Here is a 120,756-nt window from a genome sequence, read left to right on the forward strand (position 1 = left end):
CTTCAGGTGCCTGCCACCACACCTGGCTAATTTTTGTATTTTTAGTAGAGACAGGGTTTCATCATGTTGGCCAGGCTGGTCTCTAACTCCTGACCTCAAGTGATCTGCCTGCCTTGGCCTCCCAAAGTGCTGGGATTACAGGCATGAGCCACCACCGCGTCTGACCTCATTATTATTTTTTGAGACAGGGTCTCACTCTGTCACCCAGACTGGCACAGCTCACTGCACCCTTGAACTCCTGGGCTAAAGCTATCATCCTACTTCAGACTCCTGAGTAGCTAGGACTACAGGCATGTGCCACCATGCCTGGATAATTTTTAATATTGTTTTTAGAGATGGGGTCTTGCTGTGTTGCTGAGGCTGGTCTCAAACTCCTGGCTTCAAGAGATCCTCCTGCCTCTGCCTCCCAAAGTATTGGGATTACAGGTGTGAACCACTGCACCAGGCCCACACTGTTCTTATACTTGCATATTTCTCTGTAATCTACAAACAATTGTTTTGTAATTTTGTAGGTAAATTTTATTTTGTAGAATACATATATTTTTTCAGAGTTTTATATGGAATGAATCTGTTAAAGCACATGCAGTAGTTGAATGGAAAGCTTGATGAAGAAATAGGAGTCAAGGGAGTGACCAGACTTCTGGTATGCTGGCAGAATAATACTGGGAGAAGACATAGGATCTTAAAGCACTGATGAAGTCTGTTTCATTTCTTCCGCTCATTGTCTCTGCCCTCATGAAGTTCACCAAACCTGAGGTTTTTGTGACTCTGTACTTGTCATTGGGGTGATGATAGCTTCTTACAGGGCTGAGTTGCAACGCTACCTTCACCAGCAGGTAATGCTGTCTAGCAAACTGTACCATCTAGCTTGGCTTTTTAAGATCCTAGTTTTGAGGCTGGGCGCGGTGGCTCACGCCTGTAATCCCAGCACTTTGGGAGGCCGAGGCGGGTGGATCATGAGGTCAGGAGTTCGAGACCAGCCTGGCCAACATAACGAAACCCTGTCTTTACTAAAAAATACAAAAAATTAGTAGGGCGTGGTGGTGGGCAGCTGTAATCCCAGCTACTCGGGAGGCTGAGGCAGGAGAATTGCTTGAACCCAGGAGGCGGAGGTTCCAGTGAGCCGAGATCACGCCATTGCACACCAGCCCGGGCAATAGTGCGAGACTCCTTCTCAAAAAGAAAATAAAAAATAAATTCTAGTTTTGAATCTGAAATAAGTTCATGCCTTACTTTTGGCTTTAGATTCTTTAAAGTAGAGAGTCTGTTTTTGCACAGTTGGGTTGAAAAGATTTTTGGGAAGATGATAGCTCTGAATCCCCAAAGTTCTTCATCTGATGTTCTTAATTCATCCTTTGAGTTCCTGCACAGATATCACCTCCTCAGTGAGATATTTTTTGACTATCCACTGGCACGAGGCCCAAAATTGGATCAGTCTGAGCCAGGAGTAACGTACTTAACTTTTCTGAGCCTCAGTGAGGCATCATCCCCTCTGAGTCTCAGTGTTTCTGCCACCTGAATGTAAGCTCCACTGAAGCAATCGTTTTGTTCTCTTTTGTTCGCTGTGTTTCCAGAACCTAAAATAGTGCTTGGTGCTTCGTAGGTCTTAAAGATGTATTTGTTAAAATAATTAATGAATCTATAATATGAAAATAAAAATTCTAATGATGCATAGGATTGCTGGGAGTTAAATAAGATCATGTAAAACACTTAAGAGTATGCCTGGCACATAATGGTTATCAATAAACAGAGGCCTTTCTGATGATCATGTGACTGAGGCATGATTGTATAGGTACCAGTCTATCTTGGTCGTAAACTGCAAGCTCCTCTCACTTCATCATTCTTCCTACTTCAGGGTTTGGTAGGTGTCTGGGGCCCAGCCTGTGGTGAATGAGTGCACAGTTGAATGAGTCAGTTGCTTCTGTTTGTTCCTCCAGGTATTTCATCGCTGATTTGCCCCACTTGCAGGACAGCTTTGTGGACAAACTCCTTGACCTTATGCCCCGATTCATGACATCCAAACCTGCAGAAGTGGTCAAAATTCTACAGACCATGCTGCGACAGAGTGCCTTTCTGCATCTCCCACTTCCAGAGCAGGTCAGGGTCTATTTGGCCCCTGTAGGCCAAATCTGTCCAGACGGTCAAAAATCTTTACCTTGGTGATCTTCTTTGACCAGTGGAGCAGCTGGGCTAGGCTCTTCCTCTGAGTGGCTCCCACATGCCCACTCATTAGATAAGGAGACAGAAAAAAGATGTGTTTTCTTGTCCAGGAATGACCTGGCTTTAGAATCATAGGATTTTCCTCTGGCTTACAGATCCACAAAGGCTCAGCCACCATCATTGAGCCAGCAGGCGAGTCAGACAACCCTTTGCGGTTTACCTCTGGGTTGGTGGTTGCCCTGGATGTTGATGCAACCCTGGAGCATGTGCAGGATCCTCAGAACACTGTTAAGGTCCAGGTCTGTCGGGTTTGGGTCCTCGTGGAGCTTCTAGACTGATCTTGTGTTGAAGTATTTAATGTTAGTACCCCTGTAGTCTCTACTTGAGGGACAGAAACTGGGACAGGAGAAGAAATGAGCCTCTGTGGGAAAGAACCTAGGCTTGAATCTCAACTACTGCTGAGTGTGGTTTGGAGCAAGTTACTTTAAACTCTGAGTCTCAGATTCTACAACTGACAAATAGGAGGAGTTGACATAAAGAGATAATGTATTTAAAGCCCCCAGGACCCAGTAAGGGTTCAGTAAATGATAAGACCTTTTCTAATCTTGTAATGTGACGTTAAGATTTGGTCTTTTGTTACAGAAAACTATAATAAACAAGTTCCTTTCAGGCTGTGAGTCAGTCAGCTGGCAGATAAAATTTCTGGATGGGAAAAAGCGATTACTAGGAAATATTCTTTCCCAAGTTACATAGATGTAATAGAGACACATGAGAAATGTAGTAGAGACACTAATCAATTCAGACAGTGCAGTTAAGCCCCACAAAGAGTACTACTCCTTCATTCATCCATCTGTCCACTCATTCATCCTTCCTTCCATCCATCTGTGCAATCGTGTTTACTCTATTGCATGCACTAAGTGCTGTGGTTGCCAAGGTAAATATGTCACAGTTCTTCCTCTCGGGGTGTGCACAGTTTCATTGAGAGACATACAAATGGGCAGGCAATTATAAAACAGGGTTTGGTGAGTAGACATGCACAGGATGGGTCATCTCCTAGACTGTCTCCTAAAAAACCCTTTCAAAGCACCTCTACCACATGCAGGGCTAAACCTTTTAGAGTATTCAATTTGGAGTGTGGTGGAGGCTCAGGAAAGGAAAGAAGAAGGGCACAAGGGATATGAGTCAAAGCAGGGATGCAAGCACTGGCAGGAAGTACAATAAGGGGACAGAAAAATAGGCTGGAACAGGCAGAGAAGGCTTCCTGGAGGAGGTAAGGATGAATCAGGCCTTGAAGATTACGCTTTTCGGCTATGGTGACAATAAAGGAATGGGCCTTCTGGCTTCCAAGCAGAAATTATTATAAATTATGAGACCTGCAGAGAACTAGTTCTGAGCTAGCTGTGAAGTTGTATTGCATATTGGAGTGTTTTTGTTTTGTTTTGTTTTTTTCCACATTAGTGGTTGTCCGCCTTCACTGCACTTTAGGATTACTCAGAAAGCATTAAGAACAGATGAATAGGTGTCAGCCTACATTAATTAAATCAAAATCCTGAGAATAGGGCCTATGGACACTAGTGTTTAAGAGTTCATAGGTGATTCTAATACGTAGTCAGTGATACCGGCAGAACTACTGTTTTACATTGTCCCTGAAAAAAAACTTCACTGATCACCTGAGTGTAAAGGAGATTGTAGGCAGGTTACTTAAGGGTCATCTCCTAGACTGTCTCCTAAACCCCCTTCAAAGCACATCTACCACACGCAAGGCTAAACCTTTTAGGTACCTTATAGGTAGAGGGACGGGAAACTCACTGCCCCATCGTGGGACAGGTCCAGTGCTTTGAAAGTGCCATCCAGTCCAGTCACCACACCCTGAGTCATTCCTCTGTTCCAGGCACTACTTCAGGTGCTCGATAGAGATATAGCAGTAAACATGCCTCAGAGATGACACTGAGATTACATTCCCCAATAAAATACTGTAGATCTGTTCTTTAAAGCAAAGCCTGCAGAACTCCATTCATTAACTATTTATTTTATTTTATTTTATTATTATTTAAGTTTTAGGGTACATGTGTACAATGTGTAGGTTTGTTACATATGTATACATGTGCCATGTTGGTGTGCTGCACCCATTAACTCGTCACTTAGCATTGGGTATATCTCCAAATGCTATCCCTCCCCCCTCCCCCCACCCCACAACAGTCCCCGGGGTGTGATGTTCCCCTTCCTGTGTCCATGTGTTCTCATTGTTCAATTCCCACCTATGAGTGAGAACATGCGGTGTTTGGTTTTTTGTCCTTGTGATAGTTTGCTGAGAATGATGGTTTCCAGTTTCATCATGTTTTATGGCTGCATAGTATTCCATGGTGTATAAGTGCCACATTTTCTTAATCCAGTCTATCGTTGTTGGGCATTTGGGTTGGTTCCAAGTCTTTGCTATTGTGAATGGTGCCGCAATAAACATATGTGTGCATGTGTCTTTATAGCAGCATGATTTATAGTCCTTTGGGTATACACCCAGTAATGGGATGGCTGGGTCAAATGGTATTTCTAGTTCTAGATCCCTGAGGAATCGCCACACTGACTTCCACAATGGTTGAACTAGTTTAGAGTCCCACCAACAGTGTAAAAGTGTTCCTATTTCTCCACATCCTCTCCAGCACCTGTTGTTTCCTGACTTTTTAATGATCGCCATTCTAACTGGTGTGAGATAGTATCTCATTGTGGTTTTGATTTGCATTTCTCTGATGGCCAGTGATGATGAGTATTTTTTCATGTGTTTTTTGGCTGCATAAATGTCTTCTTTTGAGAAGTGTCTGTTCATATCCTTTGCCCACTTTTTGATGGGGTTGTTTGTTTTTTTCTTGTAAATTTATTTGAGTTCATTGTAGATTCTGGATATTTGCCCTGTGTCGGATGAGTAGGTTGCGAAAATTTTCTCCCATTTTGTAGGTTGCCTGTTCAGTCTGATGGTAGTTTCTTTTGCTGTGCAGAAGCTCTTTAGTTTAGTTAGATCCCGTTTGTCAATTTTGGCTTTTGTTGCCATTGCTTTTGGTGTTTTAGACATGAAGTCCTTGCCCATGCCTATGTCCTGAATGGTATTGCCTAGGTTTTCTTCTAGGGTTTTTATGGTTTTAGTTCTAACATGTAAGTCTTTAATCCATCTTGAATTAATTTTTGTCTAAGGTGTAAGGAAGGGATCCAGTTTCAGCTTTCTACATATGACTAGCCAGTTTTCCCAGCACCATTTATTAAATAGGGAATCCTTTCCCCACTGCTTGTTTTTGTCAGGTTTGTCAAGGATCAGATGGTTGTAGATATGTGACGTTATTTCTGAGGACTCTGTTCTGTTCCATTGATCTATATCTCTGTTTTGGTACCAGTACCATGCTGTTTTGGTTATTGTAGCCTTGTAGTATAGTTTGAAGTCAGGTAGCATGATGCCTCTGGCTTTGTTCTTTTGGCTTAGGATTGACTTGGCGATGCGGGCTCTTTTTTGTTCCATATGAACTTTAAAGTAGTTTTTTCCAGTTCTATGAAGAAAGTCATTGGTAGCTTGATGGGGATGGCATTGAATCTATAAATTACCTTGGGAAGTATGGCCATTTTCACGATATTGATTCTTCCAACCCATGAGCATGGAATGTTGTTCCATTTGTTTGTATTCTCTTTTATTTCATTGAGCAGTGGTTTGTAGTTCTCCTTAACATCTGTTAAGGAGATTAATTAACATCTGTTAATGAGAACTTTCCTCGATTAAATATTCTGTCATTGGAGATTGGTACATTTCTTTGTCAAGGGCAACAGTTTTTAAGCCATTCACATACACACGTTCCTGGGAGAAGTGACAGTGTGAGAGATTTTTTTTTAACCCCTGAAAATGAACATATCGGAGAATACATTCATGATCTCTCCACAGGTTCTAATAAAGGGGGGGAGACCTGGGTTCTGCACCTGGCCTTGTTGTCGTGGTTACGGTTGCTTTCAGGCGATGGCACCTGTTCTCCAGGTGTGTCTGGACTTGTACTTGCTTTAGCCATATATGGCCACCAGGGGGAGGAGTCACCCCACAGTTGCCTGGAGCACCCACGCTCTCCAAATTCACAGCTTGAAATGTCACCTGTAGCCGTCTGCGGTCATCCACGGTTTTCTTTCTTACCTTTTCTTTCTTTCCTTCCTTCCTTCCTCCCTCCCTCCCTCTCTCCTTTTTCCTTCGTTCCTTCCTTCCTTTTTCTTTTTTCTTTCTTTCTCTTTTCTTTCTTTCTTTCTTCCCCCCCTCTCTCTCCCTTCCTTCTTTCTTTCTGTCTTTCTTTCTATCCTTCCTTCCTTCTCCCCTCCCCTCCCCTCCTCTCCCCTTCCCGACAGAGTTTTGCTCTTGTTGCCCAGGCTGGAGTGCAATGATGTGATCTCAGCTCGCTGCAACCTCTTCCTGCTGGGTTCAAGCAATTCTCCTGCCTCAGCCTCCCAAGCAGCTGGGATTACAGGTGCCCACCATCAAGCCTGGCTAATTTTGTATTTTTAGTAGAGACGGGGCTTCCCCATGTTGGCCAGGCTGGTCTTGAACCCCTGACCTCCGGTGACCCATCCTCCTCGGCCTCCCAAAGTGCTGGGATTACAGGCGTGAGCTACCACAGCTGGCCATCCATGGCTATTTTCACCATGCCTCGCTTTCCCCTGTTGGTTCAGTCACCCTCAAAGGACAGAGCCTCTGTGCTAGAGGCCTCCCCCCAGATCTGTGCATTGCCTAATATGACTGGACCCTCCTCCCCACCCCCCATCCTGCCCCACCTCCTCTGATGACATCATCGGCTCTGGAGCCACCACTCAGCCTCTTGCAGGAGGGTCCCCTCCCTCCAACCCCACTGGCCCCTCAGGACCCCACATCCCCCGGCACCATCTGGTGCAGGGACTCTTTTATCCTATACCCCACGTACTGTAGAATCTAAGGTAGGGTCTATATCCTTCATGGTTCCTGTGGTCGTGTCCAAGACCTTTCTCTTTCAAAGGCAGCGGAGTCACCTGCTGTCCCTCTCAGTGACCGCTGTCTGCTGGTCTTCCGCTTGCACCTCGTCATCCATTGAGGACTTGTGTTCCTGGCTGACTGCGTTCTCCATCCTTCTTGCCATCTTGTAGAGCAGCAACCCCTCTACATTCCCCTAGCAGGTTTGCAACAGTGATTTCATACAAGACGTTGGTGTCGTCACCCACGTGGACAGGCCAGGCTACTCCCCGTCTCTCTGGGCACTTAGACTGCTGCAGCTCCAGTGAGCTTTTCCAACATGCCTCTCAGCCACCACTCCCTGCCTGCAGTCACACCTGGGACCCTCCATCACCCAGAAAGGAGACTTCAGACAGCTCTCCGCTGACCTCTCTTCTCTTGCTCCAGAACTCTCCACTTGGCCTCCCCACCTCATTGTCACTCTCTCTGTGGTCATTGCCTTCCTTAATCATGGTTCATAATTAAAATCAACTCCTGCAGGGCGAGGTGGTTCACGCCTGTAATCCCTGCACTTTGGGAGGCCGAAGTGGGTGGATCACTTGAGGTCAGGAGTTCGAGACCAGCCTGGCCAAAATGGCAAAACCCCTGTCTGTACTGAAAATACAAAAATTAGCTGGGTGTGGTGGCAGGCGCCTGTAATCCTAGCTACTAGGGAGGCTGAGGCAGGAAAAATCGCTTGAATCCAGGAGGTGGAGGTTGCAGTGAGCCGAGATCACACCACTACACTCCAGCCTAGGCGACACAGGGAGACTCCATCTCAAAAAAAGAAGAAAAAAAACCTCCTTTTTCTCTCTCTCTCCTGACATTGTTCCCCTGGGCAAGGGTGACATGAACAGGCTGGATCTCTTGCGTCTGCATCTGGACAGCCAAGCATCACTGGGAAAGCACACACTCAGCTGCACTTTCACTTTATTTATTCATCTATTTATTCATTTACTTATTTATTTATTGATTTATTTTAGTGACAGGGTCTCACTCTGTCACCCAGGCTGGAGTGCAGTGGTGTGATCAGAGCTCACTGCAGCCTCCACCTCCTGAAGCGATCCTCCCATCTCAGGCTCCGTGGGAGCTGGGATCACAGGCGTGCACCACACCATGCCCATCTAATTTTCTAATTTTCTATAGAGATAAGGTCTCGCCATGTTGCCTAGGCTGCTCTTGAACTCCTGGCCTCAAGCAATCCTCCTCACCTCAACACCCCAAAGTGCTGGGATTACAGGTGTGAGCCACCATGTTTGGCTGTACTTTGACTTTTTTTTTTTTTTTTTTTTTTTTTTTTTTTGAGACGGAGTTTTGCTCTTGTCGCCCACGCTGGAGTGCAGTGGCGCAATCTCAGCTCACTGCAACCTCTGTCTCCCGGGTTCAAGCAATTCTCCCACCTTAGCCTCCTGAGTAGCTGGGATTACAGGTGCCCACAACCCTGCCCAGCTAATTTTTATATTTTAAGTAGAGATGGAGTTTCACCATGTTGGCCAGGCTGGTCATGAACTCCTGGCCTCAGGTGATCCACCCATTTCAGCCTCTCAAAGTGCTGGGATTACAGGCGTGAGCCACCGCGCCTGGCCTGGCTGGACTTTCACTTTAAATTCAGACTTCAAGTGGGCTTCCTGGCAACCCCTCTACATTCCCCAGGAGGTTTGCAACAGCGATTTCATACTTCCTCTCTCTCTCTCCTCAAACCTCCTGTGCTTCCTTCCCTCCCTCCCTTCTGCTCAGCTGACACTCACTTCTCCAACGTTACTAGAGGCCCTCAGAGTGAATGTTCTTATCTTCCCACCATCCACCGACTGTGTCTCTCTCTTCCTTCCACTGTCACTGTGTAATAATTGCCCTTCTGCGGCTGGGCATGGTGGCTCTTGCCTGTAATCCCAGCACTTTGGGAGGCTGAGGTGGGAGGACTGCTTGAGGCCAGGAGCTTGAGACCAGCCTGGGCAACATAGTGAGACTCCATCTCTACAAAAAAGTTTAAAAATTAGCCATGGGCTGGGTACGGTAGCTCACGCCTGTAATCTCAGCACTTTGGGAGGCTGAGGTGGGCGGATCACCTGAGGTCAGGAGTTCAAGACCAGCCTGGCCAACATGGTGAAACCCTGTCTCTATAAAAATACAAAAATTAGCTGGGCCTGGTGGCATGCACCTGTAATTCCAGCTACTTGGGAGCCTGAGGCAGGAGGGTCACTTGAACCCAGGAGGCGGAGGTTGCAGTGAGCCAAGAACGCACCATTGCACTCCAGCCTGGGTGACAAAGCGAGACTGTGTCTCAAAAATAAAAATAAAAGTTAGCAAGGCATGGTGGTGTGCACCTGTGGTCCCAGCTACTCAGGAGGCTGAGCTGGGAGGATCACTTGAGCTCACGAGTTCAAGGCTGCAGTGAGCCATGATTGGGTCACTGCACACCAGCCTGGGCGATGGAGTGAGACCTTATCTCTTTAAAAAAAAAAAAAATGTCCTTTTGATTTATGAAGCCTTGGCCCGGCCTGAGCTGTGGTTCCTATTCCTTCTGGCTTTCCCAAGCTTTTCTTGTCCACTGGAAGCTTTCACTAGAGGGTAGAGGACTGGCTCTGTGATTGGGGACCTGATTGATGCTCTGTTTTCTGTAAAGAGGAATTTTTCTAATTGCCACTTAGCAGGGAGCCTGGCTAGGGATGGAATCTGGGGGCCTTACTATTGGTTCACCCTCCTGGGGACCCCTCATCTTTGGTCCATGCATATTCTCCTTGGGGTGGCATCCTGGAATTAATGATCTCTTACACATCACAGCGCCTCGAAGCTCCCCCAGACACATCCTCATCCAGCCTCTCACTCTGATGCCATCATTGTCTAGGGACACCTCCGCATAGGTCCATACCATGTCTCAAGCTGCTCATCTCAACAACATTTGTGCTCCAGGAGGTGGAGGTGCCCTAGGGGGCTCCTCACCAAGGGAGTGGGCAGGTGATCCCAGCACTTTGGGAGGCCGAGGCAGGTGGGTCATTTGAGGTCAGGAGTTCATGATCAGCCTGACCAACATGGTGAAACCCTATTTCTGCTAAAAATACAAAAAAATTAGCCAGGCCTGGTGGTGCATGCCTGTAGTCCCAGCTACTCAGGAGGCTGAAGAGAATCGCCTGAACCTGTAAAGCGGAGCTTGCAGTGAGCCGAGATCACACCACTGCCCTCCAGCCTGGGTGACAGAGTGAGATTTAATAAAAGTGTATGCATTGAACCCATTGGGAGGTTTATCTGTTAGGGGAATGGGAATAACTGGGAATCACACAATCAGAGAGACAGGTGTCAGGACTTGCATGGGGCTGTGATGCCGTGGCCTGTGGGTCTGGGTGGGGGAATGTGATGCACTCTGCCCTCCCCCTAGGCCTCATCCCTCCTGTCTAACTCAGTTGTCCTTACCTGTGGCTCTCAGGCTCCCCTGCAAAGGCACATTGTGGCTGCAGCTTCCAACTTCCTCAGAAGCAAACATCCTTTGGTAAAAGCCAAGAGGTCAGGCCGGGCTTGGTGGTTCACTCCTGTAATCCCAGCACTTTGGGAGGCTGAGGATCACGAGGTCAGGAGTTCAAGACCAGTCTGGCCAACATAATATAACAGTATAACGTATAATAGTCGAATGCATAAAAAAAATTACAATGACAGCAAAAAAACAAAACAAGACCAAAAAAAGACAAATCAGACTTACCTTTCTCCGTGCTAGATTTCTAGGAGGCCACACTCTTCTCTTCCTGTTCCTTCCCTAAATAAAAATGGAGCACAAAATTATGACTACAGATTTCTTCAAGAAAGACCTGTAGATTCTGCAAGAGCAAGATCCTAGAAAGAGAGAATGAGGAAATGAACATTGAAGTCCAGACACAAAACAGAAAGAGGGAGACTGGCTTCACTCTCTCCTGGTGGGACTGTCACAAAAATGAGTCAGAGGCAAAATTTCCTAAGACTGCTTCCTCTAGGTAATGCTTTATTTTTACCCCCTTCAAGCACTGCAGAGTCAGCATATTCTTTTCTGTGGCTTCAATTCTGCAAGATTCAGGTCTGATAGGAAATCATGTAAACCTGATTAGCAGAGTACAAAGAAAAGAGAGAGGCAGAGGGAGAGGGAAAGAGAATCTCTTGGGAGAACTAAATGCATAGACACAGAAGCAGACTCAGGCGGGCGCAGTGCCTCATGCCTGTAATCCCAGCACTGGGAGGCCAAGGCTGGTGGATCACTTGAGATCAGGAGTCTGAGACAAGCCTGGCCAACATGGTGAAACCCTCTCGCTACTAAAAATACAAAGATATTAGCCAAGTGGTAGTAGCATGTGCCTGTAAGCCCAGCTATTTGGGAGGCTGAGGCAGGAGAATTGCTGAACCCAGGGGGCAGAGGTTGCAGTAAGCCCAGATCACGCCACTGCACTCCAGCCTGGGCAATAGAGAGACACTCCGTTTCAAAAGAAAAAAAAATTCACCGGATGTGGTGGCACATGCCTGTGGTCCCAGCTACTCAGGAGGCTGAGGCAGGAGAATTACTTGAACGCCAGAGGTGGAGTTTGCAGTGAGCCGAGATCGTGTCTCTGCTCTCCAGCCTGGGTGATAGAGCGAGACTCCATCTCAAAAATAAATAAATATATAAATACAGGGGACAGAGACAACAGCATTCCAAGATGAATCAGAGAAAGGATCTGCTGCCCAATTACAAGGAAGCAAAGACAACAGTTTGTGTGTGTGTGTGTGTGTGTGTGTGTGTGCGTGTGTGCGCGCACGCGCGTGTGTCTGAGACAGGGTCTTGCTCTGTCACCCAGGCTGGAGTGCAGCAGTGCAATCATAGCCCACTGCAGCCTAGAACTCCTGGGCTTAAGCAATCCTCCTACCTCAGCCTCCTGAGTAGCGGGGACTACAGATGCACACCACCATGCCCCGCTAAGTTTTTATTTTTTGTAGAAACAGGGTCTCGCTATGTTGCCCAGGCTGACCTTGAACTCATGGCCTCAAGGAATCCTCCCACACTGGCCTCCCAAAGTGCTGAGATGACAGCCGTGAGCCACCACACTGGGACTGCAGTTTCTTATAAAGTTAAACATATACTTATCATAGGACCCACCAAGTCTGGGCGCGGTGGCTCATGCCTGTAATCCCAGCACTTTGGGAGGCTGAGGCAGGTGAATCACCTGAGGTCAGGAGTTCAAAACCAGCCTAGCCAACATGGTGAAACCCCCGTCTCTACTAAAAATACAAAATTTCCAGGCATGGTGGCACATGTCTGTAATCCCAGCTACTAGGGAGGCTGAGGCAGGAGAATTGCTTAAACCCAGAAGGCAGAGGTTGCGGTGAGCTGAGATTGCGCCATTGCACTCCAGCCTGAGCAGCGAGTGAAACTCCATCTCAAAAAATAAAAAGACACCCAGCAATCCCAGTCTTGGAGTTTTATCCAAGAGAAATGAAAACATATTCATAGCAGCTTTATTTGTGACTGCCCAACACAAGAAAAAACCCAAATATTCACCAACAGATAAATAGCTAAACAAATTGTGGTATATCCCTACGATGGAACACTACTTAGTAATAAAAAGAAATGAATTACTGATACATGCTACAACATGGATAAATATTTTTAAAAATATACCAATAGGGCTGGGCGCGGTGGCTCATGCCTGTAATCCCAGTACTTTGGGAGGCTGAGGCAGGTGGATCACGAGATCAGGAGATTGAGACCATCCTGGCTAACACAGTGAAACCCCGTCTCTACTAAAAATACAAAAAATTAGCTGGGCACGGTGGCACATGCCTGTAGTCCCAGCCACTCAGGAGGCTGAGGCAGGAGAATCGCTTGAACCCAGGGGGCAGAGGTTGCAGTGGGCCAAGATTGCGCCACTGCACTCCAGCCTGGGGGACAGAGCAAGACTCAGTCTCAAAAAAAAAAAAAAAAAAAAATTATACCGATGGAAGGCCAGGCACGGTGGCTCACACCTGTAATCCCAGCACTTTGGGAGGCCAAGGCAGGCAGATTACCTGAGGTCAGCAGTGACCAGCCCAACCAACATGGTGAAACCCTGTCTCTACTAAAAATACAAAATTATCTGGGCATGGTGGCGCATGCTTGTAATCCCAGCTACTCAGGAAGCTGAGGCAGGAGAATCACTTGAACCCGGAAGGCGGATGTTGCAGTGAGCTGAGATTGCGCCACTGCACTGCAGCCTGGGCAACAGGAGCGAAACTCCATCTCAAAAAAAAAAATTATACCGATGGAAAGAAGCCAGACACAAGAGCACATACTGTTTCAGTTATATGAAACACTAGAAAATACAAATGCCGTAACAACAAAGATCAGATCAGTAGGGCTGGGGGTTGGGACACGGGGCTGACTGGAAAGAGGCCCTAGGAACCTTCTGGGTGATGGAAATGTTATTGTGATGATTACAAGTATGAATAAATTTGTCAAAATTCATCAAAATGCGCACTTAAAGAGTGTATTTTATTATATTTAATTATATAGCAATAAAACACTGGCTTTAAAAAAGTCTCTGATAAGAGGCTGGTCTAGGCAAACTTGAGGATCCCTTTCACCCTAATTCTAGCCCAAATATTTTCTTTTTTTTTTTTTTTTTTTCCTGAGATGGAGTCTCACTCTTGTCGCCCAGGCTGGAGTGTAGTGGTGCAATCTTAGCTCACCGCAATTTCCACCTCCCAGGTTCAAGCAATTCACCTGCCTCAGCCTCCTGAGAGCTGGCATTATAGGCACACACCACCATGCCCAGCTAATTTTTTGTATTTTTAGTAGACAGGGTTTCACCATGCTGGCCAGGCTGGTCTTGAACTCCTGACCTCAGGTGATCTGCTCGCCTCAGCCTCCCAAAGTGCTGGGATTACAGGTGTGAACCACCATGCCCAGCTAGTCCAAGTATTTTCTTAAAAATAAAATAAAACAAGGCCGGGCATGGGGGCTCACCCCTGTAATCCCAGTACTTTGGAAGGCCGAGGTGAGAGGATTGATTGAGCCCAGGTGTTTGAGACCAGCCTGGGCAACATAGTGAGACGTCATCTGTACAAAAAATAAAATAAATGAGCCAGGCATGGTGGTGCATACTTGTAGTCCCAGCTACTTGGGAGGCTGAGAGGAGGATCACTTGAGCTCAGGAGTTTGCCACTGCAATAAGCTATGATTGCACCACTGCACTCCAGCCTGGGTGACCAAGTGAGACCCTGTCTCTTAAAACAAAAAAGAAAAGAAGGAAGGAAAGGAAGGTAGGTATCAGGCATATATTAAATCATCTGAAAATTTTAAAAAGTCCTGATTACTTTGTTTCACCGACATGAAAGTGACAGGACTATGGTCATGATATTGAAAACCTACCTGGCACTATAATACAGGAATATTGGATTTTATTATTTTCCTCCCTGATTCTCATTCCAATATCAGTCATCAAATATTTAAAAAGTAATAATATGCAAACATACGTAAAGAAAATATAGTGGCCAGGTACAGTGGCTCATGCCTGTAATCCCAGCACTTTGGGAGGCTGAGGCGGTGGATCGCTTGAGGCCAGGAGTTTGAGACAAACCTGGCTAACATGGTGAAACCCTGTCTCTACTACAAATATAAAAATTAGCTGGGCATGATGGCATGCGTCCAGCTACTCGGGAGGCTGAGGCAGGAGAATCCCTTGAACCCCATAGAGGGAGGTTGCAGTGAGCCAAGATCGCGCCACTGCACTTCAGCCTGGGTGACAGAATGAGACTGTCTCAGAAAAGAAAGAAAAGAAAAGAGAAAAAAAGAAAAAGATAGTAAATACATTTAATGAATGAAAGCATGATTAACTTAATTCCCAACTTGAAATTGTATCGTTATTAACAATGTACCTGGTAAGTGCTTATTTTAAAATTCTAATTCTAATGGGAAAGGAGACGACAAAGTCGGACACTTCAACTCTGAGTTTGGGATGGCCCCAATTTTGCACTGAGAGTGCTCCTGCGCAGGACTGCATCATTCATTCATGCTGTTTGGAAACAGGCAGCTGCTGAGAGATTATACAGTGAAGCTACCCCAAAAAATAAATCAATGAAAAGAAAGCCTGGAGATTCTAGGAAATGATCTGCCTATGCGACTAAGCAGAATAAATGTAGACTCAGACAGGAAGCCTGGAAGAGGAAAAGGAAAGTCGGCGAAATCAGAAAGTTGGGCACAGGGAAGGCACAAGGCAGGGACTTACCCTGCGTCGTGGGCCTCCGGGGCTCCTGCGGCTGCAACTTTCTGGCTGCAGGGGGCCAGGGCCGGCTCCGACGCTCAGGCGAGCAGTTCCCAGGGAGGTGAGCTGTGCAGACCGGCAGGGCCTCCACTGAACACTCTCCTGAGATCTGCTGATAAGCGGGGTGGCTTCTGATCAGTTCTGAAAGTGCCTCCGTAAACTGGAGACACCAGATCTCTGCTCTGCAAAGCCGGGCTGGGAGGACGCCTTGGCCCCGCCCCAGGGTAGGGGCTCCGCGAGCCCGCCCCCTCCTCCTCCGGGGGCTCAGCGCCTGCAGACGGAGAGGTGCACCGTGCGGAGTACGCTTTCTCGCAAAGCCGCGCCCTGTGGCACCTTTGCTTTGCAGAGGAGGAACAAAAGAGCTCCTGGACCTTCAGAAGCTGCTCTGCGCTGCCGCCACCGCCACTTGGGATAAGAGTAGGTGAGGGAAGCAAGGGACCGCGGCACTGATTCTGCAATTAATGAAATCCCCGTGGGGGTCCTCTTTTGAAATCCAGGTTTGACCTATTTGGCCTATTTTTAATTTTTATTATGTTTTTAAACAGAGATGGGGGTGGGGGGTTCTCACTGTGTTTCCCAGGCTGTGCTCGAACTCATGGGCTGAAGCAATCCTCCCTCCTCAGCCTCCCAAAGTGTTGGGATTACAGGTGTGAGCTACTGCGCCCAGCCTATTTCTTTCTTTTTCAAAAATTTCTGGCCGGGCTCAGTGGCTCAAGCCTGTAATCCCAGCACTTTGGGAGACCGACACAGGTGGATACCTGAGGTCAGGAGTTTCAGACCAGCCTGGACAACATGGCAAAACTCCGTCTCTAGCAAAAATGCAAAAATTAGCGGGGCATGGTGGCGTATGCCTGTAGTCCCAGCTACTTGGGAGGCCAAGGCAGGAGAATTGCTTGAACCTGGGAAGAGGAGGTTGCAGTGAGCCAAGATCATGCCACTGCACTACAGCCTGGGCAACAGAGTAAGACTCCCTCTCAAAAAAAAAAAAAAATTTATTCCATGTGTCACTTGCCCAGCTCCTTGTATGTCAACTACAACAAATAAGAGGTGTTTCCCCCAAACATTTACCACTGGCGTTAGCTGGGTGGAGCTGGGCATCAAGGTCCACTCTAAAACACAACCTGAAACCTCAGAGGCTGACAGTCTGCACTCCAGGCTCACTCTAAGTTGCTCACCCACACAGAGGATGCAATCCCTGGGGCAGGACACATGGTCACAGCGTCCCTGCCCTTAGCTACAGGACCCTCCCCACCAAAACAATTCTTTTTTTTTTTTTTTTTTTTGAGACCGAGTCTCCCTCTGTCACCCAGGCTGAAGTGCAGTGGTGCTCACTGCAACCTCCGCCTCCTGGGTTCAAGTGATTCTCCTGCCTCAGCCTCCCTAGTAGCTGGGATTACAAGTGCATGCCACCACGCTCAGCTAATTTTTGTATTTTTAGTAGAGACAGCGTTTCACCATGTTGGCCAGGCTGGTCTCGAACTCCTGACCTCAAGTGATCTGGCCACCTTGGCCTCCCAAACTGCTGGGATTACAGGCATGAGCCACTGTGCCTAGCCACCAAAACACAATTCTATCCGGTAACAAGAGGCCTGATGCTCTTGGATTGGATGTGCCCTACATTCAATACTTCCAGATTTTGAGGCCAGGCTCGGTGCTCCCGCCTGTAATCCCAGCACTTTGGGAGACCAAGGCAGGAGGATCGCTTGAGCCTAGGAATTTGAGACCAGCCTGGGCAACAAAGTAAGGCCCTGTCTTTATTATAAAACTAAATAAATAATATTTCCAGATTTTATTAGTAAGAAAATGGTTGCAAGTTTTTGGGGACATCCAGTTTAATATCTGCCAGTGAGGCAGAAAATTTAAAAATAAATATGCATTCATTCACTCCAAGAAAAGTAGCAGGCAAGGCAAAGGTTAAAAGGAAAAGAAACAAGTTTTCCTCTGCTTAGCAGCTCACTTAAAGGACAGTTATAAAATAACGCTGTCTGAAAAGCCAAGACCAAAGGAACAGGCTCCAGACACCTCTCCCCCTTCCAGAGCAAGGTTGAAAGAAAAAAAAAGGAGAAAGACAAATTACTTTACTGTTACTCTCCTTTCTCTAGCTTCTTTTTTTTGTTTTTTGTTTTTGTTTTTGTTTTTGTTTGAGACAGAGTCTCACTCTGTTGCCCAGGCTGGAGTGCAATGAATGGCATGATCTTGGCTCACTGCAACCTCCGCCTCCCGGGTCCAAGCGATTCTCCTGCCTCAGCCTCCCAAGTAGCTGGGATTACAGGCATGTGCCACCATGCCTGGCTATTTTTTTTGTACTCTTTTAGTAGAAACGGGGTGTCATCATTGGCTGGACTGGTCTGGAACTCCTGACCTCAAGCGATCCACTGCCTCGGCCTCCCAAAGTGCTGGGATTACAGGTGTGAGCCACTGTGCCCAGCCACTCCTTTCCCTAGCCTCTTAAGCGTGACTGTGTTTTACAAATGTCTGTATTTAGCCAGTTCTTGTTTTTCTTTCGATGCAGCTACAAGGCCACCAGCTATGCAAGGCCACAAGTTATGCACTATATGATTAACTGCCTTTGTTTTGCTTTTGTAAGCCTGCTTATAAACCCCCCACCTCTGTCTTTGTTCTAGGCTCAGCTTTTTAGATGTGAATCCACTGAGCCAGTGCTTACCTTAAAATGAATATCTTCCTGTGTTCCCATATCAGTATCTCTGTTCCTCAGTTTACCGTAACACCAAGTCTGTGGGAAGTGGTTCTGATAAAGGATTCAGAGGATGAATTCTGATATTTTGAAATAATGAGATTAAAAAATTATACAATTCATGGTGGGGTTCCTAATAGGGGTCTGAAATAACAATCTAGTCAAGAACCTGTATATATTTTGCTTTTGTTCTCTGTCACCCAGGCTGGAGTGCAGTGGAGCAATCTTGCAACCTCTGCCTCCCAGGTTCAAGCAATTCTTCTGCCTCAGCCACCCAAGTAGCTGTGATTACAGACGTACACCCACGCCTGGCTAATTTTTGTATTTTTAGTAGAGATGGGGTTTCACCATGTTGGCCAGGCTGGTCTCAAACTCCTGACTTCAAGTGATCTGCCCACCTCAGCCTCCCAAAGCTCTGGGATTACAGGCATGAGCCACTGTGCCCAGCCTGAAGTAGTTTTTTTAAAAGCATAATAAAGGAAACAAAATGTTAAACACCAAATGTTTGTATCTAAGTGTAAGTTGTAACTGAGAAGTTGTTTTGAGGGGAAAAGAAACTCAAGTATGTAAATGTGGATGGCTAGAAGAGTTATCTATTATTTGTATTTCATAAATGTTTAATATTAAATAGATTTCAGATAAAATATTTATATTTACTAAAATCTTGCTGGGTGTGGTGGTCCATACCTATAGTCCTAGCTACTTGGGAAGCTGAGGCAGAAGGATCATTTGAGCCCAGGAGTTCCAGGTTACAGTGAGCCGTGATCATGCCACTGTACTCCAGCCTGGGTAAAAAAGCGAGCCCTTGCCTCCAAAAAATTAATTAGTTAATTAATTAAAATAAAATCTGTTACCTCTTCATGGTCCTGGAATCCACCTCACACTCACACCTGTATTAATACTTGTGGGCATGAGATGGCAGTATTGTAGATGTTGTTTTGCTAAAGCATATCACATTAAAAATATATATATATAGTTGCCTAGAAGACACTAATGAGTGGTCACATATAGTGTAACAACCAGGAGGTAATCTTGCCAGACAAGACAAAACCATGAAACAGATTAAAATATGCTTCATTAGGCTGGGCGGAGTGGCTCACGCCTGTAATCCCAGAACTTTGGGAGTCCGAGGTGGGAGGATCACCTGAGGTCAGGAGTTCGAGGCCAGCCTGGCCAACATGGCAAAACCCTGTCTCTACTAAAAATACAAAAAGTAGCCGAGCCTGGTGGCGGGCGCCTGTAATCCCAGCTACTCAGGAGGCTGAGGCAGGAGAATCACTTGAACCCAGGAAGCAGAGGTTGCAGTGAACCGAGATTGCGCCACTGCACTCCAGCCTGGGTGACAGAGCCAGATTCTCTCTAAAAAAAAAAACAAAAAAAGTTTAATTGCTGTTCTTACTAGAATAATAGCACATGTGAACCAAATACAATACAGCAAAATGAAGCCATAATAAAAATATTAGCAATTTATTTTGCAAAGTTTTAATCACAATTGGTTAGTCAAAAGTAATGCAGGTCATACTACTGTTCCTGAAAGGTTTTCTATCCTTTTTTTTTTTTTTTTTTTTTTTTTTTTTGGAGACAGGGTCTCACCGTCACCCAGGCTGGAGTGCAATGGCTCACTGAAGCTTCGAACTGCTGGGCTCAAGCAATCTTCCTGCCTCAGCCGTCTAAGTAGCTGGGACCACAGGTGTGTGCCACCATGCCAGGCTGGTTTTTTATGTTTAGTAGAGCCTGGGTCTCATTATGTTGCCAAGACTGGTCTCCAACTCCTGGGCTCAAGCCCAAGTGTGATCCGCCTTACCCGGCTCTGAAAGGTTTTCTACAGATCACATTTTTTAAGCTAACAAATTTTCTTTTAATTTTTCTTTCTCTTTTTTTTTTTTTTTTTTAGACGGAGTCTCACTCTGTTGCCCAGGCTGGAGTGCAGTGGCATGATCTCGGCTGACTGCAACCTCTGCCTCCTGGGTTCAAGCGATTCTCCTGCCTCAATCTCCCAAGTAACTGGGATTACAGGCAGGCACCACCATGCCCAGCTAATTTTTGTGTTTTTAGTAGAGACGGGGGTTTCACCAGGTAGGACAGGCTGGTCTCAAACCCCTGGCCTCAGGTGATCCGCTCACCTCAGTCTCCCAAAGTGCTGGGATGACAGGAGTGAGCCACCGTGCCCAGCCACAAATTTTCTCATGGCTAATTGTGTTAGAATCATGTACTCCTTTTTAAAAAGTTATTCACTGATAATGACCTTCTAAAGTATAGTAAATTGGAACGAACCCTCCGGAAAACAATATGGTGTTAGTAACACTAAACACACGCAATTTATACAACCCAGCAATTCCACCTGAGGGAGACACTCAGGAGAAACTTTCATGAGTAGGCTGGGTGTGGTGGATCATGCTTCTAATCCCACCACTTTGGGAGGCCTAGGTGGGAGGATCGCTTGAGCCCAGGATTTCAAGACCACCCTGGGCAACATATTGAGACCTAATCGCTACAAAAAATAAACAACATTAGTGGGACGTGGTGGCACACACCTCAAGTCCCAGCTACTTGGCTGAGTTGGGAGGATGGCTTGAGCCTGGAGGTTGAGGCTGCACTAAGATCACGCCACTGCACTCCAGCCTGGGTGGCAGAGTGAGACTCTGTCTAAAAAAAAAAAAAAAAAAAGAGGCCAGGCACGCAGTGGCTCATGCATGTAATCCCAGCACTTTGGGAGGCTGAGGCAGGCAGATCACCTGAGGCCGGGAGTTCAAGACCAGCCTGACCAACATGGAGAAACCCCGTCTCTACTAAAAATACAAAATTAGCCAGGCGTATTGATGCATGCCTGTAATCCCAGCTACTGGGGAAGCTGAGGCAGGAGAATCGCTTGAACCCGGGAGGCAGAGGTTGCGGTGACCTGGGATCACGCCATTGCACTCCAGCCTGGGCAACAAGAGTGAAACTCTGTCTCAAAAAAAAAAAAAAAAAGGAAAGTTGTATGATTGGAGGAGCCACATATATAAGAATTTTTACAGCAATACTGTGAACATTCTCAGTTACTGTGATTACTGTGATACTCCAATAGCCATTGGAAACTTTAAAAAGAGAATATCATTTAATGTCATAAATGATAACTTACAACATAAACTGCAGGAGAGTAGTTACTTCTGAAAGTAAGAAAGGAAATGAGATTGAGAAAAGGTATGTAGAATTAATCAATGGCATTATAATAATAATGTTCCTTTAAGTAGGATAGTAGGTGTACAGATGCTTTTTGTATCTGTGTGTATAAAATATTTGCTAACAAATTTAATATTTCATATCAATATGTTAAATAGCAATACATTGCTGCCTGGGCACGGTGGTTCACACCTGTAATCCCAGCACTTTGGGAGGCCGGGGCAGGCAGATCACGATGTCAGGAGATCGAGACCATCCTGGCCAACATGGTGAAACCCCATCTCTACTAAAATACAAAAAAGTAGCTGGGCATGGTGGTCCGCACCTGTAGTCCCAGCTACTTGGGAGGCTGAGGCAGGGGAATCGCTTGAACCCAGGAGGTGGAGGTTGCAGTGAGCCGAGATCGCGCTACTGCACTCCAGCCTGGTGACGGAGAAAGATTCCATCTCAAAATAAATAAACAAATAATACCAATACATTAAAATAGCATGAATGTCTTAAAAGAACACAGCGAACACAGTTTGAAATGTGTTTTAATATAAACATTAGCATTCAAAATAAGTCACACCATGGAAATATGCCCATGATATGTCACATGAATAAAGGAAGTTGCAGAACATATATATATAATGTGAGCCCCCATTTTTGAACAAATAAATCTCTACGTGTGTCTATATCCAGGTATGGTATATGGTTATACATCTATGTCTATATAGCTATATAAAAGATGAAACATTCATTTATTTATTTATTTTTATGTTTTTGAGACAGTGCGTGGCTCTGTCGCCGTCCAGGCTGGAGTGCAGTGGTGCAATCTCAACTCACTGCAATCTCCACCTTCCGGGTTCAAGCGCTGGGATTATAGACATGAGCCACCACATCTGGCCTACAGCTATCTTTATAATGGAAAAAGTGGGGGAAATTTATATTACAAAGCGATATGATTATAGTATAAGAACTGCAGCAATATTTGACCGAATCTTCCCCTTCCTCCTCCTAGAAATTATGCAAAGTGATAGGGAGACATAGTGGGGGGGAATGAGGCAGAAATCCCATATTCAGCAAAACTAGAAGACAAAAAGTCACTGGAGACTCCAAGACCTGCACAAGGGCTACCAAAGTTACACGCGAAGAGGCAGATGCAGATCCTAGGAAACTAGCTAAAACAGACTCTCTGAAGATGAGCCGTTCATGCCACAGTCCAAAAATGTGTTGTTTGAAACAAGCACAGCAGAGCAGGGATAAAAAGAACTGAGGGCAAGGCTCAAACAAGCAGAAAGGGAGTTGAAACCCTTGTAATCCAAGGGGTGAAGGGCATCTCTCCTGGCCTGAGCATCTTATGGGCAGAGTTAAGGTCCTAACACCCAGCTCACTCTCCTAGGGAGGGCATGGGAAAAGAATCAGCCTTCCAAGTAAATTCAATGTAGGGTGTGTCACTAACATTCTATTTTGGCCAGCACGGTAGCTCATGCCTATAATCCAACCACTTTGGGAGGCTAAGGCAAAAGGATTGCTTGAGCCTAGGAATTTGAGACGAGCCTGGTCATCATAACAAGAATCTTTTTTTTTTTTTGAGATAGAGTCTTACTCTGTGGCCCAGACTGGAGCGCAGTGGCACGATCTCGGCTTACTGCAACCTCAGCCTCCCAGGTTCAAGCAATTTTCCTGCCTCAGCCTCCTGAGTAGCTGGGATTACAGGTGCACACCACCAAGCCCAGCTAATTTTTGTATTTGTAGTAGAGACGGGGTTTCATCATGCTGGTCAGGCTGGTCTTGGAACTCCTGACCTCATCATCTGCCCATCTTGGCCTCCCAAAGTGCTGGTATTACAGGCGTGAGCCACTGTGCCTGGCCCTAAGACTCTATCACTTGAGAGAGAGAGAGAGAGAGCTACTCGCGCCTGTAATCCCAGCACTTTGGGAGGCCAAGGCAGGTGGATTGCTTGAGTCCAGGAATTTGAGACCAGCCTGGGTGGCATAGCAAAACCCCATCTCTGCAAAAAAAATACCAAAAAAGGCTAGACATGCTGGCTCACGACTGTAATCCCAGCTACTCGGGAGGCTGAGGCACAAGAATCCCTTGAACCCTGGAGGTGGAGGTTGCAGTGAGCTGAGATCGTGCCACTGCACTTCAGCCTGGGCAACAGAGAGACTGTCTCAAAAAAAAAAAAAAAAAGGTAGATGAAGAGCTCACCAGAAACACAGGGGCTGGGTGCCCTTTGTGCAGTGATTGGTGGTGATGCTAGGGAGTACTGGACTGGGAGGCGAAGCCCTACAGGGCCAGTTTAGAACAGTGCAAAGAAAAAATAACAAAAATAAAACAAAACAAAAAATAGTACACAGCAAAGGAGGCAGAACTACACAAAAACTACCAAGAGCCACATTGAATGACACAGTCTGACTGTGGCAGCTGAAAACCTTCATTTGCATTGAGAAGCTTGTAAAACTACCCTGGTCCCTCTTGTCTTTCCTTCAGAGAAGACCCTTGCAAATGATCGGTCCAGGAAAATACAACTCATTCTATAATGAATTAAAGAAAGAAAAAAGGAAGGGACACCTTTGCTATGGGCTGAATGAACTGTGTTCCCCCAAAGTCCATATCTTGAAGTCTTAACCCCCAATACCTCAGAATGTGACTATATTTGGAGACAAGGTTTTTGTTTGTTTGTTTGTTTGTTTGTTTGAGACCAAGTCTCACTCTGTTGCCAGGATGGAGTGCAGTGGTGTGATCTCAGCTCATTGCAACCTCCACCTCCTGGGTTCAAGCGATTCTCCTGCCTCAGCCTCCTGAGTAGCTGGGACTACAGGTGCCCGCCACCATGTCCAGCTAATTTTTGTATTTTTAGTAGAGACGGGTTTTCACCATGTTGGCCAGGATGGTCTTGATCTCTTGACCTCATGATCTGCCCACCTCAGTGTCCCAAAGTGCTGGATTACAGATGTAAGCCACCTCACCTGGCACAGAGACAAGGTCTTTAAAGAGGTGATTATGTTAAAATGAGGTCTCTAAAGTGAGCCCTAATCTAATCTGACCTGTGTCCTTGTAAGAAGAGAAAATTTGGACATGGAGAGACATCAGAAACATGTGAGTGCACTGGGCACAGTGGCTCACACCTGTAATCCCAGCACTTTGGGAGGCCAAGGTGGGCGGATCACTTGAGGCCAGAAGTTGGAGACCAGCTGGGGCAACATGGCAAAACCCTGTCTCTAATAAAAATAGAAAAATTAGCCGGGTGTGGTGTCGCACACCTGTAATCCCAGCTACTAGGGAGGCTGAGGCAGGAGAATTGCTTGAACTCAGGAGGCTGAGGTTGCAGTGAGCCAAGATTCAAAAAGATCTGTTTGGAAAAAAAAAAAATGAATTCTTTCTATGGAAGACAAACAAAAATACAAATACAGGAATTCATGGAAAAGATGACAAAACAAGACAAGGAGAAGAGACAAAACTGACAAAATCCAGGAAAGAAGCAGAAGGAAGCCGGGCACAGTGACTCAAACCTGTAATTTCAGCACTCTGGAAGGCCAAAGCAGAAGGATTGCTTGAGGCCAGGAGTTCAAGACCAGCATAGGCAACAAAGTGAAGCACTGTCTCCATGAAACATCAAAAAATTATCCAGGTGTGATGGCGAGTGCTTGTGGTCCCAGCTACACGGGAGGCTGAGGCAGGACAGCTTGAGCCCAGGAGGTTGAGGCTGCAGTGAAACATGTTCGTGCCACTGACCTTCAGCTTGGGCAATGGACTGGGACCCTGTCTCAAAAAAAGAAAAAAAAAATCAAAAGGAAGTAGAAGGGAAAAACATAACTATCATGCTGGGCATGGTGGCACATGCCTATAATGCCAACTACTCAGGAGGCTGAGGCAAGAGGATCACTTGAGCTCAGGAGTTCAAATCCAGCCTAGGAAACATATTGAGATGCCATCTCCAACAAATAGGTAAAATAACCATCACAGAAGTGAATATGAAACTAAAAAGGGCAAAAATAAAAGTGGACACTATGAAAAATATATTAACCCATATGGAGGATAAAAATGAGAAAAGCAAACAGTATAAACAAAAGGAATTAAATGAAATTAGAGAAAAAATGACAGCTGGCCAGGTGCGGTGGCTCATACTTGTTATCCCAGTACTTTGGGAGGCCAAGGTAGGCAGATCACCTGAGGTCAGGAGTTCAAGACCAGCCTGGCCAACATGATGAAACCCTGTCTCTACTAAAAATACAAAAATTAGCCAGGCGAGTTGGTACAAGCCTGTAATCTCAGCTACTTGAGAGGCTGAGGCATGAGAATCGCTTGAACTCAGGAGGCAGAGGTTGCAGTGAGCTGAGATGGCACCACTGCATTCCAGCCTGGGCAACAGAGCAAGACTCTGTCTCAAAAAAAAAAAAAAAAGATAGCTATACAAAACAGACCAAAGAGAGCCAACATATGCACAACTGAAATTTCCAAAGAAGATAACCAAACATCAGAACAAATAAGTATTTAACTGGGTGTAGTGACTTGAACCTGTAGTCCCAGCTACTGGGTAGGCTGAGGTAGGAGAATCACATGAGGCCAGGAGTTCAAGGCTAGCTTCAGCAACAGAGTAAGACCCCCATCTCTAAAAATAAATAAATAAATATTTAAAGATATATAGGCTGGGCATGGTGCCTCATGCCTGTAATCCTAGCACTTTGGGAAGCCAAAGTAAGAGGATCACTTGAGGTCAGGAGTTTGAGACCAGCCTGGGCAACATGAGACTCCTCCCTCCCCACCCCAACCCTGTGTCTACAAAAAAAAAAATTCGCTGGGCTTGGTGGCGCACACATGTTGGGAGGCTAAGGTGGGAGGACGGCTTGGGCCCCAGGGGTGGAAGCTGCAGTGAGCTGTAGTCATGCCACTGCACTTCAGTCTGTGCAACAGAGCAAGACCTTGTCTCAAAAAAACAAATGAATAAAGTATGAGCCAGTGATTTTTTGTTTTAAAACAAGCCAAGCCATTATTCACACAGAAAGGCTACAAACGATAGTTTTGAACATATAGGAATTCTGGGTATATTTTGCCCATGGGAATATTTTTGGTTTTTTTTTTTTTTTTTTTTTTGAGATTGAGTTTCACTCCTGTTGCCCAGGCTGGAGTGCAGTGGCGCCATCTCAGCTCACCACAAACTTCTGCCTCTCAGGTTCAAGCGATTCTCCTGCCTCAGCCTCCTGAGTAGCTGGGATTACAGGCATGTGCCACCACACCCAGCTAATTTTGTACTTTTAGTAGAGATGGGGTTTCTCCATGTTGGTCAGGCTGGTCTCCAACTCCCAACCTCAGGTGATTCGCCTGCCTCAGCCTCCCAAAGTGCTGGGATTAACAGGCGTGAGCCACCGCGCCCAGCCTCCCATGGGAATATTTTTCTTGAGGAAACTGTTAATGAATAAACTTTACCCACCAATGTATGGCAAAGGGAACTTCAGCAAAGGGACAAGCAGGAGCATTGAGTGTATATAACTGCAAAACTAAGACTAAACAAACCCAGGTTTGGGGGAGAAAAAACAGAATGTAAATGTTATCTACTCGACAATATAGAAATGATGCAATAGAAAATTTAGGAGGACAAAGATTATGGAAGAAGTGAAGTAGGGTGAGTTTTTGCTGGCTGTTTCATCTATAACAACTGAGAGTTAGAAGATATTACTTAAATCACATTTAATTAACAGTGAAAGAATATTAAGAAAAACAACATTGTTGGCTAAAATCAGATAATAGGTCAGTCACGGTGGCTCACAACTGTAATCCCAGCACTTTGAGAGGCTGAGGCAGGAGGATCACTTGAGGCTAGCTACTTGGGAGGCTGAGGTGAGAGGATCACTTGAGCCCAGGATTTCAAGGCTGCAGTGAGCTAATGATTGTGCACTGCACTTTATTTAGCCTAGGTGACACAGTGAGACTCCATGTCAAAAAATAAAAATAAAAGGCCAGGTGCGGTGGCTCATGCTTATAATCCCAGCACTTTGGGAGGCTGAGGTAGGCAGATCACCTGAGGTTGGGAGTTCGAGACCAGCCTGACCAACATGGAGAAACCCCATCTCCACCAACAATAAAAAATTAGGCATGGTGGCGCATGCCTGTAACCCCAGCTACTCAGGAGGCTGAGGCAGGAGAATCGCTTGAATCTGAAAGTTGAGGTTGTGGTGAGCTGAGATAGCTTCATTACACTCCAGCCTGGGCAACAAGAGTGAAACTCTGTCTCAAAAAAAAAAAAAAAAAGAATTATTGAATCCATAATGATACAAATTCATTCATTCACTCATTCATAGAGGAGAAGGGAAAGTTCTCCTTTACAGTAGAATGCCAACCAATAAATGTATAATGAATGATGAAAACAGAAAATTGGCCAGGTGCAGTGCCTCACTCCTGTAATCCTAGCACTTTGGTAGGCTAAAGTGGGAGAATCGCTTCAGGCCAGGAGTTCAAGACCAGCCTGAGCAACACAGCAAGACCTTGTCTCAAAAAAAAAAAAATCAGCCAGGCACGATGGTGGATCACTTGAGCCCAGGAGGTCAAGGTTGCAGTAAGCAGTGGTTGCGCCACTGCACTCCAGCCTGGGCAACCAGAGTGAGACCCTATCTCAAAAACATATATAAAATAAAATAAAAAATTAATGGAAAATTACCACTTGCAAACTGTCAGGTCTGAGATTTGATTTTACCCTACTTACAAACTAATAAATTAGCCTCTTGCTTGTTTTATGGATGTGGCCAAAGAAACAAGACTGCTGGCCAGGCGCAGTGGCTCACACCTGTAATCCCAGGATTTTGGGAGTCTGAGGCGGGCAGATCACGAGGTCAGGACATTGAGACCATCCTGGCCAACATGGTGAAACCCCACCTCTACTAAAAATACAAAAATTAGCTGGGTGTGTGGTGCACGCCTGTGGTCCCAGCTATTCAGGAGGCAGAGGCAGGAGAATCGCTTGAACCCAGGAGACGGAGGCTGCAGTGAGCCGAGATCGCGTCACTGCACTCCAGCCTGGGCGACAGAGCAAGACTCCATCTCAAAAAAAAAAAAAGGAAGAGAGAGAGAGAGAAGGAAGGAAGGAAGGAAGGAGAGAGAGAGAGAAAGAAAGGAAAGAAAGAAAGAGAGAGAGAGAGAAAGAAAGAAAGAAAGAAAGAAAGAAAGAAAGAAAGAAAGAAAGAAAGAAAGAGAAAGAAAGAAAGAAAGAAAGAAACAAGACTCCTGGGTCAGAGACAAAGGACTTTATTGCTTACAGCATGGCAAGCAGCGTAGGCAGCAGGATATTTGCATCAGTTCCCCTTTCCCTCCAACTTCCATGGGGTAACACAACGTGGCCCAGATGGATGCCTCAAAGATGGTGGGTTTGGATCACAGCTGAGGAACACTCAGCTCAGGGAATCTATTGTTTTTGTTGTTGTTGTTTTATTATATATTTTTTATTTTTATTTTTTATTATTTTTTTGAGACAGAGTTTTGCTCTTGTTGCCCAGCCTGGAGTGCAATGGCGCAATCTCGGCTCACCGCAACTCTGCCTCCCACGTTCAAGCGATTCTCCTTCCTCAGCCTCCCGAGTAGCTGGGATTACAGGCATGCGCCATCATGCCCAGCTAATTTTGTATTTTTTTAGTAGAGATGGGGTTTCTCCATGTTGGTCGGGCTGGTCTTGAACTCTCAACCTCAGGTGATCTGCCCACCTCGGTGTTTTATTGTTTTATTTTTGTAGAGATGGGGTCTCACCATGTTGCCTAGGCTGGTCTTGAAATCCTTGCCTCAAAGGATCCTCGACTTGGCCTTCCAAAGTGCTGGATGGCTGGGCACGGTGGCTCACACTTGCAATCCCAGCACTTTGAGAGGTCAAGGAGGGCAAATCACCTGAGGTCAAGAGTTCGAGACCAGCCTGGCCAACATGGCAAAGCCCTGTCTCTACAAAAATACAAAAATTAGCCAGGCCTGGTGGCGTGTGCCTGGAGGCTGATGCAGAAGAATCACTTGAACCTAGAAGGCAGAGGTTACAGTGAGCCGAGATCGCACCACTGCACTCCAGCCCAGGTAACAGAGTGAGAATCCATCTCAAAAAAAAAAAAAAAGAAAAAAAAATCAAGGCTCATGCCTGTAATCTCAGCACTTTGAGAGGCTGAGGCGGGCGGATCACCTGAGGTCGGGAGATCGAGACCAGCCTGACCAACATGGAGAAACCCCGTCTCTACTAAAAAATACAAAATTAGCCGGGTGTGGTGCTGCATGCCTGTAATCCCAACTACTCAGGAGGCTGAGGCAGGAGAATCACTTGAACCCAGGAGGCAGAGGTTGCAGTGTGCCAAGATCGCACCATTGCAATCCAGCCTGGGCAATAAGAGCGAAACTCCATCTCAAAAAAAAAAAAAAAAATCAAAGTGCTGGGATTATAGACATGAGCCACTACGCCTGGCTGAAATCTATTGTTTTTATACCAAGCAGTGGGCAAGCCTGCTCTTTGTCCAAGAGGAAACATTAACTTGTCTCTGAAGATTACCAGCTGTGTAAACAACCCTGAGAAAAGGCCCAAATAAAGAGCATTCTTGGGCCTTGCATTCTTGGCACACCCAGCAAGACATGTAAGCACACAACAGATCCATGGAGGACTCTCAACACAAAGATCGCAATAAAAATTGTTTCAGGCAAAAATTATTGATGGGCTGGGTACAGTGGCTCAAGCCTGTAACCCCAGCAATTTGGGAGGCTGAGGCAGGAGGACTGCTTGAGCCCAGGAGTTTGAAACTCACCCAGGCAACAAAGCATGACATCTCTACACACACACACACACACACGTTTTAAATTAGCCAGGCATAGTGATGCAAGCCTGTAGTCTCAGCTACTCAGGAGGCTGAGATAGGAGGCTGAGCCCAGGAGGTTGAGGCTGCAGTAAGCTGTGTGATTGCACTACTGCACTCCAGCCTGGGCAACAGAGTGAGACGCTGCCTCAAAAAAAAAAAAAAAATCATCGATGGATGCTTAAATTAGTAGGCACTGTTATGATGAAAAACAGAAGTCACATATTTTCCCACAAGATGCTTATTAAATACAAAGAAAAAATAACAACTTTATAGTAGAGCAATCTAGCAAACATTAACCAAGTGAACAAAGTTAACATCACCAGGAATGGGAAAAACTGCTGACATCATGTGACTCTTCCTACGATGCCTTGAAATGACACATAATTTCTCTGGCGTTCTTGCCAAATATGAATAACCTGCATTTTTTTTTTTTTTTTTTTTTTGAGACAGAATCTCGGTCTGTTGCCCAGGCTGGAGTGCAGTGGCGCGATCTTTGCTCACTGCAACCTCCACCTCTCGGGTTCAAGTGATTCTTCTGCCTCAGCCTCCTGAGTAGCTGGGATTACAGGCACGTGCCATCAGGCCCAGCTAATTTTTTCTATTTTTAGTAGAGATGGGGTTTCACCATGTTTGCCAGGATGGTCTCGATCTCTTGATCATGTGATCCGCCTGCCTTGGCCTTCCCAAAGTCCTGGGATTACAGGCGTGAGCCACCGTGACCGGCCGTAACCTGCATTTAAACATAAGGAAACATGAGGCCAGGCGCAGCGGCTCATGCCTGTAATCCCAGCACTTTGGGAGGCCAAGGCAGGCAGATCACCTGAGGTCAGTAGTTCCAGACCAGTCTGGCCAACATAGTGAAACCCCATCTCTACTAAAAATACAAAAATTAGCCAGGAATGGTGGCAGGTGCCTGTAATCCCAGGTACTCTGGAGGCTGAGGCAGGAGAATCACGTGAACCTGGGAGGTGGAGGCTGCAGTGAGCGGAGATCACACAACTGCACTCCAGCCTGGGCAAAAGGGCGAGACTCTGTCTCAAAAAAATTTTTTAAAAAATAAGGAGGCCAGGCATGGTGGCTCAAGCCTGTAATCCCAGCACTTTGGGAGGCCAAGGCGGGCAGATCACGAGGTCAGGAGATCCAGACCATCCTGGCTAACACGGTGAAACCCTGTCTCTACTAAAAAAAATACAAAAAAATTAGCTGGGCGTGGTGGCAGGCGCCTGTAGTCCCAGCTACTCAGGAAGCTGAGGCAGGAGAATGGCATGAACCCGGGAGGTGGAGCTTGCAGTGAGCCGAGATCATGCCACTGCACTCCAGGTTGCGCGACAGAGCAAGACTCTGTCTCAACAAAAATAAATAAATAAATAAAAAATAAGGAAATATCAAATAACCCTAAAGTAAGGGACATTCTGTAAAATAACTGGCCAGTACTAAAAGCAATGCCAAGATCATTAAAGACTGAAAAACTGCAGAACTGTTTCAGACTGAAGGACATGACAACTAAATGCGAAGCGTAATTCTGGATATATAGACTCCTGGGCAAGAGATAGATCATGATATAATTAGCAAAATTTGAAAGCGATCTATAGATTGGATCATGCGTCAATGTTAATTTCTTATTCTGGGGTTAAATATGATGTTTACATTTGGGGGATCTGTGTGTAGAGTATGGGAATTCTTCTGTTTTTTACAAATTCTTTTTATTTTTAATTTTGAGACAGGGTCTCACTCTGTCGCCCAGGCTAGGAGTGCAGTGCTGCAATTTTGGCTCACTGCAACCTCTGCCTAGCGGGTTCAAGCAATTCTGCCTCAGCCACCTAAGTAGATGGGATTACAGGTGTGCGCCACCACACCAGGCCTTTTTTTTTTTTTTTTTTTTTTTTTTTTTTGCTTTAAGTTCGGAGATACATGTGCAGAATATGCAGTTTTGTTACATAGGTATACACATGCCATGGTGATTTGCTGCACCCATCAACCCATCCTCTAGGTTTTAAACCCCGCTTGCATTAGGTATTTGTCCTAATGCTCTCCCTCCCCTTAATCCCCACCCCCTGACAGGCCCCAGTGTGTGATGTTCCCCTCCCAGTATAGACCCATGGGGAATGTTTCAAAAGTGAGAACTTCTTATACATGTTATTTAAAATGTGTTTCCCCCTATCAAGAACTCCTATTTATGTATTTAATATACTTCCATCATGTCACCTGGGCAACAAGTCTTGCTCTTGTCGCCCAGGCTGGAGTGCAATGGCGTGATCTTGGCTCACTGCAACCTCCAACTCCCGGGCTCAAGCGATTCTCCTGCCTCAGCCTCCTGAGTAGCTGGGATTACAGGTGGCCGCCACCATGCCTGGCTAATTTTTGTATTTTCAGTAGAGACAGGTTTCACCACGTTGGCCAGGCTGGTCTGGAACTCCTGACCTCAGGTGACCCACCCACCTCAGCCTCCCAAAGTGCTGGGATTATAGGTGTGAACCACCATGCCCAGCTTTTTTTTTTGAGAAAGAGTCTCGCTCTGTCACCCAGGCTGGAGTGCAGAAACATGATCTTGGCTCACTGCAACCTCTGTCTCCAGAATTCAAACGATTCTCCTGCCTCAGCCTCCCAAGTAGCTGGGATTACAGGCGTGCGCCACCACACCCGGCTAACTTTTTATATTTTTGGTAGAAACGAGGTTTCACCATGTTGGCCAGGCTGGTCTTGAACTCCTGACCTCAAATCAAATCATCTGCCTGCCTCAGCCTCGCAAAGTGCTGGGATTACAGATGTGAGCCACTGGGCCCGGCCTTTTTTTTTTTTTTTTTTTTTTTTGAGACACAGTCTAGCTCTGTCACCCAGGCTAGAGTGCAGTGGCATGATCTTGGCTCACTACAACCTCTCCTTCCCAAGTTCATGCAATTCTCATGCCTCAGCCTCCGAGTAGCTTGGATCACAGATGCACACCACCATGCCAGGCTAATTTTTGTATTTTTACAGAGACAGTGTTTCACCTTGTTGGTCTTGCTAATGTTTGTATTTTTACGGAGACAGGGTTTCACCATGTTGGCCAGGATGATCTTGACCTCCTGACCTCAAGTGATCCGCCGGTCTCGGCCTCCCAAAGTGCTGGGATTACAAGTGTGGGCCACCACGCCTGGTCTCCTCATAACATTTTTAACAGCAGTTATAATAAATCTGCATGCACACCATGTAATGCCTATGGAACTAATAACTAGTCTTCTATTGTGCAGTGCTTCTAGTCACATATATAGATGTTTTTGTGATTCTCAAATACACAAATCCTCCTAAAAGCATCATATACCGATATTCACTGCAGCCTGAATAGCAGATTGGGAACAACTTAAACATCAGTCAGTAGGTGACTGGTTAGTTGTATCATTCTTTTTGAGACAGGCTGCAGTGCAGTGGCAATATCATAGCTGACATAGCTGACTGCAACCTCCGCCTCCTAGATTCTGGCGATCCTCCCACCTCAGCCTCTCGAGTAGCTGGGACCATGGGCATGCACCACCACGCCCGGCTAATTTTTGTACTTTCTGTATAGATGGGGTCTCACTACATTGCCCAGGCTGGTCTTGAACTCCTAGGCACAAGTGATCCACCTGCCTCGGCCTCCCAAAGTGTCGGGATTACAGTCGTGAGCCACCGTGCCCCGGCTCCTAGTTGTGTAATTCTTACGAAGAACATCACGCAGCTGTTAATGAGGACTTCCCATTAGTCTTGATATGGCACACTCTCCAAGACATTTAAAGTATAACACACCCTACAGTGTGTATTAGGAATTGCCATTTGTGTGGGGAAATGATTATATTCACATATAAGTTTATAAATTCAGAAAGCACTCCGAAAATTCATCGAGTATCCAGGGGTAACTGTGCTTGTCTCTAGTGTTGAACTAGTGGCGGGAGGAAGATTTAATTTCCAACACATGCCCTTTGGTGCCTTTTGAATTCAGAACAATTTCCGTTATCTATTAAAAATAAAATACTGGCCGGGCACGGTGGCTCACGCCTGTAATCCCAGCACTTTTGGAGGCCGAGACGGGAGGATCACTTGAGCTCAGCAGTATCACTTGAGCTCAGGAATTTGAGACCACCCTGGGCAACATGGTGAGGCCGTGTGTCTATAAAAAGAAAAAATAAAGTAAAATATCACGTGTTACTGAATCCCCTGGAATTCGGCGGGCACTGGATACTGTAAACAATTGTGGAGCTCTTTGGAAATTTACCTTAAAAGGAAGTCCTCTCAAAGGCTGGACACCATCACTCTACAAGGGTGAGTTTTCAAATCTACCATGGAAGCCCAGGGCCTCAGCAGCATCCTGAGTCCTAATGACGGACAGGTTATGACTCAACTCCCATCGCACCAGTCCTGCAGCCTTCTAAAGGCATCCAGCACTTTCTACCTTGCATTCTATCTTCATCTTCGCTAGTCCTTACAGCACCGCATGATTCCGGCGGAGGGTGCTTATCAGACTAGCTTGTGTGTCCCCACGGCACCTACAGCACCGTCAAGCACAGGGTCCAGAAAGCTCCAATGAAAGGCATGAAAGCAGCAAGGGAAGGAGACTGAGGAGCAAACCGCGCGAGTAGGAGCGGGAGGAGGCCTACCCTACGCCCTGTCCGGCGCGGGGCACAAGCCCTGCCTGCATCCTGAGATCCCGGGTCCGCAAACTTGGGCCCCACTGAGCAGCAACGCCAGAACCCAGAAGCACTTACTGCCAGGAACAGGCTACTCCAGTGCGCTATAGCGTCGCGGCCGCGGGGTGAGGGGTGGGACCGCCGGCACCGTGCAGCCGCGGACCAATGAGCGGGCGCTGGACAGCTCGTGGCCCAATAGCGGCGGCGCGGGCACGCTAGGGGCGGGCCGGGCGCGCCGACTTTTCCGGAAGATCCGGATAGTGCATCCCGGCCACGGCGCGCCGGCTCTGGGGTCTCCGCGTGCCGCATCGCTTTCTTTTCTTCCTCTGGAGCAGCTATGGCGGCGGCGAAGACTCTGAACCCCAAGGCCAAGGTGGCCGGAGCGCAGGCGGCGCTGGCGTTCAACATTAGCGGTGCGCGGGGTCTGCAGGACGTGCTGAGGACCAACCTGGGGCCCAAAGGGACCATAAAGATGTAAGGTGAGGCTGGCGGGAGGGCTGGGTGGGCACCGCGCGCCGCTGCGCACCTGGCGGGCCCAAGACCGCAGACGGGAGCCCGCTGCCTCGGGGCTCCGCAGCCACCCTTCCTCGCGTCCTCCCGGGCCGGTCCTGTTCCCTGCTAAGTCCCACCGTTGCGGCCATTTCTTGCTGCGTCGATGCCGTCTCCATGGAGAAAAAAGCGGCTCTAGTGTGCGGCGTTCCCCGCCTTCTTGGGCTTCCAGACACCCTGAGGGCTCTGCACAATCTCTGCGGGGACGGGGTGGGCACTACACTTGTCCTCCAGCCTGCGGGAGATAACTAGCTCCATATTCTCGGCTCCCTAACATCGGGGAAAAGCCCGTTTTCTAATGGGACTTTTTAATTTAGTTTTCGTTGATAACTAGCTCCATATTCCTGGCTCCCTGAGATCTGGGAAAAGTCCTTTTTTGTTGTTTTGCTTTTTTTTTTTTTTTTTTTTTTTTTGAGACAGAGTCTCGCTCTGTCACCCAGGCTGGAGTGCAGTGGCGCGATCTCGGCTCACTGCAAGCTCCACCTCCCGGGTTCATGTCTTTCTCCTGCCTCAGTCTCACGAGTAGCTGGGACTACAGGCGCCCGTCACCACGCCCAGCTTGCATTATTTATTTATTTATTTATTTATTTATTTATTTATTTATTTATTTATTTTGTATTTTTAGTAGAGATGGGGTTTCACCGTGTTAGCCAGGATGGTCTCGATATCCTGACCTCGAGATCCACCCGCCTCGGCCTCCCAAAGTGCTGGGATTACAGGCGTGAGCCACCGCACCCGGCTGGAAAAGCCCATTTTCTAATGGGACTTTTTAATTTAGTTTTCGTTTTAATTTCGTTTTTGTCACAATTTGATTGATTTCTGTCCCTTAAACAGTCTTGTTTCTGGCGCTGGAGACATCAAGCTTACTAAAGACACAGGAGTTGACGATCAGCCCTGGCCAACATGGTGAAACTCGGTCTCTACTAAAAATACAAAAATTAGCCGGGCACGGTCCTGCACAGTGCGCTGCTTCACGAAATGGTGAGAGGTGCTCTGCTAGGTCAGAAATGTCTTGATTTTCCGTAGAACTTTTGCTTTGTAGAAAGATTTGCAATGTCCATTCTCAAGGTAGGAGAACATTCAGAAGTGACATGTAACAGTGACAGTAATAGTACTGACTGTGCCTGGAGTCTGACAGCCCTGTCTTTGAATCCCTGCTTTTTTGCCATTCACAGTCTGGGCTAAAGGACTGTAATTGTACATTAATTATAATAAAATTTGAAAAATTAAGGGTGGTTGACACAATCACATGGGCAAAATGCATGAGGATGGTTTTTCTCTTTATGGGTTTTTTTTTTTTTTTTTTTAAGACAGAATCTCACTCTGTCGCCCAGCCTGGAGTCCAGTGGTTCACTGCAACCTCCGCCTCCTGGGTTCAAGTGATTCTCCTGTCTCAGCCTCCCAAGTAGCTGGGATTACAGGCTTGCTCCACCATGCCCAGCTAATTTTTGTATTTTTTGTAGAGATGGTATTTCACCATGTTGGCCAGGCCGGTCTTGAACTCATGACTTCAGGTGATCCGCCTGAGTCAGCCTCCCAAAGTGCTGGGATTACCAGGCGTGAGCCACAGCATCTGGCCGGTTTTTCTCTTTTTAAAACAGCAATTTCTCTGTTATGTCTCATCTCCATCTCCAACTGGAGGGGAGAGAAATCTCTTTGCTTTAACATTTTTAAAGTCTTAGGGATGGAGAATATGAGATTATTGAAGGGAGTATGCGTTTTACTCATCCCTAAATTCCCAAAACTTAACAGTTCAAATCCAAGAAAGAGAAATGATTTCCTGCTGATTTGAGTTCAGAATAATCAGGGTTTTGCTAGTAGTATACCATGCTATCAACATCCAGATGAAATATCTTTAATAAAGACTTGCTAATCTAGGAGGTGTTTTTGTTTTTACTGGGTTCAGTGGTGGCCCGTGTTAGCAGAAAAGTGGAGCCACGGTTAAACTTGACGTCAGAATTGTTTTGGGGCCGGGTGCAGTGGCTCATTCTTGTAATCTCAGCACTTTGGAAGGCCGAGGTAGGTGGATCACTTGAGGCCAGGAGTTCACGATCAGCCCTGGCCAACATGGTGAAACTCCGTCTCTACTGAAAATACAAAAATTAGCCAGGCATGGTTCTGTACGCCTGTAGTCCCAGCTACTCCAGAGGCTGAGGCAGGAGAATCGATTGCTTGAACCTGGGAGGCTGAGGTTTCAGTGAGCCAAGATTGTGCCACTGCACTCTCCAGCCTAGGTGACAGAGTGAGACTGTCACCAAAAAAAAAAAAAAAAAAAAATTTATTTGGGTTTTAGTGTGTCAGAAATATAGCATAAGTAGAGAGAAGCACATAGAACATTTACAATTTAGGAAATAATTATAAAGTGGACACACACAACCACTATTGTAGTTAAGAAATAAATTGTTGCTACCACCTCAGAAGTCCCCTCCCACTGGAACTTCTCTCCAATCTCCAGAAGTCTGTTTTTCAGTTTTCTTTGAAAAAATTACAAACCTACGAAAATAATGATTATATTGTGTGTGCCCTTTTTTAGATTCACCAATTGTTTACATGTTGTTCCATTTCTTTTCTATTTTTCCTCTGAATCATTTGAAGGTAAGCTACAGACATGTCATTTTACCTCTAAAATACAATTTTTTTCCGCTTTTTTTTTTTTTTTTTTTAAGAGACAGGATTTTGCCATGTAGCCCAGGCTGGTTTCGAATTCCTGAGTTCAAGGGATCCATCTGCTGTGGCCTCCCAAAGTGCTGGGATTACAGGCATGAGCTAACGCACCTGACCTTTCCTTTTAAATTATTTGGCCATTGCAGAGTAACAGTGGAGGCTGCTGAGCTTTCATTTTAGGAGATACCTGGCTTATTCTCATAGAGCCCTACACTTGCCTAAAGAGGCAAGGATGTAAAATTATCCGTTACTGTTAACTGTTAGCTGTCATCTTGAGTAAACTTTTACTGAGCCTCAAGCTTCCTCATCTGTAAAGTAGAGATAACCTGAGAAATAAATTACACATGAAAATGTTTCCATCATTATAATTGCATGCGCATGATAGCTAATTGTGACTTTTTAATCTTAGTAATTTGTAGCCAAACACTTGGGTAGCTTTTTCAAGTAGATAGTACTTAAAGAGGCCCTTCATGCATTTTATTTGTGGTATTTTTAGACTGTTTCATATTGTTTTAAGTGATTCATTCTTTTTCTACTTTCAGCAAATTCAACACCCAACAGCTTCCTTAATAGCAAAGGTAGCAACAGCCCAGGATGATATAACTGGTGATGGTACGACTTCCAATGTCCTAATCATTGGAGAGCTGCTGAAACAGGCAGATCTCTACATTTCTGAAGTATGCACAACTTTTTTTTGTTTTGTTTTTTTGAGATGGGATTTCACTCTTGTTGCCCAGGCTGGAGTGCAATGGCATCTCGGCTCACTGCAATGTCCGTCTCCTGGGTTCAAGCAATTCCCAGCCTCAGCCTCCTGAGTAGCTAGGATTACAGGCATGTGCCACCACGCCCGGCTAATTTTGTATTTTTCGCAGAGATGGGGTTTCTCCACATTGGTCAGGCTGGTCTCCAACTCCTGACCTCAGGTGATCCACCCATCTTGGCCTCCCAAAGTGCTGGGATTAAAGGCGTGAGCCACCGCGCCTGGCACACAACTCTTGTTTCTGTAATATATTATTGTATATAGGACGTGCCAGATACTTATTTATACAAATTGATGTGTTAATACTAGCGGAGGCCATACAGTAGAATTAGGGGGCTTAAATCTGGGTCTTTGCCTTGGTCTAAAACAAATTTGTTGTGAGCTTGGACAGGTTATGGAACCTTTTTTGGCCTGAAAATAATTTTGTAATCAAGTTGAATTGCCTATGTGATTTGTATCTGTCTTTAGATTAATAATTGAGATTTTAAAATGGGATGTTTAGGACTAGGCATATTTATTTGTTAGGAAAAAGACAACCAAAAGCTTACATTTAGATAAATTCCACTTTGTTAGCCCTGACTAGTTCCAAGGTTTAAAACAAACCTCAGTGACTACGAATCTATTGTCAGAATTTTCGGGTAAAAGAGAGCAGATAGTCTTTATTTATTTTTATTAGTAAATGATGTGAATTCGTTTGAGATTACCTATAGAAAAGATAGAATAATGCTACCATCTGTGAGTTGTTGGGACACAGTGTCGGTTTTGACATGATTCGGAGTGGTTTGCACAGTGAACACCCAAGGGTGCTTTATAGTTCCCTTGGCTTTGACCCTGTGCTAGAGCATTGCCTGCTCTTCTCCTCTGCATTGAAAGGAATATTTATCCTTTTAAATGTATTCAGAAAGCCAGCACATTATATTACCTCGTGTTCAAAGATATGATGATCAGAATATCCCTCCAAGAATTATCTGAACTTTATCATGAACTATAGTTGCACCTAATTGAAGATGCAAGTGTTATTGTGTGTTTATTGTAGGGCCTTCATCCCAGAATAATCACTGAAGGATTTGAAGCTGTGAAGGAAAAGGCCCTTCATTTTTTGGAAGAAGTCAAAGTTAGCAGAGAGATGGACAAGGAAACACTTAAAGATGTGGCCAGGGCATCTCTTTGTACTAAAGTTCATGCTAAACTTGCAGATGTCTTAACAGAGGTATGTATTAAATTTTGTCTGTGTCTGGTATGGTACACCTATATAGAAAATCTCTGATAGTAGAAACGTGAATATAATTATGAATTTCAATCACAAGGTGCTATGTAGCTTCATTTTTGTGGCAGTGATACCTAATCTGTGTCTCTAAAAAGTAAAATGAGGAAATTCAAATAATAGTATACCTAACCGGGTTTTAAAAGTAAAATTGGAGCTTTCATTAAAAGGTTTATAAAGTGGAGATTTTGTTATTAGAAAGCTTCCAGTTATCAGTATTTTTAATGAAACACCAGGAGGAATGTTAATGTTAAGGAATGTTAATGTTTGGGAATTACAGATTGAGATTTCAGAAATGTAACAGCTGTTCATATATAATGTATTCTATCTGCTTATAGAAAAATACAAATCAGTGTAGAGATTGTAAAATGAAGAAACTGTCTACTTTAGCCTTCTGAAAAGCAACATGTTTCTGCTGCTGCAAATTGAATTTACTTAATGGTTATCCTTCTCCTATTGCAGGCTGTAGTGGGTTCCATTTTGGCCATTAAAAGAAAAGATGAACCTATTGATCTCTTCATGATTTTGTGATCATTGACAAGAAACATAAATCTGAAACTGATACAAGGTAGGTGGTAGAAGACTATGAAATACTAATGGTCGGGCCTGGTGGCTCAGGCATGTAATCCCAGCACTTTGGGAAGCCGAGGTGGGTAGATCACCTGAGGTCAGGAGTTCAAGACCAGCCTGGCCAACATGGGGAAACCCCGTCTCTACTAAAATTACAAAAATTAGCCAGGCATGGTGGCGGGCGCATGTAATCCCAGCTACTTGGGAGGCTGAGGCAGAAGAATTGCTTGAAACTGGGAGGCGGAGGTTGCAGTGAGCCAAGACCACACCATTGCACTCCAGCCTGGGTGATAAGAGCAAAACTCCATCTCAAAAAAAAAAAAAAAAAAACTAATAAAGTGTGTTTTGAAATTTAGGGGTGCTTTGTACAATATATATTGTTGGCAAAATTTTTAATATATTTGGATATAAAATGTTGTATATTTACCTGAAGGTATCAGTTGGATAAATTGCTCGGTGAAGATATAAGTTGGATAAATTGCTAGGTGAAGATTGTTTTTACTTTTAGTAATATTTTCTCCTGAAATAAGGTGAACGTTATGTTGTATTTATGGGTAGAATTATTCCGAAAGGTGAACAACATCAGTCATTTGGCGTTTATTGAATTGCTAGGTACAAAGCATAATGAGAAGCAGTAGAGGAATTAAAAAAAATTTTTTTTCTAAAGACTTAGTTAGAAAACATGTATATGTTCGTTTCTCCTTTCTTTTTGTGGAGAATGGAGTCTCCTTATGTTGCATAGCCTGGTTTTGAATTCCTGGGATTAAGGCGTCCTCTCACCTCTGCCTCCCCAAGTGCTGGCATTACAGGCACTTGGCAGAAAACATGTTTTTAAAAGATATCATCACAGTTTGACAGCCCACCAGGGAGACTATCTCTGCAGACTTTTCTGTACAGCATAGGATCTTCAAGTAATTCAAGAAACAACGCTGACTGCATGAAAATTATCAGTGCCTTCTCAGTTCGGTGTTTAACGTACACCCATCTGGAAATCAATAACCATAATTTTGTGTGTGTTTGAACAGCTTAATCAGAGGGCTTGTTTTGGACCATGGAGCATAGCATCTTGATAGGAAGAAAAGGGTGGAGGATGCATATATCCTCATTTGTAACGTGTCATTAGAATTTGAAAAAACTTAAGTTTATAGCCCCTTAACTTAAATGGAGGAGCTTCGTGTTTTAGGTGAGTTACTTTTTTGTGAAACTTCGTTTCCCACTGTAAGGACAATAATCCTCAAATTGGTTTGGGAGAGTTATAGGAAACAGCCTCTGAAGATGTGCAAGGGGCAGGATTGGAGCTCAGTGAGCTGTTTGTTAAATCTTAGGACTAATCCAGTTTCAGAAGCTATTTTCTCAAAAAATAAATGTTTCCCTGCTTTCTGTAACTTTTTTTTTTTTCTTAATAGAGAAGTGAATTCTGGCTTTTTTTACAAGAGTGCAGAAAGAGAAAAACTCATAAAAGCTGAAAGAAAATTCATTGAAGATAGAGTTAAAACAAATAATAGAACTGAAAAGGAAAGTCTGTGGTGATTCAGATAAAGGATTTGTTATTAATCAAAAGGTGAGAATGAAAATCCAGTGTATAAACTAAATAGTATGTATCATCCTTTTTACTTTTAAGGTGAAAGATGTTGAAACTAATTTTTATTTTTGTTATAGGGAATTGACCCCTTTTCCTTAGATGCTCTTTCAAAGAAGGCACAGTCGCTCTTCACAGAGCTAAAAGGAGGAATATGGAGAGGTATGAGTAGCAGATTTATCTGAGTAATTTGACTTTTACTTATTTTGCAAATGAATTGGGATTGTTTTTCCTTATACTTTATTTTTGGGTTTTCAACTGTACAATTAATTGGCATTAACTATATTCGCATTATTTTGCACCCGTCAGCACTGTCCATCTCTAGGATTTTTTTTATCATCACAAACTGAAACTGTATACCCATTAAATAGTTACTCCCCATTTCTCATTCCCTTTATGCCCTTGTAAACATTATTTTACTTTTTGTCTCTGAATTCAGTATACTTTCTCCCAAAGAGCTCACCACAATAAAAGTTTTTTAAAAAATATTATTTTATTATTTTTTTGAGACAGTCTTGCTCTGTTGTACAGTGGCATGATCGTGGTTCATTGCAACTTCTACTTCCTGGGTTCTTAGGATTCTCGTGCCTCAGCCTCCCGAGTAGCTAGGATTACGGGTGTCTGCCACCATGCCCGTTGAATTGTTTTGTTTTCATTTTGCTTTTTTGGTAGAAATGGGGTTTTGCCATGTTGGCTAGGCTGGTCTCAAACTCCTGGCCTCAAGTGATCCACCCACCTCAGCCTCCCAAAGTGTTGGGATTACAGGCGTGAGCCACCATGCCTGGCCAATAAAGAGCTCTTGTCCATCTTTAGATTTCATTTGCTGACTTGGGGAGAGTGGTTTAAATAGAGGGTTAAAAGACTGGTTTTCAGCTGGTTGATGGCAAATGAAAAGGCGTAGGTTAAAGTACATTTTAAACTGTAATCTTGTGTGTAATTCTGAAAAATTCCTTCTTAGAAATTACTGGTCTTCTCTTTGAACTTCACTGGTAACATTGCTTATTCATTTCCCTTAAAATGCTATTTCAGGCTGACTCTTGCTTGTGGTGGGGTGGCCCTGAATTCTTTTGAGGACCTAAGTCCTGACTGCTTGGGACATGCAGGACTTGTATATGAGTATACATTGGTAAGTGTATTTTCTTCCTGAGGGTAATAGAACTTTTTAGCTCATGAATTATTTTTGTTTTGTTTGAGATGGGTTCTCACTCCTGCCCGGGCTGGAGTGCAGTGGTGTGATCACAGCTCACTGCAGCCTCATCTTCCTGGGCTCAAGTGATCCTCCTGCTTCAGGGTCCTGAGCAAATGGGACCACAGACATGTGCTACCATGCCTGGCTAAATTTTTTTTGTAATTTTTGTAGAAACAGGGTCGTATTGTGTTGCCCAGGCTGGTCTTAAACTCTCGGGCTCAGGCTGTCCTTCACCCTCAGCCTCCCAAAGTGCTGAGATTACAGGCATGAGCCACTGTGCCTGGTTCATGAAGTCTTTAGCAGAAAAATTAATTGAAATTCAGGATCAGATTTGTGTTTATATACATTTTGAAGGTTTATGTGTAGTAATGGGAAGCCATTTATATGTGATTTTTCAAAAAGATAATTTGGTTTGATGTGATCAAGTTTGTTCCTTATTAATATGCTGCTTGTCATTCTCTGTAAGTCCCTCTTCTCTCTTTGCACACACCGTGTTTTTGAAAATCATGTTTCTTCTACACAAAGGGAGAAGTTCACCTTTATTGAGAAGTGTAACAACCCTCGTTCTGTCACATTATTGATCAAAGGACCAAATAAGCCCACACTTAGACCAAAGATGCAGTAAGGGATGGCTTGAGGGCTGTCAAAAATGCTATTGATGATGGTAAGCTCCTCACCATATTTCAATTCTATTAAATTGTTTTGCTGGTCTGAAAAGCATGGCTGAATACTGTGTTCTTTTATCAGTAGTTTACACAGCCAGACACCATGCAAAAGCAGTCTTCCCTTTAGAATGACTGATGGTATGCTAAGGTTTTTCATAGCATATCATTATTAAAGGTGAATACAAATAAATGAACTAATACTGATCTGTTGAAAGAGCTGCCAGTGGCCAGTGAAGCCATTCTGGCTGGACCATTCTCCTATTTGATATGTTAGTTGCTTGTATTGTGGCTTTCACATGCAGTACTTAAATTGATGTGGTCATAGTGAATTTGTAAGAAATTAATGGCTTTCATATGTATATTTTGTTATTCATAATTAGTTCTACAGTTTTCTTAGCATTTTTCTTTTTCTCCCATCCAACAGGCTGTGTGGTTCCGGGTGCTGGTGCCGTGGAAGTGGCAATGGCAGAAGCCCTGAATAAATATAAGCTCAGTATAAAGGGCAAGGCACAGCTTGGAGTCCAAGCATTTGCTGATGTGTTGCTCGTTATTCCCAAAGTGTGTATGCCTTAAACAGTCAATCTTCCAAAAGATTCAGCTGATCAAAACTTTTTGATAATGTAGGCTTTATTAATAATACGGATTTTGGATAAACGGGTTTGATCAGTTTTCTTCCTGACTGTAAAACATGCAAACGTATTGGTTTCTCTGGGAGGCCTGAATAGCTGACGTTTCAGATGGCAAGAGAGAACCTGTAGCTTAATATTTGCAGTATTAGGGGTTATACTTGAGTACAAACTTGCTTTTTGTTTTGGTTTTAGCTAAACTGATATCATTGTTTTTTATTACATACTAATTTTGAAGTATAGTTTATGACTGGTGTATTGCTGCTGGGATTGGGGTAGATGAGAGAGTTGATCAGTAACTTGTGTCTGGTTATTCTCTGAAGGGAACATAAATGTTCTGTCTTCATGCAATGAGATTCTTTTTTTGTTTTGTTTTGTTTTTAAGAATTTTGAGAGTTTTGCTCTTGTTGTCCAGGCTGGAGTGCAATGGTGTGATCTCGGCCCACTGCAACCTCAGCCTCCCCAGTAGCTGGGATTACAGGCACCTGCCACCACACCCGGCTAGATTTCTTTTGTATTTGTAGTAGAGGTGGGGTTTCACCATGTTGGCCAGACTGGTCTCATACTCTTGGCCTCAGGCGATCCACCTGGCTTGGCCTCCCAAAGTGCTGGGATTACAGGCATGAGCCACTGCATCCGGCCGAGACTTTCTTTTGCTCCTTTTTTTTTTTTTTTTTTTTGAGATGCAGTCTCTTGTCGCCCAGGCTGGAGTGCAGTGGCGTGATCTCGGCTCACAGCAACCTCCACCTCCCAGGTTCAAGCGATTCTCCTGCCTCAGCCTCCTGAGTAGCTGGGACTACATGCACGTGTCACAATGCCCAGCTAATTTTTTGTATCTGTAGTAGAGACAGGGTTTCACCATGTTGGCCAGGATAGTCTCGATTTCTTGACCTTATGATCCGCCTCGGCCTTTCAGAGTGCTGGGATTACAGGTGTGAGCCACTATGCCCGGCCCCCCTTTTTTTTTTTTTAAATATCAATTCTTCCTGTTTTCTCAGGAATTAAATTTGTTTACTTTAGGTTCTTGCTCAGAATTCTGGTTTTGACCTTCAGAAAACATTAGTTAAAATTTAAGCAGAACATTCAGAATCAGGTCAGCTCGTGGGTGTGGACCTGAACACAGGTAAGAGAATGCAACTGTTTGTAGAGGAAAAACTAGATGTAGTACATGTGAGTTGAAGCCAGGAAAGATTCAAAATGGGGACCAAAAAAAAAATCTTTTGCTTTGCAATTTGACACCAGTACTATTAGGGAAGTCTGGGTTCTAAAATGGGATAAAATAGGATATTAATCAAAAATGGAATGACTAGGTATAATAATTAAGGGAGTAGAGTAGACTGAGTAACTTTGGTATAGTTTTGTTGGAGATGTTGAGTGGTGGTAGATGGTTCAGATTAATGTTGAAGGATTTTCATATTGCATTTACCTTAAACTCAGTTCTTTGTTTCTTTTTTTTTCTTTTTTTTTTTTTGAGACGGAGTCTTGCTCTGTTGCCCAGGCTGGAGTGCAGTGGCAAGATCTTGGCTCACTGCAACTGCTGCCTCCCAGGTTCACGCCATTCTCCTGCCTCAGCCTCCCGAGTAGCTGGGACTACAGGCACCCGCCACCACGCCTGGCTAATTTTTTGTATTTTTAGTTGAGATGGGGTTTCACCGTGTTAGCCAGGATGGTCTCGATCTCCTGACCTCGTGATCCGCCCGCCTCAGCCTCCCAAAATGCTGGGATTACAGGCGTGAAGCACCGCACCCGGCCACCTTACTCAGTTTTTAATCAAGTACTATGATAAGAAAATAGATTGGGTGATTATATTCATGGGTGAAAAACAGCTAAAGATAGCAAATAATGCCAGAAAAGGGGATCTAGAAATCTAATGAAATGGTGACAGCCCTGATCTTAGGCCCCTGTAACAAAACAACACAAATTAAGTACAAAGTAGGAGACAGATAACAGGTACATCCATGCAGTATGTGCAAGACCTATTGCTGTCAACATTATTATTTAATAAAAAAGATTTCTGGAATGAGGGAAATGATCAGTCCATTTTAGCCAGATTAGAGTTGCAGTGCTGTACTTTAGTATGGGTAAACAGAAATGTATCCAGAAGGAGAGAGGGGTGTTCAGGTCTTCTAAGTAGAAGTCAGACACTCCTCAAATATTGTGGACAGGGGTCATGGTTTAGAGTAGAAAATTGGGCTAACAGAGAAGCTTTGAATTCCCATAGTTAATACTGGAGGAAATGAGTCATCGGTGATAAGCAAAGCCACACACAATATTGTTGGTTCTTATTGACTGAACTTACTTTGGTTGCCTTTTAGGTGAGCCCGTGGTAGCAGCAGAAGCAGGCATTATGGGATAACGATTGTGTAAAGAAACAGCTTCTACATTCCTGGTAAGTTTGGGAAAATGAAAATTAAACTGTTAGAGAATCATCATACTCTTCATTTGGTGTTTTCTGTTTAGTTGCTCATTTTCCCCCATGAATAATGTAATCAGCTGAAAGTATGGAAACTGAACTAGCCCTCTGATGTGTAGAGGGGAAGGGGGAAATTTAATTGGATGTTAACGTGTGCAGCTTAGTTGGAAGTGGGAAGTTGAGTCGAATTAGGGCTCCTAATCATCTGAGCTATCTAATTTTTATCCCCCTTTCAGCACTGATTGCCACCAACATTCTCTTGGTTGATGAGATCATGCGAGCTGGAATGTCTTCTCTGAAAGGTTGAATTGAAGCTTCCTCTGTATCTGAGTCTTGAAGACTCTGCAAAGTGATCCTGAAGAATACAGCTGTGGAATTTTTGTCCAAGCTTCAAATGAGTTTCAAGGGAATTTTCCCATGTGAAAAAAGGAGAGAACACTGGCATCTGTTGAAATTTGGAAGTTCTGAAATTATAATTACAGTATTTTTTAAAAATTGCACTGAAGTATACACACATAAAGCAGGTCTTTCACCCAGTGAACAGGATGTTTTGCTTTAGCAGCAGTGACATAAAATTCCATGTTAAATAAGCATATATTACCTACCTTATTAAATATTCCTTGAAAAAGCAGATTTTAATGGTTTAATTTTATGTGGACATATGTTAAATTATTCAGCAGTACCCTATTGTTAAGCATCTGGTTTTAAAATTTTTATGCTAATATAAATAACGCTTAGTAATTTAAAATTTTGGAAGCATCCCGTTAGTGTAAATTTCTGAGTAAATTTATTGATCAGTTGGACTTTTCACGCTTTTGAAATAGCTTTGCTAAAATGCTCCCCCTACAAAGTTGTAGGAAATGGGAAGAGGAGTAAACTAGAGGCAAGGGAGTTGAGAGAGCTGGAAGGCATGGTGGCTAAGGGCTACGGTTATCAGGTGAAATTTGAGATTTGTAGGCTGACTATATTTTCAAGCTTCTGAACTTTTGCTTATGCAAAATATTCATCCCAAAGCCTCTAGCGTCATAGTTTCCTCACCCAAATTACTATGTTTCCACAAGATTTATATAGTTGGTCTATCTCTGCGGTCCTTGAAAGTAAAGTTGGTGTTACTAGGCTGTGGGTTTTGGGGGCTCAGCAGTGACCTGGAGTGTGCAAATATTAAGTTGAAACCTCCTTTGTGGTCTTGCAATGGTTTGACGCACAGAAGCAATCTTAAAGGGAATGAAAGCTGTCCAAAGGTTCAAAAAGTAGTGAAGGGGCCTCTAGGGACCCTCAACCTGCTTTTCCTTACTTCCCTGGGCAGCCCTGCAGGTGGTATGGCCAGTCCTACACCTCGCGTCCATCAGTTTCCCCCGCTGAACCGGTGGGTGAGGGGCGGTGGTGGAGCAGCATGCGCATGTGTGGAGGAGGCGACTGCCACCGTGGTGCGTGAGGGCGGATGAGCAGCGGGGCCGTGGGTGTGCGCGGCGTGGCGCGCCAGTCCTGATGCCAGCATGGGTTGTTCATCACCGCTGCTGTCCCTGCTGTCGCTCCTGGTTGGTGCGTGGCTCCGGCTAGGTCATTGAACCGCCGGCCACGCCGGGGGCGCTAGGAAAGGGGATGGGGCCCTCCGCCCTGGCGGGAGAGAGCCTGAGGCCCCTCTGCCTGCTTCCGGGATACGCCTGCAGCCGCCGGCTGGGGAGGTCGCTCTCGGTGCGCAGGGTGCCTCACCGCCTTGTGCTTTCAACTGCTTGCTCTGGAATCTTTCAAACTAATAAAAGGGAAAGAGAGGCCGGGCGCGGTGGCTCATGCCTATAATCCCAGCACTTTGGGAGGCCGAGACGGGTGGATCACTTGAGGTTAGGAGTTGGAGACCAGCCTGGCCAACATGGTGAAACCCCGTCTCCACAAAAATACAAAAAATCAGCCGGGCGTGGTGGCGTAGGCCTGTAATCCCAGCTACTCAGGAGGCTGAGGCAGGAGAATCCCTTGAAGCCAGGGGGCGGAGGCTGCAGTGAGCCGAGATTGTGCCACTGCACTCCAGCCTGGGAGATAGAGCGAGACTTCATCTCAAAAAAAAAAAAAAAGGGAAAGAGGAGAATGTAACGAGGAACGACCCCTGCCCTCACGTACTCGTGGGCCAGCTTAAAGAGCTGCCAGTTTGTGGCCAGTCCTGCTCCTGTGGAATCGCACTCTCCCCGTCTCCTGGAGCCATTTTGAAGTGGGTTCAGACATATCCCATTTTATTCTAAACCTTCAGCTGGAATAGTCAAAAGAAGTCACGAAAAAATAATTACCCTTTCTCAACTAAAAAACTGGCAGTGCTGCTTAATAATATATCCAATCTGTTCAAATTCATCTATTATCCCATAAAGGGTTTTTAACGTTTGCTGGCTGAATTAGGGACAAAATAAAGCTCATACATTGCAATTGTATGTTATTTCTTAATTCTGATTCAATCTGATTATTTCCCTACTTACTCCTTTTATTTATTTGTTTTTTTGGTGGGGCGGGGGGGCAAGGTCTCACCGTGTTGCCCAGGCTGGAGTGCAGTGGTGCCATCATAGCTCACTGTGGCCTCAAGCAATCCCTGCCTCAGCTTCCCAAAGTGCGGATTACAGGCCTGAGACACCATGCCAGGATGATCCGTTTTTTCCCCTTGGTGATATATTTGTTGAAGAAACTGAAAATAGGCTGGGCGCGGTGGCTCAAGCCTGTCATCCCAGCACTTTGAGAGGCCAAGGCGGGCGGATCACAAGGTCAGGAGTTCAAGACCAGCCTGGCCAATATGGTGAAACCCCATCTCTACTAAAAATACAAAAAATTAGCTGGGCGTGCTGGCACGCACCTGTAGTCTTAGCTACTCAGGAGACTGAGGCAGGAGAATCGCTTAAACCCGGGAGACAGAGGTTGCAGTGAACCGGGATCACGCCACTGCACTCCAGCCTGGGCAACACGGCAAGGCTCTGCCTCAAAAAAAAACAAAAACAAAAAGAAAGAAAAAGAAAATGGATGAAATCAGTGTGAATGTGTCAGAATAACAGAGCCAAAGACAGGATCTTGAGGAACATCAAAAGACCAGGACTCTGCCTTGAAAGAAGTTACAGTGCTTAGACATCCTTTCTTGGAAAGACACTGAAGTGGTGCATCAAGCTGAAGAAGTGTGGCCTATTGGAAACAGTACCATAAAGAGACCCGAATCTAGTCCTGTCACCTACTAACCAGCTCTTTAAGTCATATTTCTTTTTTGGGTCTTGGTTTCCTCCTGTGGAATAAGGAGTTTGAAGCACAGACCCTTTTTTATTTATTTTGAGACAGAGTCTCACTCTGTCCCCCAAGCTGGAGGGCAGTGGCACGATCTTGGCTCACTACAACCTCCGCCTCCCAGGTTCAAGTGATTCTCCTGCCTCAGCCTCCCAAGTAGCTGGGATTACTGGTGTGCACCATCATGCCTGGCTTTTTTTTATTTTTTATTTTTTGAGATGGAGTCTCGCTCTGTTGCCCAGGCTGGAATGCAGTGGCGCAATCTTAGCTCACTGCAAGCTCCACCTCCTGGGTTCATGCCATTCTCCTGCCTCAGCCTCCCGAGTAGCTGGGACTACGGGTGCCCGCCACCACACCCGGCTAATTTTTTTGTAGTTTTTAGTAGAGACGGGGTTTCACCTTGTTAGCCAGGATGGTCTTGATCTCCTGACCTCGTGATCCGCCCACCTCAGCCTCCCAAAGTGCTGGGATTACAGGTGTGAGCCACCGCACCCAGCCTAATTTTTGTATTTTTAATAGAGACAGGGTTTCACCATGTTGGCCAGGCTGGTCTCTAACTCTTGACCTCAGGTGATCTGCCCACCTCTGCCTCCCAAAGTGCTGGGATTCCAGACGTGAGCCACCATGCCTGGCTGGTCCTTTTTAATTCTATGATTTTTCTGAGGCATTCAAACAAGTCTAAAGGTGCTCATTTAACTATTTGGCGATAATCATTGAGCATTTATGGCAGGGGCCAGGGATATACTGTCAAAAATATATATGTATTATATACTTCCCTTCTGGAGCATATAATGGTGAGAATCACCAAGAACTGATAAGAGTTCAGTAAATGGAGAGGAAGAGGCAGAGAAACGGCATGAGCAGAAGGATGGGTAGAAAGTGCTAGATGTATTTTAGGGTAGAGTGTCTAAATTCGCCTAGCTGGGGCAAGGGTCTGTGTAGAGGAAGAAAGAGGTAAGTGCAAATCTATCATGTGCGCAACATTTCATCCATGCTATTTTATTACTATCTTTTTATTTTTTATTTTTTGAGACAGGGTCTCACTCTGTCACCCAGGCTGGAGTGCAGTGACATGATCATAGCTCACTGCAACCTTGAACTCCTGGGCTCAAGCAATCCTCCTGCCTTAGCTTCTGCACCCTGTCTCTGAGCCATTGCACCTGGTTCCGTGTTACTTTAATTGATACAGCTACTACTTAAGAGATAGTGAGATAGTATCCCCATTTTTCATACTTATTTGTTTTTCTTTTATGAACAAGCTACAGTTGTCCATAGGTATCCTCATTTTTCAGATGAAGAAACTGAATCTCAGCCGGGCGTGTTGGCTCACACCTGTAATTCCAGCACTTTGGGAGGCTGAGGTGGAAGGATCACTTGATCTCAGGAGTTTGAGACCAGCCTGGGCAACATAACAAAACCCCATCTCTACAAAAAATACAAAAATTAGCCAGGCGTGGTGGTGCACACTTGTGGTCCCAGCTACTCAGGAGGCTGAGGTGGGAGGATTGCTTGAGCCCACGGGGGCAGAGGCTGTAGTGAGCCAAGACTGCATGACTGCACTCCAGCCTGGGTGACAGAGTGAGATCCTGTCACAAAAAAAAAAAGAAAAAAGAAAAGAAATTGAATCTCAGATTAAGAAATTTGCCTAAGGTTTCCCATCAAACTAAGTGGCAGAACAAGAATGTGAAGGCAAACAAAACGCAAAAGGAATTTAAAGCCAGATTTTTAAGCCTCCACATTTTTTGTTTTGTTTTGTCATACCATCATGAGTATTGCATACGATCCAAATATTACCACTTGTTTTATATATATGCATGTATTACCGATACCTCTCTTTTTTATCTGCAGGAAATGGACAGGCTACTAGCATGGTCCCACTGCCAGGTGGGAGATTCCTGATGGGAACAAATTCTCCAGATGGCAGAGATGGTGAAGGCCCTGTGTGGGAGGCGACAGTGAAACCCTATGCTATCGACACATTTCCTGTCACCAACAAAGATTTCAGGTACATCAGATGTTCTTCCAGGAGGAATGAAGGCCCTCTCTAATCTCATTCTTTTTTCCTTTCTTTTTTGTAGACTGAGTCTCACTCTGTCACCCAGGCGCTGGAGTGCAGTGGCGCAATTTCGCTCACTGCAACCTCCGCCTCCCAGGTTCAAGCGACTCTCTTGCCTCAGCCTCCCAAGTAACTGGGATTAGAGGTGCCCACCACCACACCCACCTAATTTTTGTATTTTTAGTAGAGACGGGGTTTCACCATATTGGCCAGGCTAGTCTCAAACTCCTGACCTTGTGATCCACTTGCCTCGGCCTCCCAAAGTGTTGGGGTTACAGGTGTGATCTGCTTGCCTCGGCCTCCCAAAGTGTTGGGGTTACAGGTGTGAGCCACTGCGCCTGGCCTAATTCTTAATATTTAAAGGGAAACTAACTTTTTCACTGTCACGTGTCATCTTTGCAGTGTACTATGGGATAAGTGTTATCTACGTTATTCAGATGAAGAATCTGAAATCCAAACAAGTTTGACTGACTCTGTCAGTCAGTGGATGAGCTTGGCCTGGAACTGAAATCCCTGGGCTCTTGAGCCAGTCTGTGCATTTTCCATTACACTGGGCATAGCACTGAGAAATATAAGCAAATGCCAGTCACTCAACAGAACCCTCTTCTACATGCGGAAAGGGATTGGGAGAAGGGACATCATAGTAGAGAGTCCCTTAAATTCCCCTTATAGGCCAGGTGTAGTGGCTCACACCTGCAACGTGAGCTTCCTTTAGGAACCCGAGGCAGGATTGCTTGAGCTCAGGAGTCTAAGACCAGCCTGGCAACATAGGGAGACCCTATCTCTGCTAAAATAAATAAGTATATAAATATACATATTATATATATAAATGTATATATAACAATCCATCTTACCCTGACAATCTGCCTGCTGAAACTTACTAAACCATACCAAACTATATGAATTTATTTTTATTATTATTATTATTTTTTGAGACAGGGTCTGGCTCGTCACCCAGGCTGAAGTTCAGTGGTATGATCTCAGCTCAATACAGCCTCTGCCTCCCGGGCTCAAACCATCCTCCCATCTCAGCCTCCTGAGTAGCTCGGACTACAGGTGTGCACTATAATGCCCAGGTTATTTTGTGCTTTTGATAGAGACAGGGTTTTGCCCTGTTGCCCAGGCTAGTCTCGAACTCCTGGGCTCAAGCAATCCTTCTGCCTTGGCCTCCCAAAGTGCTGGGATTATAGGTGTGACCCACTATGCCTGGCCTTGAAAATCCATTTTATTTCATTTTTTAAAATTTATTTATTTTTTTGAGACGGAGTCTCACTGTCACCCCGGCTGAAGTGCAGTGGCACGGTCTTGGCTCATTGCAAACTATGCCTCCCGGGTTCACGCCATTCTCCTGCCTCAGCCTTCCCAGTAGCTGGGACTACAGGCGCGCCATCACGCCCGGGTAATTTTTTTTTTTTTTTTTTTTTTTTTTTTTTGTATTTTCAGTAGAGACGGGGTTTCAGCGTGTTAGCCAGGATGGTCTCGATCTCCTGACCTCGTGAACCGCCCGCCTCGGCCTCCCAAAGTGCTGGGATTACAGGCGTGAGCCACCATGCCCAGCCGAAAATCCATTTTATTTATTTACTTATTTAGGTGTGACCCACCATGCCTCGCCTTGAAAATCTTATTTATTTATTTAGAGACGTTGTTTTGCTCTTGTTGCCCAGGCTGGAGTGCAATGGCGCGATCTCGGCTCACTGCAACCTCCACCTCCCGGGTTCAAGCAATTCTCTGCCTCAGCCTCCCGAGTAGCTGGGATTACAGGCGCCCGCCACCACGCCCAGCTAATTTTTGTATTTTTAGTACAGACGGGGTTTCACCATGCTGGCCAGGCTGGTCTTCAACTCCTGACCTGGTGATCCACCCACTCGGCCTCCTAAAGTGCTGGGATTACAGGTGTGAGCCACCGCACCCGGCCAGTCCCTTATATAAATTTTTAAAAAGATGTTTTCTTCGTTTCCTAGCCCCTTCTACCCACCTACAAAGTTCCAAAGGCTTTAATGCTATTGCAACGGCAGTCAGAGGTCAAGCTGGTGGGGGTGCGGTGCAGCTCCCTAACGCGGGGCAGCCTCAAAGGGGGCCGACCCTGCCCAGCACGAATGGCACCGGGCGGTGGGGGACGCTCCCGAGGTCCCCGGAACATGGCTGGGGGAAGTGTTGGGGGGTGCACATACCCAGGCTCAGCTGAGGCGAGTGCGCGGCCACGGCTGCAGCTGGCGCTGGCTGGTACTTGCGCCGGCCATTGAGGAGCTTCTGGGCGACCCTGCGCTCGTGCCTACCAGGCGCCAGCCAGTAGGTGCGCAGCGCCTGCTCGAGCAGCGTCAGGCCTTTGCTGCGCGGACCCCGCAGGCCGGGAAGTCACGCAGGTGGTAGTAGTCCAGGTGGTCGTAAACTCCTCCTCATAGCTTATGGGTGGCGCCGGCTGGGCTGAAGACTGCGGACAGGACATCCCGCCCGGCCGCCTGTGGTCACCCTCCCGCGCAGGCGCGCTCCTGGAAGACCCAGCACCTGGAGTTCCGATTGGCTCTGCGTGAGGGGCGGGCCTTTGCGACATCTTGGGGGGCGCCTTCGGTGACGTCACAGGGGCGGGCCTTCTGCCACGTCACAAGGGCTCTACAGTGCCTGGAGCTGGGCAGTCTTCTCAGAGTGGAGCCTGGTAACCGCGACCTCCCCGCCAGTTCCTGTGTGTTGCTGGCTGGAAAGGGGTAGTTGACAAACTCCCACCCAGCACAGTATTTATGTCGGTCAAAAATGGAAAACTATGTGTCCGGGCACGGCCCAGGAAGGAGGATTCCTTCAGGCCAAGAGCAGCCTAGCAATATGGCGCAACCCCACCTCTGTAGTCCAACCTCAGCCTCCCAGCTACTTGAACCCCAAGATTCAAGGCTCCAATGAGCTGTGATCTCACCACAGCACTCCTGCCTGCGAGACTGAGGTAAACCCTGTATAAAAAAAGAAAAAAGAAAACTATCCAAGTGTACAACCGGGAGGGACTGCTTAAAGAACACATGAGGCTCCCTGGGCCGTGCTATCCCGGCACTTTGGGAGGCCGAGGCAGGAGGATGGCTTGGGTTCAGGAGTTCGAGATGCGCCTGGGCAACATGACGCAACCCCGTCTCTACGAAAGATACAAAGATTAGCCAGGCGCAGTGCACGCTTGGCCTAATTTTTGTATCTTTCGTAGAGATGGGGGGGGTCTTGCTATGTTGCCCGGGCCGGTCTCGAACTCCTGGGTTCAAGCGATCTTCTCACCTTGGCCTTTAGAGTTGTTGGGATTACAGGCGTGAGCCACCGCACCCTCCTGGGCTAGGCTATTTAATAACATAAGAAAGTGCGGTGGCTCACGCCTGTAATCCCAACACTTTGGGAGGCCGAGGCGGGTGGATCACCTGAGGTCAGGAGTTTGAGACCATCCTTGCCAATTTGGTGAAACCCAGTCTCTACAAAAAAATACAAAAATTAGGCTGGGCGCGGTGGCTCACACCTGTAATCTCAGCACTTTGGGAAGCTGAGGCGGGCCGATCACCTGAGGTTGGGAGTTCAAGACCAGCCTGACCAACATGGAGAAACCCCATCTCTACTAAAAATACAAAATTAGCCGGGCGTGGTGGTGCATGCCTGTAGTCCCAGCTACTCAGGAGGCTAAGACAGGAGAGTCTCTTGAACCCAGGAGGCGGAGGTTGCAGTGAGCCGAGAAGCATCACTGCACCCCAGTCTGGGCGACAGAGCAAGACTCCAGAGCTTGAGACCAGCCTGGGCCATGTAGTGAAACCCTGTTTATGAAAAACAAACAAGAAAAGCCAGGTGTACCTGTGTCCACCTGTGGCCCCGCTACTTAAGAGGCTGAGGCAGGAGGATAACTTGAGGCCAGGAGCTGAAGGCTGCAGTGAGCTATGGTCATCCCACTGCTCTCCATCCTGAGCAATAGAATGAAACCTTGTCTCTAGATAGCTAGCTAGCTAGGTAATTGATACGTAGTTTTCTATCGGAAATCTTTTTCCTAGACTTGAACATGTTTTTCTAAAGTAGCATTCAACACATCAGCATTTTACAGTGTTATTAGTTGTTAATATGATTATGTTTTTCTGAAATACAGTATTCTTTACAAAAGCAGTTTTGTCTTTCAAAGCACATACATAGGTCCTCCAGTGAATTTGTCTGATGTTGGCGACCTTCGCTTTCTGGTGACTGAGTCAACAGTATCTGTTTCATAAATAATGTAGCCCTATTTTTTTTGAGACAGGGTCTTGCTCTGTTACCTGGGCTGGAGTGCAGTGGCATGATCTCTGCTCACCATAACTACCGCCTCCTCGGTTCAAGCGATTCTCCTGCCTCAGCTTCCTGAATAACTGGCATTACAGGCGCCACCATATCTGGCTAATATCTTTTTGTTTTTGTTTTTGAGACGGAGTTCGCTCTTGTTGCCCAGGCTAGAGTGCAATGTCGCCATCTCGGCTTACTGCAACCTCCACCTCCCGGGTTCAAGCGATTCTCCTGCCTCAGCCTCCCGAGTAGCTGGGATTACAGGCATGCGCCACCACGCCTGGCTAACTTTGTATTTTTAGTAGAGACAGGGTTTCTCCATGTTGGTCAGGCTGGTCTTGAACTCCCTACCTCAGGTGATCCGGCCACCTCAGCTTCCCAAAGTGACAGGTGTGAGCCACTGCGCCCAGCCTAATTTTTGTATTTTTAATAGAGATGGGGTTTCACCATGTTGGCCAGGATGGTCTTGAATTCCTGACCTCAAGTGATCTGCCTGCCTTGGCCTCCTAAAGTGTTGGAATTACAGGCATAAGCCAACATGCCCGGCCAACCCTATTTCTTTAAGCATATACATTTTGCACTTGTTAAAAGTATTTGAACATAAAATTATCCAGCTTCCCTTGTTTATGTATGTTTGAATTTTGTATAAGCTTAAATATTTTTTCCAATCTAAACTTTATTATATTCCCTTTCTTCTATATTTGTATAACTTTAGGTGGCTGTCTTTGTTGAAAGTTTTTTCTGAAAAGCCTTAAAACAATATAGTTATTGGCAGCAATTTCAGAGTTATTTGAGGGCAAGGGGAGATTTATAATGATGATTCAAATGAAGCAAACTAAAAAGTAATGAAGCAAGACAGAGGATAAAGCAGTATTCACTTGAGCACATCCCAAAAGAATAAAATTTCAAATGTAACTAGAAAAATGTATGCTGAAGATCGTAGTACAGGAATAATTATTAATATTCAAAATAGCTTTAAAGCCGCTCACCTTTTGAATGTTGGGAATTTACCAGGAGGTGGCTGTAACCTAGAATTGTTCCTTCAGTAATGACCATTTTCTTTTTCAACATGATGATGATTCTCCACCTTCTAAGAGACCAAAGACCAACAAACTACCACAGCCACCAGTTCCGGAACCTGCCAATGATGGGCAACGGAAAGTGAGGGAGTTCAACTCTGGTAAGTTCTCAGTGAAATCCGCAACCTTTTCCCTCATCTTCTGGACTCTCAATGTGGCTGATGAAAGTTACAACATGCTCATCTGCAGGGGGATATGCTTTAGCATGTATTACTATGTTATAATCTCACCTTTGTAAAGCCAGGAGCTTTTTGAAAGTCACATTATAGACATTGTTTTGTTTTTGTTTTTGAGACATGGTTTGAATTTACCAAAGCATAGGACATTGTTTCATCTCATATTAATTAGTTGGCTCAAAATTAGTGCTAATGACTTAGTAATTCAATGGTTTCTCTTAGCTTTAAAACCTTCTTTATTTCAGAACTATTTCACCTGTTGGTTTTCGTTTTTGCTGTGTGTCACTGCCTGCCAGCTGCTATTGTGTTAACTCCCAGTGGATCATGTGTCCTGTGAAGGGACTGAATGAGATATTAATGGCAAATTATGTTGATGATTCATATTTTGAATATAAATAGATCATTAAGCTTGTATACATTTTGAAAATAGTATGTTAATATTCTGTTGTGTCATAGTCACAATGATTGGCTACATATTGAATTTATATGTACATTAAGTTGTTGTATGCTTATGTTCTTTAACATTCTAACTTGCAACTGTATATCTGTTAAGTCTTTTTTTTTTTTTTCCGAGAAGATCAGACTCTGATTTATCGAGGCATCTGTTTGATGCCAAGTTAAGTGGCCCAGGCTCTGTGTAGGGGGTGAGGTTAACGCAGGAAGAAAGATGGTGAGGGGCAAGGGTGCAAGGATTATGTTGGAATGAGGCTCCCCAAGTTTCCCTGGCCCTGGCTGATTGTGCTACCGGCCTGAACATCTGATGAGCTTGCAAGGGTGACTCCGAGAGGTGGGTGGTCCAGGGGCTAGGGCAGGGACTTTGGAGTCATGCTGTTGGCTTTGAATCCAGACTCCTACACTTGGTAGCTGTGACCTTTCCATGCCTCAGTGACCTGCAGAACTGAGCTCTGTCTGAGCCAGGTCCCATCCAGGCACTGCAGATCCATCCAGAGTTAAACCACCCCAGGTTGCTCACTATCTGCTGCCTTCTCAAGCAGATCCTTGTCTCCTTGGAGGCCTTCACAATCCAGTGGAGGAGGCGAAACTCATCTGCCTCTGTCCCTCTGGGTGCGCCTCATGCCAGGTGCATCTGTGGGCACGGGTCATGCTCCTCGGCTTCCAAAGTTGGAGAAAGTTGCCAGGCTCCGGTGGCTATATCAGAGCAGCTGCTACCCTCTGGACACAGTGACAAAAGAACACTCTGGGCCTAGAGTCCTGGTCTGGGGCACTGGGCAAGGCTCTTGCACCTCTCTGAGCCCATTTCCCCATCTGGAAAGTGTGCTGATTGAGTCTCCCTTTGGGCCCTGAGGGCTCAGTGTTAGTTTGAGAGCCAGCATCTGGGGTTTGGGCTGTAATTCCCCTTCAGCCCCATAGCTGGGGGGAGTCAGGGACTTTGTCGGGATTACCCTAGGCATCAGTCCAGCTTCCTGCTCCTGGCTTGGGCTCAGCATCTGAAGTAGTTTGGGGGGCAGGTGGTCCTGGTGGGGGTTGGGGCTTTTCCCCAGACTTAGGTCACACCCAGAGCCAGAAATCTTGGCACCTGCTCTAGGCTAAGGATGCATCTGGCCCCCAGGGTGCAGGTAACTGCCCACCTTTCCTGGTTTCTGCCTGCCAGGGCCAATCTTCAGACCTCGGGACTTCCCAGCCTATCCCACCTCCCTCTCTGGCCAGCCTTGAACCCTCGTGGATCCAGCACTTTTTCCAGGCCGTCTCCTGGTTGTCCTCCTGCCCCGAGGCCTGGCTCATGCTGCTCCCCCTCCCACTCACCATGACCCACAAGGACCACTCCACACCCAGCTCAGCCCCAACCCCTTGGATAGTCCTTTCTCTTTCCTCAGGCAACCAGGTGCATATCTTGGTGTCAGGACCTTCCCTGCACCTGGGAATGCCTACTGGTCACCTCGGTCACAGAGACCAAGGCATTTACTTGATATGAGTGCCTTTGGTTCATTGTCTACATGGCCAGGGAGGGAGTCAATGATAGGCTTTTCACTTGCTGCAAGGGCCAGTTCTCCTGGCCCCATGGCCCTAGGAATGGAGGATGCTGCAGGATACACACCCCTCACTTCCCAGCTGAGTACTGTGGGTCATCTCAGGGCGATTTCACAGTCCCGCATGCCCCACCCCCTCAGCTCTGCAAATACCAAGCAGCGCAGCCTGCCTAGGGGACAGTGGGCTCAGGACTGTCCAGGTGGGCTCAAGACTGCCCAGGTAGTCCCCAGAGTGCCCTTGGCAGGCCCCTCACCTAGCTGCTCCCACAGCTCTGTAGCAAGAGTCTAACCTTTTTTGTGTGTGGAGCCTGCTGAGAATGAGAGCTGTGGGCTGTTTTCCCGGAAACGCATGTGCACACTCTCCACACAAAACCTTGCATCGTTTCAGGGGGCTCACACCTCCCTAAGGGCCCAGTTATTGAACCCCTCGGACCTGAGAATGAGAAACCTTGCCTCAATAGAGTCTTGCTCTGTTGCCCAGGCTGGAGTGCAGTGGCCCAACCTCAGCTCACTGCAACCTCCGCCTGCTGGGTTCACGCAATTCTCCTGCCTCAGCCTCCTGAGTAGCTGGGACTACAGGTGCGCGCCTACCACTCTCAGCTAATTTTTTGTATTTTTAGTAGAGATAGGGTTTCACCATGTTGGCCAGGATGGTCTAGATCCCTTGACTTCGTGACCCGTCCGCCTCGGCCTCCCAAAGTCCCAGGCATGAGCCACCACGCTGAGTCAGGGTCCCTCTTAAACTTGTATTTTTAAGGTCTGGTGTCCCTCTTACTTAATCTTTTTTTTTTTTTCTTTTTTGAGACGGAGTCTTGCTCTGTCACCCAGGCTGGCAGTGGCATGGCCCCGGCTCACTGCAACGTCCGCCTCCTGGGTTCAAGTGATTCTCCTGCCTCAACCTCCTGAGTAGCTGGGACTACAGGCACCTGCCACCATGTCTGGCTAAGTTTTGTATTTTTGGCATAGACGGGGGCGGAGGCAGGGGGTTGGGGAGGGGAGGGGGGATTTTGCTTTGTTGCCCGGAGCTCGAAGTGATCTGCCCACCTCTGCTCTCAAAGTGCTAGGATTACAGGCCTGCACCACTGCACCCAGCTGCTGTAAAGCCTTATTTCCACACAGCTGAGACATGTTTTAGAAGTTTGCGAAAAGGCCTCTGGAGACCTCCTCATTGTGGCCTCCCTGTTGTCGTGTTTAATTTGATTGATCTTTTCTGCCCTCCTGCTTTTCAGAAATTAAAGGCTAAAAAGAGGCATTAAACTTTAAAACTTCTCTTGTAGTCTCCTATTAAACTAATTCTAAGAACCACCAAAAAAGGGAAAAATGTTTTCGAAAGCAGTAAAATGATAATGGACTGTTAGTATGTAAAATATAGGAAATAAGTCATTATATATTAGTGCTGCTCTGACATAGGGACATATTATTGAGAATCAACTTTTGCTCAGTTTTCAGAGAAATGGAATAATCATATCGCTGATCTATGTAAACAAGTTGAAGAATTGTCTGACAGAAAATACGGTATGTTTAAATTGGAAAAGTCCTGTAATACTTTGTTCATAAGCATTTACACAATGGAGTTATTGTTCATCATGGGAGTACTGTGGACAAGCCCAGGGCTGCTGGTGAATCCTGCCATCCTTACATGTCTCTCCTTGTAAGGTGCTTTGTAGTTTCTGTCTAAATATTAGAAACATTCTTTGTTTCTAGATTACTGCAAAACTAAGGAAAAGTTTTATTTCTTTAGCATTTCTTTTAAACTTTCAGCATGGATATTGGGGATTTATTTACATATTTATTGCAAAGCCCTGGATCTTAGAGATTTAATTGAATATTATTTTTTGAAACTAATTGTTTCTCGTAATCTGCTTTGTTAAATTCGGTATTCACCAAGATGCCTCTATTGTCTCTACTTTTATCCTTTTTTTTTTTTTTTTTTGAGTTAGAGTCTCACACTGTTGCCCAGACTGCAGTGTAATGGCGCAATCTCAGCTCACTAAAACCTCCACCTCCTGGGTTCAAGCGATTCTCCTGCCTCAGCCTCCCGAATAGTTGGGATTACAGGCAATTCTGCTGCCTCATCCTCCCAAGTAGCTGGGATTACAGGGGTGTGTCACCAGACCCAGCTAATTTTTATATTTTTGTAGAGACAGGGTTTCACCATGTTGGCCAGGCTGGTCTCGAACTCCTGACCTCAAATGATCCATTCTCCTCGGCCTCCCAAAGTGCTGGGATTACAGGTGTGAGCCACCACACCAGGCCTATGTTTTTATTATATTGTTAATTTAGTACTATTCTGAGTAAAAATAATTTGCTATTACAGTTTTATAAATTGACTATGACAATTTTATAAATGTCAGTGCTTTTTATAAAATGAAACAGATTATGTTGTGGGGCTTTTGTTGTGATGGTGATTTACTATTTAAAGACATTAATATTCAGTTGTTGTGAAACTATAAAAACAATCTTCACATTTTATATATATATATATATTTTTTTTTTTGAGACAGTTTCGCTTTTGTTGTTCTGGCTGGAGTGCAATGGCGCAATCTTGGCTCACTGCAACCTCCGCCTCCTAGGTTCAAGCGATTCTCCTGCCTCAACCTCCAGAGTAGCTAGGACTACAGGTGTGCACCACCACGCGCAGGTAATTTTTGTACTTTTAGTAGAGACAGGATTTCACCATGTTGGCCAGGATGGTCTTGATCTCTTGACCTTGTGATCTACCTGCCCTGGTTTCCCAAAGTGCTGGGATTACAGGCACGAGCCACCACACCTGGCCCACATTTTGTAATTTTAAAGCAGTATTAATGGTAATTGCCTTAGAGAAAGATACTTTTGTTGTGATATATAAGTATGATATTCAAGTATAGTGTACAGCAAAGGACATTAAACCTAAGTCAGCACTAATGTGTTATAGGATACACTTGAAACTTTAGTACAGATAGTAATGTTTAGCAAATAGACCTTAACACATAATGATAGCAAAAAAATGGAGCTGTTCAGATGAGAGACCATTGGTTATGTCTGATTTTAATACTCCCTATGCTCTTGACTTTTTCTTTTTTTCCTTTGAGACAGAGTCTTGCTTTGTCACCCAGGCTGGAGTGCAGCAGCGTGATCATGGCTCACTGCAACCTCCACCTCTCAGGTTCAAGCGATCCTGCCGCCTCAGCCTCCCTAGTAGCTGGGACTACAGGTGAGAGCCACCATGCCCAGCTAATTTTTGTATTTTTAGTAGAGACGGGGTTTCGCCATGTTGGCCAGGCTGGTCTCAAACTCCTGACCTCAGGTGCTCCACCGGCCTTGGCCCCCCAGAGTGTTGGGGTTACAGGCATGAGTCACTGCACCTGGCCATCACTTGACTTTTTATAGTTGTTGTAGTATTTTAATCATGAGTAAATAAATGCTAGTTGAAATGATGCAGTTCAGGAGCATCTTCTGCTTCTCTTACTAAAAAAAAATATTTTTTTAAGTCCAATAAAGTTACACTAATGTTTATGTGTGGAAAATATTACCTTTTCCAGCCGGGTGCGGTAGCTCACACCTGAAATCCCAGCACTTTGGGAAGCTGAGGTGGGTGGATCACCTGAGGTCAGGAGTTCAAGACTAGCCTGACCAATATGGTGAAACCCAGTCTCTACTAAAAATAAAAAAAAAACTAGTCGGGCATGGTGGTGGGCGCCTGTAGTCCCAGCTACTCGGGAGGCTGAAACAGGAGAATTGCTTGAACCCAGGAGGCAGAGGTTGCAGTGAGCCAAGATCGTGCCATTGCACTCCAAGACTCTGTATCAAAAAAAAAAAAAAAACGAAAATATTACCTATTCCATTTAGTACTATATGTTTTAAATGATATTAGCTGGTATTTTTTTGGCTTTATAATGTGGTTCAGATTTCTGTAGAAATTCTGGCTGTATCTACATTGCCTTAAAGTAATGGGATATTTCTTTTTTTCTTTTTCTTTTTTTCTTCAGCTGGAGTTCCATTGTTGTCGCCCATGCTGGAGTGCAATGGTGTGATCTCGGCTCACTGTAACCCCTGCTTCCCAAGTTCAAGTGATTCTCCTAGCTCAGCCTCCTGAGTAGCTGGGAATACAAGCACCTGCCACAATGCCTGGCTAATTTTTGTATTTTTAGTAGAGATGGGTTTTACCATGTTGGCCAGGCTGGTCTCAAACTCCTGACCTCATGATCTGCCTGCCTCAGCCTTTCAAAGTGTTGGGATTACAGTCATGAGCCACCATGCCCAGCCTGTCTTTTCTTTCCAAAGCCACCCTTGGTGATTAAATGTTAAATATGTACTAGTGGATATTACTTTGCTGAATATTGCCTAGTGAATATTAAGTATTTATTCTCACCTTGCAGACATGAACTTGTGAATTCAACACGTGAAGATTTACAACTTGATAAACCAGCTTCAGGAGGTAGATCTTCAGTCTTAAGTCAGATTAGAAGATTATGTGAAATAATTATTTAATGCTTAACATTGATTTTTTAATGGTATCTTCCACATGAAATAATATTCCTCTAACATTTAATTACATGCCAGGACAGGAGAATTCATGTTGTCAAAATTCTAATACTCTCTAGAACAGTAAACTCATTTTATTTGTATTAACCCATTATAAATACATGTAAATGTTGCATTTATGGGTAGACAGAACTAAAAGAACAATATTTTTCCTACTTTTGAGATGCAAAATTTGTCTGGCATAATGCATTGAACAGGTTATTATTGAAGCTTGCACCAGACAACTGAACAAACATTCCTCAAATGTCCATGATACCCAGGACATAAGAGGCTTCCTTTTAGAGTATGGAGCCATGCATATCATCTCTTAATTGTTAGGTGTGTTTTGAAAGAAATAGAAATATAACGGATTTTCTTATTTGTTTTGGCTCTGGAGTAGAGTGGGGACAAAACAGAATGGAATCACACTGTTTAGATTTACTAAAATGGAAGGATAGCAGCAAGATTATATCCCTAGTCTCCCCATAGCAAATGGCACCTGCTAGCTGTTTTTTGTTTGTTTGTTTGTTTGAGATGGAGTTTTGCTTTGTCACCCATGCTGGAGTGCAGTGGTGTGATCTCAACTCATTGCACCCTCCACCTCCCAGGTTCAAGCAATTCTCCCTGCCTCAGGCTCCCAAGTAGCTGGGATTACAGGCACCTGCCACCACGCCTGCCTAATTTTTGTATTTGTAGTAGAGCTGGGGTGTCACCATGTTGGCCAGGCTGTTCTTGAACTCCCAACCTCAGGTGATCTGTCCGCCTCAGCCTCCCAAAGTGCTGGGATTACAGGTGTGAGCCACTGCACCCGGCCTGCTAGTGGTTCTTGAGCACACTGAGTTCTGCTTTTTCCCAGCTTTCATGAATGTCTGGTTCTTCCTTTTTTGTGCAGTGTGTGTCAGCATTGTTTCAGTAATAAATACATTCTGGATATTAGAAATAATTTCACAGGAAAAGAAAAAATAATACTATTTTATAATAACAATATTTAATAACCCAAGCTATTAAACTCATTAAATTGAGAAAACTTGTATTCCTGTGATTTCGACAGTAAAGGAAGAATGGTATGCCAGAATCACTAAATGAAGAAAGATGGTGGATCAGCTTTTCTGCAAAAAAATTTGGTAAGTCTCTTTTTTCCCCTTTCAACTAAAGTATATTACTGAGTAATGTTTTTTATAATGTTGTTTTATTTTAGGAAAGTAAATATAATGAGCAGGACTCAGCTCCAGTTTTTTCTTACTGTTTTGTTTTTGAGACGGAGTTTCGCTCATGTTACCCAGGCTGGAGTGCAGTGGTGCAGTCTCAGGTCACTGCAACTTCTGCCTCCCAGATTCAAGCAATTCTCCTGCCTCAGTCTCCCAAGTAGCCGGGATTACTGGCACCTGCCACCATGCCCAGCTAATTTTTGTATTTTTAGTAGAGATGTAGTTTCACCTTGTGGGCCAAGCTGGTCTCGAATTCCTGACCTTAGGTGATCCACCCACCTCAGCCTCCCAACGTGCTGGAATTACAATTGTGAGCCACCACGCCCAGCCTCTCTTACTATTTTTTTTTTTTTTTTGAGATGGAGTCCAGGCCGGAGTGCAGTGGTGTGATCTTGGTTCACTGCAACCTTGCCTCCTGGGTTCAAGCAATTCTCCTGCCTCAGCCTCCCTAGTAGCTGGGATCACAGGTGCATACCACCACACCCAACTAATTTGTTTTTGTATTTTTAGTAGAGACGGGGTTTTACCACGTTGCCAGGCTGGTCTCAAACTCCTGACCTCAGGTGATCCACCTACCTTGGCATCCCAGAATGCTGAGATTACAGGTGTGAGCCACCGCACCTGGCCAGGAGTGGATTATTTTTATGGTTCCCCTTTTTAGACCATATAGGGTAACTTCCTGATGTTGCCATGGCATTTATAAACTGTCATGGTGTTGGTGGGAGTGTAGCATTGAGGACAACCAGAGGTCACTCTTGTCACCATCTTGGTTTCTGTGGGTTTTGGCTGAATTCTTTACTGCAACTCATTTTGTCAACAAGGTCTTTATGACCTGTGTCTTGTGCTGATCTCCTCTCTCACCCTGTGACTTAGAATGCCTTAACCATCTAGGAATGCAGCTCAGTAGGTCTCAGCCTCATTTTACCCAGCTTCTATTTAAGATCGAGTTGTTCTCGTTCAAACACCTCTGACAGTATTGCTGCTTTCTTTAAGGTTCCTGAAAGGGAGAGAGGAAATCTTAGATTTGTCATTGCTGGGAACCACTGCAAGTATTCAGGAAATATTCACTACTTCCAACCTCATAATCCTGCAGTCATTTGTTACCTGTGAGTCAGGTGCGGGGGGAGCTGGGCAGTGCAGAAGACAGTGCCCTGCCCCGTGCATTCTGGAGCATTCAATCTGGTGGGGAAACATATAGTAAGTAGGGGATATTTACTCTGTAAGAAGATATAAGGTCTGGGAAAGAATTAAGTAGAATAAGGGGAATGGGGAGGCAGGGGGTGTGATTGGGGCAGCCTTGATGATATGTGATGAGCACGTTCTGTAGTTGGCCTCGCCTCTTTCTAAACTTCACTTTTTACTCTCAACTCCAATTGGTTCTTTTTTATTTTATAAAAACTTTGTTAGAATTAGGTTTATATATTTCCTTGTTGAATTAACAGAATAATTTTATTTAACATCACTCTCTAGTGTGACTGAAAGCCTCTAATCCTTTACTATGATTTGTTTATGGGCATATTTCTTTTTACAGCTATGATAATTATTTCATTTTGTGTGGTTTCTCAAAAATACATGTGTTTCTGATCTCAGAGAGTTCCTGTACTAGAGCCCTTCAGATTTGGTGCTAATATCATGAAGTAAGAATTTGAGACAAATCTTGAGATGTTAGAGGAAAGCCGATCTAAGAACAAAGACATTAATTATTAATAAATAATTAAATTATTTATTAATTAATTAATTTCAAGTTGACATTTAAGTTGAGATGTGGAGGTGAAGGAGACAGTTGGATAAATAAGTCTGGAAGTAAGGAGAAAGATCTGGCAATAGATATAATTTTGGATTTTGGGTTTTTTTGTTTTTTTGTTTTTTTGTTTTGTTTTTTTTGAGACGGAGTCTCGCTCTGTCGCCCAGGCTGGAGTGCAGTGGTGCGATCTCGGCTCACTGCAAGTTCCGCCTCCCGGGTTCACGCCGTTCTCCTGCCTCAGCCTCCCAAGTAGCTGGGACTACAGGTGCCCACCACATGCCCAGCTAATTTTTTTTTTGTATTTTTAGTAGAGACAGGGTTTCACCGTGTTAGCCAAGATGGTCTTGATCTCCTGACCTCATGATCCGACTGCCTCGGCCTCCCAAAGTGCTGGGATTACAGGTGTGAGCCACCATGCCCAGCCTATAATTTTGGATTTTATAGTTGTGTTTTGATAGCAATTGTTGATATCACCAAAATAATTCATCAGTGAGCTCCCTGAGAGCTCCCCGACTTTTCTTTTTAAAGAAACAGGGTCCACTGGGTGCGGTGGCTCACACCTGTAATCCCAGCATTTTGGGAGGCTGAGGCAGGTGGATCACCTGAAGTGGGGGGTTCAAGACCAGCCTGACCAACATGGAGAAATCCCATCTCTACTAAAAATACTCAGTTAGCTGGGCGTGGTGGCGTGCGCCTGTAATCCCAGCTACTTGGGAGGCTGAGGCAGGAGAATCACTTGAACCCAGGAGGCAGAGGTTGCAGTGAGCCAAGATTGCACCATTGCACTCCAGCCTGGACAACAAGAATGAAACTCCATCTCAAAAAAAAACAAAAACAAAAAAAGAAAAAGAAAAGAAAAGAAACAAAGAAACAGGGTCTTATGTTGTCTGGGATGGACTAGAACTCCTGGGCTCAAGTTATCCTCCTGCCTCAGTCTCCTAAATAGCTGGGGCTACAGGCACATGCCACCATGCCCAGCTTTGAGCCACTCCCAACCATCAGGCTGCAAAATATTTAAATGTTACATACAGAGGTACAAGGGAGATCTATATATAAATAGCACGATATAAATTGCTTGAATCTTTCTTTTTAGAGTTTTGTTTGGATGTGGCTTCAGAGCAGGGGTTAGTCAATTCATTTTTACTTTTTTTTTTTTTGGTGGATTCTCATTCTGTCGCCCAGGCTGGAGTGCAGTGTCACGATCTTGGCTCACTGCAGCCTCTGCCTCCCAGGTTCAAGCAATTCTCTTGCCTCAGCCTTCTGAGTAGCTGGGACTACAGGTGCCTGCCACAACACCCGGCTGGTTTTTTTTTTGGTAGAGACAGGCTTTCACCATGTTGGCCAGGCTGGTCTTGAACTCCTGACCCAAGTGATCCACCTGCCTCAGCCTCCCAAAGTGTTGGGATTACAGGCATGAGCCATCGCTCCTGGCCCTTGTTTTACATTTTTAAATTACAGTTTTTATACCTATTCAAAAGTAGAGAAAATAGTACAGTGAACGTTAAAATACCCATTCCTCAATTTCTGTGATCATTAAGATTGTCCCACATTTTGTTCTTCTATTCCTTTACCTCCCTTTGCAGGAATATTGTAAAGCAAATCAGTCATCACCATCATTTTATCTGTTCAGTGTGCATCCCCGAACAGCATTAACATTTTCTTACACAGCTACTATCTCATCACATCTGACAAAATTACAATGATTTTTTTGTGTCAGCTCATCTGTAACCCTTAGTTGAGTTTCCTCACTCTTTTTTTTTTTTGGAGACAAAGTCTTGCTGTGTCACCCTAGGCTGGAGTGCAATCTCAGCTCACAGCAGCCTCTGCCCCCCGGGCTCCAGCAATTCTCCTGCCTCAGCCTCCTGGGTAGCTGGGATTACAGGCGCACGCCACCATGCCCAGCTAATTTTTGTATTTTTAGTAGAGACAGGGTTTCACCATGTTGGCCAGGCTGATCTCGAACTCCTGACCTCAGGTAATCTGCCCACCTCGTCCTCCCCAAGTGCTGCGATTACAGGTGTGAGCCACCATGCCTGGCCAAGTTTCCTTACTCTTAACTGAACAGTATCTCATTTCCTCATCATCTGAAAAATTTTGCTTTAAATCTGGGTCCAAACAATCTTCACATGCTAACTTTGTTGTTATGCCTCTTTTAATCTAAACTGGCCTCTGCTTACTATTTTTATTTCCCATTTCATGAATTCTTTGTGGAAAGTTATTTCTTTTAAAATAGCATGCTCATGAGGTTGAAGGGGTAAAGAACATTGATCTCGTGGTTGCAGTGTGGATGAAAATTCAGCCTGAAATGTGCCTGTTTGCAGCAGCCAGTGGAGGAGGGTTATTAATTTCACAAGCAGATAGTGGCAAAAGGCTGCTTCCAAATAGTATTTGCAGGCCAGCTGTGGTGGCTCACACCTGTAATCCCAGCACTTTGGGAGGTCAAGGTGAGCAGATCGCTTGAGGTCAGGAGTTTGAGACCAGCCTGGCCAACATGGTAAAACCCCGTCTCTACTGAAAAGTACAAAAATTAGCCAGTCGTGGTGGTGGGCACCTGTAATCTTAGCTACTCAGGAGGCTGAGGCAGGAGAATCACTTGAACCCAGGAGGCGGAGCTTGCAATGAACCAAGATCATGCCACTGCACTCCAGCCTGGGTGACAGAGCGAGACTCCATCTCGGAAAAAAACAAAACAAAACAACAACAACAAAAAAAAACAACAAAAAAAATAGTATTCAGGTTGTGTTCTTTATCGTCTATAATTTTTTTCTCTTCTTCCTAAGAATATTGAAAAAGTTTAATCTTTTAAGATCTTAGAGTTATTAAGATTGTCTTAGGATCAGGACACTTAAATCTGCCAAAATCTGGTTGGTAATAATGGGTCATTTATTTTTATTATTTTTTTTTAATTTTTAAAATTTTTATTTCTCAGCCTTGAGAGTCTGATATGTAAAAATGCAAGTATCTTCAAAGATAGAAAACATATACAGATATCATTAAGATGGCAGAACTCAGTATATACAATCATGGAGCAGTGCCTTATACCAGCCCTCCAGCTAACTGCAGCTGCAAGCATGATTCTCATGCTGTCTTGTACTTAGGGTTCAACTAGTGACCCAGCTTCCTCAATCATAGGGAAGGGCCATCAGCAAATGGCACTCAGGCATGGGGGCTTGAGAAAAGATCCCACACACTCGAGGCCATGTTAGACATTTCATGAAAGGATTAGGTGTGTTACCCCCGGCTTTCTCCCCCAGAGTTTATCGAGACTGATAATAAAGTAAATGCATTATAAGCCACACATACAAGTTGTGGAGTCAAGGAAACAGAGTGACTTTTCTGTGTGTCCTATTTTATAGGCTTTAATTAAATTACTTGTGGCCTTGGATTAGGGGCAGGATTTGGTTATTATTATTTTTTATTATACTTTAAGTTCTGGGGTACATGTGCAGAACGTGCAGGTTTGTTACACGTGCCATGGTGGTTTGCTGCACCCATCAGCCCATCATCTACATTACATATTTCTCCTAATGCTGTCCCTCCCCTAACCCCGCACTCCCCGACAGGCCCTGGTGTGTGATGTTCCCCTCCGTGTCCATGTGTTCTCATTGTTCAACTCCCACTTATGAGTGAGAACATGCAGTTGTTGGTTTTCTGTTCTTGTGTTAGTTTGCTGAGAATGATGGTTTCCAGCTTCATCCATGTTCCTGCAAAGGACATGAACTCATCCTTTTTCATGTCTGCATAGTATTTCATAGTGTATATGTACCACATTTTCTTTATCCAGTCTATCATTGATGGGCATTTAGGTTGGTTCCAAGTTTTTGCTATTGTGAATAGTGCCGCAATAAACATACATGTGCATGTGTCTTTATGGTAGAATGATTTATAATCCTTTGGGTATATACCCAGTAATGGGATTGCTGGGTCAAATGTTATTTCTGGTTCTAGGTCCTTGAGGAATCATTACACTGTCTTCCACAATGATTGAACTAATTTACACTCCCACCAAAAGTATAAAAGCGTTCCTATTTCTCCACATCCTCTCCAGCATCTGTTGTTTCCTGACTTTTTATTGTTTGCCATTTTAACTGACGTGAGGTGGTATCTCATTGTTTTTGATTTGCATTTCTCTAATGACCAGTGATGAGCATTTTTTCATGTTTGTTAGCTGCATAAATATTATATTTTAGATTATTCCTGCTTTCTCTTATGGGCATTTAGTGCATTAGTCATTTAGTGCTATAAATTTCCCTCTAAACACTGCTTTAAACGTGTCCCAGAGATTCTGATATGTTGTGTCTTTGTTCTTACTGGTTTCAAAGGACATCTTTATTTCTGCCTTAATTTCGTTATTTACCCAGTTCTCATTCAGGAGCAGGTTGTTCAGTTTCCATGTAGTGCGGTTTTGAGTGAGTTTCTTAATTTTGAGTTCTAATTTAATTGCACTATGCAGCGAGAGCCTGTTTGTTATTATTTCCATTCTTTTGCATTTGCTGAGGAGTGTTTTACTTCTAATTATGTGGTCAGTTTTAGAATAAGTGTGATGTGGTGCTGAGAAGAACGTATATTCTGTGGATTTGGGGTGGAGAATTCTGTAGATGTCTTAAGTCTGCTTGGTCCAGAACTGACTTCAAGTCCTTAATATCCTTGTTAATTTCTGTCTCATTGATCTGTCTAATAATGGGTCATTTATACTTGCCTTTGCTTTAAGCCTGCTTCAATAGTTAGTAAATATGTTTCTAGAGTTTTTCCAATTTAAAAAAATTGACCTGCACCTTGCTTTGGATTGTACTAAAATCTGATTTCAACACAAGCATAGTCTCCTGAATTGCTTTGGTTTTGTTCAGCTGAAGCCTTGGGGAGCACTGAAGCCAAGGTTCTACTGTACCAAAAATTTGAAGGCCATGCGAATGATCTGTATGCGGAAGGACTACCGGAAAACATTCCTTTCAGAAGTCCCTTGTGGTATGGAATCCCAAGGCTGGAAAACATCATTCAAGTGGGCAATCGAATTAAATTTCTTATTAAAAGGTAAGATGATAATCTGCAGAAACAAATTCAGTGTCTTCCCTAAGGAGAGATTAATTCGATGAGGAAGGACCTTTTGTTCCCCTCTCATTATGACTTCCTTATATTTACAATTAACATTTAGATTCACTTATTGAACAAACATGTATTTAGTATAAGTATCAGATGTGCAAAATTGGGTCTAGCAAGAACCCTGTCCTTGGGAGGCTTAATATTATGAAAAATGCAATGAAGAGTTATTGAGCATTTTTAGGGGAGAAGGCAAGGATGGCATACCCAGATCAGTCATTTGTGCATCCAGAAGGGAGGGAACGTGTTCCAAATATGAGTAAAGGCAGGGAGATGTCAAATATGCCCACATATTCACATACCTCACCCATTCTGTGTGGAGTGAGGAGTGCCATGTGGGCATGGTGGGATTGCATAGATAGACTTGGGTGGCCAAATGGAGAAAGGCCTTAGATCCTACAAAAGCAGTGGCAGTCATTAAATGGTCTCATAGCAGTTCCCTCTTAAAATAATTTGGATCTGCCCTTTAGAAAGGTTATTCTGGCTTAATTTTGAAGGGTAATACATGGGTAGTTTGAGTGTTGGGGGTAGGAACAGAAGGCCTCTCTCTACTCATGAAAAGAATGTTGAAGTGGGTTGAGTCTTGCTTACTGATTGAGGTTGTGCATCTGTGTATATTCATTGGGACTGAGTTGTATATGGAGGGGAAAGGTTTAAGATGATACAGCAAGCTGCTTCTGGCTCTGCTATGAGACCGTTCATCTAAGATTCAGAAACAGAATTGAGCTGGTTTGGGGGAAAAGTGACTTTTGCATATTTATCTTAAAAAAAGATGACTTTGGAGACATCTAGCTGGTCTCACCTGAATGTCTGAAAATTGCTATTTTCAAAATTCAAGTCACCAAAATGATTATTTTCACTATAAAATGAAGGCAGAATGGATTATGTTTAAAAATTGGCCAGGCACAGTGGCTTACGCTTGTAATCCCAGCACTTTGGGAGGCTGAGGTGGGTGGATCACCTGAGGTCAGGAGTTCAAGACCAGCCTTGCCAACATTGCAAAACCCCGTGTCTACTAAAAATACAAAAATTAGCCAGGTGTGGTGGCGTGCACTTGTGGTTCCAGCTACTCGGGAGGCTGAGGCAGGATAATTGCTTGAACCTGGGAGGCGGAAGTTGCAGTGAGTCAAGATCGCACCACTGTACTCCAGCCTGGACAACAGGATGAGACTCTGTCTCAAATAATAATAATAATAATAATTAGCAGTGCACAGCTGTGTGAGAAAGGCCTGTAAATTTCTTCTAAACGCTTTATTATAATATTAATATCAACTATGTATTTATGGTCCAGAACTTCTTACTCACAATACAACTGTAGTTACTCAGCCAAGAACAAATACAACAGGTAAAATAGTTGTGAAATCCTTTTTAAAAGCACAGATTAATCTTGAAGCTTTTAAAAATTAATCTTTTAAAATGATGGAACTGCTCCTTCCTTCACCTCCCCAAAAAATCTTTTGCAGAAGCTCAATACAGGCACTTCTTGATTTATCAATATGCACATATGCAGTGTAGGGATAACTGAAGCTTTTTTTCTTTCTTCCTTTTTTTGATACAGAGTCTCACTCTGTCACCCAGGCTGGAGTGCAGTGGTGTGATCTTGGCTCACTGCAACCAGGCTCAAGCAATTCTCCTTCCTCAGACTCCTGAGTACCTGGGATTACAGGCGTGCGCCACCATGCCTGGCTAAGTTTTGTATTTTGTGTAGAGACAAGGTTTCACCATTTTGGCCAGGCTGGTCTCAAACTCCTAGGCTCAGGTGATCCTTCTGCCTGAGCCTCCCAAAGTGCTGGGATTATAGATGTAAGTCACCGCACCCAGCATTAAGCTTTGAACTTTGGCCAGTGGTATCCAAGAGAAATACAATGTGTGCTGCAAATGCAAGCCACATACATAATTTTACATTTCCGAATTCAACCTGAAATCATTATAAATAAATACACAATGAAGTATTTTACATTCTTTACTTCATTTGCATATGTTCTTTTTGTTGAGAATTGATGTGTCTTTCATACTCACAGCATATTTCAGTTTCAAGTAGCCACACAACTGTTCAGGGATAGCAGTTACTGTCCGCATTTGGACCTTAATGTTTATTCATATGAGCCCTGTTCCTAAAATGGCAAATACTGTAACTCTGGCCTGCACACGAATATCACAGCCTAATAGGAAAGATCTAAGAAGTCCCCACTGAACAAACACTGTTCTTTTCTTTCTTTTTTTTTTTTTTTTTTTTTTTTGAGATGAAGTTTTGCTCTTGTTTCCCAGGCTGGAGTACAATGGTGCGATCTTGGCTCACCGCAACCTCCGCCTCCTGGGTTCAAGCAATTCTCCTGCCTCAGCCTCCCAAGTACCTGGGATTACAGGCCTGTGCCACCATGCCTAGCTAATTTTTGTATTTTTGGTAGAGGCAGGGTTTCGCCATGTTGGCCAGGCTGGTCTCGGACCCCTGACCTCAGGTGATCTGCCCACCTTGGCCTCCCAAAGTGTTAAGATTACAGGTGTGAATCACCGTGCCCAGCCTATTTTCTTTGTTAGAGCTCTTTATTAGAGCTTTCTTTCTTTCCCATCTTTTTGTTTGCCATTGTGCACTGTCAGAGTAAGTGACCACAATTTGTAGATTATCTACCACTTTAGGAACTTAAGTTGCCAAGAACCAATAACTAGCCATTTAGTATGAAGGTTTTTATTGTCAGGAAATAAGTGTTGGGAATCAAGTATGAATTATGTGTGCATATTAGGTCTTTACAAATTTGTGCAGTTAATCATTCTCATTAATACTACAGTGAATAAATGTTCTCAAGTTGGGTTAATGGGTGTGTCCTGAAATACTGCTCCTTCAGCTCTCACAGTACCTTGGGGCAATTAGTGAAGGTCAGTCAGTGTGCCAAATAGATTTTGTGTGGATTATGGCATGGAAAGTGGTTGAGAAATTCTGTAGTAGGGTAAGAAAATAATCCTTGTCCAGGAGTCCTGCAGTGGAGAAGACAAAACTCAGTGCTTAACTCATAGGTTAAGCATGTTTTTTCTTTCTTTTTTTTTGTTTGAGACAGAGTCTTGCTTTGTTGCCCAGGCTGGAGTGCAGTGGCATGATTTTGGCTCACTGTAACCTTCCCCTCCTGGGTTCAAGCAGTTCTCTTGCCTCAGCCTCCCAGTACCTGGGATTACAGGTGCACACCACCATGCTGGCTAATTTTTGTATTTTTAGAAGAGATGGGGTTTCACCATGTTGGCCCGGCTGGTCTTGAGCTCCTGACCTTGTGATCAGCCTGCCTTAGTCTCCCGAAGTGCTGAGATTACAGGTGTGAACCACTGTGCCTGGCCCTCAGCATGCGTTTGATTTAGCCAAAGAATCAAAGCATTGGTGAAGAATTGAAGATTGGAAGTTACACATTTTTTGCTAAGGGAATTAATAGAGAAAGAAAAATATTCCTGGAGGTAAATCTTCAGTTTGGATTAATGTGAACATGAAGAAACCTGTAGAAACCTTCATTTCTCAAGACAAAGCTCAAATTCAAGGTTGTGAGGAATGCAGTCACTGCTTTTGTTAGGGGCAGTTGTGACAGTGATTGCAGAAACTGAGATTGCAAAGCCCGTATTATATAAAGAATGTGCAAGTGCCATAGAAGACACTGCAAGGATTGGGTGCTGGAGCAGTGCTGGACCTGCCATCATCACCAGAGTGCAGCAGAGAGAATCTCCTCTCTTGCCATCACTAACCCAGCACTTGACTTTGTCCCACTCCTGAAAGATCTTGGAAGGAATTAAAGGTGCTTGGTGGTTTCTCATTCCAGCATAACCTTACTTGGCCTGACCATGAACCATGCGTTAGTCTTTGGACAGGGCAATTCAAATCACAGACCACATAACAAAAGAATTTTGTGGCCATCAGAACTGTCTCCTTAAACACACCATGGGTGCACTGTGTCCTCAGCTTGGTGAAAGGTAGATGTCACACGCGAGAAGGTGGTGGAGCCAGGCACGTGATGGAGCCTCGAAGAGTGGGAGGTGGCAGCTGGCTCTGTGAGGAGGGTGTGAAGTCCTCCCTGGGAGGAGCAGATGCCAGAAAAGGAGGTGAGGGTGGGCAGAAGAGGAGGCTGAGCAGCAAGTGAATAGACGTGCTCGACCTCAGAGGAGGAGAGTCCCATGTCTTTATTGGTAATATTCAAATGTGGTTGATACCGGAGTTATTTTCTGTGGCTGAATGGTTCAACTACTCTGAAATCCATGGGGAAAAACAAAACAAAACAAAACAAAACTCATACTAAAAACCCTTGAGATGCTAAGTTTTAAAGTAAAGGAAATGTTACAAGATTTTCTGAAACCACCAACCTTTAGCAGTATTTTCAGACCTTCTCCAACATTTTCCACTGCCTTTGTCAGCAATCAGAGATGACCTTCACACTGAGGCAATCTTACACTTCTGTTACCCTTTTCCTTTTCTCTCTCTTTCTCTCCTTTCCTCATCCAGTAACTCCAGTCAGACTCCATTGTCTCCAAGTCGACTTTCGTCATCATCCACAACTCCTCCACACAAGCCCTGAACACGTGTCCATGTAAGTGACATCCTTTATGTCTTTATTTTTGTATTTTATTTTATTTTATTTTTTATTTTATTTTATTTTATTTATTTTATTTTATTTTATATTTTATTTTATTTTATTTTATTTTGACATGGAGTCTCCCTCTGTTGCCCTGGCTGGAGTGCAGTGGCAGAATCTTGGCTTACTGCAACCTCCACCTCCCGGGTTCCAGCATTTCTCTGCCTCAGCCTCCTGAGTAGCTGGGATTACAGGCACCCACCACCACACCTGGCTAATTTTTGTATTTTTAGTAGAGACGGGGTTTCACCATGTTGGCCAGGCTGGTCTTGAACTCTTGACCTCGTGATCCACCCACCTCAGCCTCCCAAAGTGCTGGGATTACAGGCGTGAGCCACCGTGCCCGGCCCATGATTTACTATTTATAAGAACATGGGCTTACTACTTGTGTAATACTTATCCCTGTATTTTAGGTGGGAGTTGCTGAGGTTTGGTGACTACATCTGGCCTCTCAGGGAAATGGCCAAGTTGTTCACATCTCACCTGTATAATGTGAAGTTGTTTGTCAGCTTCATTGGTTACTACTGTGAAATGAGTTATAAAGGGAAATTTTTATTTTTATTTTTTTATTTTTAGTAGAGACGGGTTTTCACCGTGTTAGCCAGGATGGTCTCAATCTCCTGACCTCATGATATGCCCGCTTCGGCCTCCCAAAGTGCTGGGATTACAGGCATGAGCTACCGTGTCTGGCCATAGTAAGGGAAATTTTTTATAAAAAGAAATAGATTTAGGCTGAGTGCAGTGGCTCACACCTGTAATCCTAGCACTTTGGGAGGCCAAGGTGGGTGGATTGCCTGAGCTCAGGAGTTTGAGACCACCCTCGGCAACATGGTGAAACCCCATCTCTACTAAAATACAAAAATCAAAACAAAACAAAAAAATTAGCTGGGCATGGTGGTGAGTGCCTGTAGTCCCAGCTACTGGGGAGGCTGAGGCATGAGAATTGCTTGAGCCTGGGAGGCGGAGGTTGCAGTGAGCTGACATCATGCCATTGCCAGCCTGGGCGACAGGGCAAGACTCTGTTAGTAAAATATGTGTAGTACCAGATGCTTTTTGGTCTCCTAATGACCTATCAAACTGCAGGTTTTTTTGGCTTTGTAATATATTCAGTTCCACATTTATTCAAGAATTGAGGACTTTTTATATCTTCATTACGTGCCAAGTACTGGGTGGGACACTAGGTGACAGAGATGAACAAATCCCTGATCCCAGGATTTCACAGTGGATGTTGGAATTTAGTGCCATTTAGCTTCATTCAATTCTGCAGTAGTCCCAAGATTTTCCAAGCTCATCCTGTCCTCCAGTGTCCTGTTGATTCAACTTCAGAATATATCCCAGAGTCTGTCCCTCTTCATTCCTCACTGCTGCCACCCTGGACCCATCTGCCATCATCTCTCACCTGGTTTATCTCAGTAGTCTCCTAACTGGTTTTCTTGTTTCCATGCTTGCCTCCTTCAGTCTATTCTGTCTTTTTTTTCTTTTTCTTTTTTGAGACAGAGTCTTGCTGTCTCACCAAGGCTGGAGTACAATGCTGTGATCTCTGCTCACTGTAACCTCCGCCTCCCAGGTTCAAGTGATTCTCCTGCCTCAGCCTCCCTAGTAGCTGTGATTACAGGCACAAACCACCATGCCCGGCTAATTCTTTTGTATTTTTAGTAGAGACAGGGTTTCGACATGTTGGCCAGACTGGTCTTGAACTCCTGGCCTCGAGTGATCCGCCTGCCTCAGCCTCCCAAAGCGTTGGGATTACAGGTGTGAGCCACCGCACCCAGCCTGTCTACTCTCAACACAACAGCTAGAACAGTCCTTTTTCAGTGGAATTTAGATCATGTTTACCCCTCTGTTCAAACTCTCCAGTGGCTTTCTGTTTTCTACATGATCTTGCCCCCTACTACCTGTCTCACTGTGCTTCCTGCTATTCTGCTCTTACTCCTCTGTATAAACACTGAGCTCATGGCGTTTCCTTTAACATTCCAGGCATGCTTGACCCTGTCCTGTCTCTGGGCCTTGCTGTTCCCTCTGCCTGGAACATTCTTCCCCTAGTGTCTGCATGGCTCACTGTCTCACTGCTTTGGATTGAGGCTCAAAAATCACCTTATCAAAAGTGCCTCCAGGGTGCTCTGCGTAAAATGTATCCTCAACTCATTTCCTATTTGATGTCTGACTCCCCCACTCTTCTTCACTAAAATGTAAGCTCCATAAGGAAAGGGATTTTGTCTGTTTTGTTCTGTTGTATCCCTAAATACCTAGAAGGTGCTCAGTAAATATTTCTTGGTTGAATGACTAAATCAGCCTATTATTGAATCAGTCAATGTCCTCTGTAGGAGGGACTTCTCATACCAGTGGTGCATATCTGTATGTTAGCTGGTGTAGGGAGGGACATGGTCAGAATGGCTCTGTCTGTGTGGAATAGTTTTGCTTAGCATAATCCCAGCAGGCTCCTATTGGGGTTAAGCCACAGTTTTAGCCTTATTAGTATCACTCTTTAATCATAAAGTCAGAGGATGTTAAAATTGAAAGGGATTTGGGAGACTATTCAGTTCGCTTTCTCATTATTGATGTGAGACTAACAGAGCCTAGCAAAAGTAAGTTAATTACTCACAATTGTAAAGCTGTACAGGTCAATCTGAAATTAGGCTTCTGACATCACTCTGTAGTCTTTCCTACGTGTGTTCTCCCCTGGCTGAGACAGTTCATGGGCTTTCAGGTTTGACAATTTTCTCTCCAGTCTCTAAACAGGAGCTTCTATCTGGACATTCTAGGTGAGCCTAGATGGACGATGACCCTGTGAGGTGTGGAAAATCCCAAAGGTTGACCACTGTGAATAGGAACTACCCTAGATGTGTCAGGAGCACCGCAGGCACGCTCACTCCTCCATTTGCTGGAGCCGTGTAGGGTGGACGAAACCCAAATCAAGACCATTTGCTGCTTCAGTTCTTTTATTGCATGTGACAGTCCAATGTGTCTCCATTTAAATTCAGATTTTTTGATGAATGGTCAGACCAGCTGCAGGCCCTTTGGGCCGGAAGTCTTGATCTCGCCAACTGTTCATATTCTTTTCTCTTTTCTTTTCTTTCCTTTTCTTTCCTCTGCTTTTCTTTCTTTCTTTCTTTCCTTTCTTTTTTTTTAGATGGAGTTTTACTCTTGTTGCCCATGCTGGAGTGCAATGGTGTGATCTTGGCTCACCGCAACCTCTGCCTCCCGGATTCAAGTGATTCTCCTTCCTCAGCCTCCCGAGTAGCTGGGAATACAGGTGTGTACCACCATGCCCGGCTAATTTTTCTATTTTTTAAGTAGAGATGGGGTTTTACCATGTTGGCCAGGTTGGTCTCGAACCCCTGACCTCAGGTGATCTGCCTACCTCAGCTTCCCAAAGTGCTGGGATTACAGGCATGAGCCACTGTGCCCAGTCAATAACATATATTTTTTGAGCCCCTGCCAAGTGCCAGGCACAGATCTAGGTGCTGGGAACTAAGGGGAGAATGAGTAAGACAGTCTCTTTTCTCGGGGAGCTTCCGTTCTAGTGGTGGTGGCGTGGTGGTGGAGAAGCAGGCTATATACATGCAACAAATGATATGTTTTCAGACGGTGATAAGTAATTTGAAGAAAATAAATAGAGCTTTGGGAGTTAGAAAGTTTGGGCATTAGGATGGGCACTGACCTATTGGGGTGGGCAGTGAAGACCTCTCTGAGGAGGTGACATTTGAGCTGAGGCAGCTCACTGGGCAAGAGTGGTTGTGATGGGTAGAACATGAAGTGCAGGGACCTGAGATGTGAATGGACTTGGCACAGTGTTTAAGCACCATAAAGATGGTCAGGGTGGCTGGAGCATAGTGGATCCTGGAGAAGCAAGTAATACTCAGATGAGGATGGAGCACCTTCTAGGCTATGGAAAGGAATCTGGATAATTCCAATGGAGTAAGAAGCACTGCAATTAAATCAGGGGTTGGCAAACTCTGTGGCCCATGGGTCAAATCTAGCCTGATGCCTTTTTTTATGAATAAACCATATTGGAACACAGTCTCACCCATGGGTTTACATATCGTCCATGGCTGTTTTTAATGTTACAAGAGCAGAGTTGAGTAGTTTCAACAGAGAACATATGGCCCAGAAGCCTAAAATATTTACTGTCTGGTTTTTATAGAAAAAGTTTACTGACCCCTGAATAAAATCTCAGTTTTGAGGAGGAGACACTCTGGGTACTATTGGCATGGTGTACCCAGGTATACTTTTGTCTCTTACCATTCCCAGACTGGGTACTACTCTGTGAATGAATGGTAAGAGACAAGAGTGTACGTGAATAGTTCAGATAAGAAATAACTAGATGTTTGCTGGGTGCGGTGGCTCACGCCTGCAATCCTAGCACTTTGGGAGACTGAGGTGTGTGGATCACGAGGTCAGGAGATGGAGACCAGCCTGGCCAACATGATGAAATCCCATCTCTACTAAAAATAGAAAAATTAGCTGGGCGTGGTGGTGCACACCTGTATTCCCAGTTCCTTGGGAGGCTGAAGTAGAAGAATTGCTTGAATCCAGGAGGCGGAAGTTGCAGTGAGCTGAGATTGCGCCACTGTACTGCAGCCTGGGTGACAGAACAAGACTCTGTCTTGGAAAAAAAAGAAAAAAGAAATAACTAGATGTTGAGCCACCAGAAAACAAAGATCACACTGTTTTTATTCTGTTTAAAAACACCTAGCTATGCTTCATACTCATTAAATATTGTTGAATGAGTGATGAGATGCTGAATAGGAGGTGCCAGTGAATATGAAGGGGAAGCGAGGTTTTGAGAGATATTTAGGAGGTAAATATGATCCACCTGCCTCGGCCTCCCAAAATGCTGGAATTACAGGCCTGAGCCACTGTGCCTGGCCAAAGGCAGGTGTTTTTGTTTTTGTTTTTTTAGATGGGATTTTGCTTTTGTTGCCCAGGCTGGAGTGCAATGGCATGATCTTGGCTCACTGCAACCTCCGCCTCCTAGGTTCAAGTGATTCTCCTGCCTCGGCCTCCCGAGTAGCTGGGATTACAGTCATGTGCCATCACACCTGGCTAATTTTTTGTACTTTTAGTAGAAATGGAGTTTCACCGTGTTAGTCAGGATGGTCTCTATTTGCTGACCTCAGGTGATCTGCCTGCCTCAGGCTCCCAAAGTGCTGGGATTACAGACATGAGCCACCGCGCCCAGCCAAAGGCAGCTTTTTAAAGGGTTGCACAGCACTTCATATGCTACTTAAAATGAGATTATTCTTCTTCCTTCTCAGAATGCCAGTTGGTTTTATTCGTTGATAAATTCCCAGTTAGTCATACTCACAAGCGCAACATTGATGATGAGTCTGACATCCCTTCGTAACTTAAGAATCATTAGTATGACTGCCCTATGGAGGCATACTGCTCTATCTCAGGTTTATTTCAATAATAAAACCTTTGGACGTTTTAATAATGAAACCTTCTTAAGGCCCTTTGCTCAAGAAGTCTGAATCACTAATCACCGCAATTACTCCCATGGCAGCTGTAGAGCAATTTAACAGGATAATAGTGAATAAGATAAATTACACTTCAGATTCTTAATGGATTGATGTGCAAAAGTATGTTAGGGAAGATGGGGGTGGGAGAAGAGTGCCTTTCAAATTTCTGCACACAGTAATACAATAGGGAACTGCGCCATTGTAGCCATTACTGCTAGGGATTAGTCATCTAGTAACAACCTCTGGGGCTCAGTGGTGAGTAGAACATCCTGTTTATTATAGACAGCAAATTGGGTTAATTCTCTTGTTTGTGTGCCTCTGTGGAGGGGGTGGAAATTCTAGGTGATCTGCTAATTGTCTGATTTAGAATACTCTCCTTTCTACTAAAGAATTAGTATCTTTGATGTGAAAATAGGGAGGCAGACCAGTTTTACAAATAGCTACCGGCCAGGAGAATAAGTTTCTGCCAGGTGAGTGGTTAAAAAAAGGCAGACTGGAAAAATAACTGTGGGATGGTAAGTATTTCTTATTTACAAGGCTAACATAAGTTCTCTCCATGTGTTGGGGATGGAAGAGGGGATGGATTGGTTAAGAAGTGAGTACTATGCTTGCTTTGAGTGTCCCTCGAAAAGTGAGGATGTGGTTATATGGGTAGGGGGTGGGCCCAGGGAAGGGGCCCAAGGAAGGAAATTCAGGAGACTTGACTGCAGTTCCATCCTTATGGACATTCCTTGGCACCTGGTCACATTATGGATGTCTCACCATCTGCTGGGTATTGATTTTTCTTTTTTTTCTTTTTCTTTTTTTTTTTTTTTTAAGACAGAATTTCACTCTTGTTGCTTAGGCTGGAGTGCAATGGCGCAATCTTGGCTCACCGCAACCTCCACCTCCTGGATTCAAGTGATTCTCCTGCCTCAGCCTCCTGAGTAGCTGGGATTACAGGCATGCGCCACCACACCCAGCTAATTTTGTATTTTTTCTAGAGACAGTGTTTCTCCATGTTGGTCAGACTGGTCTCTAACTCTCAACCTCAGGTGATCCGTCCGCCTCAGCCTCCCAAAGTGCTGGGATTGCAGACATGAGCCACCTCGCCTAGCCAGTCACGATTTTAAAAAACCACCATAACCTAGTTAATGATGTTTAATAGCTCATCACCACGAATCATTGTGCACACTCGCTATACCAGAGGCTCTAAACTACCCAATTTTTTTTTTTTTTTTAGATTGAGTTTTGCTCTATTGCCCAAGCTGGAGTACAGTGGCACAATCTCCGCTCACTGCAACCTCTGCCTCCTGGGTTCAAGGGATTCTCATGCCTCAACTTCCCAAGCAGCTGGGATTACAGGTATCCACCACCACACACAGCTAATTATTGTATTTTTTAGTACAGATGGGGTTTTACATTGTCAGCCAGGCTGGTCTCAAACTCCTGACCTCAATTGATCTGCCTGCCTCAGCCTCCCAAAGTGCTGGGATTATAGGTGTGAGTCACCATGCCCAGCCTAAACTGCCCAATTTTAAAGGGATAATTGGGAAAACAATTGTTTAAAAAGGAAATGAGGGAGTTGCCATGACTGCGGTTAGCAGTGTGAAGACCCTAGAAAACCAGTGTGAACTCCTGGGGGTTCACAGTCTACTGCCTGTTCAAGAGCCTTAGAAAACCAGGAGCCTTAGGAGACCAAGTTCTGAAAGCTTCCCAGGGCTGTATAAACTTCTACATTAAGTTCCATGATGCCCGATGAGTAGTCCCACATTTCCACAGTAGACATGCTGTTGCTGCCTCCTTCCTTATCATGAAAAGAGCAGAAGATGCCGATAATACATGAAGCAGGAAGACAAAGGGGAGACACTGAACTTGTCACCTACCTTTGGATGCCCCTCATGCCTCATGTTTCCCATTGAGCCTCACTTATCAGTGACACAGGGAATGGTCCCTTTGCTCTCCACTTTCCCTGTGGCTTCCTGGAGGTAGGGGAGGCAGATCGTGCCACTTGCTGATATTATGTTGCTGTGGATTCATTGGAGCGACAGGAACAGGAAATTTTCCTGGTGGTGTATGTGTCACTGGGGCTCACAGGGGTACTTTTTAATGTTCTCACTGGCCTCTGTGATTCTGTGACCCTGGTTATTACATGTTCAGAAAGTGTCAGCTTATTTGAAAGTGATACTCTTATCTTCTATTTAAACATTGCCAAAGACCATCACACTTTTTTTTTAATTAAAACATTTTTGTATTTTTTATTTTTTGGAGACAAGAGTCTTGCTCTTTGATATAGACATGAAGGGACTCATAGTCCTTCCCCTACAATATGTCTTTAATTTAATAACATATCAATGAAGGATCATGTCTGAATGAATTATAGAAATTCAGGACCTAAAAAAGGAAGGTCCCAGAAACCAGGCTTTGGTTTATTTCTACTACTACACTTGCTATTGAAACCAAGCAGACAACTTCATTTCTCTTGGATTCAGCTTTCTCACGTGTCAGAATGGGAGAGGAAGGGAGGCATTGGGATAAGTGTCATTCCACCGTCTGTACTTCTAATCTGGCTAACACACGTGTGAAAAATACTGAGATTTGTTGACAGCAGTTTCCTAGAATGCTGTCCTGAACAATTCTGAGGAGGTTTAGCAAGAAAGTGTGTTTCAGTTGATTGGGTGTATCTGTCATGGAGAAGGAAGTAAGGAGTGGGGAGCACTTGCAGCATTCCCGGGCATTCCTGTCCATTATCTCAATACCTGGTGCTGACGTTTCCTGCCCCTTATCAGGAATCCTGACTACTCTGTGTCTGATGACTTGAACTTACTGAGTACTGCTTAGTTGCGTCATAGACACCACCTGTCTTTGAACAGCTACCCTGCCTCTTGATGAGAATGCAAAGGCTGCTAGGGGCCACTGCTGTTTGGAATGGCCTTCGGTCATCTCTGCTTAGAACACAGAGGTCATTTTGACTGATAACATAACTCTCCTTTTGATTGAAAGTGTTAACATGGGCCGGGCACGATGGCTCATGCCTGTAATCCCAGCACTTTGGGAGGCTGAGGCAGATGGATCACTTGAGGTCAGGAGATTGACACCATCCTGGCTAACATGGTGAAACCTCATCTCTACTAAAAATACAAAAAATTAGCTGGGTGTGGTGACGTGTGACTGTAGTCCCAGCTACTTGGGAGGCTGAGGCAGGAGAATCACGTGAACCCGGGAGGTGGAGATTACAGTGAGCTGAGATCACACCACTGCACTCTAGCCTAGGCAAGAGAGCAAGACTCCATCTCAAAGAAAAAAAAAAACAAAGAAAAGTGTTAAAATATTCCTCCTGAAAGTACTTATCTTTTAGGCTTGTTCTTCAGATTTGCCCAATATCCTAAGCAAAATGCCTTCAATATGAAGTGACTATTGCTCGATTGTAGGGAACTTGTTCATAATGTACTTGAGAATGCAGATACAAATAAAAGAATGTGTGTGTCAAATTTTATCTTCTACAAATTATGTTATCTTGCACTTTCAGCTCAAGCTCTTGGACTCACTGAGGCAGTAAAAGTACTATATTCTGTGTTTGAATCAAACCCCGAGTTCCTGTATGTAGAAGCCTTGCCAGACAGAATTTCCTTTCCAAGCCCTACCTGGTTTGGAATTCCATGACTTGAAAGGATCGTCTGTGGAATAATAAAACCAAGTTTGTTGTTAAAAAGTAAGTTCCAGGCCAGGTATGGTGGCTCACGCCTGTAATCCCAGCACTTTGGGAGGCCAAGGCAGGTGAGTCACCTGAGGTCAGGAGTTCAAGACCAGCCTGACCAACATATCTACTAAAAATGTTAAAAATTAGCCAGGCATATTGGCTGGTGCCTGTAATCCCAGCTACTTGGGAGCCTGAAGCAGGAGAATCGCTTGAATCTGGGAGGCAGAGGCTGCAGTGAGCCCAGATCACAGCACTGTACTCTAGCCTAGGCAACAGAGTGAGACTCTGCCTCGACAACAACAACAACAATATTAAAAAAGTAAGTTATATTTGCCACTGTAGTCATTTCTGGAATTAAAACAATAAAATGATATTTCTACTAAAATGTTTTTCTAGCTAGAGGTGACAGGCGTGGCTGTAAGTCCTTGATGGAAAAGCCTGGCTCTGAGCTGCAGTCCTGGCACTCTCCATTGCCCCTGCAGTCCCCCATCCTGTACTCAGCTGTCTTCGTCAGTGCAAGAATAGTGACCACTGCCTCCATGGTGTTGAGAGGCACCATGGTGGCTCACAGTACACCTAAGTACTTGAATGAAGTCTAATTTGCTGGGTTTTAGCTGCTCTGTTATTCCTGGGTCAATCTTGTGAGCAACTAAATATTAATGATTGAGTTTCTTTTCTTTTTTGTTTTTTTGAGACAGTTTCACTCTTGTTGCCCAGGCTGGAGTGCAATGGCGTGATCTCTACTCATTGCAAATTTCGCCTCCTGGGTTCAAGCGATTCTCTTGCCTCAGCCTCCCAAGTAGCTGGGATTACAGGCATGCACCACCATGCCTGGCTAATTTTTGTGTTTTTAGTAGAGACAGCTAATTTTTCTGTTTTTAGTAGAGACAGGGTTTCACCAAGTTGGTCAGGCTGGTTTCGAACCCCTGACCTCGGGTGACCCACCCACTTCAGCCTCCAAAAGTGCTGGGATTACAGGCATGAGACACCGCACCTGGCCTGATGTGATGGTTGAGTTTCTTATTATATCTACATTTCTGTAGAATTTTAGTGACTGAAGAAAGTATACTAGTGTTAATTTTTTTTTTCATGAAAGAAGTAATTTACTCTTCATATAATTACTTGCCAGTCATGGGAAGGAAAAGTCAGGGTTTTTGTCCACAGTGATAGAAATTATTGTTACATTACAGGATGATTCTGCGAACTCCTTTAGGGAAAAACACTGCTCACATCACGACTGTTTTACTAGCTGTGAGACCACCATTGTACTGACTACCATAACATTTCTTGGTTTTCTTTCTAGACCTGAACTAGTTATTTCCTACTCGCCTCCTGGAATGGCTAATAAAATAAACACTAAAGGTAAGAGATTACCTGTACTTCCTATTATATTTCACTGCGTTAAGACATCCTTTCTCAGCATTCCTTAAATCACACAGAATCATTGGCCACTCTCTTTGTGGAACTGGCAGTTAGTTTCTTGGCTTTTTAAGGTGTTTTATTTAATGGACCTCTTTTTCCTTCTTTTTTTAAAAAAAAAATTTTTCTTGGAAATGTCACATTTGCAATCCCACTTCATTCATGTTTCCATGGCTTTGTTGAGCCCCCTGTGGAGGATTACACTACAAGTTTAATTCTGCAGGTTCCTTTGAAAAGAGCCAAACTGAATAAATTTTAATATTCTGCTCTTATAAAGCATCTCCTTCTGTATTTTTTTCCTACAATATACCAAAGTAATTCTGTGCTTATTTTTCAGCTTTGCAGTCCCCAAAAAGACCATGAAGCCCTGAGAGTAATGGAAAGGTTCCTGAAATTGAGGTCACTGTGGAAGGTAAAGGCCAGTCCTTGGCATGTTTCTGTTGATTCTCCAGTTTAATAGTTATGTCAATTCACTAGCTACATGTGTATACAGATGAAGGTAACCAAATTAGTTTTACATGTGAACAGCTGCCTGTGATAAAGCTAAATTTCCGAATGTCTTTAATTAATTTAATTTCTGAATGTCTTTAATTAATTAATTAATCAATCAGAGATCTCTCCTCTACACGAGGTGCCATCCTTTCCTGAAGGAGCTCCTTGTAAAGTGCATGAGGTGTTCTTTTTTTTTTTTTTTTTTTTTTTTGAGACAGAGTTTCACTCTTGTTGTCCAGGCTGGAGTGCCGTGGCGCTATCTTGGCTCACGGCAACCTCTGCCTCCTGCGTTGAAGTGATTCTTTGGCTTCAGCCTCCCGAGTAGCTGGGATTACAGGTGCCCACCACCACACCCAGCTAATTTTGTATTTTTAGTAGAGACAGGGTTTCTCCATGTTAGTCAGGCTGGTCTCGAACTCCTGACCTCAGGTGATCCATCTGCCTCGGCCTCCCAAAGTGCTGGGATTACAGGCACAAGCCACTGTGCCTGGCCAAGGTGTTCCTTTTGGTAAAAAGTCACACTCCGTGACCACACAGGCCTGAGCCTGAATTTATAAAGATTTGAACAAGGTGAACAATGACACTATGTAGAAGGGAGGTTAATTCCAAGGTGACAGGAACTTTATGAAGTAAATTACACTTAAATTAGGCCTTGCTGGAAGAGAAGAATGTCACCAGGGAGAGACAAAGCTACTCCTGATAGAAGGAATAGCATGAGCAAAAGTGCAGATTAAAAAGTCCAGGTAATGATGACAATCTCATTCTAGGGAGCATATTTTATTCCAACTATATCTGGTTTTAGAGTCAGAAGAAGTCCTGGGACCAGCTGGTTCTAGGGTCACAGTAGTTGTACTCTAAAGCAACTCATCCATACTGTCTTCAATTGATATATTAGTGAGGGAAGCAACTGAAGAAGTAATGACCCCAAAGCTTCACCAGGATAGTGAGATGAGAGGCCACCACAAAGACCAAGACGTTCAGAAGGAAAGGCAGGACAGTGAGAAGACAAGCTGTCCTGAAGCCAAGTAACACATGCTTAGGTTGAGAGGTGGAGGAGAAGGTGTTTTATAGCATGGTGACACATTCTGGAAAAGCACTGAGAGCTGCACAAGACAGTGGTGTGAGCCTCCGCAAGGAGAGAGTGCCAGGTCAGTGAGCCCTGGGGGAATACAGTCTCCTTTAAAATATTCTGGACAGAGGAGAGCAGCTAGCAAAGTGAGTCTGATTTCTACTCTTTGTTTCACCTCCTAACTCTAGTATAAAGTGACATTGTATATGCTGGTGCTCTGATCTCGGTCTGTGGATATTAGATATTAAGATTGGGGAGAAAATAAAACAGCCAGTTAAAGTGCACCATTTTTACAGGCACTGTCAGTAGCATATAAGAAATAGCATGTTTCTCAAAAGTAAATTAGTTCATAGTAGTCAGTTGGCACATTCAGCGTGTACTTCTATGAGATTTTTTTGGTATCTTTAAACTCTTCATTCATTAATCCTGTTAACTCAAAGCTTATTTAATAACATAAGCTCTTGGTTATGAACTAGATGTTAGGAACAATAGAGAAATGTAGAGCTAATGTCATGAGTTAAAAGGATTGGGGCTGTAGGAATAATGTTACCAGGAATAACTTGAGGAATGTTTGCTACTGTAGCTAGCTGTGATTTTCCAAATAGGGAGGTGCCTGTTTTTCTCACATAAAAGTAATTGTGCAGGTAGGCTGAGGCTGACATTGGTTCAGTTGCTCAAACATGGTTAAGACTGGCTTCCCTGTGCCTCTCTTCACTCTCCTTTCTGGTGCACGATGACCAAGAGAGCTCCTGTCATCATATCTCCATCCATCATGTCTCCATCCAATTATAAGTAAAGAAAATGCAGCATGAGCCCTGCCTGCACCCATGGTCAGGAAAAGCAAGAGGCTTTTTTTGAATCCTAGCAGAATTTTGCATAAGCCTCTTGGTTTTAAAAAAGATGAATTTTAAAATAATAAAATAAAGCACCAACTCTGAGGCCAAAGTGATAGGATTTAAATCTGTGCTCTGCCACTTAGAAAAATTACTTAAATTCTCTGTTGTTTAGGTTGCACACATGTAAAATGGGAGGAGGAAAATAGTATTTGACTCATGATTTTTAAAATTTGAGATGTTATTTCTTTAATAAACAGCTGCTATCATTTCAGAACACTTGCTATTTAGGCAGTTAGGAATTTTGCACTAGAAGGAATGTAAAGAAAGATGGTGGGCATTTGTAATGGATTTAACATTCATCATTTGGCTGCCTGACTGACCCCCAGAGCTGTGATTTTACTCATGAATTTTTCAGAAGTCCCTTAGCTAGCAATGAGTGTAACCAGCCTCCCACTCTCACCATTCAGTGCTCTTTGTTCTTCTCTGTTTCCCCTCAAATTTGTTTACCCTCACAGAGTGATTAAAACTTGCATTTCTTTTCTTTCCTTTTTAGAGACAGGGTCTTGCTCTGTCACTCAGGCTGTAGTGCAGTGGTGTGATCATGGCTCGCTGTAGCTTCAAACTCCTGGGCTCAAGCAGTACTCCCACCTCAACCTCCCAAGTAGCTGGGACTACAGACGTACACCACCATGCAAAGCTAAATTTTTTATTTTTTGTTGTAGAGATGGGATAGTGCTGTGTTTCCCAGGATGGTCTCAAACTCCTAGCCTCAAGTGATCCTCCTGCCGCAGCCTCCCAAATTGCTGGGATTATAGGCAGGTATGAGCCACCTGTGCCTGGCCCCCATTCCCTTTTTTTAAATAACAACTTTATTGAAATATAGTTCACATACCATAAATTCATTTATCAAAGTATGCAATTCAGTGGTTTTTATAATATTCATGGAGCTGTGCATCTATCATCACAATCCATTTTAGAAGCTTTCATTACCCTGTAGAGAAATCCACACTTCTTAGCCACTTCTACTCCCCTCATCCCCCTGTGTTCCCATAGGCAACCACTGATCTATTTTCTGTCACTATAGATTTGCCTAATCTGGACCTTTTTTTTCTTCTTTTTTTTGAGACAGAGTCTTGCTCTGTCATCTAGGCTGGAGTGCAATGGTGCAATCTCAGCTCACTGCAATCTCTGCCTCCTGGGTTCAAGCAATTCTTCTGCCTCAGTCTTCTGAGTAGCTGGGATTATGGGCGCCTGCCACCACACCTGGCTAATTATTGTATTTTTAGTAGAGACAGGGTTTCACCATGTTGGTCAGGCTGGTCTCAAACTCCTGACCTCATGATCTGCCTGCCTCGGCCTCCCAAAGTGGGATTACAGGTGTGAGCCACCGCACCCGGCTTGGACCTTTTATATAAATAGGATTGTGCAATATGTGATTGTTTGTGGCTCAGTTTTTTTTCCCTCTTAGCACAGTGTTTTCAGAATTCCTTCCTGTCATAGCATGTGTCAGTATTTCATTCCTTCTATGGCTGAATAATATTCCATGGTAGAGACACACCACATTTTGTTTATTCATCAGTTGATGAACATTTGGGTTGTTTCCATGTATTGGCCACTGTGAATAATGCTGCTATGAATATTCATTTATAAGTTTTTGTGTGGACATATATTTTTATTTCTCTGGGATATATACCTAGGAGAGAAATTGTTGCATTCTATGATACTGTACATTTAGCCTTTTGAGAAACTATTTTCCAAAGTGGTTACACCAGTCAGGTGCAGTGACTCACACCTGTAATCCCAGCTACATGAGAGGCTGAGGTGGGAGGATCACTTGAGCCTACAAGTTAAAAGAGACCAGCCTGGGCAAGATAGTGAGATCCTATCTCGATTTTTTAAAAAATCAAATTAAAATGACAAGAAAGAAACACCCAAACAAAGTGGTTAAACCATTTTTTGTTCCTACCTATAATGTATGTGGGTTCCAATTTCTTCAAATCTTCACCAGCATTTCTTTTTTTGAGACAGGATCTCGCTGTGTCACCCAGGCAGGAGTGCAATAGTGTGATCATGGCTCACTCCAGCCTTGAACTCTCAGACACTTGGGATCCTTTTACCTCAGCCTCTTGAGCAGTTGGGACTACAGTCACAAGCCACCACACTCAGCTAATTTTTTTTATTTTTAGTAGAGACAGGGTTTCACTATGTCACTCAGGCTGGATTTCGAACTCCTGGACCCAAGTGATCCACCTGCCTTGGCCTCCCAAACTGCTGGGATTATAGGAGTGAACCACCATGCCTGGTCCTCTATCTCTTTTCTCTCTTCCTTTTTTCCTTGCTAGATTGAAATGTGTCATGTACCAGCTATCCATCCAATGACTGCCCATCAGTTCCAAATTCACCCTTCACTGCCTGCTCTGCAAACATAGACGTGGGTTCCTTATATGCTTCCTCTATCAGCTGGTGCATTATTAAATGTTGTCACTACATTGTGCTAGAGGGACTTTGTAAGAGGCTGTTCTTTCTGATTGTAGTGTGTCAATCTCCACAGCCACTGAGCTTGTCCAGCACTGGGCTCCTGCCCTGCACGGTGCTCAGCAGCACCCAGTGACCAGCAGTTTCTCTGCACCTGCATGGGTGGTTTTGTAGTGAGACAACTGTTCATTCATAGCTTAATCTAGCACCATAGAAGGCAGATTTTCAGCAAATTCCAGAGGGCAGATTGCTAGCATGTTCCACCATGTGGTAATGCAGCAATTCTGCCATTGAATTACCCATGACTGTGCCCTCTCCAAGGGTGACTGGATCTCAGCCCTAGTGAGGAGTCCCTTTCTTGGTCACTCCATCTCATCATAGGGACAGTAGGGGCAGTTACTGTTCATTGTATCAGCTGGTCCTATACTTTTTTTTTTTTTTTTTTTTTTTGAGACAGGGTCTCCCTCTGTTGCCCAGGCTAAAGCACAGTGACGAAATCATAGCTCACTGCAGCCATGACCTCCCTGGCTCAAGCAATACTCCCACCTCAGCCTCCCAAGTAGCTAGGACTACAGGTGTGCACCACCACACCTGGCTATTTTTTTTTCTTTGGTAGAGACAGGGTCTCACTGTGTTTCCCAGGCTGGTCTCAAACTCCTGGCCTGAAGCAATCCTCCTGCCTTGGCTTTTCATATTACTGGAATTATAAGCATGAGCCACCATGCCTGGCCTCTGATAGTCCTATGTTCTCTAGAGTTCTTTTTACTTTTTGGTAGCCAATCTCTTATTATGCTGTTGCCCTGTTATAATGAATAATTCTCTGTATTAAATTTTACCACTTTAAACTTTTGAGTGGTTTTTGTCTCCTGATTGGACTCTAATATGCTAAGAAGGGTCCCGGCAGATAGACTCACACAGATGGGATTTGGGCATAGGTTTGGTTATCCAAGGGACCATGCTGAGCTCCTTGCCAATGGGAAATGGGATGCTGGTGATTTCCAGGAAGTGACCTCACAGTTTTCTTGGGGGACTTCACTGGTCCTTCTTCAGGAAACCCTCTCCTTACCCCCATCATCACTCTTTCACTCTCGTCTTTACTCATCTTTAGCCTCAGCCGAGATGTCTCACCCCACTCTCTCTGATGCAACAAGAAGCCCCTGGGGAACGTTTCAGTCCCACTCTGTACTTCTGTCACATGCTCATCACAGTCTGGTAAGTGCTGGCATACGATTCCTAGATTAGTCCATTTTGCATTGCTATAAGGAAACACCTGAGGCTGGGTACTTTATAAAGAAAAACAGTTTATTTGGCTCACAGTTCTGCAGACTATACAAGTAGCATGGTGCCAGGCTGGGCACAGTGGCCCACACCTGTAATCCCAGCACTTTGGGACGCTGAGGCAGGAGGATTGCTTGAGCCCAGAAGTTTGAAACCAGCCTGGGAAACATGGTGAGACATTGTCTCTACTAAAAAAAAAAAAAAAAAAAAAAATCAGCCAGGCATGATGGTACACTGATGCATGCCTAATGCATGCCTATGGTCCCAGCTACTTGGGAGGCTAAGGTAAAAAGATCTCTTTAGCCCAGGAGGTCAGGGTTGCAGTGAGCCATAATTACACCACTGCTCTCTAACCTGGGTGTCAGAGTGAGACCCTGTCTCAGAAAAAAAAAAGCATAGTGCCAGCATCTGCTGGTGAGGACCTCAGGAGGTTTCCACTCATGGTAGAAGGAGAAGGAGGAGCCGGCACATCACTTGGTGAGAAGATGGAGCAAGAGAGAGGGGAGGAGGTGCCAGCCTCTTTAAACAGTTAGCTCTCACATGAACTAGTAGAGAGAGAACTCACTTATTACCATGGGGAGGGCACTAAGCCATTCATGAGGGATCTGCCCCCATGACCCACACACCTCCCACCAGGCACCACCTCCAACATTAGGGATTTAATTTCAATATGAGAATTGGAGGAGACAAACATTCAAACTATATCAATTTCCTGCTACCCTATAAGCTCTGTGAGGGCAGAAACTCTTATACCTTGTTCACTGCTGTTTCCTGGGCACCTATTATAGTGCCTGGTATGTAGTAGGTGCTCAAGAAATATTTGTTAGAGCCTGATGTGTTGGCTCAAGCCTGTAATTCCAGCACTTTGGGAGGAGGGGGCCAGGGGATTGCTTGTGCCCAGAAGTTGAAGACCAACCTGGGCAACATAGTGAGACCCTGTCCCTAGAAAAAATAATAAACTGGTTGGGTGCAGTGGCTCGTGCCTGTGATCCCAGCCGTTTGGGAGGCCGATGTGGGTGGATCACCTGAGGTCAGGTGCTCAAGACCGGCCTGGCCAACATGGTGAAACCCCGTCTCTACTAAAAAGACAAAAATTAGCTAGGAATGGTGGCATACACCTGTAATCCTAGCTACCTGGGAGGCTAAGGCAGGAGAATTGCTTGAACCTGGGAGTTGGAGGTTGCAGTAAGCCGAGATCATCCCACTGCACTCCAGCCTGGGTGACAGGGTGAGACTTCATCTCAACAACAAAAAAAAGAAAGAAAGAAAGAAAAAGGAAAAATAATATACTTAACCAGGTGTGGTGGTACATGCCTGTAATCCCAACTACTTGGGAGGCTGAAGTGGGAGGATCACTTGATCCCAGAAGATGGAAGCTGCAGTGAGCCATAATCACCCCACTATACTTCAGCCTGTGTGACAGAGGGGGACTCTGTCTCAAAAAAAGTAAAAAAAAAAAAAAAAAAAAATTTGTTGGGGAAAAAAAAAAGTGAACAAGAAAAGGTGTCAGGAGAGTACTGTGAATGTGGGTCATGTCAGTAGAGTGTAGGGACTTGGGCAGGAGTGGCTGGACCCCAAGAGTAGGTTGGTGGAGACCAGGTCATTCATCCTAAGCAGTTTGCCTTGTAGCATGTAGATGAAATATCCCACGTTGGCTGCTGGTGACTGAACTGGGCTTCCTGTTTCTGTGTTTGGTTTGAGCATCACAGTGTTGAAGAACTGTTGAAGTGAATACCTTGCAGTTTGCTACAGTTTCCCCCGGTCTCCCACATTACTCCAGCCTCCTTCCCTCACGTAGGTTGCCTGACCCGCTGATACCTGTGTTTGCTATCCCTGCAGATGGGTGGGTAGGAGGCAATTTAAGGAGGAAGATTTAATATATGAGTTATAGAAAGATAAATAGACTGGGCACAGTGGCTAAGGCCTATAATCCCAGCACTTTGGGAGGCCAAGGCAGGAGGATTAGTTTGACCCAGGAGTTCAAGACCAGCCTGGGCCACATAGTGAGAACACCCTCTCTACAAAAAATGAAAAAAATTAGCCAGGCATGGTGGCATGCACCTACAATCCCAGCTACTTAGGAGGCTGAAGTGAGAGGATAGCTTGAGTCCAGGAATTGAAAGCCTCAGTGAGCCATGACCTTGCCACTATACTCCAGCCTGGGTGATAGAGTGAGAGACCCTATCTCAGAAAAAAAAAAGCAAGAGAGAGATAAATAGATCCAGCATTGGTGGGAGTGTGCTTTTGAGTGCTCTTTAGGAGAAAATTTTATTTTAACATTTTTTTCTTCTTTAAATTTTTTATATTCTCTTTTCTTTTCTTTTTTTTTTTTTTTTTTTTGAGATGGAGTTTTGCTCTGTCACCCAGGCTGGAGTACAATGGCACAGTCTCAGCTCACTGCAACCTCCACCTCCTGGGTTCAAGCGATTCTCCTGCCTCAGCCTCCTGAGTAGCTGGGACTACAGGCCCGTGCCACCATACCCAGCTAATGTTTGTGTTTTTAGTAGAGACGGGTTTCTCCATGTTGGCCAGGCTGGTCTTGAACTCCTTACCTCGTTATCCATCTGCCTCGGCCCCCCAAAGTGCTGGGATTAGAGGCGTGAGCCACTGTGCCTGACCAAATTTTTTATATTCTAGCAAACCATTTCTTCAACAAGGAGAAATTAATTTCATCCAAAGAGCCCTAGGAGCAGGGCAGACTCAGAAAATCAGAGGCACTGTACTCAGTTTGAGCAGCTTATATATTTGGACCGCTAAGTTGGCCAGCATCAGTCTGGGTCCATTCTCTTCTCTTTAATTTCTCAAACACAAAGTGCCCTGCTGGAGTCTGAAGTCAGATATGCAGTAGATCAGCAGTGACTCGGCAGCCTGCTATGTTTTGAGGCCTTACGCTAGGAAATGTGTGGGATACAAAATGTAAGGGAAGGCTGGAATAGAGCATCTCCTGGGGAAACAAGAGCCAGAGATATGGTGTTGCCCCATGGAGACAGCCAGCTGGTGTTTGGCAGTGCTTTGTGGAAAGGCCGTACTTTGGTAAGGTCTCTTCAATCTGGAATGTGGCCTACAATATTATAGGCCCCCAAACTCCAGTTTTGTTTTTTGTTTTTTGTTTTTTTTTTTAAGACAGAGTCTCGCTCTGTCACCTATGCTGGAGTGCAGTGGTGCGATCTCGGCTCACTGCAACCTCCACCTCCCGGGTTCAACTGATTTTCCTACCTCAGCCTCCTGAGTAGCTGGGATTACACACATCCACCACCACACCCAGCTAATTTTTGTATTTTTAGTAGAGATGGGGTTTCACCATGTTGGCCAGGCTGGTCTCGATCTCCTGACCTCAGATGGTCCACCGCCTCGGCCTCCCAAAGTGCTGGGATTACAGGTGTGAGCCACTGCGCCTGGCCAAACTCCAGTTTTTCATGTTCCCTGCATAGGTCAGGGTTGTAGGGAGTGATTCATTCTAGCAGAACTCCCTCGATTTTAAGGCAGGTATTCTATTTATTAATTGACAAAGGAGGCATATTTCTCCCCTGGTAATATAAAGATTTAGGTCCTTTTCCCAGTGACTCTGTTTCCACTGTGAGGGTTCTTGGAAAACTAAGCAGAGGATGAGGAAAAGACTGTGAACAAGCTTGCTGGTCCCTCCCTGTCCTACAAAAGAGCATACCTCTTCTGTAACCAGAAAACCCTTTTATTTAGTCAAGGCTGGACAGACTGAGATGAGGGGGTGTGTGTGTGTCTGCATGTGTCTGTGTGTGTGCGTGTGTGTGTGTGTGTGTGTATGTATGTGTATGTTGAGACAGGGTCTCACTCTGTCACCCAGGCTGACATGCAGTGGTGAGATCAGAGCTCACTGCAGCTTCCACTTCTGCAGCTTCCACTTTCATCCTCCCACTTCAGCCTGCAGAGTAGCTGGGACTATAGGAATGTGCCACTGCACCCAGCTCATTTTCTAATTTTTTGTAGAGATGAGGTTTCACTGTGTTGCCTAGGCTGGTCTTGAACTCCTGGCCTCATGGGATCCTCCTGCCTTAGTCTCCCAATGGGCTGGGATTATAGGTATGGGCCACCTCAGCTGACCTACGATGATTTTTCAACAATGTGATTCCTCTTTTACAGAGCCACCTAAGCTGAAGATTCCCTTGAGAACAAGGGCTAGCCTGTGATTTCGTGACCTTTCTTCCATTTGTGGTTCTTGCCAAGTGGAATTTAAATGACCTTTTATCAAGATGGATAAACCCAAGTTTCCCAGTGCTGGAATATAGAAAATGGATGGATAAGTAAGTCCCACTCAGCACCCATAGCCCAGACATGGGGACCTCAACACACCTGGGTCCCAGACATCACCTTTCATTGTGGGTAGCTCAGAGATGACATTCTTGGTTGTTAAGTACCCACTGGCAATAGTTTATATAACAGCAAGTGAAGAAATAAATAGTCACCAAAACATTTTCTGTTCCCAATTCCAGCATTAATTGGATTAGATAGTTATCTTATGAAGAATTTTCATATACCACAGTCCTGACCATATGTTCAAGTCAACAGAAAAATTCTATTAAACAGTCAACCTTCTGTCTCACTCTGTTGCCCAGACTGGAGTGCAGTGGTGCAATTATGGCTCACTGCAGGCTCAAGCAATCCTCCTGACTCAGCCTCACAAGTAGCTGGGACTACAGGTGCTTGTCACCACACCTCACTAATTTTCTCATTTTATATATATATATCTCTCTCAATACCCCAGGACTGACTGGAAAACTTGAGTATGTGTGGATTTTGGTATACATAGAAATGGAGGAGCTGGAACCAATCCCCCCATATACCAAGGGACAAATTGTATCTGTTTTTACAGTTATACTGTAGGATACATTATGTTCCATGACAATGGTAATTTTTAGCAACAATTTTTAATTGAGTGGAATTACCATAAAAATAATAAAAGTAGCAGCTAATATTTACTGAGCTGTTATGAGATCCCTATAAATACCATAGATTTTTAAATTCCCCGTAACTCTTCCTTATTTCACTTAACCACTTTATCTTAAATTACTCATGCTTGCTTCGGTAGCACATATACTAAAGTTGGAACAATAGAGAGATAGGCATGGCCTCTGTGCAAGAATGACATGCAAATTTGCGAAGCATTCCATATTTTTTTAAAAAAGAGAAAAAAAATACTCCAAGATTTTCACTGTGTTTGTGCATATGACCTTTTGTTTAGGTTGAATTATATCCAAAGATGATATTTCCAGAAGTGAGATTACTGTGAGTCACAGGGTATGAGCATTCTTATTATGCTTGATGTAAATTGCCAAGCTTTCAGGCATGGTGGCTGTCGACCTATAATCCCAGCACTTTTGGAGGTTGAGGTGGGAGGACTGCTTGAGGCCAGGAGTTGGAGGAGGCAGTATAGTGAGTCACTGTCTGTATTATTTTTTAAAAATTGCCAAGCTTTACCCTGGAAGGTTTATTTACAATTTAAACATCACTAATAGTATAAGAAAATGCCCATTTCACTGCACCTTTGCCAGCACAGGGTATTATAATGTAACAAGTTGTTTTCTGTTTGATTATTTTTAATAAATAAAAGACCTCATATTACTTTATTTTCATTTGTCACTTTTTTTTTTTGAGACAGAGTCTTGCTCTCTCACCAGGCTGGAATGCAGTGGCATGACCTTGGCTCACTGCAACCTCCGCCTCCCAGGTTCAAGCAATTCTCCTGCCTCAGCCTCCTGAGTAGCTGGGATTACAGGCACACGCCACCATGCCTGGCTAATTTTTGCATTTTTAGTAGAGACAGGGTTTCACCATGTTCATCAGGCTGGTCTTGAACTCCTGAACTCATGATCCATCCACCTCGGCCTCCCAAAGTGCTGGGATTACAGGCGTGAGCCACTGTGCCCATCTTATTTGTCACATTTTAACATCTTTTCTTATGTTAGCTTGTTAGCTTTATTTCTTTATTGTCTTTGTTTTTTGAGACTAAGTCTCGCTCTGTCTTCCAGGCTTGAGTGTAGTGGCACAAGCACAGTCTCAACTTACCACAGTCTTGACCTCCTGGGCTCAGGTGATCCTTCCACCTCAGTAGCTGGGACTGTAGGCACATGCCACCGTGCCTGGCAATTTTTTTTTTTTTTTTTTTTTTTTTTTTAGTACAGATGATGTCTTGCTATGTTTTCCAGGCTGGTCTGGAACTCCTGCCCTCAAGCAATCCTCCCCGACCCCCTCCCAAAGTGCTGGTATTATAAGTGTGAGCCACCATGCCTGGGCTGTCTGTGACTTCTCCATTTATTTATAGAGTTAATGTGTCTTTTACTAATTTGATGATCTATTTATTTAATCTCTTTAAATTATAAAAATAGTAAATATTTTTAAGAAAGAAGTGAAAATTTTCCTTTGCTCTTTAGACCCATAATCTTATCTCAGGAAATAATTGCTATTGAGAAAAAGGGCCATATTTTTCAAGATACAGGCTAATTGGACATCACTTCACATTTTCATATTTCATGGACATCTATGACAATACCTATTGATCTTTCTTAATCCTTTTCATGGTTGCATAATATTTTATTATATGGATGTATCACAGTTTACCAGTCAGCCGCTATAGGCATTTAGGCTCCTTCTACTATTTGCTTTGAGCTCTTTATATAATTAAAAATTAACCCCCTCAGCCAGATGTGGCAGCTCACACCTGTAATTCCAGCACTTTGGAGGGCTGAGGTGGGAGAACTGCTTGAGGGTAGGAGATTACCATCAGCCTGGTCAACATAATGACACTTTGTCTCTACTGAAAATTAAAAAAAAAAAATGAGCTGGACATTGTGGTGGACACCTGTAGTCCCAGCTCCTAGGGAGGCTGAGACTGGAGGATCACTTGAGCCTAGGAGGTTGAGGCTGCAGTAAGCTATGATCATACCACTGCACTCCAGCTTTGGTAACAGAGTAAGACTGTGTTTCTTAAATAAAATAAAAATCAGGTGGGAAGATTTCTTGAGCCCAGGAGGTTGAGGCTGCAGTGAGCTGTGATCGCACTACTGCAGTACAGCCTTGGCAATAGAGCAAGACCCTTTCTCAAAAAATAAAATAAAATAAAAATTACCCTTTATCCTATTTCCCAGTGACACCTTCCCTCCTACATTTTTCCTAGAAGCCCTTGAATTTTGTTTGCTTTTCACATACCATTTAAAACTTTTAAGTACTGATGTCTGTCTGTGTCATCCCTCTTTTTTTTTTTCTTTTTTTTTTAAAGAATGTCTTTATGTCACTTTCAGCTGAATCTACCATGAAAGACTTCAGAGTCCAGGAAGAGAGACTGACTGGGCAACATCTTATTCAGGTACAAAAAGACTTGAACTATAACACAAAAATGGTCAAATAACAGTACATGCATGAAGTGCAATGGGAAGCTCTTCCGGAGGGTGAGAGAAGCTTCCAGTTAAGATAACATTGAAACCGGGTCCTGAAAGATGAGGAAGAGTTGCATGAGAGTGGGGAGGGAAGGGGGAGGTGGAGGGGTGGGGAATGGGCTGGAATGGGTTGGAGTGAGCTGCCCAGGCAGGGAAACCAGCACTGTAAAGACCTGGACAATGAAAATGGCACATTTTATTCAGGGAATGGTGAATTAAGTGTGGCAGGAATGCTTTGGAGAGACAGTAATTTGCTTGTATGGAATTTTGCCCAAGAGACCTCATTACAGTTTCTAATCTGTTGACGTTATTATGCATCCCTGTCCTTGTCAAATAGTTTAGAATAGGTATAATGATCACAATAACACCAATCATAGTATTTCATTAGTTCTCACAAAATCACAGATAGGTGCCACAGTTATCTCTATTTTACACACAAAATGATGAAGACTTGTGGATAATAAGTGATTTGCCCAAGCTCACCTGGATATTAAGACTGAGTCAAATGTTGGGTCTTGTTTGACTTTAATGCTTGCTTTGTTCATGAGCACCATGCATTGCCTCTCCTATGCAGTTAAGCAGGTAGACAAGTGAGAGAAGAACCCATGTTTCTCTCTACTCACACACTTCTGACCAAATGTGAGTGCAGAGTTTCTACACCAATTCTCCAACTCTCTGGATACCAACTGCATATCCCACAGTTCCATCCTGACACTACCTGGAGTTAGTGCAGACCCTACAGATTAGGGGCTCAGTCCCACGAGACCAACCTCACTTTAGATGCTAGTTGCAAGTCCTAGGTTGTCACCTGTATTTTGACCAACCAGTTAGAAATCAGGGGTTCCCATGACCCTCTTCTTGGGTTTAATTATTTGCTAGAACAACTCACAGAACTTAGAAAAACAGGGTTTTTTTCCTTTTTTTTTAAGAGACAGGGTCTCGTTCTGTTGCCCAGGCTGGAGTGCACTGGTGCAATCATAGCTCATTGAAGCCTCAACCTCCAGGGCTCAAGTGATTTTCCTGCTTCAGCCTCTCAAGTAGCTGGAATTACAAGTTTCCCACCACCACATCTGGCTAATTTTCTTAATTTTTTGTATAGATGGGGTCTTGTTACATTGCCCAGTCTGGTCTCAAATTCCTGGGCTCAAGTGATTCCCCCACCTCTGCCTCCAAAAGTGCCGGGATTACAGGCATGAGCCACCACATCTGGCCAGTTTATTTTCTATTACTGGCTCAGTGTAAAGGCTGCATCTCAGGAACAGCCAATGAGAGAGATGTATTGCAGGGTAAGTGGGGAGGGGCACAGAGCTTCCATGCCCTCTGTTGGGCATGCTACCCTCCCAGCACCTCCTTGTGTTCAGCAACACAGAAGCTCTCCAAACCCTGTTGTTTAGGATTTTTATGGAGGCATGATTGATAAAATCATTGGCCATTGGTGGTTAAGTCAATCTCCAGCCCCTTTTGCCTCCTGGAGTTCAGCCAGTAAGGCTGAAAGTTCCAAGCCTCAAAAAATGTGGTTGGGGTTGGGCACGGTGGCTCACGCCTGTAATCCCAACACTTTGGGAGGCCGAGGTGGGCAGATCACCTGATGTCAGGAGTTCAAGACCAGCCTTACCAACATGATGAAACCCCGTCTCTACTAAAAATACAAAAATTAGCTGGTCATGGTGGCACATGCCTGTAATCCCAGCTACTCAGGAGGCTGAGGCAGGAGAATAGCTTGAACCCGGGAGGCGGAGGTTGTGGTGAGCCGAGATTGTCCCATTGCACTCCAGCCTGGGCTGCAAGAGCCAAACTCCATTTAAAAAAAAAAAATGTGGTTGGTTTCTCTGGCAACCAGCCCTTCTGAAGCAGTCTAGGAACTTCCAGCCACCCAGACATCTCAACAGCATCCCACATGCTTTCTTACCATGCTGCAGATCTGAAAGAACTTAGAGGTCCTTGTGTCAGGAACCTGGGACTAAGACCAAATATTAAAACAGAAGGTGCTCCTATTACCTCTATCACTAAGGACTTTATAAGAGCTTTAGAAGCTTTGTGCCAGGAACCAGGGGCAAATACCAAATATATATTTCTTTTCTTATATTTGAGACAGAGTCTCACTCTCCTACCCAGGCTGGAGTGCAGTGATGTGATCGTAGCTCACTGCAGCCTTGACCTCCTAAGCTAAAGCAATCCTCCCACCTTCACCTCTCCAGTAGCTGGGACTACAGATGTGCATCACCATGCCCAGCTGATTTTAATGTTAATTTTGTAAAGGCAGGGTCTTGCTATGATGCCAAGGCTGATTTTGAACTCTTGGCCTCAAGCATTCCTTCCTCTTTGGCTTCCCAAAATGTTGGGATTATAGATGGGAGCCCCCATGCCCGCCAATCACAAGGATCTTTATAAGAGAAAGGAGGTAGGAGAGTCAGAATTAGAGAAGGAGATGTGGTGATGAAAGAAGAGGTCAGAGAGGAAGATTTGAAGATGCTGCACTTCTGACTTTGAAGATGGAGTCAGGGGCCATCTTCAAGGTGAGTCAAGGAATGGGGGTGGCTTCTAGAAACTGGAAAAGGCAAGGGAGCACATTCTCTCTAGAGCCTCCAAAAGGAATGCAGCCCCTCTGACACCTTGACTTTAGCCTTACTAGACCTAGCTGGGTTTCTGGGCCCCAGAACTGTAAGATGGTAGATTTCTGATGTTTTAAGCCACTAAATGTAGGGTAGTTTGTTGCAGCAGCAAGGAGAAATGAACATGAAGCCAGGGGCAGTTGCTCACGCCTGTAATCCCAGCAATTTGGGAGGCTGAGGTGGGAAGATTGCTGAAGCCCAGGAGCTTAAGACCAGCCTGGGCAACATAGTGAGACCTCATGTCTACAAAAATTTTAAAGAAAAGGCTAGGCACGGTGGTTCACGCCTGTAATCCCAGCACTTTGGGAGGCCGAGGGGGGTGGATCATGAGGTCAGGAGTTCAAGACCAGCCTGGCAAAGATGGTGAAACCCCGTCTCTACTAAAAATACAAAAATAAGCCCAGTGAGGTGGTGTGCACCTGTAATCCCAGCTACTTGGGAGGCTGAGGCAGAGAATCACTTGAATCCGGGAGGCAGAGGTTTCAGTGAGCCAAGATCATGCCATTGCACTCCAGCCTAGGTGACAGAGTAAGACTCTGTCTCAAAAAAAAAAAAAAAATTAGCTAGGTGTTCTGGCGTGCACCTGTAGTCTCAGCTCCTAGGGAGGCTGAAACAGGAGGATTGTTTAAGCCTAGGGCATTGAGGTTGCTGTGAGCTGTGATTGCACCACTGTACTTCAGCCTGGGCAATAGAGCAAGACCCCGTCTCAAAAAGAAAGAAATGAGCATGCTGGGAATGGGGACAGATGGCAATGTTAGGTAGAGTGGTCAGGGTTGGCCTCATAAGTGAAAATTGAGCAAAAGTTTGAAGCAGGTGATGGAGCTGGCCAAGGTGCTGAGGGAAGACCACCGTAGGCTGAGTCAACAGGATAAAGGCATTAGGAGGAAACTCCCTGGTGTGTCTGAGGCTCTGGAAGGAGGCCAGAGGAGCAAAGAGATAGAGGGAGTGAAGCAGGCGAGGAGGCCAGGGAGTTGCTGGGCTGGGATCAGTACAGATCATGTAAGCCCTGGAGGCTATTGCTGGGGCTTTGGCTTTTACTCTGACTGAAATGGGAACTGTGGGTGGGGGTGTTGGGGGTGGGTTCTGAGCAGAGAAGCATCGTGATCTTTCTCCTGATTTAAAAGCACCCCCTGGCTGCTGAGTTGAGAAAGACTGTGGGAAGATTTGGGTAGAAGCAGGGGGGCTGAGATTTGGCAACATCCAGGCGGGAGATGAAGTCAGTCAATAGGATTTCCTGACAGACTGGATGTAAGCTGTGAGAGAAGGCAGGAGTCAAGGTTGAGTTTGGTTCTAATTGAATTATTAAGTAATTTTTGAAAACACTACAGCCTTTCCCAATCCTACCAAGTAAAGGATGCCAGATTAAAGAAATCGCAAGTCAGGCCACACAGGTGCAGTGGCTCACACCTATAGTTGCAACAGTTTGAGAGGCAGAGATGGGAGTATGTTTTAAGGCCATGAGTTCGACAACAGCCTTGCAACATAGCAAGACCTCCCTCTACAAAAAATAAAAGAAAGAAATTTAATAAAATAAAATAAATATGGCCGGGCATGGTGGTGTGTATCTATGGCCCCAGTTACTCAGGAGGCTGAGGTGGGCAGATCTCTTGAGGCTAGGAGTTTGAGACCATCTTGGACAACATAGTAAGACTTCTCTGTCTACAAAAATTTAAAAAAAAAAAATAGCCTGATATGGTGGTACTTGCCTGTATTCCCAGGTACTGGTACAGCTGAGGCAGGAGGATCTCTTGAGCCCAGCTGGTCAAGGCTGCAGTGAGCTATGATTATACCACTGCACTCCAGCCTGGGTGACAGAGCAGGACCCTGTCTCAAAATACAAATATGAATGAAGTGAAATCTCAAGTCAGACCAGTCCCTTCTAGGCTACGCAGGCCTTGCAACCACATAGCTGCGTGATCAGGATTGTGTGGCTGTGGATGAGGAGACCCCTGCCCAATTGTTGTTGGCTATATAATCAGTTTATTTTTAAATATAGTAATCAGATATATTTCATCATGCTTAATGGTCTCAAATATGTGTGGGTTTTGGAATTCTCCTTAGAACAGGTTGTAACATCTTATTGGCTCCATCATTCCCTGATTTTTTTTAATCTTATCAGTTTTTAATAAGATCAGAATTGGTATTAGACTACCTAATCAGTTTTGATTAAGGAGAAAATGAAATTGTTGTTCGCACTTTATCCAAGATTGGTGTCATATTTGCTAAATCAAATCAATACTTGAACAAATGCAAAATTAGGGCTTCTTTATCATGAAACACTATGTCATTCTTGAAGAAGATGCCTTTTTTTATTTTTATTTTTTAAAGATGGTGTCTTGCTTTTGTCGCCCAGGCTGGTGCAATGGCGTGATTTTGGCTCACTGCAACCTCTGCCTTCTGGGTTCAAGCAATTCTCCTGCCTCAGCCTCCTGAGTAGCTGGGATTACAGGTGCCCGCCACCACACCCATCTAATTTTTGTATTTTTAGTAGAGATAGGGTTTCACCGTGTTGGCCAGGCTGGTCTCAAACTCCTGACCTCAGGTGATCTGCCCACCTCAGCCTCCCAAAGTGCAGGGATTACAGGCATGAGCCACCATGCCCAGCCTCCATTTCTTTTTTGTAGTTTTTAATAAACAGCTGCTATCATTGCAGACTTGCTATTTAGGCACTTAGGAATTTTTCACTAGAAGGCATGTAAAGAAAGACCATCAGCATTTGTAATGAATTTAGCATTCATTCTTTGACTGCATGACTGTCCCCAGAGCTTTAACTTTACTAATGAATGTTTCAGAAGCCACTTAGCTAGCAACTGGGCCTTACCAGCCACTTACTCTCGTTATTCAGTGCTCTTTTATTCTTGTCTATTTCTCCTCAAACTTGGCTACACTCACAAAGTGATAAAAACTTGTATTTTCTTTCCTTTTTAGAGACAGGGTCTTGCTCTGTCACCCAGGCTGCAGTACAGTGACATGATCATGGTTCACTGTTGCCTCAAACTCCTGGGCTTAAGCAATCCTCAGTCTCCCAGGTAGCTGGGACTACGGACGTGTGCCACCATGCCCAGCTAATTTTTTAATTTTTTTATCATAGAGATGGGATCTTGCTAGATTGCTCAGACTAGGCTCAAACTCCTGACCTCAAGTGATCCTCCTGCCTCAGCCTCCCAAAGTGCTGGGATTACAGGCAGGCATGACCACCTGTGCCCAGCCACTTATTATTTTAAATAATAGCTGTATTAAAATATGATTCACATACCCTTCAATTTATTTATTTATTGAAACCTGCAATTCAGTAGGTTTTAGAATATTCACAGAGCTGTGCATCGATCACCACAGTCACTTTTAGAACCTTTCATTACCGTATAGAGAAATCCACACCTCTTAGCCACTACCTCCTACTCCCCGCTACCTGCCTTGGCCCCCCAGCCTTAGGCAACCATTGATTCATTTTTTATCACTATAGAATTTCCTAATCTGGACAAATAGAATTGTACAATATGTGATCTTTTGTGGCTTTTTTTTCCCTCTTAGCACAATGTTTTCAAAGTTCCTTTATGTCATAGTGTGTATCAGTATTTCATTTCTTGTATGGCTGAATAATATTCCATGGTAGAGACACACTGCATTTTGTTTATCTGTTCATCAGTTGGTGGACATTTGGGTTGTTTCCACGTATTGGCTATTATGAACAATGCTGCTATGAAGATTGCTGTACAAGTTTTTGTGCGGACATATATTTCTGTTTCTCTGGGATATATGCCTAGGAGTGAAATTGTTGCATTATATGATGACTGTATATTTAGCCTTTTGAGAAACTGCCAGTTTGTCTTCTAAAGTGGCTACACCAGTTGGGTGTGATGGCTCACACCTGTAGTCCCAGCTACTCAGGAGGCTCAGTTGGGAGGATGGCTTGAGCCCACAAGTTCAAGATCAGCCTGGGCAAGATAGCAAGACCCTGTCTTGATTTTTTAAAAATCCAATTAAAATGACAAGAAAAGCGTGGTTACACGATTTTATGTTCCCAACAGTAATGTATGTGGGTTCCAATTCCTCCACATCTTCGCTGACTTTTTTTTTTTTTTCTAGACAGGGGCTTGCTCTGTCTCTCAGGCTGCAGCACAGTGACGCCATCACAGTTCACTGCAGCCTTGACCTCCCAGGCACAAGTGATTTTCTCATCTCAGCCTCCTGAGTAGCTGATAATTACAGGTGCATGCCACCATGCCTGGCTAATTTTTATATTTTTTTGTAGTGATGGGGTTTTACCATGTTGCTCAGGCTGGTCTCTTACTCCTGGCCCCAAGTGATCTGCCCACCTCAGCCTCCCAAAGTTCTGGAATTACAGGCTAAGCCACTGTGCCCGGCCTTCACCAACATTTGTTATTATCTGTTTTTTTTTCTTTATATCTTAAAGCAGTATAAGAACAAGTGTCTTCAATTATAGTAAACAAAAAATATAATCCCAGGGCATTGGGAGGGTGGGAGGGTGAGATAGGAAGATCTTTTGATGCCAGGAGTTTTTTTGTTTGTTTGTTTGTTTGTTGTTTGTTTGTTTTGAGACAGAGTCTCACTTTGTCACCCAGGGTGGAATGCATGCAGTGACGTGATCTTGACTCACTGCAACCTCTGCCTCCCAGGTTCAAATGGTTCTCCTGCCTCAACCTCCCGAGTACCTGGGATTACAGGCTCATGCCACTACTGCCTGGCCAATTTTTGTATTTTTAGCAGAGATGGGGTTTCGCCACATTGGCCAGGCTGGTCTCGAACTCCTGACCTCGGGTGATTTGCCTGCCTTGGCCTCCCAAAGTGCTGGGATTGCAGGCATGAGCCACCACGCCTGGCCTGATGCCAGGAGTTTTAGACCAGCCTGGGCAACCTAGCAAACCTCGTCTCTACAGAATATTTAAAAATTAGCCAGATGTGGTGGTGGCTGCCTATAGTCTCTCTCTGTATTTTTTTATTTTTTTATTTTTTTTTTACTTTTTGAGACATGGTCTGGCTCTGTCACCCAGGCTGGAGTGCAGTGGTGTGATTATGGCTCACTGCAGCCTGAAACTCCTGGGATCAAGTGATCAACCTTCCCACCTCATTCTACCAAGTAGTGGGGACCACAGGTGCATGCCACCTGGGTCTCGCTATGTTGCCCAGGCTGGTCTTGAGCTCCTGGCCTCAAGTGATCCTCTCACCTTGGCCTCCAAAAGTGCAAGGATTACACATATGAGCCACCATGCCTGGCCCCTACCCTGCCTATTGAGAACCAAAAGAATGATCCAAATTCTCCTTAGCTCAACTCGAGCCATTTCCCGATTGCTTCATCAGCAAGCAGCTGGTTATTGGGCTGTCCAGGCCTCCCAAGCAGCACAGAAATGAAGTGAGGGAGTTTTCCTGCTGCTCCACTCTGTGAGGAGTTGGAGGATGATGTTTACTTGTTTGCAGAGAGAGATGCCTTGTAGGTACCTTAGGATGGAGGGGACCCTGATTCCAATGTCCTTTTTTTCTTTAGAAACAGGACCTTGCTGTGTCACTCAGGATGGAGTTCAGTGGTCCTATAATGGCTCATTGTAGCCTCAAACTCCCAGGCTCAGGCGATCCTCCCACCTCATCCCTCCCAGTAGCTGGGACTATAGGTAAGTGCCATGACACTCGGGGAATTCTGGGTTTTTTGGTTTTTTTTTTTTTGTAGAGATGGGGCCTTGCTATGTTGCCAGGGCTGACCTTGAACTCCTGGACTCAAGGGATTTTCCTGCCTTGGCCTCCCAAAGTATTGGTAATACAGGCATGAGCCATTGTGCCCACTATCTCTGGTTCTTAACCTTCTGCCTCCCTCTTCCACATTTAAAGAACACTTGTAATTACATGGGCTCACCCAGATACTCCAGGATAATCTTGTTTTAAAGTCACCTGATTAGCAACATTAATTCCATCTGCACTCTTAATTCCCCCTTCCTATGTAATTGTGTGGTGTAACATAGGACATGAGCAATTGGGGGTGGGGGTCATTACCTTGGCCACCACAGTGACTGTTTTGTGCCAGGCACTGAGCTAAGCACTGGTGAATTAAACATGAATAACACGTATTCCCTAATCTCCATTCGTATATGGGAGGAGCACCTCACCTCCCATGCTCCTGAGAATCTGGGGAGTCAAGGAAGGCTTCCAGGAGGAGATGATGCCAAAGCAGACAAGTGACAGAGGAGCCAAAGCTAGCCAGGAAGAGAGTAGAGATTTAAGGGGAAGCATATTCTAAGCAGAGGGCATCACCCACTTCAGAGGCTCCCAGAGGAGAGAGAGTGGGCATTCAAGGTGCAGGTGAGGCTCAGTTGGACTCTACAGCAGGTAAAATGGAGAGGGGCAAGCAGTGAGGCTGCCTTGCAAGGCAGGACAGAGCAGGGGTTTGGACTTAATACCCAAGGCAAGGAGAAGTGATGTAAATGGGGGAGGAGTAATGTGATGAGATTCATGGATTAGAGACGTGGCCCAGGCTGCTGTGTAGAGAAGGCACCAGGGAAAGCAGATGGCTCCGTGGGTGTGCTGGAGACCTAAAGTAGGGGAAACACTGAGTTTAGGGAGAGGTTTTTTTTTTTAATATAAGAAGTTTGATTAGTTTAAATGATGGTGAGAAGGAGCTAAAAGGGGGGGATAGGTAATGATACAGGGAAGTGGGAGGAAGAACTGACAAGTGAGGTTCCAGAGAGGGCGGGAGAAGTAGGGGGATCAGCACTTTCTTTTCTTTTCTTTTTCTTTCTAAGACAGGGTCTCACTATCTCCCAGGAGTGCAATGGCATGATCTTGGCTCATTGTAGCCTAGACTTCCCAGGCTCAAGGGGTCCTCCCACCCCAGACTCCAAGTAGCTGGAACAACAGGTGTGAACCGCCACCACACCTGGCTAACTTTTTTCTTTTTTTGGTAGACACAGGGTCTCACTATGTTGTGCAGGCTGGTCTCCAACTCCAGGCCTTGAGCGATCCTCCTGCCTAGTCTTCCCAAATTGCTGAGATTACAGGCTTGAGCCACCATGCCTGGCCTCTGCTAGTTCTGTATTCTCTCGAGTCGTCTTTACTTTGTGCTGTTGTGTCCCTCATTATGCTGATCCTCTATTAAAATTAATTTTTTTTTTTTTTCAGATGGAGTTTCACTCTTGTTGCCCAAGCTGGAGGGCAATGGTGTGATCTCGGCTCACTGCAACCTCCGCCTCCCAGTTTCAAGCGATTCTTCTGCCTCAGCCTCCCAAGTAGCTGAAATCACAGGTATGTGCCACCACGCCCAGCTAATTTTGTATTTTTAGTAGAGGCGGTGTTTCTCCATGTTGGTCAAGCTGGTCTCAAACTCCCGACCTCAGGTGATCTGCCTGCTTCAGCCTCCCAAAGTCCTGGGATTACAGGCGTGAGTCACCGCGCCCAGCCAAAATTTAATACTTTTTATATTAAAATTACATATATATATTCTTACTTTTATTTTTTGATACTGGCTTTCACTCTGTCACCCAGGCTGGAGTGCAGTGGCACAATCTCTGCTCACTTCAACCTTCACTTACCAGGCTCAAGCAATTCTGCCTCAGACTCCCGAGTAGCTGGGATTACAGGTATGTACCACCACACCCGGCTAATTTTTGTGTTTTTTGTAGAGATGGGGTTTCACCCTACTTCCCAGGCTGGTCTCAAACTCCTGAGCTCAAAGCAATCCACCCGCCTTGGCCTCCCAAAGTGCTAGAATTACAGGTTTGAGCCACCTTGCCCATTCTAGTTTAAACTTTTGAATGGTTTATATCTCCTGATTGGACTCCTACAAATACAGAATTGATGCTAGGAAGGGTACCAGGAGATAGACACACACAGATGGGATTTGGGCACAGGTTTGGTTATCCAAGGAGCAGAGCTGAGCTCCTTGCCAATGGGACACGGGATGCTGGTGATTTCCAGGAACTGACCTCACAATGACTCAAGCTGCCACTTATTGTTGATTGTGATGAAATGCTAGCTGAAGCATATGCCCTGCGAGCTTAGGGGTGCTACACTTGACCACGGCAGCAGTAAAGATGACTCTGAAGAATGGCATGGGATGGATCCTTTTGAATGCACTCAAGCAGGGGTCTCCAACCACAGGTCCATAGAGCCGGAGGTGAGCAGCGGGCGAGTGAGGGGAAACTTCATCTGTATTTATAGCCCCTCCCATCGCTCCCATGACCACCTGAGCGCCATGTCCTGTCAGATCAGCAGCAGCATTAGATTCTCATAGGAGCACGAACCCTGTTGTGAACTGTGCATGTGAGGGATCTAGATTGCACGCTCCTTGTGAGAATCTAATGGCTGATGATCTGTCACTGTCTCCCGTCACCCCAGTTGAACAGTCTTGATGCAGGAAAACAAGCTCAGAGATCCCACTGATTCTACATTATAGTGAGTTGTATAATTATTTCATTATATATTACAATGTAATAATAATAGAAATAAAGTGCACAATATATGTAATGCACTTGAATCATCCCAAAATCATTTCCTTCACCTCGAGTCTGTGGAAAAGTTGTCTTCCACAAATTCACTCTGTTTTTTTGGTAGAGACAGGGTCTTAATATGTTGCCCAGGCTGATCTCAAACTGCTTGCCTCAAGTAATATATCCCTCTCAGCCTCCCAAAGTGCTGAGATTGTAGGCATAAGCCACTATGCTCAACCAAGACTGAGTTTCTTAAACCAAATAAAGATTAAGTGAGATTACCCGAGCCCAGGTGGTTGAGGCTGCAGTGAGCCCTGATTACACCACTGCTCTCCAGCCTAGGTAACAGAATGAGACTCTGACTCAAAAAATAAAATAAAATAAAGTACAATAAAATATAAATTAACCCTTTATAACACTCCCAGTAACTTTTCCTCCTAAGTATTCCCCACAAGCCTTTGAATTTTGTTAAATTTTCACATATCATTTAAACCGTTTAAGAACTTATGTCTGTCTGTGTCATCCCTCTTTTTCAAAAGAATGTCTTTTTGTCACTTCCAGCTGAATCTACCATGAAAGACTTCAGAATCCAGGAAGAGAGACTGACTGGGCAACATCTTATTCAGGTACAAAAAGACTTGGACTATAACTCAAAAATGATCAAATAATAGTGCATGCCTCAAGTGCAATGGGAAGCTCTTCTGAAGGGTGAGAGAAGCTTCCAGTTAAGGTAACACTGAAGCTGGGTCCTGAAAGATGAGGAAGAGTTGTATGAGAGTGGGGAGGGAAGCGGGAGGTGGAGGGATGGGGAATGGGCTGGGATGGGATGGAGTGAGCTGCCCAGGCAGGGAAACCAGCACTGTAAAGACCTGGACAATGAAGATGGCACATTTTATTCAGGGAATGGTGAATTAAGTGTGGCAGGAATGCTTTGGAGAGACAGTAATTTGCTTGTATGGAATTTTGCCCAAGAGACCTCATTACAGTTTCTAATCTGTTAATGTTGTCCTGCATCCCTGTCCTTGTCAAATAGTTTAGAATAGGTATAATGATCACAATAACACCAATCATAGTATTTCATTAGTTCTCACAAAATCACAGGTAGGTGCCACAGTTATCCCCGTTTTGTGAATGAAGTGATGAAGACTTAGGAATAATGAGTGATTTGCCCAAGCTCACCTGGATATTAAGACTGAGTCAAATGTCGGGTCTGGTCTGACTTTAATGTTTGCTTTGTTCATGAGCACCACGTATTGCCTCTCCTATGCAGTTAAGCAGGTAGACAGGTGAAAGAAAAGCCCATGTTAGTCTCTACTCACACACTTCTGACTGAATGTGTGTGTGGAGTTTCTACACCAAGTTCTCCAATGCTCTGGATATTAACTGGGTATCCCACAATTTTATTCTGACACTACCTGGAGTTGACACAGACCCCACAGTTTAGGGGCTCAGTACCACGAGACCACCCTCATTTCAGATGCCAATGGCAAGTCCTAGGTTGTTACCTGTACTTTTGACCAACCTGTTACAAATCGGGGTTCCCATGACCCTCTTCTTGGGTTTAATAATTTGCTAGAACAGTTTACAGAACTCAAAAAAAGTTTATTTTATTTTTTTCTTAGAGACAGGGTCTCATTTTGTTGTCCAGGCTGGTGTGCAGTGGTGCAGTCATAGCTCACCGCAGCCTGGACTGCCTGGGTTCAAGTGGTCCTCCCACCTCAGCCTCCCTAGTAGCTGAGACTACACACCTGCACCACTACATCTGGCTAATTTCTTTTATTTTTTGTAGAGATGGGGTCTTGTTGTGTTGCCCAGTCTGGCCACAAATTCCTGGGCTCAAGCAATCCTCCCACCTTAGCTTCTTAAAGTGCTGGGATTACAGATGTGAGCCACCACATCTGGCCAGTTCATTTCCTATTACAGGTTCATTGTAAAGGATACATCTCAGAAACAGCCAATGAAAGAGATGTACATGCTGGATGTTGTGACTCACGCCTGTAATCCCAGCACTTTGGGAGGCTGAGATGGGAGGATTGCTTAAACTCAGGAGTTTGAGACCAGCCTGGGCAACATGGTGAAAACCTGTCTCTACAAAAAAAAAAAAAAAAAAAAAAAGCCGGGTGTGGTGGTGTGTACCTATAGTTCTAGCTACTAGGGAAGCTGAGGTGAGAGGATGCCTTGAGCTGGGGACTGGGGAGGCTTAGGTTGTAGTAAGCTGAGATTGTGCCACTGTACTCTAGCCTGGACAAAAGAGCCAGACCCTGTCTCAAAAAAAAGAAAAGAAAGATGCCCAGGGCAAGGTAACTTTGGGAGCACAGAGCTCCCATGCCCTCTGTTGAACATGCTACCCTCCCAGAATCTCCTGCGTTCAACAACCCCAGAAGCTCTGCAAACCCTGTTGTAGGGTGTTTATGGAGGCTTTATTATGCAAGCACGATTGATAAAATCTTTGGCAGTTGGTGATTAAGTCAATCTCCAGCCCCTCTTCCTCCTGGAGTTCAGTGCATGAGGCTGAAAGTTCCAAGCCTCTAATCATGTGGTTGCTTTTTCTGGCAATCAGTCCTCCTCCTGAAAAAATCTAGGAGCTTGCAGTCACCCAGTCATCTCAACAACATCACCAAATGCATTCTTGTCATGCTGGAGATCCCAAAGTTCTTAAAGGCTCTTGTGTGAGAAACCTGGGACCAAGACCAAATATTAAAACAAAAGATGCTCCTATCACCTCTAACACTGAGGTCTTTATAAGGGCTTTAGAAGCCCTCTACCAGGAACCAGGGACAGAGACCAGATATATATTTCTTTTGTTTTCTTTTTTTGAGGCGGAATCTCCCTGTGTCATCCAGGCTGGAGTGCAGCGATGTGATCATAGCTCACTATAGCTTTGACCTCCTGAGCTCAAGCAATCCTCCTACCTCAGCCTCCCAAGTAGCTGGGACTACACGTGCATGTCACCCATGCCCAGCTCATCTTTGTAGAGATGAAATTTAGTTATGTCGCCCAGGCTGATCTCAAACTCCTGGGCTAAAGTGATCGTCTTACCTCAGCCTCTCAAGTAGCTGGGACTACAGGCACACACCACATCCAGCTCACATTTATTTTCATTTTTTTCTAGAGGTGGGGTCTCTCTATGTTGTTCAGGCTAGTTTCAAACTTTGGGCCTCAGATGTTCCTTCTGCCTTGGTCTCCCAAATTGTTGCGATTATGTGTGGCAGCCACCATGCCCAGCAATCACAAGAGTCTTTATAAAAGAAAGAGGGTAGGAGAGTCAGAATTGGAGCAGGAGATGTGGTGATGGAAGCAGAGGTCAGAGAGGGAGATTTGAAGATGCTTCACTTCTGGCTTTGAAGATGGAGTCAGGGGCCATGATCCAAGGAATGGGGGTGGCTTCTAGAAGCTGGAAAAGCCAAGGAAACACTTTAGAGCCTTCAAAAGGAATGCAGCCCTGCTGACACCTTGACTTTAGCCTTAATAAATCTAGTTTGGGCTTCTGGCCCCCAGAACTGTAAGATGGTAGATTTGTAGTGTTTTAAGCCACTAAATTTAGGAAATTGCAAACTATGTTGCAGCAGCAAGAAGAAAGGAACATGAAACCAGGCATGGTGGCTTATGCCAGCAATCCGTAGGAATTTTAGGCAGGAGGATCACTTGAGGCCAGGAATTCAAGACCAGCCTATGCAACATAGTGAGACCTTGTGTCTACTAAAAAAAAAAAAAAAAAAAAAAATTGGCCAGGCGCGGTGGCTTATGCCTGTAATCCCAGCACTTTGGAAGGCCGAGGTGGGTGGATCACCTGAGGTCAGGCGTTCAAGACCAGCCTGGCCAACATTGCAAAACCCCATTTCTACTAAAAATACAAACACTAGCCGGGCATGGTGGCACATGCCTGTGATCCCAGCTACTTGGGAGGTTGAGGCAGGAGAATTACTTGAATCTTGGAGATAGAAGTTGCAGTGAGCCAGGATCACACTATTGCACTTCAGCCTGGGCAAGAAGAGTGCAACTCCATCTCAAAATAAAATAAAATAAAATACTAAAAAAAATTAGCCAGGCATGATGACATGCACCTGTAGTCCCTGCTACTAGGGAGGCTGAGGTGGGAGGATCGCTTGAGCCTGGGAATTTGAGGTTGCAGTGAGCTGTGATTGTGCCACTGCACTCCAACCTTGGTAACAAGAGTGAGATCTTGTCAAAAAAATGAAGGGAGGTGGGGGGAGGGAGGGAGAACGGGAGGGGAGGGGAGGGAAGGAAAGAAAGAAGGAGGGAAGAAATTAGCATGGTGGGCATGGGGACAGATGGCAATGTTAAATAGTATGATCAGGAGTGGCCTCCTAAGTGAAAATTAAGCCAAGACTTGAAGGAGGGCAAGGAGCTGGCCAAGGTGCTGAGGGAAGAGGCTTGTGGGCAGAAACAACTGAATAAACTGTCTGAGGTGTGTCTGAGGCTCTGGAAGGAGGCCAGTGGAGCAGAAGGAAAGAGGGAGAGAATTAGGGCAGGAGGCCAGGGAGTTGCTGGGCAGGGATCAGTACAGACTGTGTAAGCCCTGGGAGGTTATTGCTGGGCCAGATAGGAAATTCAAGAGGGTTCTGAGCAGAGAGGCGACATGATCTGTCTGCCGATTTAAAAGCATTCTCTGGCTGCTGAGTTGAGAAAGACTGTGGGAAGATTTGGGTAGAAGCATGGGGGCCAAGCTGTGGCAACATCCAGGCGGGAGATGATAGTAGTCTTGACCAGGGTCATGGTGGTGTTGAGAGATGGTCAGAGGAGAGAAGTAGGAGAGGAGGCCAGGGAGTTGGTGGGTGGGGATCTTCAGTATGTGTTGAAGACAGTCAACAGGATTTCCTGACAGACTGGATGCGGGGTGTGAGAGAAGGCAGGGGTCAAGGTTGAGTTAGATTCTTACTGAATTATGAAGTAATTTTAAAAACCACTACTGCCTTTCTCAATCCTGTCAAGTATGGGATGCTAGATTAAAGAAATCTCTTCAGGCTCAGTACAGTGGCTCATGCCTGTAGTCTCAGCTGTTTGGAAAGCAGAAATGGGAGTATCTTTTAAGGACAGGAATTCAAGACCAGCCTGGGCAACATAGCAAGACCTCCTCTCTACAAAAATATTTTTCTTTTTTTTTCTTTTTGAGATGGAGTTTTGCTCTTGTTGCCCAGGCGGGAGTGCAATGGCTCAATCTCGGCTCACTGCAACCTCCACCTCCTGGGTTCAAGCGATTCTCCTGGGTTCAAGTGATTCTCCTGCCACCTCAGCCTTCCTAAGTAGCTGGGATTATAGGCATGTACCACCACGCCTGGCTAATTTGGTATTTTTAGTAGAGACGGGGTTTCTCCATGTTGGTCAGGCTGGTCTCGAACTCCCAACCTCAGGTGATCTGCCCACCTCGGCCTCCCAAAGTGCTGGGATTACAGGCATGAGCCACCACACCCGGCCAAAAATATTTTTCAATATTTAATAAAATAAAATAAATGTAGCTACGCATGGTGATATGTACTTGTAATCACAGCTACTCAGGAGGCTGAGGTGGGCAGATCTCTTGAGGTGTCAGGAGTTTGAGGCCAGCTTGGGCAACGTAGCAAGACCCCTCACTCTACAAAAAATTTAAAAAATAGCCAGGTATGGTGGCACTCAACGGTAGTACCAGCTACTGGGGAGCTGAGGCAGGAAAATGGCTTGAGCCCAGGAGGTCGAGCCTGCAGTGAGCTACAAGTGCATAGCCACATTCCAATCTGGGTGACAGAGCAGGACCTGTCTCACAACACAAATAGAAATACAAATAAAATAATAAAATCTCAAGTCAGAGCCTTTTGTCTCTGCAGCCCTTGCAACCCCGGAGCCGTGCACTGGGGTTTGTGTCACTGGGAATGAGGAGACCCTTACCCAGTGTTGTTGCCCGACTAATCAGTGTTTTAAAAAATATATTAATCAGGGTGGGCGCGGTGGCTCATGCCTGTAATCCCGGCAATTTGGGAGAGCCAGGCGGGTGGATCACCTGAGGTCAGGAGTTCGAGACTAGCCTGGCCAACATGGCAAAACTCTGTCTCTACTAAAAAAATACAAAAATTAGCCAGGCACGGTGGCAGGCGTCTGTAATCCCAGCTACTCGGGAAGCTGAAGCAGGAGAATCACTTGAACCTGGGGGGCGGAGGTTATGGTGAGCCGAGATCACGCCACTTCACTCCAGCCTGGATGAAAGAACGAGACTCCGTCTCAAAAAAAAAAAAGTATTATATCAACATGTAATTGTTTTATTATTAATATTTAATGAATAATAAAATTTTTTTTTTCGAGACAGAGTCTCGCTCTGTCACCAGGCTGGTATGCAGTGGTGCGATCTCAGCTCACTGCAACCTCCGCCTCCTGGGTTGAAACGATTCTCCTGCCTCAGCCTCCCGAGTAGCTGGATTACAGGCGTGTGCCACCACGCCCAGCTAATATTTGTATTTTTAGTAGAGGTGGGGTTTCACCATGTTGGCCAGGATGGTCTTGATCTCTTGACCTTGTGACCCGCCCACCTCGGCCTCCCAAAGTGCTAGGATTACAGGCATGAGCCACTGCACCTGGCCAAATATTTTAAAAATTTTGTCTTGTATTACTTATATCAACATGTAATAGTTTTATTATTATGTAATGAATAATATTTTTAAAATTTTGTCTTATTTTCTAATTTTAATATAATTATTTATATAAAGAAAAAGTCTTAGAGATCTTCAATAAAGTTAAAAAATGTAAAGGGATGCTAGACCCCGAAAGATTGAGAACTTCTAGTTTAGAAATATTCAGAATAAGCCACATACAACTTGCACTTGGTCTATTTTCTTTCTTTCTTTTTTGTTTTAGGAGATGGGATCTCACCCTGTCACCCAGGCTGGAGTACAGTGGTGCAATCACAGCTCACTGCAGCCTTGAACTCCTGGGCTAAGGATCCTCCTGCCTCAGCTTCCTGAGTAGCTGGGACTGTAGGTATACATGATGACATCTGGCTAATTTTTAAATTATTTTGTAGACATGGGGTCTCACTTTGTTGGCCAGGCTGGTGTCAAACTCCTGGCCTCAAGTGACCCTTCTACCCCTGCCTTCCATCCTAGAGGTATGAGCCACCACAAGGAGCACTTGTTCAATTTTCTAAAAAAATAAAAAAATTCTAAAGTAAGGCTATGAGATGATGGCAGGAAGATAAAAGTAGAAAAACAGAAGAATAAGTTCAAATGACTTATTCACACATATTCTTTTGATAGCAAGAATAACTTAGTAGATAGATTTCTTTCAAACAAAAGGCAAATAAACAATGTACAGGAACTTCAACACACACTATACAATATTTCCACGTTGCTGACATCAGTTGTGTAAATTCTTCGTGGTTTACTTGACTGTCGCTATTGGTATGTGGCTTCTCTGATCATTTTTATCAACTTCCTCATCTGTTAACTTCTCTCCAAGGTATGTCATATCATGACATACTGCTGCTGCACGAACATGGCCAATGTCATTTTATTAAACTCGTAGAATGCTTCACTAATTTCTTTTTTTACCCTCTGTCTCTGTGTTTTGCATTTTTCTTACCTTTATTGTCAGAAACTCCAGAAAGTCAATCATACTAATTTATCACCATTTGCTTCATTAATTTATACTTTGCTTATATGGAATTTTGCCCAACAGACCGTACTACAATTTCTAACCCATTTTTTGTTTTTTCGTTTTGTTTTTTTCTGACACAGGGTCTTGCTCTATTGTCCAGGCTGGAGTGTAGTGGTGCCATCACAGCTGACTGCAGCCTCAACCTCCCAGGTTCAAGCGATCCTCCCACCTCAGCCTCCTACGTGGCTGAGACTATAGGTGCTTGGTACTGTGCCCAACTAATATTTGGACTTTTCCTATATGTGGGTTCCAGAGGGCTGACTGTGAAATGTGAGTATGCATGGATTTTGGTATACGCAGAGATGGGGGGCTGGAACTAATCCTCTCTGTATACCGAGGGATGACTGTATATGTTTTTACAATTATGCTGTATGACACATATTGTTCCATAGCCTTGAAAATGATAATTTTTAATGAAAATTATTTTTAATTGAGAGGAATAATAATAAAAGTAGCAGCTGGCCAGGTGTGGTGGCTCACACCAGTAATCACAACACTTTCGGAGGCTGAGGTAGGAGGATGGCTTGAGGCCAAGAGTTTGAGACAGGCCTCGGAAACCAAAGGAGGCACCATCCCTACAGAAAAGTACATGAATTAGCCTAGTGTGGTGACATGTTCCTGTAGTCCCAGCTACTTGGGAGGCTGCTGTGGGAAGATCACTTGAGTCCAAGGAGGTTGAGACTGCAGTGAGTCATGATCAGGCCTCTGCACTCCAGCCTGGGTGACAGAGTGAGACCCTGTCTCAAAGCAACAAAAAAGTAGCAGCTAACATTAACTGACCTTTTACCAGGTGCCTATAAATACCATAGTACAATTTCTTATAACTGTTTCTTATTTAACTTAACCACTCTGTTTTCAATTACTCCCAGAATTTCACTGTGTTTATGCAGATGACCTTTTGTTTAGATTGAATTGTCTCCCCAAGGTATTTCCAGAAGTAAGATTGCTGTGAGTCATGGTGAATGGGCATTCTCATTGCCCTTGATGTACATTGACAAGGTTTTTGGTGCCTCCTGGCTATAATCCCAGCCCTTTGGAGGCTAAGACAGGAGGATTGCTT

The 120,756-nt window shown here is 44.6% G+C and overlaps 1 long non-coding RNA gene, 3 other non-coding genes and 2 pseudogenes across 4 annotated transcripts; 4 read left to right on the forward strand and 2 right to left on the reverse strand.

Annotated features, from left to right (window-relative positions):
• Positions 1-2,225: 2,225 nt before the first annotated feature.
• Positions 2,226-34,378, reverse strand: LOC134730679 (uncharacterized). Its single transcript, XR_010112593.1, has 4 exons — positions 34,247-34,378; positions 10,827-10,880; positions 10,544-10,717; positions 2,226-5,867 (listed from the first exon to the last, which is right to left on the reverse strand). It is a non-coding gene; the product is annotated as an uncharacterized LOC134730679 (long non-coding RNA).
• Positions 34,379-36,198: 1,820 nt separating this feature from the next.
• Positions 36,199-47,570, forward strand: LOC129398221 (T-complex protein 1 subunit zeta-like; annotated as a pseudogene).
• LOC117981290 (small nucleolar RNA SNORA22) lies at positions 39,414-39,547 on the forward strand. The gene has a single exon (XR_004672762.1). It is a non-coding gene; the product is annotated as a small nucleolar RNA SNORA22 (small nucleolar RNA).
• On the forward strand, positions 43,951-44,085 carry LOC112438689 (small nucleolar RNA SNORA15). The gene has a single exon (XR_003027064.1). It is a non-coding gene; the product is annotated as a small nucleolar RNA SNORA15 (small nucleolar RNA).
• A 2,799-nt stretch (positions 47,571-50,369) lies between the features above and the next one.
• On the reverse strand, positions 50,370-55,015 carry LOC129398223 (nuclear protein 2-like; annotated as a pseudogene).
• Positions 55,016-98,651: 43,636 nt separating this feature from the next.
• LOC112440548 (U6 spliceosomal RNA) lies at positions 98,652-98,755 on the forward strand. The gene has a single exon (XR_004672753.1). It is a non-coding gene; the product is annotated as a U6 spliceosomal RNA (small nuclear RNA).
• The last annotated feature ends 22,001 nt before the right edge of the window (positions 98,756-120,756 follow it).

This window comes from Pan paniscus, chromosome 6, assembly GCF_029289425.2.
Source record: "Pan paniscus chromosome 6, NHGRI_mPanPan1-v2.0_pri, whole genome shotgun sequence".
Classification (NCBI taxonomy): domain Eukaryota; kingdom Metazoa; phylum Chordata; class Mammalia; order Primates; family Hominidae; genus Pan; species Pan paniscus.